Source organism: Acomys minous, assembly GCF_964271855.1.
Source record: "Acomys minous genome assembly, chromosome: 2".
In the NCBI taxonomy this organism is placed as follows: domain Eukaryota; kingdom Metazoa; phylum Chordata; class Mammalia; order Rodentia; family Muridae; genus Acomys; species Acomys minous.
In genome coordinates this window covers 73,895,081-74,039,259 of record NC_140484.1, presented here as the reverse complement: position 1 = coordinate 74,039,259, position 144,179 = coordinate 73,895,081, and the positions used below count along the sequence as shown (strand labels likewise).

The following is a 144,179-nucleotide window of genomic DNA, read 5'->3' as shown; positions in this document are numbered from 1 at the left end:
GTGGCCATGAAGCAATGAAGAAGGCACAGCAGCAGGAGGCAAGATGCAGCTTCCCAGGCACACACCAGTGACCCATTTTCTTTACGTTGGCCTAGCTGGCTACCTCCATCCACCTCTCAACAAGGCCGTGTTAGGAATCAGTTGAGAAGCAATTCATTGGCCAGATGAGAGCCCTTGGGATCTAGTCACTTCCTAAAAGTCCTTGATTTGGCCACCATTTTATATTCATCTATTATATCACATTTTATATCCATACCATAATACTTTTCTCCTCCTGGGCAAGATGGAGAGAGTAATGCTGTATCTCACTTATGCATCTCATGTTTTCCAGTTTCTCTAATACACACACACACACACACACACACACACACACACACACACACACACACACGCAGTCATGGTTAGGAATGAATACATTTACTTCACTAAGTGAGATCAAACCCAAACTTCTTTAAAAGCCTCCCATGATCCTAAATGATCCTGAGTGATCCCCCTGGGTGCACTCCTTCCAGAAGCAATTCTTCTATTTTCACTGCATCTCAGCCACAGCACCATCTTTCTGGCACCTCAGCTTCTCTGAGTACCAAACATTAGTCAATGCTAATGTTTCCCAGGAAATCTCATTGTACAGTCAAGTTAAGCATCACCGCTTGGAAGTTTCAGAGCTGCCTGTCCTCGGCACCTTGTTGCATACCATTGTATCTCCCACCCACTGTGTGCTGGCTCCTGCTCATTGCTCAGATCTCTATCTAAAAGATGCCTTTTCTGTGAGATCTTCCACAACACCTAAGCTATAGTTGTCCCTTGTTTCATTTCTTTCCTAGAGTATGTACCAAGCTGTCATTTTTGTTTATGTTCATGCTTATTTATTTTCTATTCCTTCGACTAAAATGTTCTTCAATGATGCCAAAGACCCATCTGGTTTTATCTGTCACCATATTCAGCATGTAACGCTATGCTGGAACCACAGTAGGAGCTTATCAAATTGTTGGCAAATGGATGAAGGGCCTCAGAGCAGAGACTCACAGACGCTGTGACTTATCCTAGCTCACTCATCCTCTAGAGCTTCTGTATTAGTCACATTTATATCACCGGGACCCCCATACCTCACAGGAGCAACACAAATAAGAAGAGATTTATTTTGGTTCAAGGATTCCAAAGTCTTTGACCATGATAGCAATGAAGGCATGGCAAAGAGACCCTAACCAGGGGTAGGAGTGGTGCTGCAGGATGTGCATTCAGCAGCAGGTTATTAATAGGGTGCAGAACCAGGGGCCAAGTTATAACTTTCAAAGACCCACCCTCAGTGGTCTGCTTCCATTTCTTGGGGGTTCTGTAGCCACACAAACCATCTGGTGGCACTCAGAGAAAGAATAAGCAGGCTACCAAGATGAGACTTGATAGCTTAGGACCATATAGGGGGGGGAAGAGGTCTTCCTTGGTCATAGACCTAGGGGAAAGGAATAGGGTGAAAGGGAGAGGAACAGGAGGATGCGAGTGATGGGATAAATTTTAGATGTAATCTGAATAAATTAAGAAAATAAAAATTTAAAAAAATCAGCACCAGCTGAGAAACCATCATTCAGATGTAAGCCTGTGGGACCATTTCAGAGTCAAACCATAGCTGCAGTGAGGAGTGATGGATTCTAGGAAGATCCATCTCAGTAGAATGCATCTTTCCCTCCCTCTGCTGCTCCTGCAGGTATGAATTGCCCACTTCCTGAACACTTTTCAGGTGAGTCTGCCAGCTCCATGCTCCATGCTGCTCAGGTTGGAAACTACAGCCCTTCTAGCTATGTAGAAAAAGAAGTGCTTCCACCACCTTATGTCTTTCACACATGGAAACCTAGACATGCATTAATGTCAGTGCAAATCTCCAAGATGGCAGAGTTGTTAGCTCCAAAACAGAATGATGGTGCTGAACTCAAAGAGAAGGAAAGGTCCTGGGTGCTCCAGTCTGAACCCAGACTCCAGCAAACAGCTACTTTTGTCAAATGAAGAACCCAACTGTGTTAAAAGTAGTATTTTCGTCTTGCAGAGCAATGGGAACAACGTAGTCTATGAGAGAACAAGCCTTCTCTTGGTAATATAACTTTGATCCTTCCTTGAATAAGCAGCACCCCTTCCCAAGGACCATTCACCATTCTCTGATCTGGGGTTTTTACTAAAGGCATAATAAAATGTGACTGCTATTTTCTAATATTCTAGGGAAAACATTTTTAGGCTTCTTAGTTAACCTACCAATTTTGAGTACCAATAGTATTGAACCTGACATTTCCCCCATTCCCACCGTGAAAAAAAAATTGCCCTAATTAGACAGAATCCCAGCAGAAATGACTGACATATGCAGAAATAGTTACCTTGATATTATGAGTTAACATCCGTGAAGTTTCTGGCAAAGTACCTGCTCCACTGAAGAAAATAAGGGTCGGTATTATTGCTTCTGTTGCCTCCTCTACTACTCCAATTGCTCATGTCTCTCTCACTTAGGGGAAAAAAATGGAAGAGAATCAGAGTTTGATAAATGTCTTGTGGATAAAGAAGGATAAAGCTGAGGCATCTCTTATCTGCATACCACTTTTGCATTTCAGAGAATGTGGAGGGGCAGGGCTGATGCCGAGTACTCTGCCTGTGCTGTGATATCAAAGCCCGTCTTGCCTGGTGATTTGACTGCTCAGCCTTTGAGTCTCAGAGACACACACATGGAGGCACACAACCGTCAAATTAGAGTTTTGAAATTATCTTGCAGAAAGACAGTTGCTGGTATAGAAAGCTAAGAAAAGTAAATGGTGACCTGGGACTGGGTATATCCCCAAAAATACAGCTTTTAGGATGGCACAAAAACAAGCAAACAAAACAACAACAACAGATGGTGAGGTACACCTCTAATCAAACTCTTATTGAGCATGCCCAACATTCAACTGTAATCTGAATGAAAAAAAATGGTGTTTATGGTGGAATGGGTCATGGACAAAGATATCTTTCTGTGATAGTTGGCCCAATTCACTCTCAAAGCAAGAGATGCCCTGTTTGTGTTCACACTGGCTCTGAGAGGAAATGGACAAGAGGAGGACAAAGAAAACAAATGATCTCCACTGTTAGCTCCCCAGGAGCCAGGTGACACTTTATATCATATTAAATGTCATATTGATGATCTCAGCTGTGCTAACATCATCCGTGTGCTCAAGAAGTTGGATTGGCCAAAGACCACTCAAAGGGCAAAGGCTAAAATTTCCCAATGACTTGGGAACCACAAATGAGAGAGCAAGAACTCTTTGACCCTGCCCTATCCACAAAGTGGCCTATTGTTGAGCACAACTGCCAAATGCTTCCATAGAAGTAGAATAAAAAGGAGTACTTTTTGAACTCCTTAGGACAATAAGGAAAAATATTTCTTGTATCTGTTAGAGATTTAGATAGATAGATAGATAGATAGATAGATAGATATGATAGTATGTATATATTATATATAGTAATTATCATAGTTTCCCCTCTTTTGTCTTCTCTAATGTCTTCCCCACCTCCCTGCCCTTCCAACTCCTTACCTTCTTTGTATCTCTCTTTAGAAAACAAAAAAGGCAAAAAATACCCACCGATTGATTCAACAACATCAAAAAAGGCTATTGTTTTTCTGTTCTCTTCCTACTCTAGCTCTTTGGAATTCATTTGTAAATAAGATATACAATATTTTTTTATTCTTCAAAAGCTTATACTGTAGCAATAGGATGTAGAAAATAAAAGTATAGAGTTATACACTAGATAAAAGGTGATGTGTACTTCAGAAAAAAAAATTATGATGCAAGTGATACAGACTCAGGGCAGGGAAGTATTTGAACACATATTTGACAGAGATAGAGAAACAAGCCAGGAAAGCATATGAAGAAAGAGCTTTAAGTATGAAGAAACAAGAAATGCAAAGGTCCTGAGGCAGAGCCATGGCTGGAGTTAAGTATAACAAGGAGACATACAAGAGCTGAAGGAGGTGAAGTGAAACACAGGTGGAGGTTTATGATGATTCTTTTTGTCTATTAACTTGACTGGGCCCATGAGCACCCTTTCTGGTCCTTGATGCAAATATTAGCATTTAGATGCAAAAAAAAAAGAGAAATCTCCTCACAGACAAGATGGGCATGGATCCCAGAGGAACAGAAGTTGAAGGAACAGTAGATTCATGCATTACTCAAAGTGGGACTCAAAGTGCATTACTCAAAGCCATCAGATATCTGGCTTAGACTGAAGCCTAGTTTTTTGGTTTGTTGGGTTTGGTTTAATTTTGGTTTCCCAGCTGCAGATAGCGTATTGTGAGACATTTTGGTCTCCACCATCAGCTGAGCCAGTACCTCACATAAACTCATGACCTATCAAGGTCCTGTGTGCTTATCTGTCTGTATGTATGTAGATGTGCATCTACATGAACTGGTATAGATATAAATTATAACGATATATGGACCTAAATATTTCTAGCAGCTATATCTTCCTTGGCTCTATCTCAGCAGAACCTTGACTAACACAGAGTCCAGCAGCTGCCAAGAGCAAAAGCATTCTGGGGTCTAGAGGCTCATTATGAGTATTCCATTTTTTTAACTCTGAAAGAATCGTGAGTCATTCTTAGGTTTATAGCATATTGTTACCTGATGTGCCAATGACTCCATGGGGAACCGAACAAGGAGACTATCCCTGAGATGATGAGCTTGGAGCAGAGGATGTGAAAGCAATCAATTCTAGTTTTTGACACTTTCTCTTAGAATTTGTACATAGGTATGAGAGGTCAAGGGCTCTTTGTGCTTTTCTTCTTGATGCTAGAGATAAATTGCCACTGAGATGAGGAGGATCATTCATCCAGCAATTTGACAGAAGAGTTAAAAGTTGTGGCATGAGGTTTAGGCTTAAAGACTCAACTTCCATCACCAGTATTCATGTGAATGTGGCAGTTAGTGCTTGCAATCCCAGCTCTGACACATACTCAGAAGGATCCTGGAGAGTTTGTGGTCAGCCAGTCTAGCTAAATAAGTGAGTTCTCAGTTCAGTGAGTATTCTGACTCACAAAATAAGGTGATCAGAGATTGGGGAAGACACAGATTGTCAAAAAGATGCAGACATATGGGGTCAGAAACACACAGGTTGACACTTGGATATGCTGAGCTTAAGATTGCTACTAGTCAGGCTTTGTTGCTGTGACAAGCAGTGAGAGATGCCTTTTCAAAGTAGGAGAGGTTCCATTTGCTTATATAGTCTCAGCAATTTCATTTCATGGTCACCTTGCTCCCTGGCTTCTTGGCCTCTGGTGAGAGAAAAATCCTCGAGGAACAGAACTTCTCACTTTGTGAGGCCTCAAATCAGCAAGAGGTAACAGAAAATGCCAGAGACAATACAGACCCTACAAAAGCTCACTACCAGAAACCCACTTCCCATGCCACCCAACCAGGTGTCACCTTCCCTAGACCCATTACCTCCCCACAATAGTCTATCCAATTTTAAAATCTATCATTGATTAGGTCTGAGCCCTCATGATCTAGTTGACCCTGGAAATATCCTCAAAGAAACACCCAGAGGTATGTTTTACCAAACTACACATGTCTATCAGCCCCATCAAGTTGACAATCAAGACTAACTAGTGTACTAAACAAGTCAACACCTATATGAACAGTGGGTTAAGTGGAGTATGCGTGAGTTCAGCAGTCAGTTTGAACACATCAAAAATCCACACCTTTCTTCTTCTCCATTTACCTTGCCCTTTAGTATTAAAACATGTTTATGGTGATGATGAAGACGAGGTGTACATCTTTCCTTCAGACTCTTGCCATTCTACATTCATGTGTACAATTGTGACATTGGTCAATGATGACAGGCATTGGGACATGTCCTCTGGCTCTTTCCACCTTCTCTTGCAAGATGTTCCATGAGTGTTAGGTATAAAAGCTGTTGAGGATGTATTAGATGATTCTAGGTGCCCCACAGCCGGTTGTTCACGGTGTTTTGACCAGCTGTAGTTTTCTGTGGCCATCTCTGCTACAAAGAGAAGCTTTGATGAGAAATAAGGCTACTTGTCTGTTCACATAAGGACTTTAGAATGTAATTAAAAATGATGCTATTTCAGTAAATGGTGGTAGTAGGTTCTTCTCTAAGATCCATGATCTTACTGGCCCCAAGTGGTTAGTTAGTTACACTAGTACCAAGCATGACTTCCTTCCTGCTAAGATGACCTTACATTTAGTTAGAGAGCTGTTGGTTACCATTAAGACATGGGTGCCACTGTTGCACCTTTAGGAATGCCTGTCACACTGGTCATTGTTGTGGTTCATAGGCTTGACAACTGGCTAGGGATACCATGTGCTTCTACTCTTCAATAATTTGCATAGCACCTTCTAGTACTATTAAAGCTAGTCCTCAGAGAGGAAGCTTTCAAGTCAGATAGTTTGGCTCCTCCAAATTCTGAATCTGAAGTACATGGTACCTTCAACAATAAGGACTTAACTTTGACTTCTTGGAGGCAACAGTAATAGCCTTTACTGTCTCAGGAGTCTGTTGAACTTTACTGACAAAAAACTTGAAAAAGGGTTTCTTATGGCTGGAGCTAGGGTTTTATCAGATAGTCCATGGCCCTTGGACCAGTCAGTCCAAGTGGCATAACTTCATTTAAGATATTAAATTAAGACATTGCTCAGAAGATAGGATCTAACCTCATTACACGCCCATGACAGGAAAGTCCTTTAAAAAATTGACCTTGAGTAGCCTCTCTGAATGTGAGTAGGAAACAGTCTGTAAAGTGGTGACAAACATCAGACAGACAGATCTGGCTTCTAATGAATCTGGTAAGTGATAAGTTTTCATTTGAGAAAGTTGTAAGAATTGACATTCACCCAACTCATTACTGGCTGCAGCACTCAGGAGAGAAGACTCTTCACCTTTCCTGGGCAGCACTGGTGGCCCTGGTGTTGGGGGGGTCACAGATGAGCTGACCCCTAGAGTGTGAGCACAGGAGAGCTGGCCTTGCTCTTCGCTTTGGCAAAGTTTGAGAATGAGCCCTGGTGACATGGGTGTAGGGGAGCAAATGGGATAACCAACTCAGCTTCCACCCAGGCCAGAAGCAGGGCTGAGTTGACCCACCCAACTGTGAACTGATGGAGTACAAGATGGGGCTTGTCCTGCAGATCCAATGCCACAAGATCTCCATGACACAGGGCAACAACAGGATATCCAAGAGGAGTCTGGGTGAGGATCAAGTATTGACCATGTGGCAGAAGCCTGAAGCCTTGAACTAGACCAATAGCCCATTGCAATGAACATTTGCAAGCAAAGCTATTGGTGGAAAAAATGTATGCTGTGTGACACACCACAGCTTCCACAATGAGATTTTTTATTTCTATTATTATTCTTTGTTTTCTTTGGGAAGGAAGGTTGCAGAAGCAAAGGGTAGATCTGAAGGGACAGAAAGATGAATGCAATTGGAGTGCATAATGTGAAATTCTCAAAGAATCAATAAAAAGTTTTCCAAAAAGAGATAACATTCAAAGACCCTTGTGTCCTTTATTTACTAACTCCCAGTGCTCATACACACACACACACACACACACACACACACACACACACACTATGTATGTATGTATGTATGTATGTATGTATGTATGTGTGTGTGTGTGTATATCACAGTTTCACATCTAGGATACAGATGTTGGCATGGTCCAAGTCCTAGCAAGCTATGGAAGGAGGAGTAGATCTTAACTGCTGCCCATGACATATTCTAAGGACTCACTCCTAGCCCACAAGTGATGGTGACAAAAACACTAAAGACATGGCCCCCCTTTCAAGCACAATTACGTTTTGTTGGACCTGTATCCCAGTGGTTATATCAGTTGCTTGTCTCATTTGTTGCCATAACAAATTACCTGACAGAAGCAGCTTTAAAAAGAAAGGTTTACTGACAGTTCCAGAAGATATTGTCCTTCCATCCTGGCACTGAAACAAGGCTGGGGAAGCATGTGGCTGGTTCCACTGTATTTACAGTCATGGAGTAGAAAATGACTGATGCTCTGCTCAGCTGGATTTCTCCTTTTAATTCAACCCAGGTCTCCAGCCCAGAAAAGGGTAAGGCATACATTAAGGGTGAGTCTTCCAATCTTAACTCAATCTAAGTTATCCCTTACCCATGTGCTCAGAAAACTGTCTTCATGCTGGTTTTAAACCCAATCAAGAGTAAGTGTCACATAGGTAGAATGCCTGCTCAGTCCATATAAGGTCCTAGGCTCAGTCTCCAGCAAAGCACACACACACACACACACACACACACACACACACACACACACACACACACATATAGATTGAAATTATTGTACACAAAATACAATTAAAGGCATGAAAAAGACACACACATTAATTACTGCTAAGAGAAAGCTAGAGAAAAAAAGCAGGGCAATGTTTATTTCCAAGTAACAAAAAAGAAGAATTAGAAGAAGAAGAAGAAGAAGAAGAAGAAGAAGAAGAAGAAGAAGAAGAAGAAGAAGAAGAAGAAGAAGAAGAAGAAGGAAAGAAAGGAAGGAAGGAAGAATACCCAGGGTCAGTGCATGTGTGGGAAACAGAGACTCCCACAGTCCTACTGGACTTAATCTGACAGTAGCTAATGTCATAAAAGCGCCCACACCCTTTGATGGAATATCTTCAATTTAGTACTTTTATAGGAATAGAAGAAACATTGCAGACACATGAGTGCACTATTGCAACATTATCTTGTTTAAAGTGTCAAATGTCTGCTCACAAATACCCTGACACACCCTGAATGTCAAGCAACAGGAGAAAGGTTAAATTCTTCCTGTGACCCCCCAAACTGCTCAGTACTATGCAGCTCCTTAAAGAGGTAAATGGGTGCATTTGCCTGTTCCAGTATGCTGCTTCAGAAAGCAAGTTGTGCGATAGAATATGGAATCTGATCTATGTTTAGCAATTTAAAGGGATGGGATAACAATTAAGATGTAATATGAATAAATTAATAAAATATATTTAATAAATAAATAAATAAAAACCTACAAACACATGTGCATGTTTGTGCATATTGAGGAGTAGGAAGAAAGTTGGGACGTGGCAAAAAAAAAACCCCATATTTAATATGATTTTTCTCTGCAATGGGGAAAACTCAAGTGTGATGAAGGAAAAAAATAACTTTTTTTCAATGTTTTTGAATTGTTTTTCTGCCCATAGGAAAGGGAGTATAATAAGTAACAAGAAAGAAGATGGTAAAATAAAGCCGAAGATGGTGTTTAAGACCTAAGGAATTAAGTGCTGACAGTGAATTTCTACACAGCAGCCATCCAAGTATTTGGATGAAATACCTAAGTGGAAAGCAGGAGAGGTACAATGCCATCCTTTGTCTGGGGTCTGCGAACTTCCTGCCCCTTCCTAGATCCTGTGGCATGAGCTAAGAGAAAGCAGCAGTCTGCACCATGAAAAATCAATGTCACCTACCCACACAGGAGGAGGCAAACAGCTCATTAAGGCAGGCTCTGTTAATTGATTTCCAAGAGTGGCAGATGCCTTGTTGCAGGAATTCACACAGGCATCCAAGTAGACATCCACACAGGCCTCCACAGAGGTGTCCACGCAGATATCCACACTGAATCCACACAGGCGTCCACAGAGGCATCCACACAGGCATCCACAGAGGCATCCACACAGGCATCCACAGAGGCATCCACACAGGCGTCCACACAGGCATCCACACAGCTGTCCACTTAGGCGTCCACATAGGTGTCCACACAGGCATCCACACAGGCATCCACACAGGTGTCCACACAGGTGTCCACACAGACATCCACACAGGCATCCACATAGGTGTCCACACAGGCATCCACACAGGCATCCACACAGGCATCCACACAGCTGTACACTTAGGCATCCACATAGGTGTCCACACAGGCATCCACACTGCCTGTGTGTGTGTGTGTGTGTGTGTGTGTGTGTGTGTGTGTGTGTGTGTGTTCTTGTGGTTGTGTGAACATGTGCATGCCTATCTCTATACATAGTGTACAAATACAGGTATATGTAAATATATATGCACACATATGTGGATCCCAGAGGTCCATTTTGGGTATATTCCTCACTCACTCACCCTCTTGTTTTTCGAGACATGGTCTGTCACTGAACGTGGAGCTACATAAACAGTTCAGCCACACTGGCTTGAGATGTTGGGATCCTCCTGTCTTTCCTCCCCTAGTTCTGAACTTACAGATGTTTGCTGCTGTGCCCAGCTTCAGGAAGTGGGTGCTTGGGATCCAAACTCAGGTCTTCATGCTTGTGTGGTGTTCGTAACAGTTTTCTCTGAGATAGAAACCTTCTATTTTGCAGGGAAACATCTTTAGAAGAGATGTTTTCAGAGAGGCGAAACAATGGGATGTTCTGAGGTGGGTAGTGAAATAAACAGAGAAGCTCCTTAACACAAGAAGTAAATAATTCTAAGCCAGGCATGGTGGCTCACACCTTTAATCCCAGCACTTGGGAGGCAGGTGGATTGCTGGTGAGTTCGAGGCCAGCCTGGTCTACAAAGCAAGTCCAGGACATCCAAGGCTACACATAGAACCCCTGTATCTAAAAACAAAAAAGAAAAAAAATGAAATAAATTAAATTAGCTTTAGGAAGTTCCTGAAACTGATTAGATTTTCTAGGTTCCTCCCTCTCCCAAAATTAACTATAAAGACTGCTAAGAAGCAATCTCAGACAAGCCAAGCTAGAAGGAAGGCTGAAAGGGGGAAATAAAAAGGCCAATGGCCTGGAAGAAGCAGAGACTGGGAGAAGCAGCTGTCTAGAAGAGGCTAAGACCAACTAAGCCGAAAATATGTATTTCCAAGCTGTCGAGCTACCTGCAGGCTGAGCAGTAAGCTACAGGTTCCCAGGTGTCTGCGTTGTCTCCACGCTGGGGTGGGCTTTGGTGATGCAGCTATCTTTGAGTCATTTCTGCCTCTGTAACTAACCTTTCACCTATATTCCTATAAGGGCCCCCCAAACAAAACATTGGTTCACAAAGTTGGGCTTTGATGGTGTCTCTATTGTGGCCCACTCTGAACTTCCTATCCCGGCACATGGACATGTGTGTTGCATCTCCCTGGGAAAACTCTGTCTGACAACACATGGCAATTATTTTACTACTAAGCCCTCTCCTTAGGCCAGAAATATGGCATGGATTTTGCCAATCTTTTTGAGTAATTCGTGCATGGTTCTCTCAGTTTGTAAACTCAGGAGTTAGTCTGAACCAGGCCTGGGCTGTTCATTAACATTTTGGAGTCACTCTAAGGAGACAGACCACCTTCCCTAAGCTTCCTTTCATTGGACACGGGTACCATTAGCTGAGCCCAAATCTCTGTCACAAAAACATGTGCGGAGCCCATTCATTATTTTTTTAATTAACCTTACTTAGCCCCCAAACTTTCCAGATGCTTGGGAAACCTCCTTTATCTTTCAGCTTCAGAATTCTGTCTCTACAGAAGCCTCCGCCTGCCTCGTCTATTAAATGACCTACAGTTATGAACAATAGAGAGATAAATCTGTTTCATTCAATGGAAACATTTTCCCAACGAGTCTGAGTCATCAAAGCCTCGGAAAATTTGACACATTCATTAATTTCATTCAAATGTATTTGTTAACCACAGAAAATTGGGAACTATACAAGCTTAGAAGCCTGTGCCTTTTACATGAAGATGTATTTGCTGAGATGCGCAGTCCCTTCCACACAGGAATTTGCAAAGTAATTTCACCAAGGAACATAAGAGAAGAGCTTGGATGTATATTAGCCTACCGAAGCCTTATTTATGGAGCACCTGCCTTGGGAAAGGTACCCCCAGGGTCACAGGCTGTGATGACAAAGGTACAAGGCCTGTTCTGCTGTGGCTTTTGTCTGGGAAAGGAAAAGTTGTGACCCAGAGTTGGCTGCAAGGCTTGTCATGACACCACTTTTCCCTCCCTAGATAACGGCATGAGTTTCAGCTTGCAGTCTCTCCCATTAACCACCAGGATTCTGCGGCATGGAAATGACCGCACACCCTACTTTGGCGCTTCATGGAGGCAGCCCAATATAATTTGTTTGGCCAATGTGTCAGCCAGTTTTGTGCTACTATAACAAATCCCTTGAGCGGAAAGCTTAAAGGAAGAGGAATTATTTGAGCCTCAAAGTCTTAGAGGGGTCAGTCTGTCATGGTGGTGAGGGTGTGATAGATCACAGCAGCTTACGTCACAGTCACCAGAAGGCAGAGAAGGGAAATGCTATGTCAACTGGCTTTCTCATTTTCCCTTTTCACTCCTTTCAGGTTTCTGCCTATTGAATGTTAGCACATTCATGACAAGTCTTATGTTCCTCAATTAACCCTTTATGGGAAAGTCCTCACAGACATCCAGGGTGTGTTTACAAATCCCCTAGGGATTTCTTGGTCCAATCAGTTGACAGTCAAGATGAGCCATCATAGTTACACAGGTTGTTTCATTACTCCAGTTATATTATTTGCTCAAGGGTGATGGTCACATGACTCAAGTTGATCCAGTGAGATTCAATCCATCGGTCAAACGGAGATGATGTTAGAATAGAACCTTCCTCCCCAACATTGGTGAGCTGTGGAGGTGCCATACTGAAACTCCCAAAGCCACCTGTAGACACGAGTGTTCTGAAAGTAAAGGCAATAAAATACAAAGAGAGCACCCAGAGGGAAGTCTGAGGCCCTGTACACCTACCTGTGCCTCAAAAATCACAAGTGTGTATGCCAAGGATTTTGTGTTTCCAGTATTCAGAATTTGGAATCTCTGTAAGCAGTGTTCAATGACTGCATCCAGATGGAAGCTACAGTGATGTCTCCTGAGATGCAGGGCCCAAGAGCACGTGCAAACTTGGGCTAAAGTTGGGTCTGTGACTATAGAAGGCAGGGGCGAGAACCACCACCCTGCAACCCTGTGAGCACTGGCCTCTGACAGCAACCCTATCCAACTGCCTCCCACTGCAGCTAGTGTAGCCCAGTGACTGCAGACTGCAGGCCTTCCAGAGACATTGCCATCAGGGAGAACCGTGTCCCTCTCCCTCTCTACCTTCAGACTCTATGTATTCAGTAGTTGCTTAGTGATTACTTCCTGGGTCACATGCTACCGTATTCATATATAGGATCCCATGCTGATCAGCCTGATACATGTGTTTTATTGCTTGGTAAGCCCAGGATCTGGTTTTGATGAACCTCGGTGACATGTGTGTTTTATTGCTTGGTAATCCCAGAATTGGAATTTCACTATCTAATTTCCATTCATTGTACTACAGCTTCTGCTCCTCATTCTTGTGACATTAAGGAAGGTTGTATTTGGAGGGCATGATGGTAAATTAATTTGGAAGACACACATTAAAGTATTGCTTCCCTAGCTCAAATGCCTGAGCCTCATACTCTGCCTTCTTAATTCAGATGGTCCATGACCAGCATGGTTCCATTCATGTAGGTACGTGAGCATGATTCCATCTTCTGCCCTTTGATATAGGTACATGAAAAAAAAAGTTAAAAACACATCCTGTCCTCTGCGTACCATTAATCTGCTAGCTTCAGTTGAGTTTTGGGATCATATCAGAGATCTGGCTTGGCATGACAGGGCCTCTACATTTTATAGTGAGCCTTACAAAAATACTTGGCTATATAGTGGTTAAGTACATAATAAACATATGTAAGATATGGGTGAATAAATGAATCAATAATGAAGTACAGATGAATACTAAGTAGTAGCTTTTGCAAGGAGAACCCAGCTGTGAGGTCCAGAATCTCATAGGAGAAGCCTTTCTTACTTGTACCATCCTCAGTCACACTGGGCTCCAAATGACTGAGTGAACGAATGATTCTGTTATACAAAAATACTCCAAAACCTGGCATCAGTGTGCCTCAAGGTACACTCTGACCGCCATATATGTTAAGAATTGCACATGTGGTTTCATCAGTAAAAATGCCCTGGGCTTCATTAAAACTATGATGTTTCTGTCTCCCTTATGGTGAGGTGGTGTCCTAGGTTGGATAAAGATCCAAGGGTCCTGTCGATGCATCCATAATGTTGAGTTTCTGGATCTCTTTCTCTGGAGGCTGCAGGTCCCCACTGGTATGAATTTACAGTGAAGTGCATATCTTGTGTAGGTTCACCTGAACTCATGTATGGCTTGGTCCTAAGCTACTGGACAGTCAGAATTAAGCCTAGGAAAAACTCCCTTGTCAGGGTAAACTGAGCTCTATTTAATGTTACTTCTTCAGACAAGGCTTTTTAAGGTCAGTGATTAGTTCAGGCCCATTTTTCTCCTTGGTTTAGCAGAAGCTCCTTTGATTTTTTGCATTTGTTTGTTTTGTTGGTTGGCTGGTTGGTTTGGTTTCATTTTTCCTGTGTCATCTACGATTGGAGTGTTGCCTTTGAGTCTCTTCATAATGCTGTGAGGATGTTTGCCTGGTCCCTGCCATGGTATCTCTTCAAGTTGTCACCATATTGTATTTTTAAAAACACTCAAGTGCTGAACGGTGCCTTATTGACCCTTTTAAGAAAGACCCCTGCCTAGTACACTCACAGATGTGAAATCAGAGCTTCCTACAGAGAATCCCTGAACTGATCTATCTGAAATGAATCTTTGTTCCCCTTATTCTGGTTCTGACACAGTCCACTAAAATGCACTGTGCTGCCAACTGGTCAATGTCACACCCATAAATATGTCATAACCCCCTATGGGAACAGAGGGCAGGCCTCACTCTGTTCAGGGACTCTCACTGTGAGGGAACTCGGGTATATTTTTGGACTGGTCCTTGGGGCAAGTACATGAAGACTTCTTTTATGAGCCTTTCTTAGGATCAAGCTTCCATCCAGTCATACTTCTCCTGCCAGAGAACATCAACCTTGGGAAGAGGAAGATCACTGAGGATGATTTACACTCAGCCCAAATGTACAAAGATCATATCTTTGGTCTATCATCTCTGCTGCTCAGTTTATCAGCAAGGTTCTCTTGTCGTGAGACTTGCAGTGTACCATCTGCAACACTGGGGTTTGGAGGAATCGAAAATTTTGGTCCCCTGTCTGTCTCTTCCCCATCATTAAACACAGCTCAAGTGGGATTTGTCCAGAGAACAGGAATCCATGAAGCTTCCCGTTCGTGGCCCCACTTTGCAGTAGATGACTTCTGGGACTGTCGCTCACTGGAGAGCAACATGACAGAGAAACTTCATCTTGTCCCATTTTGGAAAGTGGAGTCCTGGGACAGGGGATGCCTCTGCCTCAGCTGCTGTCACCTATCCTAACAAAAACATGTGATCAGTAGAAGAAAGCAAATGATGAATGCCACACAGGTTTACACACAGACACAAAGTCACTCACAATCAATAGGTAAATTTATACATATAAAAGTAAATGATTGTGCATTAATGGTGGTTTCTGAGACACACCCAGCATCATGAAAATAAGGTCCTACTTGACTAAAAATAGTTGTTTCCAGGAAGCTTCCTCTCTAGAGAAGCTCAAGAATGTCTCAACAAAGCTCCACCTTCCTTCCTTGTATAGCACGTGATCCCTGACTGGATGTCACTGGCGGGTGGTGTAAATAGATGATCAACCTTCTGTAAGGCCCAAGCCTTGATCTAATAGGTGATGCCTGAGCAGGCTCCTCTATGGCCTCTCTCCTCAGCATATGTGAAGAGTCCTCTTCCTTAAGCTTGATTTGGCATGTCACTCTGCAGATATCCTTGTCCTCCATGTTGGTTTGATGTCTTACCATAATCATGTCTGATTTGATCACAGACATATCAAGAACTCTGTTAGAACTCTGTTGAGCACCAGTCACCCCCATTTAGGTAGTTTTACCCTTAAGGACTTAATGCAGAGTGTAGAATATATATGCCTTCCTATCCATAAGGAATCCTTCTTGCCAATACCTTATGTTCCCAGCCCATCCCATTGGACACTGTGCTGCCCACACACCAAGGCCTACAGTTTTACCATGACAACAACTCCTAATACTCCGTCACAGTGACCTGACCTCACTTCATTCTAAGAATCATAAAAGATATGCAGGGGTTCCATCTTCTCTGGACCAGGTACCTTTTCTCTCAAGCTACTGATGTTCAAGAGGTATTCTTTTTAAACAAAACCCCAAATAGTAGATTTTACCAATGAAGACCCAGGAGCCAGATGCTGGGGTAAAAGCCTACTAGCTCAGAGAGGCAGAGAAAGCACGCCGTTGACATTCATACTCAGCCAATGTCCCAGAAGGGAAAAACTCCTTCTCCTCCTCCATGCTGTCTTAGAAACCTTTCAAACTGAATGCCCCTCTTTTCTACTTCCTGTGTGTTTTTCTATCCACACTCCAGACTTCCTCTCACTCTGTATGGTTTTTTCCCTATGTCCACTGGTTGCTTGGCCCACCCCTTGACCTACTGTTGATTTATTTAATCCTCTTTATAGAAGGCTCTTGGATTAAAGATGTGAGCTAGGGATGAGCTACATCACAACTAGAAACAGGTTTTTCCCCCAGTACACAATATTGGAATTCAGAGTGTGATCAAATATCCTGTAATAAAGGGGCCCCAGAGTTTCATCAGCCTGAGACTTGTGCCAGATACTCTCTCTATGAACTGCTTCCCATCCAGCCTCCTTCCTCCCAGTTGGTCCTTTCAGCCATGAGAGGGAAGGCCAGAGGACAGTGCTTCATCTTCATAGTTCTGACCACCACTCTACCCAGCCATGTCAGTTGCTGCTTGGTCTGCTTGATCCCCTTGTAGTCACTAACTCTTGGAGTGCTACCTATTGTTTCTGGGGGAAAGTGTGTAAAGGTGAGTAAAACCTTTGTTCCTCCACCATGCCCAGCAAACTGTTATAATCTTCAGTTATGATAGACTCCAAGCCCGAGAGCTCCTGAGTTTGTCCACCACCACAAGATAGGTACAAAATAAGAAAATACACTGATTAATAAACAACTAAAAGGAAAGAATGCGCCTAATTAGTAAACTAACCTCTGAGCTTTGTTCGGATCCAGGCCTGATGTGTGAGGTCATGAAGCACCAGAACATCTTCTGTTCCCCGCTGTCACCTCAGCTGTACTTCCTCCTGAGGGACTGTGTGAAGCGTTGCGTATCTATACTACACTACAGTGAGCCAAGCTCAGTGCCCAGGCCCACAGGACACTGCTGCAGTGGCAGAGGGTTTTCAGCAGCAGTGCTTCTTTCCCAGAGTCACCCTGTCTCAAAACATGGTGGCATGTGATAAAGACACGTGATATTTATGTCCAGCCTTTGCTTTCCACTCACATTAGCATGTCTGTGCCCCAGAACATATATGTCCTCACATGTATAAATATCTAGACATTATTGATATAAATATGGATAAATAATGCATTAGGTAGAGCGTTGTAATGGGGTTTGCTGTTTAGTCCCTGCTGGGCACAAAAGACAAGACTGCTGCTGTGGAAGTATCAAAGTAAGGAATGGCCACAGGATCTGAGAAGCATCTCCTGCCTCAGACATTATAAGCCACCAGAACTGACACTTGTTCTTTCATTGGGACACAACAGAGCTTCATCCTCTACCAGCCTGGAGCCTGGAGTCTTTTCAGGCTTACAGGCTGGGCATGGTCATCTGTGGCCCTTTTCTCTGTTGTAGTATGGGTGACATTTTCCTGTATACGTACATGTGTGGTCACTCTGTAGACATCCTTCTTGTACGTCTCCTCTTACCATAAACACTGTCCTGTTTGATAAAGGGGACATCAGGGACATCACTGTGACTTACAGCCTCTAGGACTCTCTATCCGCTGTACATCCCACTGGGTTTTAACTAGACCATCATCCCAGGACGGTGGAATCCTGACCAACCCCCACACATTCCCATCCTTCCTACCTAATTGCTCCTACCCTGTATCCCTGCCAACCTCCCATAGACCTTGTGCTCTCTCAAGCCTAGGCCACCCCCTTCACCATGGCAATGACCCATTCTGTGATGTCTCAGAATCCTAACCTCACCTGCCTCAGCATCTTTGAAGGTATCTAGTCTTTTCATGTTCCTCCCTACATGGTTCAACCCATTTCCAATATCCTCAGAGGACATTTGCAGGTGCAGCCTGATTCCTGCTCAGATACACTTACCTGAGAATCACACCACACCCATTCTCTTCTCACTGAACCTCCGTCAGCTCTCGGAGCAGGGAGGCAGGCAGTGATGTCCTTCCTCAGCTCCACTGTAAGAATCTCAAACATTGCCCACTCACCTCAGCTGCTGGCTTTGCCAGCAAGGATGCCTTGTTACCATTTAGCCTTGAGAAATGACATTTACTGAATTTGGGATTGAGATACAGAAGAGATTCCAAAAATACTCCATGAAGAGTCCTATCCTAGAATGACAGATGCCTAAACCTCAAGCCCCAGTACCTCAAAAAGGATAGATTGGTACATACATAATATGTAGATGGAGTGTGAATAAAGCTAACATAACCATGAGCTCTATACATAGGAAGCCCATCGTGAGGCTCATGGAATCATGAGCGACTATATTCCAGGTCCCTTCTTGGCCCAGCCTCTTTCCAGGTACTTGTGTGAAGAGCCTGAGAAAGAACCATTTCCCACACTGTTTTGAGGCCAAAATTCCAGCAATGTGAGAGGTTATGCACTTGGTGTTTTGATTTCATTAGCAATAGTGTGAAATTCACTTAGCCTGTCAAACAACAACAACAAACTGCTGAGGACATTGACAAAGTAAAACATATAACATCAATGAATTAAAGATACATGTATCTTTACACATAAGAGCATGGACCTGAACACAGGAGCACATACATGAATACACATACAAATTAAACCAAAATGTAAATATATATATACATACATGAAGTAATTATAGAATTAGAAGGCAATTCCACAATGGCATTTCTTGTGACAGTGACTGTTGTTGGCCTTCCTGATTGGGTGTGGAGGTGTCCAGGGAATCCACAACTCTGAGGTCTGGGAAGGTATCACAGCTCTGAGAGGAGGCCAAGGGAAGTGTATCCCAGTCACAACACCAAATGTTGTTATTTTGGTTGGCCTTCCTGGTACTGGATGGAAAGGTTTCCTGAGACTCAGAACCCGGGATTCACAGTTCTGAGGTGGGACAGTGTCCCAGTGGAAGGGCATCCTGAAACATGGCAGCCCAGGAACCACACAGCTCTGAGAGAAGGTCTCCTCAGCAGACACACTGCAGCTCCAAGGAGAGGGTTACCCCAGCCCCTGATGAGCTAATAGGCTTAGAAGCCTGAGCTTCACTCCTTCTTCGTTTCTTCTTTCTTCTCCTCTTCTTTGCTGCTTCTTCCAATGAGAGAGGCACACTAGGCAGTCAGTCTCTTAGAAGAGATTTATTTGGGGTATACATCCAGGGGAGGAGAGACAAATACAGGAGTTACTGCCTCTGCTCCCTGGAGAAGACAGCAGGGAACTGAACAGACACAGCCTTTATATAGGATTTCTTAGAGGGTAGAGCTTTCTAGGGCAGGGATTTCCAGAGTGAAGATTGGTGAGATTTCAAGTTCTGAGCTTGAGGAGCTCAGGGATTGGTGGGTTTTCCTGTTTAGGGATTGGTCAGTTCTCCTGCTCAGGAATTGGTGGGCTTAGTGGGAAGCTCAGGGATTGGTCAATTCTCCTGTCAGGGATTGGTGGGGTTTTGTCCAGACTTTTCACCTCAAATTAGCACAATCTGGCATGAGTCCTACTGAAGAACTAGAGATGGTAGTTACAGAGGTCAGGGAGAGGAGCTGGGCAGTACTGGAGCTTTCTCAGGCAGAGAGATCTGGCCACTTTTCCCTTGAGAGGTTATAAAGTTTGCAAAGTACAAAATTTACAAACAGTCCACAGCAGGGAAACCTTTCCATGCAGCATGAGTAGCTGACAGAGACTGAAAAGGAGGTGTTGGCCTTATGGGCAGCTCCTATGAAGACATTAGGCTGAAGCAGGAAAGGTTGTCATGATCATGGACTGCTCCCATGGAGGCAGTAGGCATTCTGAGGCAGGAAGGGTGTCAGCTTCCACCATAGCAGTAAGCTGAGTCAGAAAAGGTCACCATGGACAGCTCCCAGGGTAGGAAGGAGGGGCTGATAGCCCTGTGGTGGGAACCATGTGCCAGCATTGCTGAGGCAGAAAGGAGGGACTGTCAGCATAGCACTTAAAGCTTTAATGACCCACTGCTCAGGAGCTAACCGCAGCTCTGGGGATCTGGATGCATAGGGCTACTCTGATACTTTGCTGCCATGGTTTGGAGACGGGGGAGGTGGCATCAGGCTCCTTGGCTCAGTTTGGAGCAGCAGGCCAGCATGGCTCCTGCAGCTGGCCACCATCTGTCCCATGGCAGCTGCTTTGATTACTGCCACAGCCACAGCAATGGTGGCCTTACAGTGACACTGATAGTTATACCCATATAGTGGCAAATCTCGGAGTCAAATGGAAAGATTGCTACTGCTAGGGGCTGAGGTCCTCAGGGGAGGCCAGGCATCAGCATCCAGGATCCACTGTTCACCTTCTGTGGCCAGGTAATGAGTGACGGTCAGGCAGGGCATGGGAACAGCTGGGTTGCTTCCTTCTCTGCCTAGAGTTTGGGTTCCTGGCCCAGGAACACCTGTGTGGCTCCATCCCAAGTCCTCTCCCCATGGTGAGCAGAGAGCTTCTGCTAACTTTATTCTTGAGTGGCAGGTCGCCGTGCTAATAGCCTTCTGATCCCTGCTGTTTCCAACTCTTCTTAGGATGAGCTGTCTCAGACAAGGGACACTTCAAGTGCCTCATTATGCCTCAGTTTCTCTATTTAAAGTCCCAAGCAAGAAGTGTGGCACAAGTGTCAATCACTCAGGTCATGAAGTTATGTCACTGTCCAATCCACAAGATAGCCTAAAGCTTGGGACATGTGGTGGTGCTTTGAATCCCAGTTCTCCCCAGTGGTCTCACAGATGCTCTCAGGAAGCAAACCACAGCAGTTACTATGCTAGGAATCCACCATGTAGAATCACAGAGCCCTCACCTAACTTTATCCTGAGAATCTCAACAAGTGCCCAGGCCCTCAGTTACCTCCCAGCTGGGTCCATTTTTCCTCAGTGTCTAACATTTTGCAAGCAGCCCCCCTCTAAACACTGTGGTTTGGGCACATAGCTAGAGGCTTTTCTTGGAGGCATTTTCCTGGGAACCAGCTCACATTCAGTTGCTACCAGCCCACCATCTTCCCACAGGTACCTCAGCCTTGAGAGAAGAAGGACACATGACAGTGCTGTTCTAGCTCAAATGGCTGAGCCTCACAGTCTACCTCATCATCACAGTCAGTCTGTAGCCAGCATGGTTCTACTGGTGTCAGTAAGTCATCAGCGTGCCACCTTCTTGAGGCTTGGATATGAAAGTGATGAAAACCTCACTTTCCATTCTTTTTTTCTGCAAACCATTGATCTGCCAGCTTGAGTTGGGTTGTGGGTTCATAGTAGAGACCTTCTTGGCATGACAGACGCCCTGGATTTTAGAGTGACCAACACAGAAGTACTGAGATGAATAATGAATCTGTACTTAATAAAAAATAAATCAATAAATATATGAATAAATGAATAAGCAAATGAAGTATGGATGCTTCCTAAGTAGCGACTTTGTTGAAGAGAAGCCAGCTGTGCTGAGGAAGCATCATGACTTACAACAAAAGCAAGTGTTTGAGGTTACGATTTCAGGGGCTAGAATCGATAATGATGGAGCAAAGGAGTGGTGGTGGGAGCACCTTGGTCCACAAAGAGAACACTCTGGTAATGGTGTGAGTCTTTTGAAGCCTCAAAGTTTCACCTCCTACAACACAGCCAGCCACACCTCCTCCTATTCTTTTCCGAACAGCTTCTCCAACTGGAGGCCAAGCATTCAAACGTATGAGTCCATGGAGGCTACTCTTTTCAACCCCTCGGCCTCAGTAAGCTCACGGCCATATCACAAGGCAAAATGTGTTTAGTCCACCTTCAAAAGTTAGCTTAACCTTTCATCTCAACATGTTTTTAAAGTCCCCAGTTCAAAGTCTCTTCGTTACATACTTGTAACGTACAATGGCGAAGAATAAACACAACTATTCCAATAGGAAGAATCGGAACATAGTGAAAAAATACTAGACCAAGTAAAACTCAGCAAGATTAACTCCAAAGCCTGTAGCTGAATGTCTGCTGTAAAAGAGCTTAGCTGGCCCCAGCCTCCACTTCACTGTCTGTGGCAAACATCTCTGTCAGGAGCTGGCTCCACCCCCTGCGTGTTTATTTTCTTGGCAGATATCCCATAGCTCTGGCATGTTCAGCATCTTCAAGTCTCCAAACAAAGTCCAGGATTCCCTCTCACAGCTTCACACAATGGCCTCTCTGGGGCCTTCATGCAAGGCCTGTCCTGCACCGCATTTCCTGGCCTGAGCACTTCTTCTTAGCCATAGAAGAAGATTCCACAACTTGTGTATCCTTCATCACTGTAAGGTCAGAACCACAGGGACAATGCTGCCCCCTTGGGAAGGTGTATGGTCCCTTGAGTCACATCTCAGTAACTTTCTCTGCTGTTCCTTTTTTTTTTTTCCCCTGAGATAGCATTTCTCTGTGTCGTCCTGACTGTCCTGGAATTCTCTCTGTAGATGAGGCTGGCCTTGAACTCACAGAGATCCACCTACCTCTGCCTCCCGAGGGCTAGGACAGCCTTTTCCTTTCACAGGGTGCATCTTGCCCTGAGGACATCCCTTCCTTTATCTCCTTTCAGACCAGGCCTCTCCTTACTTTCCTCATCTCTTTCAGCACAAGCTTTGGCTCTAACACTAAATTTCCTGGCTCTCTTTTCTCTTCAAACTGTATATTTTATATTTCTTTTTTCCCTACTCTCACTGGTTCATTGTAGACATACCTAAGAGTGATCACTAATAACCATGTGACAGAGTCAATATTAGGCTGTCTTGAAATTCCTGACACCAAAGAAATTAGTCCATTACTTTTCAGTTTGGCCTCAGGCAGATTCATAGGGCAAGGGCAAAACATCACAAGAACACCCTCTGGCCCCATTGCTAATATTGTTGCCCTTTGGGCTGGGCCTCTGCAGTCTGTACAATTTCCAGCACTACTATCTTCCAAGGTCCAACTGGGAGGGGGACTGTGGTAGGCAGAAAAAAAAAATGCAACACAGTAAGTAGGTCCTGACCCTCGCACCATTAGACATGTGCCTGGGTTACTTTCCTGTTGCTGTGATAAAAAACACATGACAGGAGCAATTTAGAAGGGGGGGGGAATGTTTATTTTAGCTTACAGTTCCCGAAGAATACAGTCCTCCATGGTGTGAAAGGCGTGGCAGCAAGAAGAGATGACCAGCCTGCCACACTGCCTCAGCAGTCCAAAAACAGAGAGAGAACAGAAGGTGGGGCCAGCCTATAAAACCCCAAAGCCCACCCCACCCTCAGGGGTATACTGCCTTTAGCAAAGCCCCACCTTCTGAAAGTTCCACAGCACCATCAGCTGGGGACCAAATGTTCAAACTCATGAGTCAATGCAAGCATTCTACATTCAAACCACAGCAGCAAGGCTTGAGGCCGATTTTTAACTAATGATATTTCAGGCTCACCATGTCCAACCCATAAAACTCACCCACGCATTGTTCTCCAAACAGATAAGCAAAATCATTCTCCAAAGATGCAGAACCCACAGCCGGTGAGACATCAGAGCCCTGAATCCCATGGCCCACTTATGGATGGTGCCTATTTGGGAGTTCATACACAGGAGAAACAAGCATATATGATATTTAAAGCACTGTGCATGTTTGGTCTGTTTGCTAGGACTTGCCTTTGACTGTAGCAATAGGTGGCTGACACTGGACTCTGGTCTGGGAGTCTGATTGCCCAGCAGCTATGGGTGTGTCTTAGCTAGCTTAGTATCCTGAGCCTCTTTGTCCCCTGATTTGGGAGCTAAGTCCCATTTAGGATGTTGTCACCTCTTTCTGGGCTCTGCTAATCCACCTGGATGCCTCTTTGTTTCCAAGGTTCTCAGCTTTGTGCTCCACAGAACTTCCCCACTCCATGGGGACCAGCTGTGTGGTCCCAGTCGCCTGTGCAGCTCAGCCTCTTGCATGACAATTTTCCATACTCTGTCTTTTATTTCTTGGGTTCTCAATCCTTTTATAAAAAATTCATGCTGGATGAAGGGTTTTACATACCAAACAGGCCAGAGATTTAGAGGGCCAGCTAGCTTAGTGTTTCAAAAATGTTCCACTGCCTTTTAAATTTTTTCTACTACAGTCGCTCTGAAAGAAATCCCTATTGCTTGATATTAACAAATGTAGCCATTGAAGCAAACGCACATATTAAAAAAAAAACACCAGGAGAATTAATTACCTGCAGTTAGATCCATCTCATTCTTTCTCTTCCTGAGCAACGTCATGAAGTTGAATGGTTTTCTCGGCTCAGCTTCTGAGCCTCAAGCCTTGTATTGTGCATCAAGGCCCACCAGGCAGTAAGGTGACAAGAAAATGCCATGATGGCATCCCCTCGGCACAGCCCCTCTGGCTGGATGAGTTGGGAAGTAAGAATTGTCCTCTAATTTAACTATTGGAAATCTGAGTGGATACCTGCAGGCACGCGCCCTGATAGTCAGGAAAATGGCATCTCACACATGGGCAGAAACCCTGCCTTACAGAACTCACTGGCTTCCACAGGGAGATGGTCTGATACTACAATAACGTTCAGTATAATTTTGCATGCTTGTTACATGGCGAGCACTGCTGTTCGCACTGTCTGGCACCGTGAGGACATCAACTCTGTTAATGTCTGATGGTGTCATCATCTTCAAAGGAAGGAGGAGGAGGCTCAAGACTGGGGAGTCCTGGGGATCTGCAGTCTAGAAGCCTTGATTCAGAGTCATGGACACTGTTAGTCTGCCATGAATAAATTGTTTTTCTTGGTTTGTTTCTTTGTTTTATTTGGGGGTGTCATTTTTTACAGATGATCTAACCCATAACTTCACCCACACTAGGTAGCCTGTAAGCAAGAATGCAGCACAGAGCCACAAGCCCAGCCCAGGAGTTTTTGAAAACAGGGTTTTACCATGTTACCCAGGCTATCCTCAAGTCTATGGAACCTCTTGAGTGTTAGAATCCCAAATATACACTATGAGCTCAGTAAGCAAGTTGTTTTGACACAGAAAAAATTACTGTGTTTCTCTTAAAAATAGCATCTTCCTTCCCCCCACGATGTGGCGACCATTAGTCTATGGTGCCGTATTTGAATCCTCCCCTCACACTGGCATTGAGCACGGTCAAAAGGTGTCCTGTAATGAACAGGAGAATAACACAGTGAAGTCTGAACAGTGCTCACGGCCTTACCTTGCTGCTCCTCAGGATCCCATGGCTGTCAGGTGTATGAGTCTTGAGCTTGCTAGGAAATGAGATATGTACAGTCACAACCAGCTGTCTTTGAGCAAGCACCAGATTATATGGATGAAGTGCCAAGCCAGCATAGCCCAGAAGAACCATCATGCCAATCCACAGAGGCAAGAAAAAGAAATATAAATAAGTACTGTTCAAATCTACCCTAAGGTTAAAAATGTTTTATTAAGCAGTAAAAAATACCTCATATAGAATCTGGTAAGATTAGTTTCCTAATCCTGTGTCTGCTTCAGCTTGAGCCATTTCTTCCTTGTCCCTGTATTCAAGTGTCTAAAACTAAGGCAAATAAGAGCATAGCTTTAAAATTTCCAGGGAAATAATATTTGCTTAAATAGCAATTCTCTGACTAGTTTTCTCTTGGTCAAAAGCTCAAACATTCAGTTGTAGTAGAGTCAGTAACTGTCCTTGTTTCATTCTGGTAATGGAGGCTTACCTGGAGCACCAAAACCGTGAGACGCAGAGGCAGGAGCATGGCTTTGTCTGGACAGACAAAATGGCTGCTTCAGGAGCAGTGGGCTGTTTGTTCCTGCAAAGCGATACAAGAACGATGGCAGTAACCATTCATGTTGCAGATTGGTGAATGGTGGAAGCTCACAGTGGCCAGCAAGGCCTCCCCATCTCGTGGGGGAGGGGATCCAGCAGCTCCGAGCTCTTCAGGAAGAAGGAGAGCCCTTCCTTCCCCAGGATAAATGGTGAGTATCAGATCTTTGATGAAACAGATGATACTGGACCCTTTATTTCATGTGAGACATAAACTTATAACCCTTGGTCAGTGGGAGAGGTTTTGAGGGTGATTGTGTTTGATTCTCTGGGGCTAAAGGTACTAGGGATACTTGATTTATATACAGTAACATAGTCCTATCATAAAAGGGGGAACAGAGTATTTCATTACCCTATGGGTGAGAGAAGAACTCCAGTAGGTTGAAAGCCAAGATACCAAAGATGGCTCATTACATTTGTGAGTGTTTCCAGGAATCCCCAGGAACTTGCAGAACTGGTTTCTTGTTAGGAAAGGGTTGGGCTTGTAATATCCCTGAGGCATAAATGATGCTCCTTTTAGGGCCTGGGGTTCCCCAGATTAGGTGGAATGGGAATGCAGCTAAGAAAAAGGAGTCTTATTTACTGAGCTCACTGCTATCCAGAAATACCAGACTTCGACCTTAATAGTAGGACCCAACATCCTTGCTCTAGGAAGGCATGCATGCATACAGAGGAGCAAAATAGGTGCTCGACCATTTGTAATGATGGGTGCTGAGAGATGACCAGTGCCAACTGTACATGCACCATACCCATGGATGGGGCAATTGCTTTCCACTAATAACCAAAGATGAGTGATATCAACATGCGAGGGTGCGAGGAAAGAATCTAGATGCAAAAGCCAGAGGCGTAAGAGATTCTGTGGATGGGTGATCCGACTGAGGAAACTGTATGCTTCAAAATAGACAAGATGGACAGATATTATCTGAATAACATCAGACAGGTAAATGGAAATGACAGTGACTGATAACTGGCTACATACCAGCAAAGGCCTTGTCAGCTTTCCCTCTAGCCAAAGCACCCTGGACTTCCAAAAGACCTATCAGACACCACAAAGACTGTCGTCCAGTTCGCCTGTCCCAAAGCTATCCATCAGCACACTCACATAGGCTTATACGTGTGTGAGAAATGAGCACCTTTCCAGGTCTCCTGGCAACTCTTGTCCTTTGAGTGTATGTCATGTATTTCTTTTCCAAGATGGCAGAGCTACTGATCTGACATCCAGATCCGTGACATCTGAAGTCTGGATGCAGGGAGTGTGAAGATTGAAGTCTCTGTTCCTTGGCACCTGATATTCTCAGGGTTTCTACTCTTCTTGCCCATGTCTTAAACACCTGCTCATTCTTTCACACTTACTTCATCCCCCACCCCTTTTGAGTTTCTCACCATTCCTCTCTTTCAACTCCAGGCACCTGGAGCATCTTTATTCTTATTGGCCAGAGGGTAATTGCCAGAGACAGGATAGTTGGGGGTTAAAAGGAGGTGAAGTTCCACTTTCCACTGATGACTAGCCTTGTAACCTGACCCTGGACAGATGACTTAACATTTCAGAGATGCCACCTCCACATTTCCAAGATAAGATAATGACAGCACCATCCAAAATTAAATAAACATATACACAAAAGCTCTTGGTGCAGTGTTTTGGTAAATAACAGCTACACATTTTATTAATAATGACCTTGAAACACTATTATTTCTGCAGAAGTAGGAATCAAGATTTTTAGGAAAGAGGTAATTACAAGATGTTCAAATTCATGTTCTAGAAAGATTGCTTTTCATATGCTTTATATAAATACTGGTGGAAGGGTAGATGGGTGGGTGAGTCAATATTCAGTGGGTGTGTGAATAGGTTAATAGATATGTGGGTTAGGTAAATGGGTAGGTGAGTGAGTGGGCAGATGAATTTATGGATGTATTGATGGTTACATGCATGGATGTGCAGGAGGGAGAATAGATCGATGGACATGTAGATGGATGGCTATGTGGATGGATGGATGGATGGATGGATGGATGGATGGATGGATGAATGGATGAACATGTGCATGGGTGAATGGATGGATTGATGTGTGGATGGCTTGATCCATCAAACCCAGTAAGCATGGGTTATTTGGGTTTTTTTTCTTCCTTTCCCCCTACCTCAGTATTCTATGTTTCCAATGTTTGACCTTTCACATCCTTAGATGAATTTGTTCCTTTTAAATTTTTAAATATCTTTTTCTTAAATTATTTTCCAGGTAGCTCATTATTTGGGAACAAAAATGATAATACCTGTATATCAAAGTAAGTACTGTGGTGATATAAACTCTGTGATACAAACTGTGAAAGAGGCAGATGCACCAAGCAAAAAGACCAATGATGAGGCCATCACAACAGCTGTGCTGGTGGGAAGACATTGAGAAGGGGCAACAGCTACTCTTGAAGACTGTCTGAATACAGAAGGTGGGACAATTCTGAAATGCCTGGCTTAGGTTGTAGGGTGTGGTAGTGCCATTCCCTCAGAAAGACAGAGTAAGAAGAATGTTCTACTGAGGCCACCATTCCCATCCACTCAGACTGCTCCCATTAACACCAACATGAAAGTCACACTTTAGGAGAAGGGACCACCCACACTTCAGAGTCCATTCCTTCTTTTTGTTCCTCTAGGTTCTCCACAGCACCCAGAACAGTGCTAGAAATCAAAGGAATTCTAAAAAGTCCCTTATAAAGTGACCAAAAGATCACACAACAAGCGACAGAAGCTGCCTTGGATGGATCATGATAGAGTCTTTCCCATCACCTCCCAATGGCAGGTGTGTCTAGTCCATGCCCAGCCACCTACAGCCAAGGCCACATGGCTCAGATTGCTCCTTAGTTTTGCTGACCTTGAAAAATATGGGTCATGATCTTCAGTTTCAGGCCAGTCCCTTGGCAGAGAAGGAACTCTGTTCAGTAACTTAGGGAGGAAGAAACCCAAATTACACAGAGCACTGTGAAATGGTGCCATTAGTTTCTGACAAGTGTTTTTTTTAATGAAAACAATACAGACAATTTTTCATTAAGTTAGTTTTATTAAAATCTTAGAAGAATGACCTTTACTCTGATACTCTGTCTCATCTCCATTTGTATGTAAGGATGTCCCTTCTGTGTGAATTGAAGATAATAACTGGTAGTTCTTATATATTTTTAATGATCTATTCAGCAAAATTAAAAACCAGTAACCTTCTAGGTATGCTCTCTCTCTTTGGTTTAATTTAAATAGCTGTGGTAGAAAAATAGCTGGTGGGCTCTGGTCACTAGCCAGACACTGCCCTGTTACTAAGTGCCCTGTCGCTTGTACAATGTCCATCATCAACCTAGAAGGCCAACACTATGCTAGTTCACACTTCCTGGTGAGCACTGAGTCAGACTTGTTGCCCAGTGTCAGCTGGGAAACCGGGCAAGCTTCTCTGCTCATTCCCCTGTGCACCCACTCAGCTGCCATCTTCTGGCCCAGAAACTCCAGTGGAGACAACACAACAGGCCAGGTGGACAAGGTCGCTGTCTTTCTGAAATGTGGAGCGTAACAGTAAAGACACAGACTGATCCTCTGGGCTCAGAGCTCACAAAGGGAGCAATGATGCTCCGTGACATGGTGTGGGCCTCTTACTGAGAGGATAAAATAAGTGTTGATGGATGGTTGTGAGTGGGCCGATAAGAAGAAGCTTTGTGGGGTTTTTTTTTCTTTCAGAAGTTCTCTTTTAAAATGTCCTGTTTCCCTCTGAAGAGTCTCCCTGATTTCTCCTTGTGTAACTGGCTTCACATAGAAAGTCCATATCAGAATATGTATCTATCCAAATACAACTTGGCCAGATAGCAGCAGAAAAGCCCGAAAGGCTGCTAAGTGTCTTCTAATTTAGGGAAGGGGGAGTCCCTAAATCACATACCTGAAGGAGGTGAAAGAACAATTTCCCCCAAGTCTTTCATCTCATGGCAATTTGCTCAGCTGATTTGATTAGCTCTAGTCCTAAGGTTGAATAGCACTGAATGGACTTGACACAAGACAGCCAGGTCATGGACAGAGCTTTGGTCCAACAGCGTGCATTACAATAATTCGAAAGAGTGGATTTTAAAATGCAGAGTACAACTCAGTAAACTGCATGGCATAGCATCTATATATTTTTTAACCTTCCCCCAAACAATTCCCATGCAAGCTGATCTGAGCCTCCATCCTCCCAGCCTCCTGCTCCAGCACTGCCCCTCACTGCGCTTTCCTGAATGCATGCTATTGTCCACACCTTTCAGGCAAGGGGCTAACTGGTGATTGCACTGTGGCTCTTTAGAAAGTGCAGCTTCTCTGAGACCAAACTGTCCCTTTCCATCAGATTTTGAACATGACAACCCCTTACTGCAAAACAGTGTGCTGTTTGCTGTCTTGGATGATGCTCTCTCAGGATGCCATTTGCAGGGACCAGACTGGGAGCATAAAATCCTCTAACTGAACTCTCTCAGAGCCCAGCAGCTTCCACTCCCAGCTTTCAGCTCACTTCGTGCGGGTGGCCAGCACAGGAGCTCCATGAAGCACAGACCATGCTCTTGGGAAATTAGCAGGGTGTCATAATGCATGGGTGACAGCAGGTTTGAACTGGAAGTTTTGGTCTCTGCCAAGATTTGTCTTCATCTCTATCATGCTAACATCTGGTGCAAGTTTAACATATGGGGGGATTAATGTGAGCTCACAGCTGTTCCTAAACAAAGCTGATTAAAGAGAAAATCTGGAGCTGAAGATGTAGCTCAGTGGTAGAGCACTTGCCTTGCATATATGCATGTGTGGGGACCTAGGTTCTATTCCCCGAGCCACAAAAGAAGGAAGGAAGGTAAAACAGAGGCTCGAGACACTAAGAAAAGGAGAAAGGTCATAAGGAAAGAATAGGATCCCTTGTGATAATCTGTGGTCCTGCCTAATCAGGTTTGCTTGAGTCTAGCTAAAACTATTTGGATTGCAGACTGTAGCCAGGGTTCTGTGTGTAGAATTCCCTACCTAAGTTATCCCCATCCTGTTATGGTTTGGATATGAAGTGTCCACCAGAGATTCATGACTTGAAGACTTGGTTCTCAGTAAGGAAACTTTCAGAGCTGGGGATTTCTTATCACTGCTGAGTCCTAGGAGCCCTCTTGGCAGATTTATAACATGGTGGATGGTAGAAGCAGAAGGTGGGGCTTCTTTGGAGCAAATAGCTTACTATGGATGTGCTCTAGAAAAACATACCTTGTCCCTGGTCCCTTCATGGTTCATTCCTTTCTGTGACACATGTCCCATGATGTACAGCAGCATCACAGACCCACAGCAATGGAACCAGCTGCCCATCAACTCAAACCTTGGAACCCATGAGCCAAAATAAATCTTTTCTCTCTTACCTTGTTAATCTCTGGCATTTGTTGTAGCAACAAATGTCTGACGGACACACCTCCTTAGTTCTTTTTTGTTTTTATTTGCAACTGAGAAGCTCACACGATGTTTTCGCCTGTTTCAGGCAATCAGTTTGTGGGACTCCACCTCAGAGGGTAGAGTCAAACACTTAAAGATTTTTTTTATCAGTAAAAGATGGAGAAGGATGGGTGGTGTTGTCATGGAGAGAATACAGTGTTCTGTGCGATGGAACCTCAGTGTCCACATTTGTAACGTAGGGCCAGAACTGCCTGCTGCAGAGTGCTTGGCTTGTGACAAGGAACAGATGGTGTTCCGATACTGTGTTCTCAATTGTTGTTCAAGTTTCAGCCGAGTTATCACACAGCCAAAGAAATAAAACAGAAACAGAAAGGCAAGTTCTTGGACCACGCTGACTCTAGAGGACAGACTTGCTCAAGGACCTGGAGAAAAATTGTTAGGGAGGAAAGCATCAGTGCTCATAGGGAGCCTGAAAGCTGCGGCTGGGACTTTGAAAGAGGAACTTCTAATGAACTGGGATAGATTTTTTAAAACACAAGATTTTAACTGGCTGTTGGAATAAAAACAGTAGGAAAGAGGCATAAAAGGGGAAAAAACAGATGAGGTAGCACCTAATGGGCTCCTGTAAACAGCCTCAGCCCTGCATGTGGGAGAGAAAAGGCAGAGCCAATTTGAGAGGCAGCTTTTAGGTTCCGCATCCTGGCAGGAAGCACATGAAAGAAGCTGGGATGCCAGAGGGATATGGAAATGGCATGCGGAGAGGAAACTAAGAGAGACCCACTGCAGTGGGACAGCAAGGCCACGAGAGGCTGCATGCTCACATCTGAGGAAGGAAGGTTGCCCAAAGCCTGAGAAATAAATTCAAAAGCTGAGAGAGGAAAAGGTGCAGGGAAACAAGGGGCAGGGAAAGATTGGCTTTCAGGAAACCTGGAGTTGTTTATGTATAGGAAAGTTGCATCCAGCCAGACAGGACTTTTGTAATCTAGAGTCCAGGACTTTGTACAGAGAGCCCCTCTGTGCCTCGATCTTGGCAGTGTGCCAGCAAGGAGAGGGATAAAAAGGCATTTAAGACATGAAAATAAACAATGCAGAGAGCAAGAGCCACAGGAAAGACATGAAACTGGAAGTTTCCTCACTGCTGAAGTTCACGGCAGCTCATACCTACCCACTGGGTGTTAGCGGACTCCTCCTGTGCCTTGCTTCTGCGTCTGCAGGACATTTCAATAAAGAGGCAGCATCTTTCTATGGAACTTGAGAAGTATGCTGTTATGCTCCACCGTGTGTGTGTGTGTGTGTGTGTGTGTGTGTGTGTGTGTGTGTGTGTGTGTGTGCTCGTGAGCACGCGCATGTGCGTGCATGAGTGCATGGTGCACACACAGATGTGTGTGTGTGTGTGACTACACTTACCTATGCATGTGTGGAGCCCATAGTTTGACTTCAGGCATTTTCTCATCTTTCTTTACCTTATTTCTATTTTATTTTGAGACAGGTCTCCCACTGAACCTGTTTTGGCTAAGCTGCCTAGGCCAGTGGGCTCCCAGGGGTCCCACCTCCCTCTTCCATATCTGGGCTTACAGACAGGGACTACCTTAGCCAACCTGGACCTCTACACCCAAGTCCTCACGCAGTGTTACAAGCACTTACAAGCACCCGTATCCCCAGCCCCACATTCAACCTTTAGGTTGATGATATCTATTCGGACTTAAGTCTGGAGATAACTCTGGTCAATCAAGCTAAATGTGAGTCAGAAAACCCATTCTCTTCTTCTCACTCAGCCATCACAACGCACTCACTGCTTCTAAGCAAAGCCAAGAGTGGGTACCACCTGTGGTTAGTACAGAGCTATATGAAAATCCATGGGGGAAATACTAAGGGAGGTTGCACTACTCTCTCGCCCGAGGATGCCTGAGGATGCCTTTTAGCTTTTTGTCAACTAGAGTCTCCTCGGAAGGAATCTCAGTTATGATTTGCCTCCATCAGATTCGTCCGTGGGCGTGGCTGTGTGACATCTTCTTGATTAAGCACTGATGGATGTGGGAAGGTCCAGCCCTCTGTGGGCAGGGCCACCCCTGAGCAGGTGGTCCTGAAATGTATACGAAAGCAGCTTGAGGGCAGTGGTGGTGCACACCTTCAATCCCAGCACTCAGGAGACAGAAGGCAGTGCATCTCTGTGAGTTTGAGGTCAGTCTGGTCTACAGAGTGAGTTCCAAGCCAGCCAGAAACCCAATCTTTAAAAAAAAAAATCAACCAAAAAACAAAGCAAGACAAAAAAAAAAAAAAAGGAAAGGAAAGGAAGAGAAAAGAAGGGAAGGGAAGGGAAAGGAAGGAAAAAAAGCAGAGGAAAGAAAGCAAGTTGAGCAGGCTTTTCTCCATGGGCTCTCTTCAGGTCCTGCCTTGAGTTCTTGCCTTGGCTTCCTTCAGGAATGAATGGTAACTTGTAAGCTTAATTAACCCTTTCCTCCCCCAAGCTGCTTTTGGCCATGATGTCCACCACAGCTATGGAAAGCAAGCTAAGACAATGAGGCACATGGGCTTAGAAGCACCTAACTTGAAGAGGCCAAGGATGAATTGTCAGTTTGAAGGAGGTTCCATATAAGGCAATGCGAATGCTACAGGTACCCAGAGGGAAGGAACTGGGACAGAGCAAAATAAGGTTTGTAGTTAAGAAAAGAAAGAAAGAAAAAACTTGTATAATTGTCCATTTTTTAAAAATCCTTAAAAACAAGGCTTATTTGGGGAAAAGAAGGAATGTACAGTGTAGGCTTAAGTAAAGTAGGTCCTAAAAGCATTTTATATTACTGCAGTCCTGGTATAATCGGACCATTCTATTATTTCAAACCCGTCGGAATCCCTCTGGTGGGCGGCTGCAGAGCTAAGCATGGTTTGGGCAAGCGTGCGAGTCCACTAGTTTTACTTTAAGGTGTGGGCTAGAACCACACTGAGGAAAGAGACCCCCAACCTGCCAAGAAAGCAGAACCTTGATAAATCCAAGGGCCCCTCGTAGCCCAGTCCTGTCTGAGGCCCCTCTCAGGTGACAGCAGTCACTCAGGTCATCCTCACAATAACTCACTTGACCTTTACAACCACCTGTGAGGTGCGCACTGTCCTCACAGCTGGCCCAAGTCACCTATCATCTCCTGCCCGCCTTCCTCTTGTCTCCCAATCAGTCTCCTTGATCTTCTGTGTGAAGCAACCTCCATGGTTGCTTTGGACTAAGAACCATGCAAGAGATCAGCCTGAAACCTAAGCCTTACCCTGCTCCCTCTTTGCTTAACAGCCACCAATGACTCTTGATTTCCTTCACTTAAACCCTAATATCTTATCTTGCCTTCCAAACCTTTGTATGATCTACCTCCATAGCTAACTGAACACACTTCCCTTTTTCTCCGGCATGCTAGTCTTTGGAATTTATTTTTTAATTACCTTTTTCATGACTTTTAACGCACCCCTTATGACTTCAGCCCAGCCACAATGGCCTCCACGTTGTTTCTCAAAAACCTTTTCAATGTCTCCTACCAATAGTAGGTGGTCTCCCACCAATTGATTGGTGGGTTGGCTGATGGATTACTTTTTCCCTTGGTACAGCAGATGGAGCACAAGCCTTGCCTGTACTAGGTCAGTGAACTACCCCAGCCCCTCTCACTCTCCTTGTACATTTGGACGCACCCACAAGTTTGCTCCTCCCCTCCCTCGGCTCTTTCTCCACACATCCCACCCATTACACCTTTCTCCCACTGCCATTCTCCCCTGTAAGGATGCAGTTGCTGTGGGAATAGAGGCTTCTGGCTGCTTCCTTCACTGCTGCGTCCCAGGCACTTGAAGCAGTGCTGGGCTCCTAGCAGCACTCAGTGATCATTACCAGACAGAATAAATTAACTCAAGCTTAAAGACAAGAAAACTGTGGAACAATAGCACAGAGTGATTAAGAAAGCGGACGAAAAATCTATGCCCAGACAATCTGGCCAGTGCATTTATCTCCTCAAAGAAGCACAAAAGATTAATCAAAACAGAGGTAAAGGTGATTTCTATTAGAAATTCCCTTCCTCCATGACTACCTTCCATAGATGCCTGCTTTCTCATCTTCTCAACTGGATAGGAATCGGTGCCTTGCAGAACATGCAAGAGAGAATAGATGGAGAGAGGCAAGAAAGGGGAAGGCAGAGAGATCAATACTTGGCTCCTTTAAAATGACACCGATTTGCACATAAAGTCCCAGAACTACCTTGCAGAGAGATGGAGACCAAATAAGGGACGAGCAAAAGCACAACATCCCAGCTCCACCTTAGAGTGAGTTCCTGTCATGCACATCTGGGACCCATGATGGTCCAGTGCTGCTGCTGCGATAGGTCAGGCATTTTTAGGTCTTCAGCACACTTCTGACTCAGAAGCTCTGGACAGCCTGTGCCCCTTGTTCTACTGTGCAAGTGTAGAGTGACTTCTTGAGACAAATGACAGGCGGCCCTGAATGTCCATCTCACCAATGAGTATTTAGCCACCTGTCAAGATCTGAGAGTAAATAGCAAAAGCCCAGACTTCTCTGAGACCCCATAAGTCTCTTCTGCAGGGCAGCAATGTATTTGGCTGACCACACCCCTGGTGAAGGCAATGATACTCATGGAAGAAGGAATATGAGTAGATGTCTTGTCTTCTTCTCTCAGCCTCATTTCCGGAAGGCAGGCTACTACATGCAATTGCTTATGTCCCAGGAAAGGAGTATTGATCAAACATGCTTTTCCCAGTTAGCGTGCTTTGTTGGAGCCAACTTTCCTACCTCTCCTTCCTTTTCTGTTCAGTTAACATGGCCATCAGCTACTGCTTCTGAGAAGAAAAAGTTCATCATCTTTCCACTAAGTTTTGTATATACATGTGTGTATATACATATATATGTATATGTGTGTATCTGTGTATGTATGTATCTGTGTATAAATGAATGTCAATGTGTATATTGTCTATATATGTATGTGTATCTGTGTATATATATGTATACATGTATTCATGTGTATATGTGTAGATATCTGTAGTGTATATCTATATTTATGTATGTATATATGTAAGTACAAATTTTAAGTATGTATATGTAGTATATTATGAGTTTATATGTGTACATGTATGTGTGCATATATATGTATATATGCATTTTAATGTGTATGTGTATATATGCATGTAAATGTATCTATTATATATGTTTTATATGTGTATATGCATGTGTATAATGTAAGTATTTATAGTATGTATTTATAGTATGTATTTATATATGTATATAGGTATGTGTGGATGTATGAATTTGTAACTATGTATCTGTAAATTTATGAATGCATATATGTGCATATATGAATGCCTACATATGTATGTTTAAGTGTACATATTTATGTACATAGTCTTCCAAAGATGGAATTCAGAGTCTTTTTTATGTTGGGCTGGTGCTCTGCCACTGAGCTGCATCCCCAGACTGCCCTCCAACCTTATAAAGCCAAGCAGGAAGCAATCTTGAGAGTAGAGGGAGTCTAGGACCAGCCTAGGATCTCATCACTGGTATTCCAGCTTCCAGAGATGCTTCTGTCACAAGCCCTAACACATCTGAACGATCTTGTTCACATCCCAACCACACCCAGCAACATGGCTTAGAACTCCCCATGAAGGATCTGTGTCAGTACCAAGTAGGGACTGACCAGGGCACAAACTGGGCACTAAAATCAGTTTTATTGTCTTGGCTTTTATGTTAGTGTGCCTACACAAGGTCTTTAGTGCCATGATGACTGCAAACTATGACCTCTGACCCTTGGGCTCAGAAAAGGCTCAATGGATAAAGTGCTTGCCATCTGAGTGTGAGAACCAGAGTAGAGATCCCCAGAACCCATGTAAATGCCAGGTGGACACGGCAGCCTGCCTGCAATTCCGATGCTCAGAAGCCTGGGAGGCAGCAACAGGAATCCCTGGAGAAGCTAGCAATCTAGGCTAGCCATATTGCTGAGCTCTGGGCTCAGATGAAAAACTGCCTCAATGAATAAGGGGAAAATAAATTTTAAAAATGACACCAGACATCAGCCTCAGGTCTCCACATGCACATGCCCCCACAAGAACACATACACACACACACACACACACACACACACACACACACACACACACATACACACACATGACTATGACCTCACTGTCTCTAAACACCTTCCCTCTTATACCACTCCAGCCATACCGGCCTCTGTATTGCCTCTCAAACACATTCCTAAAAGTGGTTCCAATCTGAGTATGCCGGGAGTGCAGGTTGTTAGTAGCTTTCCAAATGAAAAGATGACAGAGACAGTTTTCCACCTGAATAGTCTCCTTCTCAAGTCTCTGAGGGACTTGAAGACCAGGTAGCTTAGTTTTACAATGAACTTTAATTGTTTAGGGGTTAAGATGTTTTTAGGTCTAGATAGGCGTTTTAAGTTGATAAGGGCAATATGTGATGAAAATTGATTTACATTCAGAAATTTAGATGCACCTAGATAGGAAAGATGTCTTCTTAAAGGCTGTCAAATACAAATAGCCAAAACACTAAGAATGTTATATATATATATATATATATATATATATATATATATATATATATATAATTCTTGATTGTGTCACTGTTCTTCTTGCCATAGGCAATCTATTGTATATATGTATAATAATATAAATGTATATGTACAAAAATGAAATAACTTAAAAAATTTAAATGCACAATAAAAATAGATCTGCACTTGGAAAAAGAGCATGTGATTCATTTCAGTAGCAATGAGAAAGCAACAAGAAACTTGTGCTTAGCGCAAATGAAATGTAAGAAATAAATGTCTGACATTACATATACAAAAAAAATTGTTCCAATCACTTCATTGATACTTGGATTGTTTTGGTTGATTTTATTATTCCACATAAGCATGCAAGAGCCCTGAACCCACTCTGAACAGCTAGAGGCCATTTTTTCTCCCCCTTCCCTAACTCCCCATGCCTTTGTTAGCTTTCTCCTTCCCGTGAGAAGAGTGTCAGTCCCATGCTACTACATATCACTGATGACTGGAAAACTCAGTCTCAGACAGCACCCCATGCCTGGGGCTGACAGTCGCACTGGGTCCTCCCTCACAGCACCCAGCACTCTGAGCATTAGTACCTACACCCTCTCCACACTCCCACATGATCCTCTCTGCTGGCTTCTACCACCTCTCTCACACCCCAGCAGTTAGGACTGAGACCACTGTAGCGAAGATGTTGTGTTGCTGCCACATAGTGTACCACAGACTGGGCAATTTATAAAGACAAGAAGTGGATTTTTCTTCGTCTTTTCAAAGATTGGGACGCTCAAGATTGAGGTGCCGGCACCTAGTGAGAGCCTTGCTGTTGTAACCATCCACGGAGGACAAACAGAAGAGCACATGAAAAAGAGATGGGATCCAAAGCCTAGAGCCCTACCATTGGTGTTCTGTCCATAAGGGCAGAGACTCCCATGGCTTAGTCCCCTCATTGCCATCACTCCCTGGCACTTGCACTGAGGATTCCCTTGCCAGCACAGGCTTTGTGTTGGCAGACGTCACACCCACTTCACTTCACACAGGCAGAATAATTTCCCCTAGGAGGCTGCAAAGCCTTTCTGTGGGATCCTTCCAGCCTCTACCCACGGTCCTCTTCATCCGGCTAGGAGCCGGAAGCATGCAACTATCCAGATGGACGATTCTCCCAGCGATGTTCCTGCAGGGTGCAGCTTCGCACAGGGAAGCTGACACCGTGTCTTCAAACATTTTTAATTGCCCTGTCAAGCTGACAATTATAGAACTAATTATTGAGGAGACAATACCAGATACACTGACTGAATCAAGCGTCAACTGAGTTTTTATGTAATTATACAATTTAATGAATTGAAGGCTACAGTAATGGACTATTGCTAGTTAATTAGGGACTCCCTTTATGCTAATAATGCCATTTATTTTCGACTCACGCTATTTATTTTTAGCGTCTAAAGCATTGGACACGTCTTCCTCTGACACTTGCATGTTGAGTGTTTTTCTGAGGGCTTGGCTAACAATTGAGTTATTTATAAGCAGCCATCTTCGTCCATTCTCTGGCTGGAGAACCCCAATTGGCTTCTGTTTTTTTATAAACATCACATTTAGTCCTTGTGCCTAATTGTCCTGCTACTGGGTGAAGTGCTCACTCTTTTCTCTCCAGGTTGAGGAGAAAAGAAAAAAGAAGTAAGGAACTATGGCTGAGGTTTGTGGACCTGTGTTCTATCAAGGTCAAGCCCAGCACTGGCATCTCATCTTATTTCTCATCCCCATCTTGATTTCTTGCCTAGCATATTGCATTCTCAAACTGTAGAGAAACAGCTTTTGGTCAGGGGCAATTTGGGTCCAGAGCTGGGGTGAGAGTGGAGAGCTTTGGGCTATCACACTGAAGTCATTGCTAGTCACAGCTAACGAGTGGAAGCCTGGAGGCTGCTAAGCATACATCCACACAGGGGATGCCAGCCATGGGCTCAGCTTGCCCAATAACTTGTCAATTATCTTGTCACTGTGTCTGAGGCTGAGAAACTCTGGCACAGAGTATCAATAACCATGAAGTAAGTTGATTTTCACCAGCCCAGCTTTCAGGAGGAAAACAAATATTTCACAGCATCTAAAACATGATAGAACTGTCAAAAGTACGTGAAGCCAGCGACATAAATTATGAAACATGAGTCACAGGGCTGTTTGTTCTTCAGCAGTTAGAAATTTGGAGAGTATTTGTTTTTTGTTTTATGAAATAAGGAAAAAATTATGATGACTGTCCCTGGGAGAAGCCAGTCTCTAGTGTCCAAACCTGGTTGCTCTGGGTGTGTCTGAGAAAAAGCCAGTCATTGGTGGAGGACACAGGGGAACATGGCCAAGGTCCTGCTATGCTAAATTCATAAAATTCCCACTTTTCGTTTGTGAACCTAGCTTTTTCTTTAAAGATTTATTTATTTGTTATTATGTATACAGTGCTCTGACTGCATGTACACCTGTAGGCCACAAGAGGGAATCAGATCACATTATAGATGGTTGTGGGCTGCTATGTGGTTGTTGGGAATTGAACTCAGGACCTCTGGAAGAGTAGTCAGTGCTCTTAACCACTGAGTCATCTCTCCGGCCCCATGAACCTAGCTGTTAATGGCTGCGTAATCTCTCCAGCCCAAGTTGTCCCCTTGTGAGACTCCATCCTTCCAGATTTCCAAGAGGGACAGTTCATGGTCCTGTGGACCCAGGACCCCTTTCTCACTTGTTTTCTGTCTGTTGGTTTGGATAGAACTAGACCTAAGTTTTATGGAAGCCCTGATACCTAGGTCTGGTTGATCTCTGAGACTGTTCTCTCCATGGATCTGAGGGACACAGGCATTAATGCATAACTGCTAATGAACATCTGTGTGGACCAAAGTTGGATTGTTCACCTGGAACTTCGGTTGGTAACATCTTGAAGCTGATAAATTTGTCTTTGCTGTCTCAAAGAAAGAGCTACCCCAAGATGGGTAATCACCACAGGGCAGGATGAAGGAAGATGCAGGGAGAGGAGGTCGAGCATCCCTACCAAGACCCAGGTCATCGCTCCTAAGGACTCTGCCAAGGACCTCCTTCTTCTCTCCACCCCTTTTCCTTGGAAGACTATATCCTCTCTTCCTCAGTTACCATGCCCAAACAGAGGACTCTCAACTGCATATCTTCAGGCCTGGTAGACATCATCCAATTATATACACCAGCAAGTCCGCAAAATCCACCTGCTTACAGCCATGTTCCCTGCTACCCAGCCCCCCCCCTTTCACAATCTTTGGAATATTATTCCTGCTACTGCTTTGCCTTTCTTCTTTTTATCTACACCCCTCTCCTCTTTCCTCACTTCTCCGCATAATCTGTTCTGCACACCATACCTGAACCCTCCACCATATTCCCACAGTTGCTCAAATGCTTTATCTATTCCCCTATCCTCAGATCTATGCCCCCAGAGCCCCCCAAAGATCTGACGGGTCTCTTCTTTCAAGCTCCCAGCACCCTCACTTTCCACTGAGTTTCTTTTGCTTGTAGCTATAGTGACTCAACTTCTTTGGGTTGTTTTTTTTTTCTTAAGATTTATTTATGTATGTATATTGGTGCTTTGCCTTCCTGTACATCTGCATAACAAAATAGGGCATCAGATCACGTTATGGATTGTTGTGAACCACCATGTGATATTGGGAATTGAACTCAGAACCTCTGGAACAGCTGCCAGTGCTCTTAATCACTGAGCCAACTCTCCAGCCCATGACTCAGCATCTTCTGTGTCACCCTCTACCAATAATCCTCAAGGCTCATGGCATGTCCTTAAATTGAGACATTATTAACTCACTTCTTTAAATGAGGAAACTGAGATTAGAGAGCTTAGGACTATGGCTCAAAGAAGGGTAGACAAATACAAAAACAAAAACAAAAACAAAAACAAAAAACAAAAAACACAGAGAAAACAAAACCAGTGCAGCCAGAGGGGAATCTGATTCTGCCATGTTGGCTACGAAGCATTAGTACCGAGTGAGTCTCTGCCGCACTGCCTATTCCATCTCCCACACTACAAAAGCATTTCTTTAAAGATGGAGTGCATATCTTTATCTCGGTGTCCCCACTAGCCAGAAATGCCATATGAACATCAAGGAATATTTGACTGGTTTAATTAGTGAGAGAGCAAATGGAATCCCAATTCTCTTAGAGCATTAACAACTTTTTTTTCTGTAAAAGATGGAGCTGACTCTCCATCAACACTCAGATGCAATTATGCTGTAACTCTAACAAGCTCCATCCAGCTCATAAACCCCCCAAAATAAGTGACTCATCAGTTTCTGTCCTTGCACCAGTCATTTTCCATCTAGAAAGAGCTCGATCATGCACTGTTTGCATTGTCCAAGGAGAGATGATGCCAAGTGAGCCAAACTTAAGGAAATCACTTTCTCCACCTTCATCCCTTACCATGTCAGAAGTCTCAGTCAATTAAATGAATGATGCACAGAGTTCAGATAATCCAGCACCCCTCCTCCTGATACCAGCCCCTGCTCAAAGTGTGTGTGTGTATGTGTGTGTGTGTGTGTGTGTGTGTGTGTGTGCGCGCGCGCGCATGTGTGTGTGTGTGTGTGTGTGTGTGTGTGTGCATGTATGTGTGTGTGTGTGAAGAATAAGTGGGAATTTTATGAAAAAGGCAGGAGAAAATCCAAGTTACTGGCTAGATTGGCACTGTCTTCTCCAACACTAGACTCAAACTTAGTCTAATTATCTGGGCTGAGACCAGAAGAAAGATTCCTGCAGGGCTTGCTCCCTCTTGGAACTCCACAGTAACAAACCATCTGGAAGACTGTAGCAGCCAAAGGGTGTGTAATAATCTAACTGGACTTGGGTACAAGTCATCCTGGGGTGCAGCAGTGAGAAGTAGGAAGCTGGGGTGGCTGTGGTGGGGACACTGGGATCATTCTACATGACAGAAGCAACTCAGGGGAAGAAAGAGCTCTTCAGCTCATGTCTCCAGAGGGTTTTCATGATGGCAGCAGCAGTGGGGTGGGCAAGGATGAGGAGTGAGGAGGGCCTGGCAAGAGAAGTGTGTGACTGCAGCTGTTCATATCTGCAGGCCAGGAAGCAGAGAAGGTGGTGGAAACCAGGGGCCCTACATCACCTTCAGAGGTCAGAATGTTACCAATACCCTGTGGAAGCCTTCCTTCAGACTCCTGGCCAAAAACCTCAAGGGATTTCCTTGTGTATCCCCCAACATAATGCCATCTGCTAGAGAACAGTCATTTAAGCTAGGAGCCACAGAGAGACATACCTGATTCAACCTATGACAGATCAATACAGCCCTAGGGCTTCTCCTCATGCACAAACACAATGGTCGGTGTGCACAACCCAAGGTACCCTGTCATTGTCAGCTCTGCCCACAGTGGCCCAGCTTCATACCAACTGCAGTGATGAGGGTTCAAGGCAGCAGAGGACCAGGGGCCAGGCAGGCAGGTGGCAATTAAAGTTCGAAGTAAAGGAAGATGATGATTTCCACTCATGTGTAGCAAGCTTTGAGCAAACTGCTGAAAAATAATAAACAAAATCCCCTATCCTAGAGAGAAGGAAGCTAGGAGACGGCAGAGAGAATCTCAGCACTAAAGGCGCGTGGGGGATAGAAGGGTACCCTCGCAATGCAGGTCCAATGTACAAGTGAGGAAGAAGGGGAAAATGAGGACGGAGCTCCATAGTGCCAAGGAAGACAGGACACCATTTAAGGTCCAGTACCTAGAGTGGACCCAGAGACAGCCTGAGTCAGGTGGCCTAGGGGACTCTGGAAATCCCAGAAGCACAGGTCTCAGCTAAAGGGGTGGCTGCTGACCAACCACAGGACACCATGGCCACATATTTTTCTAGTTCCAACACTATCAGGTCTTCCACTGTTTTAAGAGATGCCAGAAACACAGAGTGTGCATGAAATCACACACATCTGAAATGTTGGCACTCCTTCGACATATTTTAAGATATTTTACAGACCAAACAAAACTGTCTGAGGACTAAATGTGAGTGAGAAGCCTCCTTGCTAGAGACTGCTGGAGCACAACTCCTCTGGTGGGACAGCATGGTGGGTCATGGTGACAGTGTGACAACACTAATGTCAACCATGATCTCTTTGGGCTACTAAGAATTGCAATGCATAGGAAACTGGGGAGAGCCTTAGATATAGATACAGATACAGATACAGATACAGATAGCTAGATGACAAGTAGGTGATAGGTTAGATAGATGATAGACAGATGGGTGGATAGATGATAGATCGATAGATGATAGATCGATAGATAGATGATAGATAGATAGATAGATAGATAGATAGATAGATAGATAGATGATAGGGAGATGATAGAACGCTAGATGACAGATTGATAGATGGATATATAGATGGAAAATATTTAGACAGAAACATTGGCTGACTGATTGATTGATTGATTGATTGATTGAGCCATTGATTGATAGATAACAGGATAATATTAGGGGATTCTAAAGGCTCTGCTCCTCCGCTCACTCATCTCCTCACCCACCACGTTCCTCTGCACATATCACTCTCCATGGAGCAGCCTGTAAGCATTGGCCACTGGGAGAAGGCAGGTAGTTGCTCCCACGCCTGGCCTTTGTGGTGAGGTCACCAAGTTGCTGTTCTCCACACTCTCTCAGAGTTCCCGGGCAGGACTGGCCTCTGCTTGCCTCCCTCCCACTTATTGCCACATCTGTCACTAGCTTCCCTCCTTCTCCAGCTCATACCCTCAGTTCCCCATCAAGCTCACTAAAATCACTTCCCAGATAAATGATACTACTTCCCTGAACCATGGGTTGCCCCTAGGAAAAGCAAAGCAGGGCAGTAGATGTCCCAACACAAGGACTGAATTGATGAGGTAATGACGGTACATGGCGTAGAGGCGGTGCTCCTGAAACAAGGACAGGGCTGTATACAGGCTCCGGGGAATCCTGAAAACAAACTCTAGGCTTTAACAAATCTTTCAGAATTGGTGTTCTCTCTCTCTCTCTCTCTCTCTCTCTCTCTCTCTCTCTCTCTCTCTCTCTCTCTCTCTCTCCCTCCTTCCATTCTCTCCTTCCCTCCTTCATCCTCTAAACCCTTCTGAGTCATTGGCCTATAACACTATCTTCCAATATTTCTTCTTCTGGTCTCTGTGTCAAGGAATTAATGATACGTAAATGGAGTCCTAAGTAGTAAATGGAGTCAAATATATATATATATATATATATATATATATATATATATATATATATATATATATATATATATATATACATATATATACATAAAGACCCTGCTCTAAAGGACCTGAAGCAGTTCTCTTGTAGAGGGTCAGACGCAAGTTGTACAAACATCCCCTCTTCTGTGTGGTGAAAGTTACAGAGCCTGCTCTAGCTGTGGTTCATCTCTCAGGAGTCACTTTTGCCACTTGCCACTTACCTCAATTCAGCTGATCTGCAAAGCATTTTTTTTAAGTCCTCAGAAAGGAGACATTTCTGCCATGAATCCACACTCTGCTCTAAACGCATGAAAACGGCTGTGCTTACATATACTGCTACAGAAGGCACATCAGGGTAACACTACAGCAGAACCAAGGATGGGCAGTATCTACACTCACGGAACTACTGCATAGGATAGACAGGATATATGACCATAGCACCGCATGTAAATCTATTAGTACAGCAACTGATACCACTGTAGCAGTATGTCTTTGTTTATCCTATACTGTAATTCCATGAGTACAGGTGTGGTACATCCTTAAATCCTACTTTGGTGTTACATTGGATTATGTTCGTGAAACTGTATGTATAAGTATGGCTGTTCTCGTATGATCTGTTTGGACATGCCTTTAAACTTGTTTGTCTGTCTATCTTCCCTCTCTCCTTGATCCTTCCTTGATCCAGCTATACACACACACACACACACACACACACACACACACACACAGAGTAACTGTTGCATAACACTATCTTCCAGGATTCCTACCTCTGCTCTGTGTCGAGGAAATAAGAATTTGTAAATGGGATGTGGCAACATGCAACCTCATTCACTGTGTATCCACTCCAGAGCAGAGCCTGGCATGTTGGCCTGCTACCCAACCAATGCCTAAAGGTGTGGCATTGCTAGACCGTCTACCTCACACACAGCAGAGGAAAAGTTCCAGGATAAACGCCTTTCTAAGGACTTAGAGCAGGTGGCACACCCAACACTACATGGAAGAGATTCTCGGAGAAGGCCTGGGGAACCTATTAATGATAACCTTAGTAGGGCTCAGATGAGAGAGCAAGATTTTCCATTTCCAAATACACAAGACAGCATTGTCAGGAGGCTGGAGATTTTCTGCATCCCTCCTCTGTGCACCCACCATCAAACCTTCCAAAACAGTGCATCTGTCAGGAAACCCTGCTGCTAAGGTTCTGGTCCACCATGACTGGAAAGCCTTGAGCTTGACACAAAATGGAGGAATCCCTTTGTCTGTGAGGCTTCCTCTTCTCTGCTCAGATGCCCCCACTCTTTACCTAAGGAATGTCACATAGTCCTTAGAGAAATGACAGGTCCAACTCCCTTTCTCCCGATAAGAACCCTTTAACAAGCACCTGGGATCCCTGGAATGCCTCTCCATGCAAATGAGGCATTCCAGCTCCTTAAGCCCCCAGCCAATGGTGTCCACTCACTCTGGAAAGCCCCTCCCAAAAGTTTTATGTAACCCTCGTTCACCTTGAATAAAATTGGTCTATCTCCCTGAAGCTGAGTCCAGGTCATTTTCATAGTATTCACACCATTTGAAACCTTGCCTGCACCCCTCGCACGTCTCTACTCTCTTTGTCCCTTGGGGACTGGTGGCCAATGAGCCCTCAGAATAAGGGAGAGCCACATAGGTCTGCCTTGCCTTCTGTTGTTCCTTGAACAAGGAAGTTCACTTCCAGTAGCAGTGTCCAAGCCAGGTACAACTTGATCTTCTCTCAGAGCTCTCATCCCTCTATTCTGGGGACAGTCTCATGCATCTCACTAATTGGCTTCATTCTTCACCTTCTTACCTTCATGCACATCAACACAAAGCAAGTTTCAGAGTTGTTGTTGGCATAGGAAAGAGAAACTAGAGGCTGTGGCATCTGCCTGTTGTGAAAGCAGCAGAGGCTGAAATGAGCCTGGTATTCCTTTAGGAATTATTCAGGAGGATGTGAGAAAGAGGGTATATGCAGTAGGCGCCAACAAAAGCCAGGAATTGAATGTGAAGCAAGCAAATGGAAGTAGGATGATGTAAGACTGGCCACTCCTTGTGCCTAGAATTCCATGCATAGAGGAAGGATATCCCAGCCAAAGCTGCAGAACATGGCTCCTACATACTGATAAAGCACTGCCCCAGGCCAAGGTTGCCATCAAGACTGCCAGAACCAATAAAGAAAGATGGGAAACTTGTACTCATTCTTGGGTTTACCATGGACAGTCTTGAACAGGGACAAAGTCCATAGCAGTTAGTTTTTCTTGACAATTCCAAGGTGACACATCCATGAGCAGTTTGGAAATCATTTCCTGTGACATGTCCTAGGCTTTCTTCCAACCTGAGTTTCCTGAGTTGAGTCATTATTGTATGACCTAACCATAACATACACTATGAAAAATTGCTTTGTGTGGGTAAAATGTGCAGTGCAGTGTGGCTCAGTGTAACAGGAGGTTCTGATCTTGAAAGCTGAAATCGCACTTATGAAGCCATCTTGTTGGGCAGAACCTCCGTGTTCCAAGCAAGGATACCTCTTGAGACATGAAACCTTTTCTTCAAATGAAATCAAAGGCTTATCATTTCCATCAACTTTAAGAAAATAAGATTTGGCAACCCTCATGGAAAAAAACAGTCTGAAATGAGCAACGACTATGGCAGATGTTAATTCCAATGCCTGGCAACCTCCATGGAGTAGACAAAAAGTCCAAGGTGACGTGAACAAAGGGACGCATGGAGTGACAAAACAACTATTTGTTGGATATTGTGTCCATAATAATCAAATAAAATGATAAACACAGCCAGGAAACTAGTATGATGCCCTAAGCATAGAAAACAAAGAAATTAGACTTTAGACATGTGACCAAAACAGGAGACTACAAAGGACTGCATCTCCCAAAATCAGGAACCGGAATGGAGCAACCCAACACTCACTCGTCTTATCCTCATATCACTATGGATTGTGAGCTTACCTTGTGTTCCCAAGCTGATCAGTAACATAAAAACACCCCTAGGTTACTAGGATCCCTGGATACCCTGAAGTAAAAAAATTGTGTGTATGTATGTATGTATGTATGTATGTATGTATGTATGTATGTATGTGTGTGTGTATATCTCCATCCATGGGCCATGCCTGACCACACAGGAGTCCCACAGATAAGTGCCACTAAAGCGGTTCCCAATCCAACAATCTCAAAATGGGCAACAGTGCACCATGAGAAGATGAACAGATACCCTCATCTGCAGCTCCCACTGTGTGACCCAGTGCTGACTTCTGGCCCCTTTGTCTTCATTTTTCCCCACTAAGGCTCTCAATGGAAGACGCTGAAGGCTTCCCACATATGTTCCTCCCTGTCCCTTTAAACCACGTGTACAATTTTCTTATATTGAGTCCTGCCTTTATTCCCACAGACAACCGTGCTTCCTGTTCATCCCAATGATGAGAGCCTTTGGGATAAGGCTAGACTCCATGCTAAAGGAAAGCAACTGAGGTATGGCCTTAACAGAAGATACATTTCTGCCAGGAAGTGCACCTGCTCATATTTTTAAGCCTTATTTTTGTCTCAGTTTTTGCATCTGGAAAATGACCATAAATATCTCAAATCTTCTAATCACAAGGGAAAATCTGAAGTGTTTTAAGGTCCCTGAAACTAACCCCAATTAATACGAAATACTCCCTGCTAGAAAGAAATCCCAGCAGGCATGCCATCCGACCCTGCACTCTGTGGGCTGGCATTCTGCCAAGACCCGAGGTCAAGGAGGGAGAGGAAGAAACTGAAGATTTTTTTTAAAGAAAAGAAAATTTGACAAATTGAAGATTCTCAATTTTCATTGTGGAGAGAAAATTGGGCCTTAAATTATTTATTGTATTTTAAATTTACTGACAGAAGCAGTTTGGAAACTTCTGGTTCTTTCTGGAAATAATTAACCTACTTAATTTTATAAACCTTCTAAAGTGCCTCCTATTAAATAGTATAACATGAAGAATCAAGTTAAAAGCTGAGAGGGTTGGAATCTGCATCCACACTCTTAATTCTGGGGTTTGGGGACGAGAGGTCGGGGTAGCAGTGAATCTCCGCCTTTGTCTCTATATAATCTATCTTACTTGAAGAAATGGGCTCAGGCCCTGGACACATGCCCTGCCACAAACCAGGAGGACTCCATGTTCATTGGCTGTGTCTGGAGGAAGCATTGATTGAAGTGTGATGTCAGAGCGATGCTCATTGCTTAGAGTTTCACTAAAAAACCCTTCATCTTTAGCTACATTGTGGGGCTCTATGTAGAGGTTTGTGTGTTAGGATTCTGCTTTAGTCTGACTACTGTGATGTCATTGCCTGCCTGCCACGGGGGTGTGGCCCTGCTCAGGGCTATATAAAAAGATGGTCCTATCTTGCCCTTCCCTCTTACTCTTCTTCTCCCCCCTTACACCTTTCTCTCTGTCTCTGTCTCTCTCTGTCTCTGTCTCTCTGTCTCTCTGTCTCTCTCTCTCTCTGTCTCTCTGTCTCTCTCTCTGTCTCTCTCTCTCTCTCTCTCTCCTCTCCCCCCTTCCTTCTCTCCCTATGTTCACTTACTAAACCTCATAAAATATAATATCTGTTTTCTGGCACCTTATTACCTTATCATCTTATTTTCTTATTTTTTAAACCATAACTTCGTGTGTTTCCCAGTTGCAGCTCACCAGAGAAGACAGGGTAGAACAGTGCAGAGAAATGAGCAAGTAGTCAAGCCACACACACTGCCCCTCCCCGTTTCTCCCACTGTGCCAGTGCCTCTGTTGAAAAGCAGCTGGGCATATGTCCCTGTTGAGTGGTAGATCATTTTCTGGGTATATTCCACGTCCCCTTGATGGGGAGGCCTGGTGGCACTCAGAGGAAGGATAACAGGTCACCAAGAAGAGACTTGATACCCTATGAGCATATACGGGGGGAGGAGGTCCCCCTCAGTCACAGACATAGGAAAGGGCAGTAGAGGAGAGAGGGAGGGAGGGAGAATGGGAGGATACAAGGGATGGGCTAACAATTGAGATGTAATATGAATAAATTTTTAAAAAGATTTTAAAAAAAAGAAAGAAAAGCAGCTGGAAAGTTACTGGGGCAGAAAGACCCTGAGAGGTTGACCCCCAACAAGTGACATCTGCTCCTCCAACTATATGCAAACCTATGTGGCTATCTTGAGCTGGCTTTTAAAAACAAGACAACTTGGGCTCTTAGGAACAGAAGAAGTAAGTCTGTCAAAGAAGGGAAGTACTCGGTCTGTTTTCATTTACTCGGGGTTCAGTGCCTTGGAGTTTATAGAGAGTAGAGGTTGATTGATCCCACAGTTATGGAAGCTGAGCAGCCTGAGAGCCTGGGCAGCATCTGCTAAATATTTTTGTTACTGTAAGACTGAACAAGAGCTAGTTTGGGTTTCCTTCCTCTTCTACAAGGCTGCTAATGCCATGGGCTCACCTTTTTGATGCCAGTCTAGTCCAGATCACCTCCCAAAGCTGCTTCCAAACCCATCAGCTCCAGGCCATCAGAATACGAATTGGAAAATTAAGTTACTAACACCGGAACTCCAGGGAACAGTGCAAACCCCACTGAGAACCTCCCATTTACACAATGGAGAGGGAGAGGGGAAGATATCTCTGGGAGATAAAGGGGTTTATTTACACAGGGCAAGACAAGGCCTAACAAGGAGTCTTCAGTTCAGATAGAGTCAAGCAGGCTCTAAAATACCTCAAACCACAGTGTTCTCAGAAAGCTGCCATGTTGGTCTCCAAAACCATCTGTGGCTGTAGGCTTACCTTACCCTGAGCACGCTGATTCCACACTTAATCCTCTAAGCAGGTCCTGGGAGCAAGGAGACTTAGAGCTGAGACCCAGTCTGGACCCTCCTTGCACCACAAATGGAAGAGCCTGATTGACAGGCAGAAGCCTGATTGGCAGGCAGAAGCCTGATTGGTTCTTTAAGATCAGAAAAGACCCCCAACACAGGGTCCCCCTTAGTTCACTCCCTAGTAGGGGAGACACAGAGTTGGGTTGATAGTCCATGAAGTCACAGTACAGAAACTATATTGTGTGGGGTTGAAGGGCGTAGGGTCAAGGGGGAACGTAGAAATTAGAAACATGGGCTGTCTCAGAACAAGGCAAAAGAGAGTAAAAGAACCACCCCTGCCACCACCCCTGCCCCAGTGTGGGGGCAGATAGAAAAGCCTGACTTCAGTCAGAGTTTGGGGAAGAATCAATCTGCCTACTCCACTGCCCACCTGTTTTTCCCTAAGTGAGTCCCAGTTTTGTTTGGTTGGAAAGGATGTTTGCAAACACCCCTGCTCTACCTTGCAGATAAGGGGGTAACCATAAGGTACAGTCACGGTCAATAAATACCCAAAAAGAATGAATGGGTGAGGTTTCTGGGCCTTTGGAAAGGAAAATAGACTCAGTGGGCTTTAAATCTTACTTTCTTCTTGAGACTATGCCAGGACTTTCAGCAGCCTTTTGGGGGCCATGACATTAGGCATTACCTAATGCTAAACGCACTGATGACTCAGCTGAGCTGCTGGTTAACCCTTGGGATGGGTAACTCAAGCTTAATTGTTATTTGATAAAAACTAAAACTAAAACAGAAACAAACAAACAAACAAAACCAGACCTCTCCTTTTTTTCCTGATAATAAACATTGGTTTCTCATTGCCTGACTTGGGGAGGAATTTTTATTTGCCACAGATACAGACCCAACATGACTCCAGGTGGAATGTATCAAGGGAGTTGGGAAGTGAGTTTCCCTCGTATGCCGTTCAGAGTGGAAAACCATCCACAGCGTCTGCATTTGGCCTCTTCACGTCACTGAGTGAAGAGCACATCCCATGGGGATAAAACAATGGAACATCACAGGAGACAGACACCCAAGCTCCAGATCAGACACTCAGAGTACCTGCCAGAAACCAACTGCCAAAGCCCCCAAACCAAACCAGCCAATGGGAGCCTCTGGCCAACAATGAGGGTCCCAGCCAGGACGTGTGTGTATTTGTGTGTGTGTGTGTGTGTGTGTGTGTGTGTGTGTGTGTGTGTGTGTGTGTGTGTGTGTCCCAATAACATCCAGAAGAGACAGACTAGGTCAGCCTTTCCCCACTGAGTGACAAGTGTATGGTCTTTCTGTGTCCCTTGCTTCTCTGTTCAGAGTGCTCAGCATTCTTCTCCCTGTTTGCACAGACTCATCACAGTCACCGCCACTCCACTGTCCTCACCTGATGCTGCCTCCTTTGTCATTGTTGGTGGCTTTGCTTGATTTTATTTCCCCCTCCCTTAGGATTGGTTTCCTAGTTATTACACATGTTTTAATTAATATTTCACCAGAAGGTTGAGTGGGGCTCTCTACTCACCTATCTATTATCTGTCATATCTAGCTGTCATTCATATGTCATCTATTATCTGTCTATCTATCAATCATCTATCTATTCTCTATCTATCTATCTATCTATCTATCTATCTATCTATCTATCTCTGAAATGAATATTCCCTCAACTTCATGTCATCTTAGAGAGTCCATTGGGCTCTACCCAGGTTTCTCTTCCTCTGCTGTGACCCATAAAGGCAGGGAAAGGATTTCAGTCCTTCTGCCCGGCCTTGAGTATGTGGCCCAGTCAGCTCACGTGATGTCAGCACACGTGATCCTTATCTATATGGGCCCACACAAGAGCCTCCATCTGCCAGCATTAGGCAAGGTTCACTGTGTCATAGATAAGGCACGAATCGCCAGACTCTAGAGGCTTGGCTGGGTCAGAGGGCAAACTTACTCAGAACATCACTAGGGACGTAAGGGATTACAGGTTTGGAGGTGAGCTAGAAGGAATCAAACTCAGCGTGCCGTGGTCAGCTAAGAGTCAACACGTAGGGGGCACAGCTCATCTCTCACACAACAAAATACATGAGAAAGCTGCTGGAGGTGGAGCGGAGGGGTGGGAGCATGGGAGATGGGTGCTTCAGGAGGCTCTGATGTACCATGGGTAACGAATTCCAATGTCAGAGCTATGAGGGGCTCTGACAGGTAGCCAATAATCCTGACGAGATAGAAACAGCCATGGATCCTCCTCAAAGGCCACAGGGATGAATGGCAGGAGATGGGAAAGAGAGGAAGTTGGGGTTCAGAATCAACCATCTGGCCATGTCTGAGGAATCCCTTGAGAACTGTAGATTTGTTGGTCGGAGTTCTGTCCCTTCCATAATCTAGACACCCTGACTGTCCTCTGGCGACTCCTTCCCTGCCGTTGGCCACATGGCTCTGGAGAAGCTGGACAAGGCGTATCCAGCTCCTTGGCATCAACATGTGGCTCAGACCAATCCTGTTGAGGGCCCAAACAAGACTTTTTCTGGGACTATGAGAAAACATACATTGTTCCCTAGGTTACCAAGTTGGTAGCCATCAATCTGCAGTAACAGTCAACCAAGTAGATCTGTGCAGGCGATGTCTCCAACACCACGGTCAACACAGAGGAAAGCGGAACCAAAGGGCGTGGCTGACTCCCATGGGCTCGGGATACCTAGATCCAGTTGCACCAGAATGCAGAGCTTTCTGTTTTGTTTTACTGAGTAGGTGAAAGCCCTTTGTTTTTCCATTAGCTACATCTAACCTCTACAACTACACACTGGCATGCATGTAATTCTAATGTGCCTCCCAGACTCAATTCATATAGAAGAAACTAGAGCTTTCCAGCTGGAAGGGTCCCCACTCTGAGGGACTCACTCTTGAAGTTGCTGTTATAGTATTTATTTCGGTGCTACTCACAATAGCTAAGTGATGGACTCAGTCTGGGTGCCCATCAGTAGATGGTAAAGGAAATGCCATGTAAATATAGGAAGAATTTTTATTCAGCAATAAAGACAAATGAAATGATGATTTTTTTTTTTTTGCAGGAAAATGGTTGGGACTTAGAGAAGGCAGCCTAGAACTGAGATATTGTCACCTTCCTGCCTTGCCTAGCATCTCCAGTTCTCTTCCCACTCAAGGCTGGTGAAAAACAGCAATTTTTGGAACTAGAGTTGGTTCCCTCTAGGGGTTCAGGCACAGGACTTTGTGGAGAGGGCACAGCTGGTCAGTATAAATTAGTCTGAGCTGAACAGAAGAAACAAGAGCCAGTCTGGGCACCTTGTGTAAGACATAGCCTTGTGCACATCATGGCACAGGTGAGAATTTGTCTCTAGCAATTGGGGTACACAGTAAATGTCACAATGTGTTATTAACCTAAAATCAAATTAAATCTGACTTTAATCCTCAGGTTCCTCCAGGGCTGGAGGGAAATTCAATCTTGGTATTATTGTGTTTCTCCTCCCACAGTGTATAGAGGTTCCTGGGGGGCTAACAGAATAACAGAAGATGTCCTTGAAAAGATGGTTTGTGCCCTGGGTCTGTGACAGGCCACGCTGGGCAGGGAGGCACGGGATGGGAAGTGCCCTAAAAAGTCACGAGGACACAGAAGTATAGACTTTGAACATTAAAAAGGTCAGGGCTCTGCTGCAGGGCTGGGAGGGGCCAGTGTGACGGATAGTTCAGAACAATGACTTCATTTGCATAATTTAGAGTGAGAACATCTTTGGGGTTAACTGTTTTGTCATGCACTCAGGTAACCAACCACCCAGCCAGCCACTCCACAGACACGAATTGGCTTTGACTTAATATTAGAGTGAGGGCATTGTATGTCTGCATGTCTGTGTATGTGTGTACATATTCATGTGCACAATATGTAGGCATGTTTCTGTGTATGCGTGTGCATGTGTATCCACATGTAGACAATGGCCAGAGGTTGACATCAGATGTCTTTCTCAATCACTCTCTACCTTGTTTTCTGAGACAGGGTCTCTCAGTGGATCTGAATTTTCAGCTTAGATAGAACAGCTGGCTAGATAGTCCCTGGATCCATCGAGCTCCTCCCACTGCACCCCACGGGATGCTTGCATTACAAGTGCACCACTGTGCCTGGCTTTTTAGTGAGTGCTGGAGACCTGAACTCATGTCCTCATACTTTTATGACAAGTGCTTTACCCATGGAACCATCTCCTGGGACTCTAAAAGTGGGCCTTCTTTTGCTAAAGACAGATCCAATCCCTGATCAAGTGGAACCTGCATGTTATCCAGAAAACCACAAGAAGGAAGTAACCAACTTTCCAGAAATGTCTATGGCTACAGAGTAGGAAGCAAGAGAATAAGTGAGGAGGCAGAAGCAGCCTTACTGACACAACAGGGGGTGAGGGGGCAGGGTACAGAGGTGAGACAAGAAGCAAGCCAATAAAGTGACCTGGCAAGTGTCCAGGCTGCAGGAACGAATCACACAGTGGGAAGGATTTTGGCTACATGTATCTATGTTTCCAATGGCAGACACAGCCTTCAGCAAGCTCTGAAGCTCATCTCAGTATCATTAGGCTTTAAGAATGACTGCCTAGGCTGTCACTAAATGTTGGCCACACAAGCAAAAGAAGCCAAGTTCAGATGCCTCAGAACCTACATAAAAGGTAAGGTAAGGTGGTGAATGCCTATAAACTCAGAGTGAAGGGAACAGAGACAAGTGGGTCAGTCTCGGGACTCTCCATGTAACAGCCTGTCTTTGAAAGGTTTAGTTTCATGCATTTCTTCTGGCTCTCCTTCCCTCTTCCTGATGTCACCCTTGAGACATCCAGACACTATCCTGATCCCCAAGTGGGTACAGCTCAAAGTACCAGCACAGTAGGGCAACCAGGGCATGGGGAAAACATAGCTTACCCAGTGCCACCAGGGCAGGCACCTGTGAACCCTTTGGCAGCTGAGGACATGGATGAGGCCGATGATTCTAGCTGCGTGTCCAGAGAAGAACTGAATTCACCTCTCCTAGGAACAGCTTCATAGATTAGCTGAGCCATTTGTCAAACCAGATGCCACTCAGGGGCAGGGTCCTTTACCTTACTGACATGAACTGAAGAGAGGATTGAGCCTTCATAGCAGACTCCCAGGGAACAACAAAAGACATGTAGGGACATAACAGGGACAAACATCTCATCAGGAGGCAGGGGAACAAGTGTTGTCAACATAGGCATCTCTGGTTCCATAGGTCTCTGGTTCTTAACTCTCCATTTTCATACAATAGATCGTGAAATAGTTTGACAAGTAATGTGAGTTTTGCAGGCTGTTCACTAAACAATCCACATGCATGAACTCAGTTATCCCTTAGGATGTTAAGAGTTGTCCATTGTTAGCCCAGTTTAGAGATGGGCACACTGAGGCCGGAGAAGGCAGAGCGCAGATAGTTGAGTGGTGAGGTTGCCTGGCTTCTCCAAGAAGATGTTTCTGGGGCTGGGAACATGGATCAGGTGGTTAAGTGCCTTCCCTGCAAACTTGAGGACCCAAGTTCAGACCCCTAACACCTACTTAAAAGCTGGGCATAATAGTGTGGATGTGTCTGTAGCCAGATCACTGGGTGAGACAGAGACAGGCAGATTGCTAAAGCTCATTGGCTTTATCCAGAAACACAGGAGAGAATTAGGCAAACCAGCATTCTCCCATGACCCCAACTCTCTTAACCCGTGTCCTAGTTAGGATTACTATTGATGCAGTGACACATCATGACCAAAGCCGCTTGAGGGGAGGAAAGGGCTTATTTGGCTTACACTTTCATCATTGAAGAAAGTCGGGGAACTTAAACTCAAGCAGTGCTGGGAACCTGGAGGCAGGAGCTGATGTGGAGGCCATTGAGGGGTGCTGCTTACTGGCTTGCTCCTCATGACTTGCTCATCCTGCTTTATAACAGAACCCAGAATACCAATCGATGGATAAAACCACTCATAATGGTCTGGACCTTCCAACACCAGTCACTAATTAAGAAAATATCATACAACTGGGTCTTATGGAAGCATTTTCTCAACTCATGTTCACTCCTTTTCAAATGACTCTAGCTTATGTCGAGTTAACAAAAAACTAGCCAACCCAGAAGCTATAGTGTGATTCTAAGATGGCAGCACCTATCACACACTGTATCTGATCTACTGCACGGTAACCACGGACCTGACTGGGAACCACAGACTGAAAGAACTGGAGAATAAATACTAGGTGAGTGGCATCCTGCACAGAGCAGACCACAGGCAGGCCTGGCCCCAGGTCAACCAATGGCACACGGAGGATGGGAGCCCAGTTCCCAGATTCTGGACTGGAACCTGCCTGCAAATTGCAACTGGGCTCTATAACATGAACTCTGTATATAGGACTGAAATAAAGGCAGGGAAGCACCAGAGCTTCTGGCCTGGGGAAATCTCAGGGCAACGGGGGGATCTGTCCTCAGAGCCCACCACCTGCCCCACACCACTCCACAGAAAGCCTCAAGTGCCACACAGAATACCAGGTGATTGTGAACACATTACCCAGTCACAGTGGCATGGTCTGAACTCGACCAGGCAGGAACCTAGTTACTGGCCACAGCAGACCATGCCTGCACAATTGGGCAGATCTAACCTGGACTAGCAAAGCTCCACAACCTGGCAGGGCCTCACACACCCTTGGGAGAGGCTGGGCAGGCCTGAGGCAACAGGATAGAAAACTAACCAACAGCCCCAACACAGCAGGACTAAACTGCCTTAGTTGTGAAATCTGAACGGGACTGGGCAGGAGCCTACCTCTGTGGACCCAGTGGTCCTAAAGTGTGGAGCAAAATCTCCTGGAGCTGAAACCAGGTCACCTGCCTGTTCCAAGGAAGAGCTCCCTGATCCCCACAGGCAAGGCTCTTCAACCTATAATCTACTCTCAATGACCAGTGAAGGACACCAGAAGCAACCTCCCAACATCAGAGAAAGAAAGATGACTAAAGGCCAGTGTAAGAATGCAAACAACAAAAACCAAAGCAATATGGAATCTCCAAATCCCAGCTATCACAAAGAAAACAACCCTAAGAACTCAAACACAATTGAAATACAATAAAATTACCTCAATTCCTTAGTAATGAAGATGAGAATGAAAGAAACAAATAGAACCTGTAAACAAATGCAGGAAGATGCAGACAAACAGGTTGAAGATATAAAAGAGGTCTATAGAGAGGCACTGGAAGAAATTCAGGAAAATACAATCAGATCAAGGAAATCAATTAAAAAAAAATTCAAGATCTGAAGGCCTATAAAGAAGCACTGGAAGAAAATCAGGAATATAAAAAAAACAATCAGATGAAGGAAATCAATAACACAGTTCAAGATCTAAAGATGAAAAATGGAAACAATGATAAAAGCACAGACAGAAGAAAACCAGGAACAAGAGAACTTAGAGAAGAACACAAGCAACACAGAGGTGAGCTTCTCTAACAGAATCCAAGAGATGGAGGAATGAATCTCGGGAATAGAAGATACAATTGTAGAACCTGAAGCAACCATCAAAGGAAATGATAAATCTGAAAAAGTCCTGACACAAAACATCCAAGAAATCAAGGACACTGTGAAAAGACAAAACCCGAGGTTAATACGGATTGAGGAAAGAGAAGATACCCAACGCCAAGGCCCAGAAAATATCTTCAACAAAATCATAGAAGAAAATCCCCCCAATTTAAAGAAGGAGATGCATATATACATACAAGAGGACTACAGAGCACCAAATAGAATAGGCCTGAAAAGAAAATCTTCCCACTACTTAATAATCAAAACACAAAGTATACAGAACAAAGAAAAAGACCAAGTAACCTATCAGAATTGCACCTGACTTCACAGCAGAGACCAAAAAAGCCAGGAGGGCCTGGACAGAGGTCCTGCAAACCCTTAGAGACCACAGATGCCAGGCCAGACTAATAGACCCAGCAAAACTATCAATAACCATTGATGGAGAAAACAAGATATTCTATGAAAAAATACCAAATTCAAACAGTATCTATCCACAGATCTGACCTTACAGAAGTTACTAGAAGGAAACCTCCAGCCAAAATTGACAAGCTACAACCAAAATTACATAGGATAAAGATAACTACACTATCACAAAAATATAACCATATACTCTATTGCAACCAACATCAAAATCATGGGACTTAACAGTCACCAGTCATTAATATCTCTCAATATCAATGGTCTCAATTCTCCAATAAGAAGGCACAGACTAACTGAAAGGATGCATAAACAAGACCCAACATTCTTCCGAATTCAAGATTTACATCTAAGACGTAAGGATAGACATTACCTCAGGGTAAAAGACCGGAAAAAGGTACTCCAAGCAAACGAACACAAAAAGTAAGCTAGTGTAGCCATTTTAATATCTACTAAAATAGACTTCAAACCAAAATTAATCAAAAGAGATGAAGAAGGTTACTTCATATTCATCAAAGGTAAAGTCAACCAAGATGACATCACAATCCTACGTATCTATGTTCCCAATATAAGGTCACCCACATTTGTAAAAGAACTATTAATAAAGCTTAAAGCACACATCAATCCCCACACATTAATAGTATGAGACTTCAACACCCCACTTTCACCAATGATAGGTCATTGAAGCAGAAACTAACCCAAGAAATAATGATACTGACCAATGTCATGAATCAAATAGGTCTAACAGATATCTACAGAACTTTTCATCCAAACATAAGTATGATACCTTCTTCTTGGCACCCCAAAGAACCTTCTCCAAAATTGATCATATAGTCGGTCACAGAGCAAGCCTTAACAGATACAAGAAGATTGAAATAATACCTTGGATCCTATCAGATCACCATGAACTAAAGCTGAACCTCAACAACAACAGAAATAATAAAAAGCCTACACACACATGGAAACTAAACAACTCTCTACTTAATGACAACTGGGTCAGGGAAGAAATTTTTTAAAAAAGAAATTAAAGACTTCTTGAAATTCAATGAAAATGAAAGAGCAACATACTGAAATTTGTGGGACACATTGAAAGTGGTGCTAAGAGGAAAACTCAAAGCACTAAGCCCCTTTATAAAGAAATTGTAAACATCTCATATAAGCAACTTAATGATACTTCTGGAAGCCCTAGAAAAAAAGAAGCAGAAACACTCAAGAGGAGTAGACATCTGGAAATAATCAAACTCAGCACTGAAATCAATAAATTAGAAACAAAGAGAACAATTCAGAGAATCAACAAAACCAGGAGCTGGTTCTTTGAGAAAATCAACAAGATAGACAAACTATTAGCCAAACTGACTAGAAGGCAGAGAGACACTATCTAAATTAAGAAAATCAGAAATGAAAATGGAGATGTAACCACAGACACTTAAGAAATATAAATAATCAAAAGATCCTACTTCACAGGCATATATGCCACAAAATTTGAAAATCTAAGGGAAATGGACCATTTTATTGATCGATTCCATTTGCCAAAATTGAATCAAGATCAGATGAACAAATTAAATAGTCCTTTTTCTCCTACAGAAATAAAAGCAATCATTAATAGTCTCCCAATCAAAACAACAACAATAACAACAACAACAATACAACCCAGGGCCAGATGGTTTCAGTGCAGAATTCTACCAGATCTTCAAAGAGGAACTAATACCGACACTCTTCAAGCTACTCCAAAAGATAAAAATGGATAGAACATTACCAAATTATTTCTGTGAGGCTACAGTCATTTTGATACCTAAACCTCACAAACACCCAACAAAGAAAGAGAATTTCAGACCAATTTCTGTTATGAACATTGATGTAAAAAAAACTCAATAAAAATACTCACAAACTAAACACTAGAACACATCAAAGATATCATTCATCATGACCTGGTAGGCTTCATTCCAGGCATGAAGGGATGGCTTAATGCACAGAAATCCATCAATATAATCCACCATATAAACAAACTGAAAGAAACAAAACCACATGATCATCTCCTTAGATGCAGAAAAAGCATTTGACAAAATCCAACACCCATTCATGTTTAAAGTTTTGAAGAGATCAGGGATACAAGGCACATACCTTAACATAATAAAGACTTTATAACAGCAAGCCAATAGCCAACATCAAATTAAATGAAGAGATACACAAAGAAATTACTCTCAAATTGGGGACCAGGCAAGTCTGTCCACTTTCTCCATATCTCTTCAATATAGTTCTTGAAGTTCTAGCCAGAGCAGTAAAACAATGAAAGGAGATCAAAGGGATCCAAATAGGAAAGAAGAAAGTCAAGTTATCTCAATTTGGAGATGATATGATAGTGTACGTAAGTGAACCCCAAAATTCCACCAGAGAACACCCACAGCTGACAAACACCTTCAGCAAAATGGCTGGATACAAAATTAACTCAAAAAAGTGAGTAGCCTTGCTGTATACAAATGACAATAGTGCAGAGGAAGAAATTAGGGAAACTACACCCTTCACAATAGCTACAAGCAATAAAAAATATCTAGGAGTAACTCTAACCAAACAAGTTAAGGACTTATTTGAAAAAAACTTCAAATCTCTGAAGAAAGAGATGGAAGATGACATCAGAAGATGGAAAGTTCTCCCTTGTTCATGGGTCAGGAGAATTAACATAGTAAAAATGGCCATCTTACAAAAGCAATTTACAAATTCAATGCAATCCTTATCAAAATACCTACACAATTTTTAAAGACATTGAAAGATCAATTCTCAACTTCATATAGAAAAACAAAAACCCAGAATAGCTAGAACAATCCTGTATAATAAAATATTCTCCCAGAGGAATCTCAATACCTGATCTCAAGCTGTATTATAGAGCAACAGTAATAAAAGCAGCATGGTACTGGCATAGCAATAGATTGGTTGATCAATGGAATCTAATCAAAGACCCAGAAAGTAACCCACACATATATGAACACTTGATTTTTGACAAAGAAGCCAAATCTATTCAATGGAAAAAGCATAGCATCTTCAACAAATGCTGCTAGTCTAACTGGATGTCTACATGTAGAAAAATGCAAGTAGACCCATATTTATCACCGTGCACAAAACTCAAGTCCAAATGGATTAAAGACCTCAACATAAAACCAGAGACACTGAATCAGTTAGAAGAAAGAGTGGGGAAGAACCTGGAACACATTGTCACAGGAGACAACTTCCTGAACAGAACACCAACAGGCCAGGCCTTAAGGTCAACAATTAATAGATGGGATCTCATGAGGCTGAAAAGCTTCTGTAAGGCAGGACACACTGTCAACAGAATAAAGTGACAGCCAACTGACTAGGAAAAGATATTTACCAACCCTACATCTAACAAAGGTCTAATATCCAAAATATATAAAGAACTCAAGAAATTAACCACCACACCAAATAACCCAATTAAGAAATGGGGCTCAGAAACGAACAGAGAATTCTCAACAAAGGAATATCAAATGGCTGAGAAACACTTAAAAAAATGCTCAAAATCCTTAGTCATCAGAGAAATGCAAATCAAAATGACACTGAGACTCCATCTTACACACATCAGAATGGCTAAGATAAAAAACTCAAGTGACACCACATGTTGGGGAGGATGTGGAGAGAGAGGAACACTCCTTCATTGCTGGTGGGAATGCAAACTAGTACAACCACTTTGGAAATCTACCTGGTGCTTTCTCAGAAAACTGGGAATAGGACTTCCTCAAGACTCAGCTATTCCACTTCTTGGAATATACCCAGAGGATGCACTACCACACAACAAAGACATATACTCAACCTTGTTCATAGCAGCCTTATTCATAATAGCCAGAACCTGGAAACAACCTAAATGTCCATCGGTTGAAGAATGGATAAAGAAACTGTGGTACATTTACACTATGGAATACTACTCAGCTATTAAAAACAAGGAACTCCTGAAATTTGCAGACAAATGGGTGGAACTAGAAATGATCATGCTGAGTGAGTTAACAGAGATGCAGAAAGATTCACATGGTATATACTCACTTATTATTGGACACTAGCTCAAAAGGGATGTCCTATGAAAGTCTTCACTTACCAGGAGATTGGGATAGATATGCAGACATCCTATTGGGACTCTAGGTAAGATAATTATGGAAGAATGGGAAAACAAAAGGATCCAGAGGGTCTTAGAAACCTACAAGAAGAACATTATGATGGGTGGATCTGGCCCCACGGTGGGTATGCTCAAGCTACTGCACCAACCAAGGACAGTACATGCAGTAAAGATTGATCCCCTACTCGGATCTAGCCAATGGACAGGAGATTATCCACAGTTGTGTGGAGAATGGAGACTGACTCTAACATGAACTCTGGTCCCCCATATTAGACCACTTCCTCTTGGTGGGGAGGCTTTGTGGCACTCAAAGAAAAGATAAGCAGGCTACCAAGATGAGACCTGATAGCCTATGACCATATGGTGTGGGAGAAGGTCCCCTTTGGTCACAGACCTAGGAAAGGGGAATAGGGCAAAAGCAGGAGGGAGGAAGGAACAGGAGGATACAAGTGAGGGAAAAACAATTGAGATGTAATCTGAATAAATTAATTAAATAAAAAATGAAAAAATAAAACTACCCAAACTATTAGACCAGATTCTTGAGTGCTGAGGGGCACACAAGACAAAGACTGGTCATCAGGGAGGATTTCCATGGACATGGAGTGGCCAGCAGGGAGGGCTTTCAGGAGGAAATGCTCTTGCTGTACCCTGAAGCATAAGTAAGTGTCTGAATGGTGGACAGTAGAGTCTGAGGAGCTAAGGAAAGACTTGCCACACCACCACCACCACAACAACAACCACCACAACAACCACCACAACCACCACCACAACCATCACCACCACCACCACAACCACCACCACCACCACCACCACAGCCACCACCACCACAACCACCACCACCACAACCACCACAACCACAACCACCACCACCACAACCACAACCACAACCACCACCACCACACCCATCACCACCACCACCACAACCACCATAACCATAACCACCACAACAACCACCACCACCATCACCATGACCAAGAAAGTTGTATTTGGGATAGTAGGAGTTTAGACATGTGGGAGCTGGGAAAGCGCCAGAAGACACAAAATGCAAACCTGCAGAGAGGGAGGTGGGGAATGACAGCTATGAGAATGATGGGACAGGCCCTGGATAAGAGGCCAGAGGGAAACAGATGCAGCAAAGCCTCAGGAGGGCAGAACTGGATAGACCAGGAGACAGAAAACAGGTGTAGAAGTCAGAGTGAACACGCACCTATACACCATGCAGCGAGAGTGAACACGCACCTAGTCACTATGCGGTGACAGTGAACATACACCTAGTCACCATGCAGTGAGAGTGAACATGCACCTATTCACCATGCAGTGAGAGTGAACAGGCACCAATCACTAAGCCGCGACAGTGAACATACACCTAGTCACCATGCAGTGAGAGTGAACATGCACCTATTCACCATGCAGTGAGAGTGAACAGGCACCTAGTCACTATGCGGCGACAGTGAACATGCACCTAGTCACCATGCAGTGAGAGTGAACATGCACCTATTCACCATGCAGTGAGAGTGAACAGGCACCTAGTCACCATGCAGTGAGAGTGAACACACACCTAGTCACCATGCAATGAGAGTGAACAGGCACCTAGTCACCATGCAGTGAGACTAAACATGCACCTAGTCACCATGCAGTGAGACTAAACATGCACCTAGTCACCATGCAGTGAGACTAAACATGCACCTAGTCACCATGCAGTGAGAGTGAACAGGCACCTAGTCACCATGCAGTGAGAGTGAACATGTACCTAGTCACCATGCAGTGAGAGTGAACATGCACCTAGTGACCGTGCAATGAGAGTGAACAGGCACCTAGTCACCATGCAGTGAGCATGAACAGGCACCTAGTCACCATGCAATGAGAGTGAACAGGCACCTAGTCACCATGCAGTGAACATGAACAGGCACCTAGTCACCATGCAGTGAGCATGAACAGGCACCTAGTCACCATGCAGTGAGCATGAACAGGCACATAGTCACCATGCAGTGAGCATGAGCAGGCACCTAGTCACCATGCAGTGAGCATGAACAGGCACCTAGTCACCATGCAGTGAGACTGAACATGTACCTAGTCACCATGCAGTGAGAGTGAACATGCACCTAGTCACTCTGCAATGAGGAGAGTGGGGAGTTTGAGGAGAGGCCACAGCTGCAACTTCCTCCTAGGGACCCTGGAGAAGGATAAGAGGGGGCTTTATAACATTAAAGTACAGCCCAGATGTCAACTAGAACAGCCGTAGAAACACCCATTTATGGAGAAATAGAGACTAGGGACAGCCATGCAGTTCCCAGGGATTGTGGGAGCATAGTTTTCGTTGAGAAACAAGCAGAAGGGGAGGCCCTGGCTCAGGGACCAGCCATATTCTTCATGTACAAGGAAGGAAGGGGGAAAGAAAATAGGCCAAGAGTATTCCTCCCCATCCCCCCTCTCTCCCCCTTCCCTCTCTTTCTCTCTCCTTCTCTCTCTTTCCCTCCTCTTCATATATATATATATATATTATATGAGAGAGAGAGAGAGAGAGAGAGAGAGAGAGAGAGAGAGAGAGGGAGAGGGAGGGAGAGAGAGAGCACTTAGGCTCTCGAGGAACTCACTATGTAGACTAGGCTGGTCTTGAACTCATAAAAATATGCCTGTTTCTTCTCTTGAGTGCTCGAAATAAAGCATGTGCCACAAAACCTGCCTTACATTCACTTTCTTTTACATAGTCCATCATATGTGGCATGACATGAGTGCCTAAATGTGGCTATTTGTATGTATTTATGTATTTATTGTATTTATAGTCTATGCCCTCTCTCTACAGTGCCCCAATGTGAGATAAACCATAGTAATCCACCATACATCTTTGCTATTTTCTCCTGTGTTCATGAAATTGGATCAAAACACTGAGTAGAAGCAACATTGCACGTCACAATAGTGCTGATGGCTCCTGGGGATAATGAAATACTGGCCTATGATTCAGTAAAGAGTGCTTGCCTAGCGGGCGCATGGTTCTGTGCTCTACTCCCCGCACCACCAAAAACAAGTAGATAATGATAGATAGATGAAAGATAGATATAAGACAGACAGATAGATAGATTAGATAGATAGATAGATAGATAGATAGATAGATAGATAGATAGATAGATAGATAGATAGATAGCAGATGACAGATCAATAGGTAATATTTAAGTAATTGATAAATTGATTTGACAATAGATAAATAGATGCTACGTGTGTGATAAATAGGTCGATGGGAGAGAGGTGATAGATGCTAGATTGATAGATGAGTGATGAATAGACAGATGATAGCTAAGTGACAGATGGTTGATAGACAGGTGATGGATAGATGTTGTTTATAGATAGGTGGAAGAGAGAGAAAGAGAGTAGAAGATAGGTAGACAAATAGGTGGGAGAAAGATAGATAGATAGATAGACAGGTGTTTGATAGATAATAGTAGATAAGCATATAGATGATAGACAAAATGCTCCCACATCTGTTGCCAGGTAGACAGTTCCTCAGGCCTGTCTGATCTGCCCCTCTCATTGGTGCTAGCCTCATCCAATTGTCTCACACTGTGACAGTCACGTGCACACATGGATCCAGGGACAGTGCTTTAGTAACCCTTATTAACACAGAGGCATGCTACACTTGTTTTCCTGCCCTTTACTTTCCAACACTCAATCATGCTTCATGTGCACCATTCCAAGACCCCAGCTGCGGCATTTCCTCTTCCTCACAGCTACATAAGAAACCTTGGATGGGCTGGGAAGTGCTCAGCCACACCATTGCTGAAAGTTCTGCAGACTGACTGATCTATCAGAACTTTACCATAGGGAGAGTGGGATGCCGCAGATTGAGCTAGCATTACATTGGTCATTAGGTAGCATATAGGATCCCCCTACTTAGCTATAACCCAGCTACTTGATGTCCCCACCAATGTGTTTGGAGACTCACCTGAGGTGTGACCTTCTCTTGTTCTGTTACTATAAAAAAAAAGTCCCTATGGCCACTTCCCTGGTGGATCTGTCATTTGAGGCATCTGTGTTGCCAGAGCCTTGATCACTTGTACTTGCCTCAGAATGATCTTTCAATCAACCTGAGGTGACAGCTGTGTTTTCCATAGCCATAGCCACTGGTTTTCCTTCCCTTAGTGGCTTGGTAGTGTGACCCAAGTGAGAAAGAAAGAAACAACTGAAGATGCAGAAGAGAGAAAGCAGAAGCTATGAGAACCCTTGACAGGACATGACGGGGGGGGGGGGGAATGCTGTGGCCCAGAGGGAAGGTGCCTTTCACAGTGCACCCATATGGGGTGAGGGAGGGGGAATGGAGGGAGGAGTGGGGAACGGAGACCTTGCGATGCAATGCCATGCAGGCTGATCCCCACGGGTGTCCTTTTCTGCCCACAGCCTTGGTAAGCTGTACAAGGTGGCAGGACTTGATTGGGACATGGTGGCCCCTTGCTCAATGCCAACTCTGATTCCTAAACCCCAGCTACTATGTTTTCTTTTATATTAAATCCATCACGTTCCTCCTGCATTCAGGACTGTGTTACATGCTGCCTTTGCTGTTTGGAATGCTTCTGCTATTTCCCTTTCACCTAATTCCTTAGGAAAGATTTTTGGGGGAAGAAACCTAAAAATATCTCTAGAGATTGCCTTATGACCATACTGGAATGGTATTTCTGTGTTACACAATAGTAACAAATTCCAGCTGGGTGCTAAATATAACTACTAAAATTCTTTGTTTGATTCTAATAAGAAGGTTGCTGCTAAAGGCCATTGCAGTAATAGCTTTTGGCTTTTTGGCGTGTGCATACCAAAACGTCTCTACAAACATAGGAGAGAAAACCCTGCCCAGGCACACAACACACACAGGGAAGAAAGGCAGAGGGGAGCAGTGTGAGAGGAAGTCCATTCCTGGTAACCTTTTCCCTAGGTCATCCCCAGGCCCGATGGCAAGGGTCACCATCACCATCTTGCTGCTCAGAATGCCACTTCATGAATACGGAATCCCAGTCTAAGATGTGCTCCTTGTAAGTAGCCGCATCACAGCTGAAGGAAAGGAAGGAAAATAAATGACAGGTTCTCTGAGTCATGTCCCCTGGTTGCTGACTCAGCAGGAACTTACCAGGGGAAAAGCTTCCGCCCAGGGATGCTGCCATGGGCTTTGGCTCTGACCTGATTACTGGAGTCCCCCCCAGTCTACCCCATCCTCACCCTTAGCCCCCCCCCCGTTCATCTCGCCCCACCCCCACCTCCACTCATCCCTACCCTCACCTCATCCATCCCCATCTCTCCCCACATTGCTCCTTACTCAGTGCAGGATCCCTTGAACTTTTCAACGCCTCTCACAGTTTTGTGGAGGGTTTTGGGAAGAATTTTGTTTGTGTTTGTGTGTGTGTAGCCCTCCACATCCACAAGCTCTTTGCTCATTTCTTCAACCAACCATAAAGAGTCTGGGTGGGCATAAAACCTATAGTGAACAGGTACATTTTTTCTTCTCCTTATTCACGTGACAATGAAGTGTAACAGCTATTTCTGTTACTCGCATTGTACTACGTGTTAAAAATTTAGGTTTTGATAAAGAGAAAGATGTGCAGGTTATATGCAGTCACTGTGACATTTAAAGGAAGGGCTTGAGCATCTGTAAACTATGGCATTGGGGACACTGGCATTACTCTCCAAGGGACAAAAAGCCAGTATCCAGCCTACCTCAATCTAAGGCTGCCCAGAGGACCCACTGCTTCATCAATACAGGGTTTGGGGTGGTCTGTTGCCCACAAAAGCAATAGTGAAGAGATAGGCATAGCCCTATCCCAATAAAGCTTTATTAAAATAAAATAGACTCAGGGCCAAATATGGTCCTTGGGCTCTGTTTTGCTACACCCTGGCCCAGTCTCCCACAGATTGCATGTCACAGCATGGCAACCAGTACAGCAGCAACTTGGCATGGCCCTTGAAGTGGCCCACATCAGCAGGACTCTGCAGTAATTACAGCAAAGGCACAGGCCATAAACTTTATTGCTCAGCAGAACTGTGGCCCCCAACCTTGCTTTCTGCTGATTTGCTGGAGAGTGGTGAGGTGGGCCCAGGTCCCTGATTGCTGATGCATTGGGAAAAGCAAATCCTGCATGTTTAATTAAATGTTATTCAAGAAATAAAATCCAGGCCCTTGGCTGACAATGCAGAATATTAAAGCATCAATTCCCCAAAGGAAACCTGCCTTAATTAAATTCTCCAAATAACCAGGAGGGGGAAAATCCCATATTAATCCCAGATGCTAACATCTGCCCATCAATCCACAGAGATGTCTTGATCAGTGAAGGTTGGAACTACTGGTTTTCTGAGGAAAGTTGGCTGAGACTCTGAACCCTGTTATCCAGAGGCAGCCAGAGCCTATTCATAAAACCCCATGAATAAAGGGGGGACATAAGGATCTGTTCCTTCATGGCCAAAGAAGCTAATAATTGATTAGAACAAATTGTGATGAGGTCTACAGCAGAGGACCACAGTGCTCTGCTCATGCATCCTGTCCCAGGCAAAAGTTTTTCCTGCATTACACAGAAAGATACAAAGAACATAGGCAGATAGTAGCCTTATTTGTTTGTGGAATTTACGTCATTGCATTCCACTAACTTATGCAAGATGACTTAAACTCTTAGAAAAATACCTCAGGAATGGCTCCTGGCTATGCTGCTTGGTTGGGTTGTGTTAAGTTACATTGGATTAGTTTGGGTTTAGTGTTGTTGGGTTTGGTTGAATTTTATTGAGTTTGGTTGGGTTGGGCTGGGTTGGGTTGGGTTTGATTTGGTTGAGTTTAGTTTGCTTGGGTTAGGTTGGGCTGGGTTGGGTTGGGTTGGGTTTGGTTGGGTTTGGTTTGGTTGGATTTGCTTTGGTTGACTTTGGTTTGGTTGGATAGGATTGCATTTGGTTTTGTTGAGTTTAGCTTGGTTGGTTTTGGTTTTGTGATGTTGGTGATTGAAGCAAGGACTTCACCTATGCCTAGCAATGGCTATACTACTGAACTGTATCCTCAGACTTCTTTTCCCTCTTTATTTAAGAAAATGGTCTCAATAAGTTGCCTCAGACTTCTTTTCTCTCTTTATTTAAGAAAATGGTCTCAATAACTTGCCCCACCTGTCTTTGAACTATCAATAATCCTGCCTCAAGTCTCCTGAGTATCTGGGATTACAGGGCTGCCCCACTAGGACCAACTGCTCATGGTTTTTTCTTACTTCTCTTGACTCAGAAAGCAATGTGACATCTGTTTGCTCAACTGAATGCCGTCTTCATGATTTTTGATATTAATATACTCTCTTTCTAGTATTATGGGGAGCCCACCAAAGACCATTCATATACAACTGATAGCCAGTTAAAAGTTTTTATTCCAGCCAGTTGGGACTACACTCAGGTATTCAGGACCCAAGTGTAGCACCAAACATTTAGAATAAGGGGCTTTTAAAGGCAAAAACCATATGCGGTTATCTTGTTCAGCAGCAACAAGGGAAGGTTTTCACAAGCAGGCAGTTTAACAGAAGCCAAGATAATGTAGCTGGGGCATGGGTTTTGTTGTTGTTGTTTCTGTTGTTGTTGTTTTGTTGCTGATTTGCTATTATTGTGTTTTGTTTTGTTTTGTTTTGTTTTGTTTTAAGGAAGTGTTTCTCTATATAGCCTTGGCTGTCCTGGACTCACTTTGTAGGCCAGGCTGACCTCAAATAGCTTTAACATCTTGGCTTAAGGTTTCTAAAATAGAGTTGGGCAGTTTTCCACAGGTTTTCCACCAAGGAGATCAAATTCTAGTCAAACATAAACTGCTTTCAGCAAGAATGCAAAATGAACCAAGGCCGTGGTGATGTCCTGGTCCATGCCCCAGCTGACAGCGATGTATGAGTCTGAGGTGCTACTGCAGCTGGGGTCTGTGTTGATGCCCAAGGTCCAAGATACCACCAAAAGCCATGCAGATGTTCATGGTCTGGGCCATACTGGTGCCAGAGGCCATATTGATGGGAGTGGCCAGTGCTCCTGAGACCACATTGTTGCCCTTGGCCTGTGTGGGCTAAGATGGTGTCTATGACTTCTTAGCAGCAGAGGGCCATATTAATGTCTGTGGTTTATACCGCCACTGGGGACCATGCTGAGGCTTGCGACAAGTGCTGACTCAGGAGACTATGAGGAGACACTGTCACCAGAAACCGTAAGTTCATGGTCCATGCTCCTGATGACTATTAAGGGCAAGGAAGCTACTTTTGTCATGGTATTGATGACTGCAGACTCACAGTTGAGAAAGAGGGACATGGAAGGCTTCTGTGACCACCCCTACTCCCACCCACGCCCCAAAAAGTAACAACCTAGACAGAAAGCCATCGAAAAGAACTCCTTAAAATGGTTATAAGGGTGCTGAAGTGTAGCTCTCTATAACTGATGGATTCTGGTGGGGCTGGGGTGGGGCTGGGGTGGGGTGGGGGTGGGGTGGGGGTAAAGGTAGGGGTGGGGGTGGGGAAGAACTCAGTTTTTTTAAGGGGCTGGTCACTGGAAGTTTGACCGTGCTCCAGTGAGTTTATGGATAAAACAAATTGGACTTGATTTCTTTCTTTTCTTTTTCTTCTTCTCTGTTTTCTGGGGATAAGAGTCCAGGGTAGGGCAGACCTTGGAGGACTTGGACATGAGAGTGCTCAAGGTCCATGATGTACAATTTAAATAATCAATAAATATTATGAAAAAATGTTTAAAAGAATGCAAGATAGAGAAACCTCTGCACTGGCTTGCCCTACATACTAGTATTAACTTACTAATTTTAATATAACTAATTCTTTATCTCAAATAAATGCACTTTAAAGGTCACTTTTTACATCAAGTCTGCAAATAAAATTTTGTTATTACTTGCTGCCATTTAAAGGCATTCATAAAACCAGATACAATGTGTGTAGAGTCTAGATGTAAATATATATATATATATATATATATATATATATATATATATCCACATGCATATATGATATGAAAATAGAAGGGGTGAGTATATTATGGAAGACAAGAAGGGACAAGCCAGGACAGGTAGACAGCATTATTTTCTCTTGGATTAGCAAGGGGAATTATTTACAATGAGAAAGGGGACCAGTGGAGAGGAAGGGAGGACCAAAAGAGCAATGAAAGAGAAGCAAGCATAAACAAAGTACAAATGTGTGTGTGTGTGTGAGAGAGAGAGAGAGAGAGAAAGAGAGAGAGAGAAAGAGAGAGAGAGAGAGAGAGAGAGACAGACAGACAGACAGACAGACAGACAGACAGACAGACAGACTATCATACTTAGACCATTATTTTGTATCGTAATTAAAACTATATTTTAAGAAAAATAAAATAAAGTATTGGTGGGGGGGTGAAGACCAACAGGATAAAGCTACCTGGCTATCACTGGGTGAATCCAGAGAGCCTGAAGGGCTGGGAGACAGCTCAGTGGAAAGAATGGTACAGAATGATGCTGCGCAGCATTAGGGTGTGAGATCAGCTCCCGTGCAGCTGCATCTGTAACCCCTGTGTTTGAGTGTAGGGACAGCAGGACTCATAAAGCTGGCTGGGCAGCCGACCATGTCTGATTGGTAGCTCCACATGCAATGGAAGACCCCATTTCAAAAATTAATGTGGGGCGCTGTCGAAGAGGACACCTGACTTAGGATCTGTGGCCTCCACATGAGTGTGCACACACATGCACACACAAAGCCAAAGAGCTTGAGACTGGTGTTCTCTCTGTTGGTAGGAACAGATAAAGTAAGATGCTTAGCAATGCAGGGGGATCCACTTCAGTGACACTCCAGGCCCGAGATGAGAGGTCTGAGCTGAGCCTGGCCTGTGTAAGTTCCCACTGCTCCGACACAGGCCCTGCCTCAGGCTCAGCTTCTGACCTGTCAGAGGAGGTTGGCATCCAGGGTACCTCTGCCCGCTCCCCAGGCATGGGTTTTAGGCATCAGAAGAAGTAATACAACACAGGACAAGGGCTAGAGCCTTGGAAGACCCCTGGTGTTAGGCAAGAAAGTTTCAGCATATGTCTGACCCCGTCTGATTCTGCTCCAAGGGCTGGGAGCCAATTTCCCAGCATTACTGCAGAGAGTGTCAATCTTTATAATGAGTGGGATGCATCCAGTTTGGGTGATTTTGATTGAATGTCCAATAGTCACGATTAGTCTTCATTGAATACTAAATATAAATATGAAGAATCAGAAAAGACAAGCAGATTGTGAAAAATCTCCCAAATTTATTTTTGCAATGCTGTTAAATCCATTTCTGATTAAAATAATTCATCACTTATCTATAACAAGCAATACTGGATGCTTATCCATATGTGAATCTATCTTGGAAATAGGCACCATCTTAAAATAGTTTTTAATAAAAATGCATTATTTTGGGGCAGCAATTTGGTCCTGAGGACTGGCTGCTGACAAAGGGAGGACACTGTTCTAAGTCACAGAATGTTTCCCAGACAATAAATTAAGGAGGAAAGAGCAGAGGCAGCTAACTGGCCATGTGACACAGACTCGGGGGCCTACCTTTGCTGCAAGTTCATTTTTCTTCATTTTTAGTGGGGCGTGGGATTCGGGGCAGCCATTGCTCTGTTTTTAGTGAAGCTAGTCACACAGCTCCCATGACTCTACCTGGGCATCAAGTTCACTTGAAAGGATCATGAGGTGGATACAATTTGAGAAATAACTTAAAATATGCTCAAATGTTAGAAGGTCCTAGGTGTGGCATTCAATGTCACACACACACACACACACACACACACACACACACACACACACGCACACACACACACACACACACACACACACACACACACACACACACACACCAAGTAACCTAATCCGAAGACATTGTTCTCTGCTAAACCTGTCAGTAGATCTCAGCTGAGAAAATTCTCAATATTTTCACAAGGAACTTCGTGTGACACTTGTATACACAGATGTTTGCACAAAGAATGCAAAGAATGCCTGGGAAGGAGCAAGAGACAAGTGAGTGTGTAGGGGTCAGAATAAGAAGGAAGTGAGAAGCAGAGGGCAGGTGGGACCAGGAGGGACATATTCTGTATGCATCTGGTCTTGCCTTAAGAGTTTTGTACATATATCGCCCATTCAGTAAGCGGAACAACTGAGGGACACAGTGGGGAAAGGCAAGGATGAGGGAGAGAGAAAGGGAGGTCAGGGCTTTTGTTATTCCAGCAACATATTTCTGGCCTTTGCACTATTTCAGCTCTCACTCCCTGAAATGAGTTGCCCAGCCTCAACCCCACACACGCCCTTCCTGTGCTTTGCCAAGAAAATTCCCGTGGAAGCTCCAGCACAAACCCCACCTGTGAGCGCATCACCCAGGAAGAGTTCCACATGGCAGGAACAAACCACCTCCTATGGGTTGTCCTCTGACCCCACATGTCCTTTAGTGATTGGCCAGACAGGTGTCCTGGTGCTGAGGAACCCACAGGACAGTCAGACACTCATTTATCTTCCCTCAATCATTCCTGGGGGACACAGGACTGGCACTGCCCCCCCAAAGCCAGGTCAACCATCCTTGACCACAGACAGGTTCTCAAGGAGTCACCGACAGCAGAGCAGAGGAGCCGATGACCTGGTGTCTGGCTTCGGACACTGCTGGGTGGCCTTCCCATGACCATGTTAGTCAACTTTCTATTCCTGAAGAGCTTTGGTCACAGGGAAAGGAGTGCCCAGTTTGTATCCCTCTTCCACCACTGTGCCTCAAACCAAGTGTGGACTGAGCACCCATGTGAGCATGGCAGAGGGAAGGAATGTGAGGAGTGAGTGTCAACTGTCTCCAGGCTCCGTGTGGTGTGCTGGGTGACACAGAGCAGAGGAGAGCTCCTTGAAAACTGCATTGGTAGAGGATAAGTAGAGGTGCCCATCATGATCCTGTGGAGAGTGGCTGGCTGTGCACATCAGGTGAGGAGACGGTGACTGAGGTAGAAAGACGGACTTGTGTGGGGAGCTGCTAGCATTTCAGGGTGGTTGGCCACAGAGAGCACTTCAGACTTGGGTGAAGTGGTGGTGGGTTTTGTTTTGTTTTGTTTTGTTTTGTTTTGTTCTGTTTTGTTTTGTTTGAACAAGGGCTAAGGGAAGGCACGTGCCCATGCCTGCTGGACAGACTCTTCTCTCTTCTTTCTACCCAGTTTGGTCCCCAGAGCTGAAGCTGTGACCTTGGGCACTGTCTCCTCTGGGATGGAGATTGTTTGTGCCTCTGAAGCAGACAGGCTTGTGCTAAGGTCCCCAGCACGCTCAGGCAAGTTGGCAGGTGATGCGCCCTTTCCTAATTCTGACAGATCCTAGGGCTGTTCATCGACCTGCTGGCCGGCCCACGCCCACACAGTGTGGTTAGCCAGGGTGAGGTGACAGCAGACTGACATTAATTATCTGCGGTTAGATTATCTGAAAGCACAAACAGAGCGCTGTCAGTGCTGCAGAAAGGCATCTCTGCTGATGTGCCTCACAGTCCAGACCCAGGGCAGAGGCAGGTTTCTGGAACCAAGGAATGGTGGGTGAGGCCAGTAGCCCTTCCCTACCCTGCCCCAAGAGAATGTCTCATAAAGAGCCTTTGGGCCAGGCTCCCAGTGGTGAGAAATCTGTTAACCATGACCCACCCCAGTGCCCAGGTCATCCTCACACATTAAAGGCTCTATCTTCACAGATGTGTCCTTTTCTTTGTGGTGGCCTTCTCTGCCCTCACCACTTTGCGCACACACACTGTGGCAACCACGGAGGCCTGAGGTCAATCCCACTTCTCCCTTCTGTTCTCTGAGCTCATTCTCTTAACCCATTTGCCAACGGTGGCCTCCTGCCAGGTGGCCTTTACCCTGGTGCCCACATACCGCATGGTAGAATTCCTCAAATCCCATACCACGTGATCCTCCTCCACCGCAAATATTCCTAAATCCCTGCCAACAGTAGCAAATCGCACAGGGAAAAAGTGTGGCCTAGCGGCAAAAGAAGTAGCTCACACAACCTAGGTCAAGCCGCCCTGCAGCCCCTGCTTAGCTGTGTGACTCTGAGCAACGTATTTGCCCTCTCTGAGCCTCAGTTCCCTCCTACATAAGTGGATAAGCCCAACCCACAGGCCTGTTTAAAGGGCTGGGTTAGGGGAGGTAGCAGGCACTGGGATGGGAACAGCCTCACTTGGCTGCCCCCTTGATGCATTTCCTGCTTAAAGTAGATCGTCCCCATTCACAGTGGGCCTCCTGAGGGTGCCCATTGGAGCAGTGGCTGTCAAGGCTCCCCGGCTTCAGCACTGGAAGTTGGTGGCTCTGCAGAAGACAGTGGTGTCCTGCTCATCATAGCACAACCCCATCTTAGATAGCAGTAGCGTCTGACCCGTTGTGACAACCTTCCTGTGGTTCTCTGCAGACTTTCCCCATGCCTTGATAGATAACTCTGTTCTGGGCCTTGTGGCAGCAAGTCATGTGGACAGCCCCAATTGTAAGTCCCAGGGAATGTTCATTGAATATATAGAGTGAATGAATGAATGAACAAATGAATGAATGAATGAATGAATGAATAGCAAGTGTAACCGGAAATATAGAGATCGCAAGAGACTTGAAGTCAGAAACTCTGAGTTCCAGCCCTGCCACCATCAGGCCTGGAAGAAGTACTGATCCAGAGGCAAATCATGGCTCCTAGACTGAGGCTCTACTCAGTTTTCTCATCTGAGTGATGGGGGGGGGGGGATGGTGACAGCGCTAACCCCTCCCACCACAGAAGCGTTTTCCTACCCGTGTGTTAAACTGCCCTGACGAAAGCAGCTTTGGGGGTCAGGGTTCATTCTGGCTCACAGCTCAAGGTATAGCCCATGATATGGGGACGTCAAGGCAGCAGGAGCTCAAAGCAACTGGTCACCCTGCAGCAACAATCAAAAAAGAGAGCTAGCTATCAGTGCTCGCTGGTAGCCTGGTCACTTTCTCCATTCATACAATCAAGGACCCTCTGCTTAGGAAATTGTGGCCCCATCCACAATTAACATGGCTCCTCCCACACAAATTGACACAATTAAGATAACTCTCCAAACAGGCATGGCCGGCCACCAGTCTCCCAAGTAACTATCAATTCTGTCAAGTTGATAGCCAACACCATCACACTGATGAAGTGCTGTATAAACCATAGTGTGCTGGACCCTGCCGGTCTCTGAAGCAGCCTTGCACCTTTCTCTACCTGCTTTGCCACTAGGAGAAACGGCTTCTCTCCAGCCGCTGTACTGGGTCAGCCATGTCTGGCATCATCAAGACGTGACAGGGTGGGTAATATACACTGCATGTAAGGAAGCTAATATATTCTCACACATCCCTTTTAATAATGTTGTAAATATGTCTGATGGGAGAGATAATAGAGATACAGCAAGCGTAATGGCAATGATGGATCAGGCAGAGAGGGTCTCACATTCGTCGCCAGGGTGGCCTGTCACAGCTCCTTTATAGATGGTGTCTTTGGTAGATGGTGTCAAGTCTGTCTTGAGTTATGGGAAGCAAGAGCCCTTACTTTGCACTGTGCTTCTAATAAGTAGAGGGACAGCGTGGGAGTGGGAACAGTGCTGGTCACCAAGCCTGGCCCACCCAGGTTCAAACTCAGGCTGGGCTGCTCCTGTGTGGGTTTGAACGAATCACCTACCTACTTTCTCTGAGTCCAGCATTAAGAGCAAGGTGGAAAAGATCTACTTTTAGGGTGGAAATCATAATGGTGGGCAAGTAGACTGCTTCTGTCCCTGGAAAACTCCAGCTCACTGTCCAATTTGCAAAGCAGAACTTCTTGGAGAAAATTACTGCACTTGGGATGATTTAGCCACTAGCCTCCTGAAGTGGACCAGGGCGTTCTTCACTTACCCTGGGGCATGGTGGGTGAAGCATAGAGCCCAACCTAGCAAACTGAGGGTGACTAAAGGACTCTCAGCATGGGAAAGCTGCCACCATAGCCAAGCTCAAACGGTTCACAGGGGCACTGTCTGGATACGGGCCCAGAGGGTGGCGCACGCCACGTCTGAAGTGGGAGCTGGCTGTGCAGTGCTCAGTTCCAGCCTTCCTGTGTATTATGTTCAGCCCATGGAGTAATTAAATCCTTTAAATTACCTAGCAGCATTTAGGTGCTATGTTTAAAACAGAAGCATCCCAGCATCTAACTGCCATAAAAATGTCTCACCGTCATCAAGGTATTGGTTGGCTCAGGGTGACTATTTCCCAGAGCTGTTATTGACCTTAGACTCTACTTGGTTTTTGTTGGTTGGTTGGTTGGTTGGTTGGTTGGTTGGTTTTTAGACATGGTTTCTTGTTTTTTAATTTTATTAATTTATTTATTCATGTCACATCCCTATCATAGCCCCCTCCTACCTCATCTCCTGGCCCCACCCTTCCTCTCTTTTCTCCCTACTACCCCTCCTGTACTCCTCAGAAAACGTGAGCTCCCATACCAACCTACTCCAGTATATCATCTTCCCCTGTGGCCTGTTGAGGCATCGCCACCAGGGGTAAGTGACCAAAAAGCAGCAGACAACCGAGTACAGGCCAGAGACAATCCCTCTGCCCCTTACTAGAGGACCACATGAAGTCTGAGGTACCCACCAGCTACATTTGTGTAGGAGGTCTAGATCCAGCCCATGCATAGTCATTAGTTGGAGTTTCGGTCTCTGCAAGGTCCTCTGGGCTGTGGTTAGTTGAATCTGTTGGTCTTCTTGTGGAGCTCCTATTTCCCCTTCTTTTTCACAAGACTCCCTACACTTTGCCCAATTTTTGGCTTTAAGTCTCAGCATCTGTTTCAATCCATGGCTGGGTGGAGCCTCAGAGGACAAGTACTCCAGGTTCCCCTCTGCAAGCATAACAGAGATGGTTAATAGTGCCAGGTGTTGGCTCTCTCCATCTCTGATGTCAAGCTATACTACAAACCAATAGTAATAAAAACTGCATAATACTGACATAGAAATAGACTAGTTGATCAATGGAATTGAATCAAAGACCCAGAAATAAAACTCACACACCTACAGACATTTTATTTTTGACAAAGCAGCCAAAACCATATAATGGAAACAGTGGTGTTGATCTAACTGGATGTCTACTTGCAGAAAAATGTAACTAGATCCATAGTTATCACCCTGCACAAAACTCAAGTCCAAGTGGTTCAAAGACCACAACATAAAACCAGACACACTCAATCTATTACAAGAGAAAGTGGGGCTCAGCCATGAACTCATTAGCACAGGAGACATGGTTGCTTTATGTAGCGCTGGCTGTCCTGCAACTAGGTCTATAGACTAGGCTAGCCTGGTCTACGGAGATCTACCTACCTCTGCTTCCACTAACCACTGTTTTTTCCAGAGGGCTACTAGTCTGGCCAGCTGTATAATATAAGACATTTCTGGGTAACCTTCTTATGGCTCATGGGTCAGAGACTGACATAGGGGATTATTTTACTTAGCTTTCTGTCACTGTGACAAAATGCCTGAGAGAAGGAATTTCAAAGAAGAAAATATTCATTTGGGCTCATAGAGCCCAAATAGTGGACTATTTACCAGACAGAAGCTGCTGACCTCACAGCAGCCAGGAAACAGAGAAAAAGAGAACCCCTAGAGCAGTGCTTTCTCAGCCTGTGGGTCATGACCCCTTTGGGTACATTGGTAAACACAGGTATTTACATTACCATTCATAGCAGTAGCAAAATTACAGTTATGAAGCAGCAAGAAAAATAATCTCGTGATTGTGAGTCACCACAACATGAGGAACTGTGTTAAAGGGTCACAGCATTAGAAAGTTGAGAACACTAACCTAGAATCCCATTCCTTCCAAGGCCACAATGCCAATGGCCTAACTTCTTCCCTCTCTTTCTATCTATCAAGGGCCCCAGCTCCTCCAAACAGCACAGCAGGCAAATGGGCAAGGCTTCAGCACAGGGCATTGTGGGATATTTACACCCAAACCACAGCAGGAACCTCCTCGGCCTGGCCCATATCTGGATGTCAGGAAGGAGTTGGTGTGGGCTGGGCCAGATGGGGGCCCAGGCTACTGGTTCTGAAGCCAGCACTTATTCCCCTAAAAAGCATGACATGAGCTTAGATCAAAAGATGAAATTAGTTTGGGAGGGGACGAGTTCAGCTGAGAGAAACCAATCTTCTTGGCACAAACATGATCGATGGGTGCTCAGTGAATTCCCCTAGAAGCTGTGAAATTGCATAAAAGATTTGATCAAGGTCTCCATCAAACGCCAAGCTGTAATGACTGCTATGGTTTTTCTTAACTGGATTTTAATTTTTATGATTATGATTTGGGAACTGATGGAGCAGAGGAGAGGATCCAGCCTCAGGACCCATCTTTCATTCCCTCCTGAGAAGCATTTGAAGAATTCAAGGAAACTCAGTTGCAAAACAAAAATATTTGGCTCCCAGTGTTTCACATTGTGTTCCTGGTCCCCAACTTGGCATCAGCTTGGAAGCTGAACTGGAATCAATGGAGAAAAAAAAAAGAATGGAATAAATCGGAACATGAATATCTTTGAAGTTTAAATCAATGCGGAGGAGGGGAGGGAGAGAGAGGAGAGAGAGAGGGGAGGAAGAGAAAGGAAGAGGAGAGGGGAGGGAGAGAGGGCAGCCTGCTCCCTTGCTCCCCCTGAGAAGGGAAAGAATGGAAACCATCTTGGTGCACTGATTTCCACCCCTCATTTGAAATCAGGAATATGAGGAGAAAGAAGGGGAAAAAATGTGTGTGTGTGTGTGCTCTCTACCTCTTTCCCATAAAGAATGCCTTAAGAAACCATCCCATTGTTGAGAAATACAGAATTCTTGCTTAAAGAATAGGGTCTATTCCTGAAAAAAAATGGGCTAGAGAGTCATTTGTTAGCTGAGTGTGGTGAGTCTGAGGTTATAGCCTGAGCTATATAGTGTGGCTCTGACAGTAAAGAAAATACAGTGGGAAGAGAGGGGAGAGGAGAAGAGTAGGAAAGGAGGGAAAGGGAACCCTCATCCTTTATTTCACACAGTCTTCTTCACTTTGTGCTGGAAAGTGCTTACCCCCATGTTACAAAAAGCATTAAGTAATTTCTCCCACGTTTATCTGGGCTTCCCATGGCTCCTGTTGTCCATCATTCACCCTGAACTTGCCTAGGTTCTCTATCTGGCGTAGGCCAGGGATTGTTCCTGGTGCTTACAGACACATTATTTCCAAGGCCCCAAATCACACTTAGAAAGAGGATTCCCCAGGGCCAGCAGCCTGACCCTGTGCCTCTCACTACAATTAGACTTAAATCACTCTGTCCCCAAGAGGATCAAGCTAGTCCCTTTATGGCTCCAGGGGAAGAAATTTCATTCCACCTTGAACACACCATAAGCTTTTAGCATCCCTCATCCTCCACAGAGTGGTACTGGCTAGAGTCTCACTGAATCCTTGTGCCTCAGGCTGGATCAGGCCCCTGGACCAAGCTGAAGCTGAAGAGCTGAGGCTTGCTCTCCTCCTCTCTTCCTTCTGTCCTTAGTCTCCAGACCTTTGCCCTCTTTCTTTGCAATGCAGCACCTGACCAGCCTAAAGATAATATTTGGTGGGTAGTAATTTCCTCCTCTGTAAGTCTTCTGCCATGCTAGAACACAGGGGCTGCAGAGACAGCTGGCCATCACTGTCCTTCCCTGAAGGAGGTGGGTCTGGAAGGAACCTCTTTAAATACGTGGCTGCAACACTGAGCAATAAGAGCAAATATATAGGACTCCACAGGCCCAGGGCGGGGCCAGCACCATCCTAACAACCTATCTTGCATCCCATAGAAGAAATGGTGCTTTGCTTCTATAGTCAGAAAGAGAGAGGATGTCAGATGAACTGGGAAAAAAGGATGCTTCTGCAGGCTGGATCACAGCTTGTACCACAGTTGACATTCCAACAATAAGCCCTAAAGCTCAGCAGCTTGAAAGAGAAAACATTTCTTCTTGTGCCTGTGGGTCTACTGGGTGTGCAGGTGACTTCGGTGCACCGGCCTGGCCTGCCTGCCTGTCATCTCTGCTATGCTACACAGTCAGCTGCATTTCTCTCATGCTATGCATGGCTTAGGGAAGCCCCATGCCTGTGAGTGTTCTGGGCCCACCTGATACACTCCCTTCTCACAGTGGAGGCCCAAGGCCAGGAGGACAGTCAGGAGCATGTACAGACTCCTGTGGCTTACACAAGGTTAGAACCCACCCCAATTCATTGGCCCAGCAAGTCACATGGCCAGCTTCCAACATAAAAGGGTAGGAAAAGTCACTTTGCTATACTAGAAAAGTCTATAGAGTCACATGATTTTTAAAAAAAGTGTGCATAAAGGGTCAGAAAGGTGTCCCAATGTGTAAAAAGATCTTTCCACTAAACCCAAGAACCTGAGTTCGAGCCTCGCAACCCACATGGTAGAAAGAAAGGACAAACTTCTGCATATTGTCCCTTGACTATGAGCCAAACTACAGTGTACATAGATAGTTTAATACTGCAGTGATGAATAGCTGCCTAAAGGACCCAACTGTCCCTGAAAGAGTGGGATACAGAAGAGGGTATAAAAGTGGGACCCAGCATGTCCTCCCCATGGAGGAAAACTCAGGAGAGCAGCTTGAGGGAGCAGGAGCATTGGGGCTGTGGTACTCACAGCACATCTTATACCAAGCTCTGGCTTCCACCTTCTCCAAGGACATAGCTGATATGAAATCTACAGCATCCATGCAAACATAGCAGTCAGAATTGGGGAGCAGAGAAGGGGGGTAGGTTGTAGGCATCACAGACGCAGTGACCCCTCCCTCACTTAGGGAAGGCTGTGCAATCCAGTTTCCCTGACGGGATTTTGAGAGGCTCTTGCTTTACATATTGAAGGGAGATGATGGAAAGAGATGGTGATGTTCTCTGTACCACAGTCCACTCCCCATCTTAAATTCAACAATGCCCTAGCTAACACTTGTGGTTCCTGCTAGATGAATGTGTAATGGGAGATGGAGGAAAAAGTGTAAGAGCCCTAGTCTTGAATGGCATCTTTGTTGACCCTGTGGCCTCCAGAGGGCACTTTAGGGAAGCAGTAGGACTTCTTATGCTTTAATTGCTCCTGGAGCAATCTGTCATTTACAGTGAAATGTGTTTTGGCCTGATCCGAGGCCAAGGCACCAACCTGGAGAAATAACAGAAAATATATAAAAGATGTGTTTGGTGCAGAAGCAGTCATGGGAAGAGGCAGGAAAGGTGACAGAAAGATGCTCCGCACACAGGGGCACTGTCTTAGCCAGTGTCCTATTGCTGCAAAGAGACACCATGACCACAGCAACTCTTATAAAAACAAAGCAGCTCATTGGGGCTGGCTCACAGTTGCAGAAGGTTAGTGCGTTGTCACCATGGGGGGAAGAAGCATGGCGGCACCCAGGCAGGCACAGTGCTGGAGAAGGAGCTGAGACTTTTACATCCGGATCCGCAGGCAGCAGGGAGAGAGAGAAAGAGAGAGGGGGGGAGGGAGGGAGGGAGGGAGAGAGAGCCCCTGGGCCTGGCTTGGGCAACTGAAATGCCCAATCCCACCTCCAGTGACACACACTTCATCCAACAAGGCCACACCTCTTAATCCCTCTCAAGCAGTGTCACTCCTTAATGACCAAACATTCATTTATACGATCCTATGGGGGCCATCTTTATTCAAACTACTGGGGGTACTTATTGTCATGACTGACAACCTGAGTCTGTCCTCAGGTCCTTCATAGTGAAAGGAGAGAACCAAGTGCTGCCATGCTGTCTTCCGATTTCCACACACCTCCCAAGTATATGCAGGATCCACCTCCACAATAAATACATCTAAAAAGGAGGCAAGGAAGAAGAGGCAGCTATCTCAGAAAGTGAGAGAATACTACACTGTAGCCAAAAGCAACTTTGCAGAACATTTTGTTAGGTGATGGGGGATTTGCACACTTGGCACCTCAAATGCAGGAAGCCACTGACATCTTTGTTGGGCGAGAGTTGCAGGAGGAGGAAGGAAACGAGAAGGAAGATCACAGTGAAGGAGGAGCTGGCCTTGGGGCTTTGGGGCACATCAAGGCGTACCCCACATGGTCTTCTTCCTTCTTCTGCTGGGTCATACCCTTGACTCCAGAACACTGCCTGTGATTGAGGGCGTGGCTAGGTAGCCCAAACAAATCCCCTTTTCAGAATAAGTGTTCTCTGCAGGTTACGCTCATCAAAGGCAGAACATAGGCTTATGTGTGCAGCAACAGGAAGAGGTATCCCAGTTCTCTGTGGATTTGTTACATCTTTATTTTCGGGACGTTCTGAGAATATGCAATGAGGAGATAAATGAAATGCATCACAGTGCTGAAGAGGAAGCCCAGCCAGGGAGGCTGCCTCACTCTGGGATGCACATTTGGTACAGACTTGAACTTAGAAGCATGCGAGGACCCAGCTACATGGCTGCTATGATTGCAGTATGAAAACAGAGCCAATCAAGGAAAATAAGGACATTAAAAACTATGTCCTACGACAGTATGTGGGCAACTGAGTCCAGCTGTGCCTGAAGCTGGAGGTTAAGCGAGCCAAGATGTGGACAATAAAAACCTCTTGTGCTAACCATTTCCATCCAGGCTATCTGGGGCGGGGGTGCGGGGGATAGGAGGGGGAGCCGGGCATGGTGGTGCACGCCTATAATCCCAGCACTCAGGAGGCAGAGGTGGACCGCTGTGAGTTCGAGGCCAGCCTGGTCTACAAAGCGGGTCCAGGACAGCCAAAGTTACACAGAGAAACCCTGTCTCAAAAAAAAAAAAAAAAAGCGGGGGGAGCAGGGGCCCATGACTGCCTTTTTGGCTTCCACAGGCTAGCTCCAGCAGGCAGCAATTAGACCCTTCCCAGGTCTCTCCCAGAAGCATCCTGCTAACCACTGTGACTAAGCCAGCAGCTTTAATTTCTGCCTGACATGATAGAAAAGGCTATTCTGTCACTTTAATTGTGCTCTTTCCTCCGGTTAGGAGAGAGGAGCCACCCACCCTACTTTATCACGTCCAAGTGTCCATCAGGATGCTGAGACTATTCCCCAGTGTAACCAAGATGAGGCTCGGGTTTTAGAGCAGCCAGCAGGTTCTTCTGAGATGTAGCCCCTCCAGGGTTGTCTATACAGCCAAAGCTCTCTGTCTAGGTGCCTAATGATTCTCGGAGCAAGGTTTGTCAGAGCCCTGAACCACAGCAGGGCAGAGGCCTCAGAGGAGGCTAAGTGGCCAGAGCTGTGTGGGTTAAAGGTCCTTGTAGGCTGTGAGAGACAACCAATCAACCTGGGGCACTCCAAGTGAGAGACAGGCAGCCCCAGAAAGGACCAGAAGCAGGAAATGTTCTAAGGACCAAGCCTTCTGGTATAGTCTTCCATCCCTGTTGAGATGGCATGGGGCTCAGCCACTGCAGCGCTATCTAACCTGCTTAGTGCTTACTCAAGGGTGCCCTAGTTTCATTTCTATGGCTGTGATAAAATAACCCTAACAGAAAGCAACTTAAGGGAGTTTACCACTCCTGATTACAGGGCATCTATATAGAGACTTGAGAATGAATCCCTCCCACCCTGAGCCAGAGACAAAAGCATGAATGCATACTGCATACCGTGGCTGGCTGCTCCAGCCCCTGTACAGGGACCTCCCTCCTGTGATAGTGTGTAACCTGGAACTCTGAGATGCCATAAACCCATGCCTGCCCCTCCGCCAGTTGGTTAGTATATTTTATCGCAGCAACAGAAAGGAAACTGAAAGAGGGCAATAAAGACACCAGAGAGGGACCCGTGCTAAACAGTGTGCCGAATCTGCTGGATGGAAAAGTCACCTCTGATACCAAACAGAACCACTGCTCAGGGAGATGCAGGGAGGACAGAGGTGGCCACACACCACAGCCTGAAGTCCGTCTCAGATGGCTACAGGACCAAGCGAGAAAAACAGAACGATGAACCACACTGGGGTCCGTGGGAACCAAAGAGCTCACCCTGTCACAAAAGCGACTGACACTTCACACAAGGGACAGCAGGAGCTGTTAGTGACTCCTAGAGAAGCCGAGAATTTGCAGAATTAACTTTTTTAAATATTTTTTTTTATATTTGAAAATAAAATTATGTCATTTCCCCCTCCCTTTCCTTTCTCTAACTACCCCTTGCAATCCCCTTGCTTCCTCTCAAATTCATGCCCTCCTTTTCTTTGATTGTTTTATATATAAATAGGTATATATACATACTTCTGAGTGCACAAATATAACCTGCTCAGTCTAAACAATGTTACCTGTGTGTACATGATCTCAGGCTGGCCACTTGAACCTGGATAAGCAGTTGGGGGACCCTTCCCTGGGGAAGATGATTCTCCTGCTCTCAGCATTCACCAGTGGCTCATATTCTCTGTCTGGGGTTAAGGCCTGGTAGCTCCCCAGCCCCACACTCCCCCACGTTAGCATGGCCACTGGTATCCTCTTTGTTCATTTCTTGTTTAGGCAGCCATGTTGTTAAGACCTTATTGGTGTAGGCTTTCTAGTGTTCCTAGGAGACAATCTCATAACAAACTTCCTGTTCCTCTGGCTCTTATGCCCTTTCCACTTCCTCTTCCATCATGATCCCTGAGCCTTAGGGACTGTGTTGTAGAAGTTATCAGTTGGGCCTGGGTTCCACGTGAATTCTTGCTCTCTGCGTTTTGACCTGTTGTTGTTTTCTGTGATGGCCTTGGCTGTGGGGAGGTTTCTTTGATGAGAGGTGAGAACTACAGATAAATATTTAGAATGGACTTGGAGCTTATGCTGGTTTAGTGCAATGGCAGTTCTCCATTTCTTTGTGGTTTCCAACTTAATGGAGTACAAGTTCTTAAAGTAGTATCTTGTAATATTCTGGATGTCTTTGATGTCTGCTGTGATGTTTTCCTGTTCGTTTCTGACTCATTAGTTTGGGTCTTTTCTTTCTTTCTATTGATTAGTTGGGACAAGATGTCTGTCACTGTTTATCTTCTCAAAATATCAACCCTTAAATTCATTGAGTGTTAGAATTATTTTCTTTGTTTCTGTTTCATTAATTTCGGCTCTGGTTTTTATTATTTCTTGCTATATATTAGTTTGGGGTTTTGTTTGTTCTTGTTTCTTCAAATTTCTGAGCTGCGTCATTAAGCCGTTTATTCCAGCTCTTTCTGGGTTTTTAATGTAGGCCCTTAGAACAATAAATTTCCCTTAAAAGACTGTTTTTAATGTATCCCAGAGGTTTTGTTGTGTTGTGTTTTCATGTTCATTAAGTTCCAGAGTTTGTTGTTTTGTTTTGTTTTGTTTTGTTTTGTTTTGTTTTGTTTTTTGAGACAGGGTTTCTCTGTGTAGTCTTGGCTGTCCTGGCCTCACTCTGTAGACCAGGCTGGCCTCAAACTCAGATCCGTCTGCCTTTGTCTTTTAAGCGCTAAGATTAAAGGTGTGTGCCAACATGCCCAGAGAGTCCCAAGAGATTTTTTTACTTCTTTCTTGATTTCTCTTTTCATCCACGTATCATTAAGAAATGAGTTGCTTAATCTATATAAGTTTGTTCACTTACAAGCTTGTTTGCTGTGAATTTTAAATTTTATTATTCCATATAATCAAATAGGATATAGAGGTATTTTAATTCTTTTGAATTTATTAAGATTTGTTTTGTGCCCCAAGATGTGATATATTGTAGAGAAACTTTCACGATCTGCTGAGTAGAATGTATATTCTTTGGTGTTTGGTATTCTGTAGATATCTGTTAGTCCACTGATGTGTGATTCATTTAATTCTGATGTTCCCGTTATCTTTGGTCCAGAAGACCTGTCTGTGGGAGAAAGTGGGGTTCTGAAATCACCTCCCCTTACTGGGTTGATGCTAAACCATGTATTTAGTTCCAGTAGTTCACTTTTTATAAAATTTGGTGCCCCTAAGTTTGGTGCATATACATTTAGAATAGTAATGCGTCATTGGTCAGCTGTTCCCTTGACCTGAATGAAGCAGCCCCCTTTATCTCTTCTCATAGGCATTGCTGTTAGAACAATGGTGCCTCCTTGCTTCCTGATCCCATTGATGGGAGTATTTTGTGTCCAGCCTTTCACTTTAGGCAATACCTATCTTAAAAGCTAAGGTGCGTTTCTTGTAGACAACAGATAGAGAAACAGATTTTGTTTCTTGGTCCATTCAGCCATCCTATGTCTTTTCATTGGGGAATCGAGGCCACTACTAATTAAAGTTACTATTGAAGGTGTGTCTTGGTACACACCGTGTGCTCTTGATTACTGGTACTGTGGTCTCAGAGGTACTTTATGGTTCAGTAATTATACTTTCTTTTTCTTTCTGTAGTTTCTCAGCTATGCTCATTATTTTTTTGAGTCCAAAATATTTCTTGATTCATTTTCTTTAGATGTGACCTATTGGGCATAAATTTTTTAGGCTGTTTATAACATGAAAAGTTTTTTCTTCTCCTTCAAATACTGCAGATACCTTTTCTAGGCCCACTGCTCTAGGTTGGCCGTCACAGTCTGTTAGGACTTGGAAAGCCTTGCTCCAGACTCCTGAGGCTTTCAAAGTTTCCATTGAGAATTCAACCGTTGTTTTATGTGTGATTTGCATTTTCTTTCCTGCAGCGTTTGACTATTTTCTATACTTGGTGTTTTAACTATGATAGGCTGTGGAGGTCTTTTTGGTTTTCATTTTGTTTTGTTTTGTTTTTTGTTTCACTTTTGTCTATTTGGTTTTCTCCGTATCACTTAGATAGAATGTAATCAGGTTGGGCGTGGTGGGGTAGGAGCAGGATGTGCATCCTGGTCTAGGCCTGGAGTTTGGAAGTGGAGCTGGAGGTTGAAAAGGGTACATAGAAAGCAACCCAGATAGGACCTACTGTCAGATTGCAGGATCTAGGTAGTCTGTGCAGCTTCATGTGGTGTGGGTGGGGTCTGCAGGGAGGGGCAAGAAGGGTGGGTCCTGACAGAAACTGGAGCTTGGGCAATACAGGCAGGAACAGTATTAGAGTGGCCAAAGCACACGATGTAGGACTCGGGTTAGATCCAGGCATTGGGAGAGGTGTGTTGAGGGAAAGGTCAGGCAGGCTCACCCAGCTAGATCTTGGTGAAAGGTGTCAACATTAGCTCTTAAATGAAATGATCTCATTCATAATATTTTTGTGTTTTTCTTGCCCACGGTGTTAAGAATAGACCAGTTCCTGCCCTCTAGGAAAGCATTCTACTGCTGATTTGTCATCAGTCCTTCAGTGGGGTCTGAGGTGGGGTCCTACCATGTAGCCTGGGCTGACCTTGAACTCTTGGTCCTCCTGCTCACATACTGCATATGTTATTTCTCCCTTTTCTTTCCCTATGACAACAATGAACCTGTGATTTCCAGCCCAGCTATAAGGAATTAAGTTTCCACTTCATCCTAAAGACATGTTAACATTTGAACAAATTGAGAAATCAACAACTCATCAAAGGAATGAAGTCACAGGGCGACCTGCTGCAAATTCAGACAGGCAAATACAGAAAGTGACAACACATCAGCACAGAAAGGCATGAAACCTTTGCGGGGAATGGTGACAGGCATGAAAATCTGTGCCTGGTGGCTTGCCAGAAACCCAGTGTGGACAAGCCTTAGCGTAAAGTTCCCTGGGCCCTATCATTGGAGGTCATCGCGGCTGGAGGAGTGTCAGCTGCATCACCGCCACATGGATCTTACGAGGAAATCCAAGGAAAAAATCCCACTTGCTTTCAACAGGGAGAGAGGGCAAAGAATCCATTTGTTAAATATTCCAGAACATTCTGTTCTTCCTCCAATAGGGCTTCTCTCAGGAAGAACTGTTTCTTCAGAGTTTAGCTTCTTGGAACTTTTATTGGCTCTAAGTCACCAAAGGAAAATACTCAGATTCAGCCCTCTCGAGCCATCCTGTCCATTCTAAGAGGAATGGGGTAACCATGGACATCATAGCCAGGGATGCAGAGTCACCAAGAGATTGGAGCATGGTCACGGAGCTGTACACTGTGCCTCTTCCACCACCACCATCAGTGTGTCGCTGCTCTTCCCCACTGTGCCCGTCATGCCCACTTTTCAGCAAAGAGCATCAAGGCATCCTCAACAGCACAGCACACCAACACTGACCAAGCTCCAGAGCCAGGTGCTGGCACAGCAGAAACGCTGGAACCATCAGAAGAAAGACGCTTTTAACACAATGCTCAGCACACTCAGAGCTTTATGAAAGGATGTTCCCATAAGAACAGATGGGTAATATCTGTGTAGAAATAAAAATATCAAGAAATATTTGGGAAAAAGGAAACACAGGTGATTAGATAAGTGTGAGCAACACTGAGGCAGAAATGGAGAACGAGAGGGTCTCAACCATAAAGTGCTACTGCACATGGACCTGAGGTCTGATCCCTAACATCTGTGCAAACGCAGAATGCTCCATGCATGTTGGTTACCCTAGTGCTAGTGAGGAGATACAGGGGGATCCCTGGACTTCCTGTACAGCTTCCCTGAAACAGCAAACTTCAGGTCCACCGTGAAACCATGTGTCATAAAACTAATAAGAAGAAATCAGAACATCGATCAACTTTTAGCCTCTACACGCACCTTCAAGAAAGAGTATGCTGACATGCATGGGTTCACACAGAGAGAAAAAACAAATGACATCAGGCTATGGGATGTAGCTCATAGTATCTTGCCTAGCATTTTCAGGGCTCTGGGTTCTATTTCAAACATATAAGTAAGAAGGGAGGAAGGGAAGAAAAAAGGGGAAAGAGGGAGAGAAGTGGGAAGCTCATTGAAAGGTAGGCGTGTCTGAGAAGGATCTCTGAGCTTGAAGACATGACAATTGACACTTCCAAAACTGGACAGCAAAGATATAGGAAATGCCTCAAACCCAGAGTTTGAAATGCAATGAAAATAGGGCAGTGCCCCCACCCACTGTGCATGAGAGAAACCTCAGAGGGGCCACCAACATGCGTCCATCCATGTGGCTTTAAAGAAAGAAAACAGAAACTTATGCTTGGGGTAGTTTGACCCAATCTGGGTCTTCTCCTCCTGTGTCTCACGACTGTCTCTAGTCTGTGAATACTATCCTGTCTGTGTTGACTGTCTGTTATGTGTGTTTGATCTGCCTGCCCCTGTTATCTGCTTCTGATGCCTGTGTGTTTTGTCCTGTCCCTGATGAAAAGCTGTGTTTATAGAACAGCACAGAAAACATAGACTAGGAAAGAAGGCGTGAAGGAATCTCTCACAGAAATCTTTAACAGAGTTTTACAAAGGAAGACCCCAGCTGACCCCGAGCAGCACGCAGAACTTCACAGCTGTCAATCAACATCCCATGATGCTTCTGACATTCATGGGATATTTGTCTTTTAAAGTTGGTTTCAATCTGTTGCCTACTTTCAACAAACGATACGCGCGTGCGCGCGCGCACACACACACACACACACACACACACACACACAGTGGGTAAGAGTCAAGGAAGAGTATAAACTCAAGAGCTTAAATTGTAAAAACCAATTGTGTGGGAAATCCAAGGCAGAGTAACGTCAACTAAATTGTTCTCTTAAAGACAAGCTAAAACCTAAACAGGCTAAGTACACAGTAGGACAGCAGGTTACACTCTTAGATTAACATGGCTGCAAGGTCTGGAAAACTTTCACTCTTTGAAAACAAAATATATTTTCAAAATAGTGTATTAGCACAGGAGAAGACAAAGAAAAGGCCACAGAAGCAGTTAATCCAAGAGTTTCAACAATCACTTTAATCCTCAGTGTTACACTAACACCAATCCAAGTTTCAGACAGGACCAGAAACACAAGACTCAAGCAGCAGGCTGTCTGTAAGAAATATTCTTTGGAGGCATGAGATGGCTCACAGATCAAGAGCACTGGCTGTTTTTCCAGAGGGCCCAAGATCAATTCCCAGCATCCACATAGCAGCTCACAACCATCTGCAACACCAATTCCAGAGGACTGAATGCCCTCTTCTGGCCTTCAAGGACACTGCACACACATGGTGCCTAGACAGAAAAAAAATCCATGCATGTACAATAAATAAATCCAAATTTTAAGAAAAATAAAAGAAACCTACTTTACCTGTGAAAACACATATGAAGTAAAAACCAAAGAGGAGGAAATACACCATCCTAAGTGGGGGCAACTGACTGCAAAGCCAGGGGAGTAATGAGATGCAGTGTGTGGTTGTAAACAATTACCATCCAACAATACCTGACAACATGCACGACCCCAAAGAAGAACATAAAAATGTGCAAGGCAAAAGCAGGAGAAGTGTAAGGAGAATTAAATACATCCACTGTAACCGTTGAAGATTCTAACACCTGTTCACCAAAGCTGTACAGATCTAGCAGAAAACAAATAGGGATAGGGTAGAACTCAGGAGCAGCATCAAGCAACTGCATGCAATGGATAGACTAAGACAGACCGCATTCTAGGCCATAAAATATGCTTGTACAATCTTAACTTCTCAGGCCACAGTAGAACTGTACAGAGCTGAGTGCAAATCACTGAAGAGTAAGGAAATCACATCTAGATGCAGAGGCGTCAAAAAAGGAAATCCAGAGACAATTTTTGAAATAGTTTAGATTAAATAAAAGGAACAAAATTTAACTTTCATTGAGACTCAAAGAAAGGCATGACAACGAGGGAATTTAGATCACCAAGTACAAACGCCAGGCGAGAATAAGCTCTGAAAAGACTGTATTCTAAGTGTCTATGCTGAGAAACTAGAAAAAAGCATCAAATTTACCCCACAGCATGCAGTAAAGTTAACCAAAATAGAGCAGGACTAAACAAAACTTCAATGATGGAATCAGTACAGAAATCAGTGAAAAATAAAGTTGTTTGTTTGTTTGTTTGTTTGAGACAGGATCTCACTATGCAGCACTGAATGGCCTAGAACTCACTATGGAGACCATGCTGGCTTCAGATTCATAGAGCTTTGCCTGCCTTTGCTTCCTAATACTAGAATTAAAGGCATGCTCCAGCACACCTGCCCCAAAACTGGTTATTCAAAAGATCAATAAAACCGATAATCCACTATCCTGGCTAAATTACAAAAGGGAAAAGAGTGAAAACAAATTACTTATACCAGGAATGGAAACGGGGTGTCATCACAAATCCCACAGACAGTAAAATCATAATAAAATTTTATAAATAAACTCATGTTCACAAGCTTAATAATGTGGAGGAAATGAACCAATTCTATGAAGGATATAATGTTTCAAAGAGAGGATCTATCTGGAAAGGCCTGAATCCATTAATGAGGTTGAATCAATAATTAGTTACCTTCCAAAACCAAACCTCCAGGACTACAGGAGTCCACTGGTAATTCTATCAAGCATCTATCTAAACCGGTGTGGTTGTGTACACCTATAATCCCAGCATCCAGGACACTGAGGCTGGAGCATCATAGATTTTAGACAGGCCTGGGTAAAGTAGTGAGTTTAAATAGGACATCTCTATAACACACACACACACACACACACACACACACACACACACACACACACACACACGCAAGCACGTGTGCCTCGTGGTTGGTCTATCTTGGGAGAAGCGTGGGAAGACTGAAGTGGCGTGAAGCAATGCCTTCTGGGCATGAGTACCAGACTTACGAAGTCTCGAGGCCATAGCTGCCTGCAGAACAAATTCACAAGATCCAGCCAGTCCACTGTGTAGTACCGAACAGGGAAAGGCTAATGAGGCTGCACCCTAACTCGAGGTCTGTTGACAGTTGAAGGTTTCCAGGAAAGGAAGAGACAGTTTTCCTTAGGAGTGTGGGCCCCTAGGTAGACTGCGCTCCAGTGGATGGACCCGCAGCCTTACGCCTAAGGCCAGAGCAATCTGACATCAGTGAACTACTTAAAAAACAAGGGAGGACTGTGAGGTGCACAGCCGATCTGGGAGTGGTGAGGGTGAAAACCATCCAAATGCATTCTATTCATTGCATGCCTGGATAAAATTCTCAAACAGTAATGATAGTTTATATTTTTTAAAACTCTCTCATAAAATTAGGAATGGATGTTTATATAGTTAACATAATAAAGACTACAAGGAAAACTTCACTAAACTTATTCTATGAGAAATTCAATAATTTTTGTGAACATCAGGACTAAGCAGAGATGTCATCTTTCTCCACTACGTTCAACATCCTCACTGGAAATTCTAGCTAGTGCAATAAGATAAGAAAAGGAAATTACAGGCACACAGTTTGAGAACTAAAAAGCTAAAAAAGTCTTCTGCAGAGGTGACAAAAATCTAAAATATGAGAGGGGGAGAGAGAGGGAGAGAGATATCTCCAGGAAAACACATGTATGCAGTTAATATACATAAGGCAGTCATCATTCCATCCACCTGCAACAAAAAAAATGGAATTTGAATTTCAGAATCATTATTTTCTCCATCACCCTCCCAGCTAGCATTTTGCATCCTGCGCTGCGAATGAAGCTCATCCTGACACTCCTCCCAGGGTTCTCTCTTCTTCAGCAGAGATTGAAAATTGGCCTGACCATATAGTGGGGGAGGAGGTCCCCCTTGGTCATAGACCTAAGGGAGAGGAATAGGGTGGAAGCGGGAGGGAGAGAAGAACGGGAGGATACAAGGGATGGGATAACAACTGAGTTGTAATCTGAATAAATTAATTTTAAAAAAGAAAAGAAAAGAAAACTCAGTCTGTCCAAGCAATGCTAGTGGTGGAACAGAATGCCCAAGTGTTTGCAGCTTAATGAATTAGGTAATACTGTTGTTGGTGTGGCAGGTGGTGGTGAGGAACTTCTCTTCTCTCTGTGTGATTACCCGGGAATCATGCATCTTCCTTAACTTACCTCCACATACTAGTTACCCAAACGTCCTCTGTGACAAGTGAAAGAGGGTGCTGCAAGTGCGCTTCTCAGTCCCCTGGCATCATCGCTGACCCACCCATCCACAAGGCAGCTGGAGGAGGCTCCTACTAATGCTAAGAGAACATCGAAAAAGCCAGAATCTGAAAGGCCGATGGTGTTCTTAAGAGCTGGCCTAGGCTGAATGTAGACACACATGTGTTTATGTCTTCTTTGTGCAGCACTGAAGAGACCAAGCTGGACCTGAATTATCCCCACTGTCCCCCTCCCCCCTTTTTTTCTGAGCCTCCTGGGCTAATCGCTCTGCATCTCTGAAGGAGCTGCTGCTTCCTTGCACTGCAGGAAACACTCAACTGCTTTATCTGCACTTTCTCCAAAAGCTTCAGGCACCCTGGTTCAGAACTCCATCCTGGCCGAGATCCTGCACTCTTGAGGCCTGATCCATTACAGAACGACCTAGAATCATGAGACTTGCCTCCGTGCCACCCCTGGAGTTGTCTGAAGGACTTCCTGCCTGAGTGTCATGAGTGGGCTCCTTTCTAGAAAATGTTCAATCAGGAAAGAGCTGAAGAAAGGACACGTTTCCTGAGCTTGGAGCAAAGGGCGTAAGGGGCACGCGCACAGCTCGTAGAGGGAGGGCGGGATGGAAGAAGAGGACCAGAGCATAAAAAAATAAAAAATAAAAAATAAAAACAAGTAGATGAATAGAAGAGTGAAAAGAAGGAAGACATGGGGTAAAGAGTTTGAAAGGGGAAAAATAAAGGAGATGTGGGAAAAAGAGGAAAAGTAGGGGGAGGAAAGAGGGAGGAAGAAGGGAAATGGGAGGAGGCCTGATGGCATTGGAGGCCCCAGAAGGCTCTTCTGGGATCCCCGTTTCTAGGAACACCCCAGCATCGCAGTGATCTGGGGACTGCCCAGAAGCCTAGGGCCCAGTAGCCACCAACCTGTGTCAAGTGAGGCAGCAGGCGCCTTAAATCCACAGCTTAATAGGGAGCCATCATTTTATCGTCAAGAGCATGTGCCAGTCTCGTCCAAACCAATTAATTCCTTAATCGCCCTGAGTGGAGCAAGATGCCAAGCGGCCATGCGGGAGCCATGAGTCTTAGCCGTATTTAACTGCCAGGCGCTTCTGACTCCAGAAAGCATCCTCGAGGTTGCACAATAAAACCCAAAGTTTAATTGGTGGGTAACAAGGCCCCAGGCAATTGTACCTTATTAATGCTGACAACAGGAATATGTGCACGAGGCTGCAACAGCCAACAGCCAGCTACTTAGAGCAACCACAACAGACCTCCTCCAGGAGCAGAAAGGAGTTAGTGTGTGGTCCAGCCACCAGCCCGGAATCACTGTGAGTTCAGGGCCAGGCTGGTCTACAAAGTGAGTTCAGGGCAGCCAAGGCTACACAGAGAAACCTTGTCTCAAAAACCCGAAAGAAAAAAAAAAGAGCCCTGCCACTGAGGGAAGTTCCATAAATATAAATCTGCAAATAAATCATCACCCCCACCTCTATTAACTTTTACCCAAGGGGCTACCATGCTGAAAAGATAGGAGCAGAAAGAATAAAAATGGGAGGAAAGTCCCATGCAAACTGCCTGTGATTGCTATAAATGTTTGTACAGGTTGTGTACAGCACAATGTATGCTAAAAGGGTGTGAGTAGAGACTGGAGTTCTAGGCTTAGCTCTTCCCATCCAGAAGGGGGTTTTGCCTGGTAACTGTAGCCAGCCATAGCCCATTGTCCAATGCTAACAGAACATTTCCATCTACTTACAGAAAAGGCTCGTCTTTTGCTTTTTTGTATTTTTTGTATGAGTAATCTGGGCTAGACAAGATGGTAGAGCAGGCACAGGCAACCATAACCCTTTGAATCTATGAGAGCAGGACTACATGGAGGAGCAGGAAGCCCAGCCTAGGTCCCCAGCCCAGCGTGGGCCAGACAAACATGGCAGCTGTCACTGAGAATAGTTTTTTTTTTTGGTGGAGTGAAGAGAGGAGGCTGCACCACCGGCTTCATGCTTCCAAAGAGCCATCCCTCTGGCCACAGATGTCACCTCCAGATGAGGCTGTGGCCACAGAGATGCCCTGGACTGGAAAAAGCTTTGTGTCTGTGTCCAGAGCCCTGGTTGGGTCTCTGGTTCCACCTGCCTTTGCCTTTGATTTTGTTCACTTTTAAGACAAGTTCTCATTAGCTTCTTCTGACTTCAAATGTATAATCCTCCTGCCTCAGCTTTCCAAGTACTGAGACCACAGGCGTGGTCCACGGTGCCCATTATGCATGAAGGCTTTAGCAACATATGATTATCTTGTGGACTGCACAATGTTTTACAGGGATTTTTGCCTGCTAAAAGCATTATGTCATTAGATATAACATTTTAAATATGAAATGATTTCCATTACCTCACTATAGAGTATTTATTTACTCTACTTTTTAAAGGTTCCTATGATCTTCAAAATGGCAAGCATCTGAAGCTTTCCCTGTTCTTGAGGGACTCCAGATTCCAGAATGGCAAGAGCAAAGAGGATGCCCTACCCAAATCCCTGGGCATATGGCCTGAGTGCTTGGAAACCCCAGTGGCCCATATGAGAAGATAGAAACTAATAACAAGCTACTTTCTGAGGATGACATTGCCTAGTCCCATTCCACTCATCCAGTCGTTCAACAAACATGTTCATGCCTGTTGCCGCTGATGTGAGAATCAAAGTACTGGCCTCACAGCTCACAGACTCTGAGGCAAATTGTATTGGAGAACAGTTCTGAGACTGGGAAGCTTCACCATGATCGGTGACATCCAGGGAAGATGGGCCTCAGCTCTAGTCCAGGAAGTATCTGAGGCCTATCTTCCCTTGACGTCACTGGTCGTGAAGCTTCCCATAGCAAAGGCACAGAGGGAATATCAATGATACATTTGTCATGGGTTCTTGGTTTTGTGTTCTCTCTCTCTCTCTCTCTCTCTCTCTCTCTCTCTCTCTCTCTCTCTCTCTGTCTCTCTTTCTTTCTGTCTCTCTGTCTCTGTCTCTCTCTCTGTCTCTGTCTCTCTCTGTCTCTCTCTCTCTTTGTCTCTCTCTGTTTCTCTCTGTGTGTCTGTCTCTCTCTCTCTGTGTGTGTCTCTCTGTCTCTGTCTCTCTCTGTCTCTGTGTCTCTGTCTCTGTCTCTGTCTGTCTGTCTGTCTGTCTGTCTGTCTCTCTCTCTCTCTCTCTCTCTCTCTCTCTCTCTCTCTCTCTCTCTCTCCTCCCCCCTTTCTTCTTTTTCAGTCATTATGAGCTCTCCTTGAAACTAACTACAACTTATTAAACCCCTTGGCTCCTCACTGCTTTACCATCTAGAGCAGGGTGCCATGGCCCAGCTCAGCAGTCCTCATGTTGGCCCCTGTGCTCATAGCATCTCCTATAACTCAGCCCTGAAACACTTACATAAACATATCATGTGTATTTTCTGTAAGACTATGGAATAAGGACTTGAGATCTTGCAGCCCCTGAGGTCTCCACTGAAAATGTCTGACCCTTTCCTTGAACACAGAAGCAATAATCACGACCAGGACTGCAGACACTGAAATGTGGGGTCCACATAATTTGCACATGCTATATAATATCATTCTTCTTTTTATTTATTTATTTATTTTTTAGCTCAACAATTTAAAATTTGAAACTCATTCTTAAATCCTAATAGGCAGGAAGCTCCATTTGGCCTGGGGACCATACCAAGTCTGCCTCTGCCACTCCCAGGACTATAGAGCTGAATGTTTATAAACTATATTTCCCAGAATCCCATGGTACTTCACTACCTATTGGTTTCTGGCAGTTGGAGACACCAATGAAAAATTGACAAGGGATTAAGAACTCGCTCCTGTCTAGTTGTTAACAGTGTCTCTCCAACTTTTGGAGAATAGCCCCCTTGGTTTTTTTCCTTGTTCTCACTATTAGCCACTGAAGTTTCTGCAGATTTGCCAGAGTGTTAATCATAGAGTGTCTTCCCAAGACCTAAGGACAGACTTTGAGACACCTCTCTTGAAATCTAAGCACCCATTTACAGAGGACCATGCCATAAGCTCCTAGGTATGATATGACTATCTCGTCTGTATTTCTAGCATAGGATCTTCTAAACTGCCTCGCTTGGTCTTTCAGGATCTTAGTACTGCATATAACCCATTACCTCTGTTTAATCTTCTCCCTTTGAAATATCCAGTGTGAGTCTCTTCCTAACTAAACCTCAACTGATAAGTACCATTTATGCAGACTGAAAACTGAGGCTCCCAGAAATTCAGGACTTGTTTGGGTCAACAAAGCAAGTAAGTCAGGAGTATTTGCCATAACAGAAAAAGAAGAAGAAGAAAAAGAAGAAGAAGAAGAAGAAGAAGAAGAAGAAGAAGAAGAAGAAGAAGAAGAAGAAGAAGAAGCAGAAGCGGGGATATAGACACACTGAACCTAGGATGACTCAGTGAGTGGGCAGCTTTAGGCTCAGAGCTACAGAAGGTAGTTTATGGCTCACTCAACTCCAAGCAATCACAGCACAGTCTAGGCACCCCACAAGCACCCCATTTCAGTGACCCCCTGAGTTCATGGTGAGTGTTGTTCTCAAATCTCTGAGCCTAGCACTGTCCTGGACACATAGTAAGATACACTAGGTGGGCAGGAGAGATGGCTCAGTGATTAAGAGCACTGACTGCTCTTCCAGAGGTCATGAGTTCAATTCCCAGCAACCACATGGTAGCGCACAACCATCTGTAATAGGATATGATGCCTTCTGGCCTGCAGGTGTACATGCAGGCAGAGTACTGTATACATAATAAATAAATAAATCTTTTTTTTAAAGATACACTAGGTGGCTCGTGGAGAAAAGGTTGTGAGTCATTTGTCTTCTTGCTATGAAAACACACCTGATGAAAGCAGCTTGAAGAAGGAGGGGTTTGTTTTGAGTGACAGTTGGTTAAGGGACACAGGCTACCATGGCAGGGAATCATGACAGCAGAAGTCGCTGGTCACATTTGTTCCCACAGTCAGGACTCAGAGAGAGGTAGATGCTGGTGCTCAACTTGCTTTCTTAGTTGTTTGTTTGTTTCTTCTTTCTTTATTGTTTATAATTTTTAAGAACATTTTTCATTGATAATTTATTACATGGGTACAATGTATGGGATCCCAGTCTGTGGGGTGATGCCATTCTAATTCAGAACGCATCTTCCCTCTGCAGTTAAAATTTTCTGTAAACCCTCTAGTAGACACAGTCAGAGATATGTTTCTGTTCTAGTTTGTTTTCTGTTGCTGTGATAAAGACCATAACCAAAAGCACCTTACGGGAGAAAAGGGTTTATTTCAGATTACACTTCTCGGTAACAGCCCACCATGGAAGGAAATAAAAGAAGGGGTTCAAGGAAGGGACTTGGAGCAGAAATTACAGAGGGACATTATTTACTGGCTCACTCAATGGCTTATGCTTGGCTAGCTTCTTATACAACCCAGAACCATCTGCCTAGGGGTGGTGCCACCCACAGTGGGCTGGATCCTCCCAATCAGTCATCAGCACAGGCAATCTCACACAGATGCAGTCACAGGCCAGTCTTGTTAAGGCACTTCTTCACTTGAGGTTCCTTAGTCCCAGGCAACTCCACATTGCGTCAAGTTGACAACAAAAAATAACCAGGACAGTTTCCATGGTAATTCTAAATCCAATCATATTGACACTAAAAATACATCATTGTAAGATTTTAAATCAATAGCTTTATAAACTGAATGAGCATTAATTTTTTTAAAACATAAAGGGAAAGAAATGGATGGCCCCCATAATAAATTAAGTGACCCACACAGTATTCTGTCTCTTTAATAATGAAGTCTTCAAGGCATTGTGATCTCAAAGCAGGAACAGTGATTAGCAACTGGTTAGTCTGACCTCAGAGCTGTTTCCAGTACAGATGAAGGCCTTTTAAGAAGCCAATACACTACAAAAATGATCAAGCACAATGACAAGAAAAAATGAGAGAGAGAGGGAGAGAGAGAGACAGAGACAGAGACAGAGACAGAGACAGAGACAGAGACAGAGACAGAGACAGAGAAGGCTATCTATGAGTCCAAGTCTAACAAAAACTGTCAAGAGTACAGAAGGGACATTATTAAGTCTATATACAATAATGCCTTTCAATAATAGAAACTAATTTTTCTAGTGTCTTTTTAAATTTATTTTCAAACATTTTCAAGTTGAGAAAGTTCAAAAATGTTATCAATGAATATTAGGCTCCTTGTAAATCTGAAATAAATAAATAGCATCTATATCTACCACTTCTACTCACCACCATGCAGAGGTTCATAGAAAAATGAATACTGGAAAAGGATGAGTTGCTTTGTTTTTTGTTTGTTTGTTTTTGGTTTTGATAGTTTGTTTATTTTGATTTTTTGTCTTTTGAGACAGGGTTTCTCTGTGTGGCCTTGGCTGTCCTAGACTTGCATTGTAGACCAGGCTGGCCTCAAACTCACAAAGATCTGCCTGTCTCTGCCTCCTGAGTGCTGGGATTAAAGGTTGTGCGTCACCACTGCCTGCTGAATGAGTTGCTTTTACTCAAAATGACATGCTGACATCAAAGGTTTGTCTTGAGTTACTTACAACTCATATGGATATTTACCAAAATCATAAAATACAAACTAAAACCAAACTCAACATACCAACAAACAAGATCAAATAAAAAATTTACAACGGCATCAAAAACGTAAGTTGTTAAAATAGATAAAATGAACGTCAAGTAAGATCTCTGTTTGAAAAACAAAAAACACCAAAACTTTGCTGAGTGATGTTGAAACCTAAATAAATGGAGAGACACACTGTGAGCATGGATTGTAGGACTTAAGTTTTGTTAGATAAGTCTCCATAATGTTTGTATAACTTTCATTCAAAATCCCACCAACCATTTTGTAAACCAGAAAATATAATTCTAAAATGTATGTATAAATGGAAGTACCTAGACTATCTAAAATAATCAAAATTCAAAGACCTCCACAATTTGGCTTTAAAAGTTACAATAAAGCTACAATAATCAAGGCTATATATGATCAGCATATGGGTAACATATCCAAAATGGAGCCACACATATATGGTGGACTGATTTTTTTTTAAGGTAGATTCAGGCATAGGATACAGTCCAAGCCTTTCATAATAACAATGTCTTTAGATGCTTGAGACTTAACTCAGGACTTTGCATATGCTAATGTTGTACCACTAGGCCAATTCTCCGTCTCTGGCTGGTAATATATTACTAAGATATTCAAACAATCCCATGGAGGAAAGACATTTCTTTTCAACAAATAAGATTTGAGAACGAGCTATGAAGAAAAACTGAGCCTTGACCTCTACTCTACAGTATAATAAAAATTAATTCAAAGCAGACAGCAACTTAAAAGCTAAAAACATAAAAGGAAAATTTCACAACATTGGTTGGGACTTTTAGGTACAAAGGAACACTAAAAAGAAAGTAAAATATATTAAAATTCTATCAATATTTTAAAATGTTGCTCAGCAAGTAGTCTCAGATTTTTAAAAAGGCAAACCACAGAAAAAAATACATGTCTGACAAAAGACTGGTGCCCATAATATTAAAAAATACTCTCAGAATTAATAACTGAAGGCAGACAACATAGTGAAATTCACCAAACATCTTGAACAGGCATTTTATAAAAGTAGATAAACGAATGGGCTAGTGAGATGGCTCAGTGAGTAAAGGGCTTGCCTTGTAAGCATGAGAGCTCCAGTTCAAAACATAGATATGGTAATTAGTGTGTGTAATGCCAGGGAGAAGGTAGAGACAGGTAGATTCTTGGGGCTCACTGGTGAGTCAGGATAGCCTACAAGATAGTTACACCCAGGCCAGGTGAAAACAAAGAAAGCAAGGTGGGAGGCACCTGAGAAATGGCACTGAAGATTGTTCTCTGTCCTCAACACTTCTGTCCACTGATGTGTACCTGCACATACACCAAACATGTGCATGTGTACACACACACACACCACATGCACAACCACATTACGCATTAAAATAATGAGATTAAATCTTTCTCCCCTTCAAAAAGAAAAGATTAAAATTTAAGAGACTTCCTGATTAGCCGAGGTAATTCTAAACAGAAACAGCAATGCTACAGATATCATAGTATCTGGCTTCAAATTGTGCTATAGAGCCATAGTGACAAAGACAGGACTGTAGTAGCATAAAAATAGACGTGTCAAACAGTGTAAAAGAATATAAGAGCCAGAAGTAAATCTATATAGTTACAATCAACAAATTTTCAAAAGGTATCAAAAGCACACATCTGGGGAAAAGACAGCCTCTTCAACAACTAGTACTTGAAATATGCAGCATCTACATGTATAAGGCAAAGATGAATCCATACTCTAAGTTGAAAATGGATCAAAGGCCTTACTATAAAATCTTAAAGTACAAAACTGTTGGACGGAACATAAGCTAAAGACCTCAAGACTATCTGAAAAGGTCTCCAAGAACACAGCCAACCATTCTCAAAATTGATAAATGAGATTTCATCACACTAAGAATCTTCTAAGGCAAAGGAGAGAACTGCTTGAGTGACGAAAACTATGGCAATCAATATGGCGGTCACAAGAACACTAAATAAGGCTTCCAAGTGACTTGGGATTCTAATCCCACACAAGACACACCATGTTTATTATTGTGCTATTCATAGTACCAAGGAAATAGAACTAGCCTACATGCCCATCAATTTTTGAATGCATAAAGATAGTGTGAGAAACATATACACTAGGATTTTATTCAGTCCTAAGAAAGGCAAAGCAAAGGTAGTCTAGTGAGAAAGTGGAAGGAAGGATAAAAGGACCTAGAGGTGACAAGAGCTCCACAAGAAGACCAACAAAGCCAGCTAACCAGAGGGGCCTGTGGAGTTTGAAGCACCAAGGACCATGCATGGACTGGACCTAGGTCCTCTACACAGATGTAGCTGATGGGCAGCTCAGGATTCATATGGTCTTCTAGTAAGGGGAGCTGGGGCTGTTTCTGACATGGACTCTGATGCCTGGTTTTTTTTTTATCACTTCCCACTGGCAGGATTACCTTGCCAGGCCACAGGGAGAGAGGATACACTCAGTCCTGATGTGACTTGATGAGCAGAAGTTGGTGAGGAGGGAGGCGCCTCTCTTCTAGGGAATAGGGGAGGTGTGGGACTGGGAGGAGAAAAGGGAGGGGCTACAACCAGGATGTAAAACAAACAGGTAAATTAATAATAATTTTAAAAAAGAAAGGTGAAATTGGGACATTTTAGGAAAAATAGATGTACCTAGAAATTGTTGAATTAAATGAAATTAGCCAAACTCAGAAGCACAAATACCACTATTTTCCCATACGTGTGTGTGTGTGTGTGTGTGTGTGTGTGTGTGTGTGTGTGTTGACAGTAGGAAGGTGATGATGACAGAGGAGTGGAAACTGAGAGGGCAATAAAATACAGTTACAGGAAAGCAGAAGAGTGGACAATCTCAGAGCAAGAAGACCAACAAGAGGGGTCAGGAGGAAAATGGCAGCAGGAAAGAGACTTGGATAGGAACCTAGTGCATTACCATATAGGTCTGAAAACGCCATAATGGAACACATTATTTCTGTATGCTAACTTTAACAGATCAAATCTATTTTTAAGATGCCAAAGCTGTTAACATCAGGGATCAGTGAGTATGCTGCCCAGCCCAAATGTTTTTTGTTGTTGTTGTTGATGTTGTTGTTGTTGCTGTTGTTGTAACTGGCAGGTTATACAGTATGACATGCATAGTCACCAAGGACCAGCACTTCTACTCAGGTGTGGATTGAATACAAATGGAAGCAGACACGGAGACAATTAGTTCTGTCAATTTGGCACAGCCTAGTGTCACTACCGCAGAGTGTCTCAGCGGGGGATGTCTAGTTTACGGTTGGTCTATGAGCATATCTGAAGTGGGAAGACCCAGCCTACTGTGGGAGCAGCATTTCCTGGTGACCTGAGAGCATGCACCCATGCATTCATTCTCTCTGTTCTTGGGTGGGTGTGACTAGCTCCTTCAAGTTCCCACCTTGACTTCCGTGCTATGATGAAATTATGAACCAAAATAAGTCCTTTCTCCCTTAAGTTGCTGTTGTTGGGGTGTTTATCACTGCAACGTGGAATAAAACTGTCTACGCAAAGAATTACACTAGAATGCTGACAGTTTTATCACCCTAAACAAATCAAATGTCTACCAAGAAAATAATAGACAGGAAAATACAGTACGGCCACTATGCTCATAAAATGGAGTAGTATTTATCTGCAAAAAGAGACTATGGTGACAATGTCACTTGTGAATCTCACAGACCGCAAGCGAAGCTGGTGACACTCACACAGTATCTGCTGCATGATTTCAGGCCCATCAAGTCCAAGTGCAAAACCTGCGGAGCTGGGTCCAAACATGATTGACAGGTAGGGGTGACAGAAACCCTTCCAAGCTGATGGAGCTGGCCTCATTTTGACTGGGGTGTGGTTACTGTGGGTGTCTGTGATTTCCAGACCCCAGTGTACTCCACATTTAAGGGCTAAGCATCTTACTGCTTGTATGTTATGCCTTATTTTGCTCAGGTGCCTTCAAAGTATTTGTCTGTCTTTGTGAAGGTGTGAGAGAGTTCATCACACTGGGGAAAGCCCGAGCACAGCAGCAGCTCTCTGGGAGGAACTGAGGGAACACCTGCCCCACCTGCACACTTGACCCTGTCCTCTCTTGCAGATCCAGCCATGCTCCATACTGACACACCAGGAATTATGGTTTATTTAAAAAACAACAACAACAAAAACTTGCAGTGTCAAAAGACCAGAAGTAACATAAAATCACGCTCAGAAAGGAAGCGTAAATGAATTACAGAACACACGGTAGCTGTTAAACCAGTAAGGGACACCACAGGCTGATGAGAAGTGAGGACACCACTGTGTAATAAAAAATAATAAACAAATAAATGAATAAGCAAGTGGCACCAAATGAGAAAAGAGTACAAAAAGCAGAGGGCATGATCAAAGAACATGTACATATAGGAAAATGTCATAACAAAATTCATTATGTAATTAGCATACACCAGGAACAAACATCTAATGAAAGATTTGTGAGCTTCTACGGCAGAGATAAGCTGCTGCTTCGGCCAGTCTGTCAGCGGGAAAATAAATGTTCCTGTGTAATAGTATTTGGAAGTACATGGAAGACAGGGGCCGGCTGTCCGCTCTAGGAGCAGAGGTTGATAGGCTAGGTTGAGGAGACTTGGAGGAGGAGTGTATTTTCTCTGTATTGCTTCCCTTGAAGTGTGTGTGTGTGTGTGTGTGTGTGTGTGTGTGTGTGTGTGTGTGTGTGTGTATGTGTGTGTGTGTTTTGCTTGCATGTATATCTGTGCACAACTTGTATGCCTGGTGCCTGAGGAGGTAGAAAGTGGATGATGTCAGGTCACTTGAACTCAGGTCCTCTGGAAGGACAGCCAGGGCTCTTAAACACTGAGCCATCACGCCATCCCATCGCACTTCTTTTGTTCTATGAGAGGCTTTGTTTTCGTTTTGTCACTTTTCTTTTTCAAAGTATATTTATTATGTAAGACAAGAACTCTTCTAAAGCAAAGTAATCTGGTATTGGTGGGCAGTTGGGGACATCTGCTTTCCCTAGAACCTGAGCCACACCCAGGAGGCCCTGAGTGTGTAACTCCTGGGAGCTGCTGACCCTGCCCCAAGCAGGCTTCATCCTCACCTCTGTATCACTACTCCAATCTCCCCATCAAGACTCCCCACCCCTACACTTTGCCAGCCAGCACTGTCCTTTACTTCTTGACATGCAAGTTGCTGGGTTTCCCAGCCTTTTGCTTAGACCATTTTTTTCCCAAGCAAATCAGAATTGGGATGCTGTTTAGTCCACCTAACTGAAGCCCCCAAATAAGAATGGAATTTCCAGATGTCTTGAGACACACAGTCTTAAATCTTTAGATAATAAATGGCCCAAAGCTTCTGCCAAGCCTTGAAATATAGCTCCTTAGTGAGCAGGTATAGACAGCTGGCACTCAGTCCCAAAAGGAAACAGACCTCAGCTGCCTCAGCTGTCCTGATCATCAGGAGGTGGGCACAGTAACATGCTGAGCAGTGCTCAGGATGAGCTATCTGGTACTTCACACCCTCCTCGGGCTGAGCCACCCATCTCAGCACGATCAGGCTAGGCATAGTAGGTGTGGTGGTTTGAAGAGGGGCATCCCCCATAGATTCATGTGTGTGAATGCTTGGCCATAAAAGGTGGCACTATTAAGAGGTGTGGCCTTCTTGGAGTCAGTATGGCCTTGTTGGAGGAGTATGTCACTGCTGGGGCAGGCTTTGAGATCTGCCATACTCAGACTAGGCCCAATGTGGTACACAGTCTCTTTCTGATGCCTGAGCATCAAGGTGTAGAACTCTCAGCTCCTCTAGCACCCTGTCTGCCTGCATGCTGTCATGCTCCTTGCCATGATGATAATGGACTAAACCTCTGAAACTGTAAACCAGCCCCAATTAAATGTTCTCTTTTGTAAGAGTTATCATGGTCATAGTGTCCCCTCGCAGCAATGTAACCCTAACTAAAACAGGAGGGCTCCTAGGAGTGTGTGAGGCAATGGCCCTGAGCCTTCTCTGAGAATTGCTGTTACTTCCTGTATGGTCTTGAGAGCCCTGTTTGTCCTCTCTGGGATTCCAACCCTCCTCATATATACTAGTTCAGCCATTCCCAACCTGTGGGTCACGGCCGCTTTGAAGGTCACATATCAGATATCCTGCATATCACATATTTACACTATGATTCAAAAGCAAAATTACAGTTATGAAGTAACGATGAAATAATTTTTGGTTGGAGGTCACAACATAAGGAACTGTATTAAAGGGTTACATCATTAGGAAAGTATTGAATGATTATTAATATTTAATACTTAATTGTTATTTTATTAATATCGGCAGTTACTCCTTAACCAGCTTTTTACCCAAATAATCACACAGAAAGACTAGGATCTATTTAATTAACCTATATCACAGTAACTACTCTATCCTAAACCTCCATGCTATTAGAAGGAGGTTATCTATACCCAAGAAAACACAGAATATAAATAACTTCACAACAGCACAACTAAAAGAAGACAAGTACACAAACATACTACCACCACCATCATAATAAAAGGAACTAACAATCATTCACCATTAATATCTTTCAATATCAATGGACTCAACTCTCCTATAAAAAGGCACAAGCTAACAGAATGGGTGTGTAAATAGGACCCAACATTCAAGAAACACACCTCAACAACAAAGATAGACATTACCTGAAAGTAAAGGGCTGGAAAAAGATTTTCCAAGCAACAAACCCAAGAAGTAAACTGGAGTAGCCATTCTAATAGCTAATAAAATAGACTTTCAGCCAACATTAACCAAAAGAGATGAGGAAGGAGACTTCATTCTCATCAAAGGAAAAAAAATCCACCAATAAGACATCTTAATCCTGAACATCTATGCTCCAAATACAAGAGTACTCACATTTGTAATAGAAACATTATTAAAGCTTAAATGATACACCAATCCCCACATATCAACAGTAGGAGACTTCAGCACCCTACTCTCACCAATGGATAGATCATCAAGACAGAAACTAAATAGAAAAATAATGAATCTAACAGATGTCATGAATCAAATGGACCCAATAGATATCTACAGAACATTTCACCCAAACACAAAAGAATAAACTTTCTTCTTAGCACCGCAGGGAACCTTCCTCAAAATTCATCATATAGTTTGTCACAAAGCAAACTTCAACCAACACAAGAAAAGTGAACTAACCCATTGTACTTTATCTGAACACCATGGATTAAAATTGAACTTCAACAGCAGAAATAACAAAAAGCCAACACATTCGTGGAAACTGAACATCTCCCTACTCAATGACCATACAGGGTCAGGAAATAAAGACAGAAATTAATGACTTTCTAAAATTTAATAAACTAAAGGCACAACATATTCAAACTTATGGGACACAATGAAAGCAGTGGTTAGAGGAAATTTATAGCACTAAGTGCCTTTGTAAAGAAATTAGAGAGAGCCAATACTAGTAACTTAACAGCTCAGCTGAAAGCTTTAGAAAAAAGGAGAAACAAACACACTAGAGGGGTAGATGACAGGAAATAATCAAGCTCAGGGCTGAAACCAATAAATTAGAAACAGACAGAACAATACAAAGAATCGATGAAATCAAGAGCTGATTCTTTGAGAAAATCAATAAGATGAACAAACCCTGAGCCAAATTAACTAAAAGTAAGAGGAAAAAAAATCTAAATCAACAAAATCAGAAATGAAAATGGGGACATAACAACAGACACTGAGTAAACCCCCCAAAAAGCATTAGGTATTATTTTTAAAACCTGTACTCCACAAAGTTAGAAAAATCTAAATGAAATGTATGATATTCTAGACACATTCCTCCACCAAAGTTAAATCAAGATCAGATAAACAATTTAGATAGTCCTTTAACATCTAAGGAAATAGAAGCAATCATTAAAATTCTCCCATCCAAAAAAGAAAATATAAAGAAAAATAAGAAAGAAAGAAAGAAAGAAAGAAAGAAAGAAAGAAAGAAAGCCGAGGGCCACATGATTTCAGCACAGAATTCTACCAGACTTTCAAAGAAGATCTAGTACCAATACTCCTCAAAGTTTTCCATAAAATAGAAACAGAAGGAACATTGCCAAACTCTGTGAGGTCACAATCACCCTGATCATTAAACCAGACAAAGACTCAACAAAGAAAGAGAATTTCAGACCAATTTCCCTTATGAACATTGATGCAAATATACTTATCAAAATACTCACAAACTGAATCTAAGAATACATTAAAAAAATGTACCATGATTAATTAGGAGTCTCCACAGGCATGGAGGGGTGGTTCAATATGTGAAATTATATCAACATAATCCACCATATAAACAAACATAAAGAAAAAAACACATGATCATCTCAGTAGATGCTGAAAAATCCAATAGCCCTTTGTGTTAAAAGTCTTGTAAAGATCAAGGATATAAAAAACATACCTAAACACAATAAAGGCAATATACAGCAAGCCAATAGCCAACATCAAGTTTTAATATATTTTACTAATTTATTCATATTATATCTCAATTATTATCCCATCCCTTGTCTCTTCCCATTCCTCCCTCCCATTTTCCCCTTACTCCCCTCCCCTATGACTGTGACTGAGGGGGACCTCCTCCCCCTGTATATGCTCATAGGGTATCAAGTCTCTTCTGCCAACACCAAATTTAATGGAGAGAAACTTAAAGCTATTGCTCTGAAATCAGGTACAAGACAAGGCTGCTCACTGTATCTCTTCAATATAGGACTTGATATTCTAGCCAGAGCAATAAGACAACTAACAGAGGTGAAGGGATACAAATTGGAAAAGAATAAGTCAAAGTATCACTATTTGCAGACGATATGATAGTATACATAAGTTACTCCAAAAATTCCACCAGAGAATCCCCACATATGATAAACACCTTCGGCAAAGTGGCTGGTTCCAAAAATAATTTTTAAAAATTAGTATCCCCCCTGTATACAAATGACAAATAGGCTGAGAAAAAAATTAGGGAAATTGCACCTTCACAAGGCCACAAATAATATAAAGTATCTTGCTGTAATTCTAACCAAGCAAGGCAAACATCTGTGTGGCAAGAACTTCAAGTTTCTGAAGACAGAAACTAAAGAAGATATCAGAAGATGGAGAGATCTCCCATGCTCATGGATCAACAGGATTAACATAGTAAAAATGGACATCTTACCAAAAGCAATCTACAGATTCAATGCAATTCCCATCAAAATATCCACACAATTCACTACAGACCTTGAAAGAATAATTCTCAACTTCATATGGAAAAGTAAAAAACACAGAATAGCTAAAACAATCCTATATGATAAAAGAACTTCTAGAGACATCTCCATTCCAGACATAAAGCTGTACTACACTGCAAGAGTAGTGATTTGTCATTTTAGAATCACTATGTGAGGCCAGATACCTTTGTCATCTCCCTCAATGACAAAAGCATGGTCACACATTTTAAGGTAAGACATGTCAGAATTTTCAAAAACCTAAAGAAAAAAAAAAAACTCCAAATACAAAGGAGAAGGAAGCTTTCATTGGCTGGTGAGTCCCAGGGAAGGTGGGACAAAGCCTGGAAGGGAAGCTAGGATGTTTACTGCTGGAGGGAGGGGCAACCCACCTGTCATTGGGATAAGCACTATAGAAACCCTGAAATCAGGGTGGAACCTTGCCTTGCTCTGGTTCTGAGACCTTAGGGAAGCTATCTCAAGCTTCACCTACAAATATTGTATGATTTGTATCCTAGAGGCCAAATCCATGAGTGGTATAGCCAGGCACTTTGAGCAATGCGTAAACACTCATAACCAGCCACGGTGACTGCCTCTTGGTCCTGCTAAATTCCAGCCCACACTGGACTCTCACCACGAGTTCTTCCAAATTTCCCCTCTAACGAATTCTTCCAGGGAATGGACTCACAGAGATCTGTGTGGTGGCTACTCTTCCAAGACCTCTCCCTGCAAGATATTTGAGTCTGTCCAAATCCAGCTTAAGCCAGGGTGTTGCACCTCAATTCTTGCTTTCTTCACAGCTCACTTTCTGCACTGAAGATCCTCTGAATGCTGCACAGTTTCAGAGCAAAGGCATTTATTTGTTCAACAGATCTCTATCAGGTATCTTCAGTGTCCTGGGATTTGAGACCTTAAGGGGACATGAATAAACAGGACAGTGTTGAAGCAGAATAAAGTTCACCCAATGATGGAGTCAGAATAGGCGCGGTCATCTCAAGGGCCATTGCTGGGGCATTCGTAGGCAGAAGGGCTTGAAATAACTCACGTTGACTGGAGGTGCTTTCAATGTTTATTGTCCTTTAAAAATTTGCTTGTTTGCTTGTGCATTTAACTACTTATCCCACAGGTGTATGTTCAGGCCAAAGATTCCTCTGCCCAGCACAGGAAAAAAAAGCTGAGTGAACTTGGTTCCCATCTACAATGAGATGTGATTTCCCCATTTGGGAGCAGAGCTAGTGGAACAGATGCGGAGAGAGGATCAGCCTGGAAATCAGGTAACCTGATGGTGTCAGCTGACACTGACGAATCTTGAAGGCTGAATAGAAAAATGCCTCAGCTCAAAGGCTCCGCATAGATAAATGAACAGAAATGGAAACTTCCCTCCGGCAGCTGCGGGAAATGCAGGGTGACTTCAGGGTACAGTGTGAGGCAAGGAACGAGGCTGGGACGAGATAGCAGGGTGCAGGCTTGCGGAATAGCTGGGTCAGATATTCAGCCTGGACTTACAGAGAAGCAATGCGGATGATGCGGGAAACAACTCTGGCTTCTGCCATCCCGGAGAGATACCCACACATGTGCCGGAGTCATCCATTATCCACTCCTGGCCCCTGGTGGGCAGACGTGCACATAACCAGCGGCACCACCGTAGGGAGGAACTGAGGGCACCATAAATTGAAATTGCACATATACATATCCTCTGGAAGAGCTATGAGGCTGATAAGGTCCGTTCGCCAGATTTAAAGGTCAAGTCACAAGTTCAGAAGGTCAGGGAAGAGTTCCCTCCACCCACCCTGAGGTAACACTGGCTTCCTCTCTGACTGCCCATCAGCATGTGGACCATCTGGCTCTGCGCCTCTCCCGTTTCTGTCTATTGGTATTGCCCATAAGCTGTCCGAAGTCTCAACAACACACATTTTTCGGTTGCCTGGATTTTTAACATTTGAGCTTCAGCGAGTTATTGAAAAGCGATTTTAGGGGAGTAAAATTGTAGTCCACTTTGCATTATAGAGAGTTCCTTGTGGTAGCAGTGTGGAGAAGGATCTAAAGAAGCTGGTCCTATGGGTGGGACCAAGAGGACAGTGGGGAGTGAGGGAGCAAAGGAAAGGCTGAGCTGAGAAAGTGATGGGGAAGACTGGGGGGAAGAAAGTACTGACATCCAGAATGTTCGTACTCAAGGACTCACAGCATGTGAAGGAGAGACAGGGAGACACTCTCTGAGGGAGGACCGTTGTGCCTCGGTGTTGTCAGCTGGGGAGATGAAAGTGGGCACAGAAAACCAGGGTGAGGGAGGAGCACACAACGCTGCTCAGCACGTTGTAGAAGAAGACTGGAACTCAAGGTGTGGAATCCGGGAAGCTGTCATTGTTGAACCAGGAGTGACAGATCAGCTCACCAATCAGGAGGAGAGACTGAGATGCTGAGAACACCCATATCCAGAGTGTTCTAGAAATGAACCCTATCAAAGAGGTGGAGGGAGAGCTGATCTGGAGAACACATCATGTGGTTCAGAGAGCTTCTGAGAAGCTCCTCAGGGCAAGAAGAGCAGGGGGCCTCTCACTGGAGACATTTCGGAAGCAATTTCAGAGAACTGGTAAACGGAGCTAGGTGACAATGCACTGAGGGATCACTGGGGAGATAAAGAGGCAGAAACAGTATCTCAGACTAATTTTAAATAGAGTTTTCTGTTGTAGAGGGAGGTGGGGAACAATGAAAGAAGACCGTACTTTTCTGCCATGGCTGCTTACAGGATGACCTGAGGGACATCTTAAAGCCTGTTGATGTCAGGGTCTAGCTCCAGCATACAGCTTTTTTTGTTGCTTTGAGATGCGGTCCTGTCACCTGATCTAAAAAAATTCCTGAGGTGGTAACAGAGGTGGGAGAAATGTCAAGACCATAATGGCAACAGTAAAGAGGCCGAAAAGAATTAAAAAGGCACTGTGTGGAAGGTAGGAGCTGGGATTCATGGTACAGCTTGGGTGAGGGGAGTCTCAGCTGGTTCTCTTCCCTTCTGAAAGGAGAATTACAGTGTGCATTATACTGATGAAGAGAAGGAGGAGCAGGGTGTTTTTCTTCCTGGTGAGAACTTCCTTTAAGAGCAAATGGATGGTTACTTTGTATCTTGGTCCATTTTATGTTGCTATGACAATATGTGTAAAGCTGGGTAATTTGTAAAGTAAACAGTTCATTTATCATTCTGGGGGTTCAAGAGCAGGACACTGAAGCTTGTAAGGCTTTGTTTGAGGGCCTTTTGGCTCAGTGGGGAAAAGGAAAGAAAGGTTACATGTCAAGCCAGGGCGCACAAGCCCAGGGAACGGCCCAGCTGACTCTCCATAACAAACTACTCTCAAGAGATCCAAGCCAGTCCTAAAAGAGCTTTAATCTCATCTGGGAATGATACCTCAAGCATGCTAGGAACCCTGCAATAGACTCCTCCTGTCACAAGCCCCACTACCTGTCCTGCAAACCATAACAGAGGATAAACTCCAGAAGGGTGGGTCCTCTCTCCATGTCAGTCACTGCCCTGCCCAGGTTTACTCAGCACAGTTGACAATAGCAAGAGGAATGGTACCTCAGGCACAAGTTACAGCACTGATTATTTTTTTCCTCATTTGGCAAGTCAGGGAAAAGTTCCTAGAAGCAACTGGGAAGCTCTGGGGTCCAGGAATAGGGGATAACCTGGGAAGGCACAGAAGATAGGGTCTTGAGTACAGACCATCATTCAAGCCACGCAGAGATGGAAGACTTTATCCTGAAGGCAAGAGGCCATAAAGATGCTCTGGGCTGCAATAAGATGGATTTGAGAGGAAATGAGAGCTCTCTAGGTGGTAGAAGGGGGCTAAATTGTTCATTTGGATAGAAGGGTGCAATTCCAGCAATTGAGGAGACTCCTCTTTATAATGGAATCCCTCAGCGGGGATCAAACTGCTCCCAGTAGTTAGCTGCCATCATTTCAAGAAGTTCTATATTGAGCAAGAAGGTGGGCTGAGGTACCCAGGAATCTGTAGGACTCAAAACACTCCCCTCCATTGCCTGCCTCTGAGGGAGGCCAAGTGGTTTCCACCACAGGGGCTCAGCCTCTCCCCCAGCTTACCAAATTGCCTTGCTTTATGTAAAAGCCAAAAAGGAAAACAAACCCCCAGCCCAAGGAGGAAGCAATTTTGGCATTAAATAAAAGGAATGTTTTTATCCTGCAATGAAAACGCTGTGATCTTGGAACACAATTTGCATAAACAGACAGTTTGGCTGTAAACAACCTCACCAGTAACTGGTATTTACATATAGAACAACTCAGTCAAAACCCAATTAAAGGCTCTGATGGATTGGGGACTGTCAAAACATTTAAAAGGCTTCACGGCAGCCTGGCGATTTATACGCCTCAGTTGGACCAGGAGCTCTTGATTGCTCCTCCCAGCTGCTCTTTTCCTTGCCTCAGCCTCCTACAGACCCAGCAATACCCAGAACATCCCCCAAGTCAGCAGCCTGGTGGCCATGTAGGGGAAAGAGTTCTAAGTCAGATGTTGGTCTTGGGGACTTGGGAATCACCCCGTGACAAGAAAATACAGACCAAGCTGTGGTGTCCAGCTTGCCATAGAGAAAGCAGGGATGAAAATCCCATGTGGACTTCTGGCACAGAATTGCCTAGGAGATGACTCAATCAAGCAAAGTTTTTATAAGCATAAGGACCCAAGTTCAGATTCCCCAGCCCCCACACAAAAAGCCAGGCACATCAAGTGCCTATAATCAACACTGGGAATGCAAAGACAAGAAGATTCCTGGAGCTAAGCAGGCTAGCTTCAGGTTCAGTGAACGACTCTGTCTCAAAACAACAGGATGAAAAACAATCAAGTAAGATACCCAACACTAATGTCTGACCTTTACACACACGCGCACACACACACACACACACACACACACAATGGAGAGGACATGTCTGATGAGGCTGCAGGCCATCATTGTGCCTGAGGTTCATAGGGCCCAATGCAAGTGGCATGTAGAGTGACAGGATAATTCAAACAAGGCCTTCCCAAGTGCTGCATCTTAGGGGCAACTGGGGCTAGGTAAGCCTTTAGGAGATGCAGGATCAAAGGAACTAGGGAGCCTAGAGTTCAAGGATAGAGGCCTGTTTCCCGAGGGCAACATCTGCAGAAGCCATCTGTCATTAATGGCGTCTATGGGGGAGAACTTCAGTGGGCTTTTATGTTGGGAGTTGCATCCTGGCACCCTTGTGGCCAAGCAACACAAAGCAAGCTTTGATGCATGGGTGGGAAAGAAGATGAAAGGCAGGAAAGAAGAAAAACATGAAAAGCAACAGAAGAAAGAGAAGAGGAAAAGCAAGGACAGAACAACAGGGGGAGAAGTGACAGTGAGTTCCAGAACTTTCCACAAGCTATGTCCTGAGAGCCCAATGAAGTGTCACTGACTCCCCGGGAGGTTTCCAGTGCTATACTTCTGACTTCTAGAAACATTGAAAGGAGAAAGTCTGATCTTTGAACCTCTGACTGTTCTTCTCAGCAAACACATCTGCCTTGCCACTGTCCAGAGCAGTGGTTATTAACCCTCCTAGTGCTGCGACCCTTTAATACAGTCCCTCATGTTGTATTGACCCCAACCATAAAATTATTTCACTGTAATAACTGTAATTTTGCTACTGTTAAGAATTGTAAATGTAAATATCTGTGCTTTCCGATGGTCCTAGGCAACCTTTGTGAGAGGGTCACTCAATCCCCAAAAGGGTCATTACCCACAGGTTAAGAACCACTTGTCTAAAGGGATACAGGAAACCATGTGGCTTTCACATGTCACTGCTAAGCTGCAGCTAGCTTCCTTTTTTCTACCACTTACATCACGTCCAAGTCACCCACTAAAACAAAACAGACCCAAAACCATGGAGGCTCCTAAAGAAAGCAGCGGAGGTCCTCTCTCATCTGCTGCCTTCGCGTCTGTTCAACTAACCACCACTCTCCCTTAGGATGCCTTTGTCAGAGCCTTTTATCACAGCAGCGGGAACAGAAATGAAGAGAAGATGGTCGCTAATCATAGTGACAGTAGCAGTGACAGCTGTAACAGCAGACACTTGGACTCTTGGTTAGTGGACCTGGACCTGAACAGCCCAGCGCAGCCTCTGCTCGATTCTCTGTCCTCTCACTGCCTTCAGTATTCAGGAGGCCCCCAGCAGCCCTGGGCTGGCACTTATGCCCACATCATTTCAAACATCAGAATGGAATATGGTCACATAGGTCAAGTCAGTAGGACACTGCACCATTATGCCACATACCTGTATTGTGTGCCTGAAACTAAGGGCACACACACCAACGTGCCTCAACTTTACCAATTGGGAATGGAGATGGGGTGAGTTTCCCAAAGGAAAACATTGTCCTGAAAGAATGGAGATGGGGTTTTCCCAAAGGAAAACATTGTCCTGAAAGAATACTTGAATAAAGCACATGAGGAAGGAAATGGTTTGGGAGAAGAGTCCACTACAGCAGAAGGCGCCTGGGGCAGGAGCATGAGGCAACTGACTACACTGCATCCAGAGTGGGCAAACGAAAAGAGGTGAAGGCTGCTGCTTGGTTCCTTTCCTCCCTTTTTTTTTTTTCAGTGTGGGACTACAGCCCCTGGAACAGCGCTGCTCTCATACAAGGTGCATCATCCCTATTCAGCTAAACCTTTCTGGAAACACCCTCATAGTGATACCCACAGATATGTTTCCATGGTGATTCTAAATGCTGTCAAGTTAACAATGAAGATTAACAGTCACAGACAATACGGTATTGAACGGTCCAAGTGCTAAAGGTCATATCAAACTGGAATCAAGCAGCAGGCTCTGGACAGCTTGAATCCTTGGCCTGACCAGTCCTGTGGTTTTGGCCCTTTAAAGAATTTGACCCTGAATCCCCCAAATGCGTCTGTTGCACAGAGCTCTGCGCTGCTCCCCTGCCTTGCTGCAGCTCCAACCTCCCTAAGCCTCCCCTGTCCCAGAGCCCCCTTTCCTTGCCCCGCCTCCAGATCAATCTCACATTTCAGCAGATTCAGACAGCCACAGGGCCCAGTGGTGTTGAACTTAGCTGGCACTCAGCCTAAGGAACCTAAAGGCCATGCACAGGACTGTCTGTCTGTCTGTCTGTCTGTCTGCTCTTGACTCCCTCACGATGAGGACTCCTCCATACCCTCACTGCAGCATCGGGCCATGAGGACTGTTCACATATTTCTTTCTCAGGAAAACTCAAAAGAAAAAAAAAAGGCTATATCCAAGCCTCAAGTGTGGAATCTTCATTCTGCTAGGCCATAAAACATCATGTTCATCTTATAATTTCAATCCAGGGAGAGGATTTGCCGCGAGAGCACCGAGATGCATACAAATTGCCTTTCTAAACCTCTGGCTACAATAAGCCAGCTTCAGAAGCTGACAGTTTTCTTGACAAATACCTAATAAAGCTTAAATAATTATTGAAAGCAGACAAATGGGAGAGGAGAATGGGAAGAGATGTCATGGGGATAAATCACAGGGAAGGAGGCAGAGCCCCAGCAATGTGCGCAGAAAGCAGCGGCCAGGAAGCAGAGTGAGAGGCAGAGGCGGATATGCATGGTAGAGATGTCAGTGAGCCGAGCAGGTATCTCATGTGGAGTGGCTTTCTGGTGGTAGCATCCAATGCTTAACATGTTACCTTTCTGAGCTCTTCTAAAAGAACCAATAGGAACTCTATTCTCCAAGGAGAATGCAATCTACCACACTCCTATCTGACCAGAGCCTCCCACAGTATTGTAGCCGTCTAGGGACAGAGCATTTAAATCATGGGTTGTGGGGCTATTTTCTTTTATTTTTTTGTTCTGCTCTGTTACCTCCCTTATCTGCCTCCCACTCCTACTTATTTATATCCTCTTCCAAAACTGACTCCTAATGCTCTCATGATGTTGTTGCTGTTGGTGGTGGTGGTGATTCAGTGAATTACACTAGGGCTGCTCACAGGAGGATGGGTGAGGAAGTACCTACAGGAACATGAGCACTAGCGGGGCGGGGGAGGCTGCAAGCATCATGGCTGCCAGGGAAATGAGCTGAATAAAGTTAAGAATGAAAGCAGAGTCAGCATGACTCAGCCAGTGCTGGGTCAAAATGTCTGGAGACTCTGACCAAGTGTCTTATTTTTCTTACACATTTAAACTCAGTAAAGCTTTGGGGGAAGGTTTCCACATGACAATTATCACATCAAAGCCGTAGTGCATGTTCAACAGTGTTAGTTATTTGTCTTCTTGCCACCACAAAATACTTGGCAAAAGAACTTGGCAAAGGCCACTCAAGGATGTGTTTATTTGCCTCACTGTTTGAGGGTACAGTCGCTTCTGGTAGGGCAGTCACAGTGTCAGGGGCTTGGGGAGGTAGCTAGTCTCATTGTGTCCTGAGGGCAAATGCCCCCAAAGCCCAATACGGAACCATTGCTATGGGGAGCCCAGCAGAGATGACCACCTAGACACAGTTTATAGCCAACTGAAAGTCTTCATCTAGACATCTGGGATTATACCAGGTATTCAAGACTCAAGTGTAGTCCAGAGCATTTAGGGTAAAGGGGTTTTTAAAAGCAAAACCCACATCTTGGCATCTCACTCGGCAGCTTCAGAGGGAGATTTTACACCAGCAAGATGAACAGAAGGTAAGATAAGTTAGCTAGGGCATCTTGACCTCAGGTTTCCAGAATAGAATGGGGTAATTTTTCCACGGGCATCTCCATCAAGGAGATCAACTTCTAGTTAAACCTAAAATGGCCTCAGCAAGAATGGAAGATGGAGGAGCCTCTGCACTATCTTGCCCTGTCACACAAGGACAGGAATGCTGATGTGCTACGAATACCTGCAGGCTGCCAGGATCCAGGAAGTTCCTGATAAGGAAGAGGCATGGCTTCCTAAGCTATGAACATACTTATGCTATCTGCAGGATCTGGGAAGTTCCTGACAAGGGAACCCAATTCATAGCATGCTTTCATGACCTAAGGCATCTCCTTCCCAGGAGCAGAACACCCACCTCTCCTGAGAAGGCCACACAACCTCCATCAGTAATTACAACTCTGAGGCTGAAGGGGGACAGCCCTGAGGATAGAATCTTCTACCCCAAGAACTCCCTCTGCCCAGAAGACCCCCAACCCCCTCTGCCACGTGTGTACATCCCTGTTTCTGCAGTGAGACTGTCACTCATAATTGTTATGACTAAAGGACAATCTGTATGTGTTAGAGGTCATTTTACTCTTTATTTCCACACCACCTTGGTCAATGCCGATCTAATAGTGAGGGGGTAGAGACGGGTAAACGCTGGTTCTCTGCCTTCTATCTCCTTTCTCTTTTGTCTGTGACCCTGGCTCATGAAATATGGCTACGCACATCTGAGAAGACTCTTCCCACCTCTGTAAAGCTAGATGTGCCCAGAGGTTTGTTTCCAGGGTGACTCCTTAATCCCATCACGTTAACAGTCAAGACCAAGCATGCAAGGACAAAAGTGAATGGTTTAAATGCCTGACATGGCCCCTCCAAGAAAGATGTACAATCCCCATGGGGATTGTAGCACGTGGCAGCAATCACAGCCTGCGCTGTCATTCCCTCCCCCATAGCACAGAAACCACACCACCACCAATACAAGACCAGGCCAGGGTATCCCACAGAGAACCCAGCCACAGATCTGTGTGTAACATGAGAAATTCCCAATAAACCATGAGGAAAGTCTTGCAAAAACAATAGCAACAACAAACAAACAGGACTCACACTGACTGTTGGGTGAGGCTCTCAGGTCCTGAGGACTTTTGTCAGGCTGTAAGAAACAATAACCCCTCGCCATCAAGAATGGCTTAGCCCCAGCCTGACCATTCCACTTCATCTGTAGAAACAATTTGTCCAGGTGTCGAAAACTACCAGTTAAACCACACACAAACACACACACACACACACACACACACACACACACACACACACACACACACACACGCACAAAAAAAAAAACCAGCTGAAATTTCCTAGTAGCTACCCATGTATGTGTGTATCTATATATACCTGTCTCCCAGCCCTCTAGCAAGCTCAGCCTTCATCCCTCAGAAAGGTTGGGCCCCTCCCTGTGCTAATAAAGCAGTCTCAGACTGTTGAGATCAAATCTGTCTGCTTCTCTGCCTTGTTTTTTTTTTCTTAGACCATCCTCCTGACTCACAAGCCCATACCCCTCCCAAACCAAATGAAACCCCTGCTGTCCTCTGTGAGGCCAACCTGTCTTCCATGGCGCATGCTGGCCCCCCCTCCTGCCAGTGAAGAGTCTGCCTCAGACTCCACACTCAGTCTCTTTTTCTAATTCTGTGGTGCCTGAGACAATGTCCCCTGACTACCTATATCAGAATGACAGTGGCAGAGGCCTACATTTGATGTTTTTTACAGTCACATGATTAAATACGGCTTTGTTATTACACCAAATAAATGTGCATATAAGAGGACTTTGTGCCCCCTTTGCATCACTCTACGCTTTGGGCCATACCTCTGATAGTTCACAAACCCTATTATCTTTAGCAAGCAGGAGATCAGTCTGTCTCCAGAGCATCCGTGAGCACACCTGTGACAAACATGGGGCAGGATGCACATGGGCCCCACAGCCAATGAGGGCATTCGCTTCTCTGAACAACTGACACAAAAGAAAGAAGTTTCTTTCCATCATCCCTTCAACCCAGCCTGGCTATTGTCACCCCTAGCATTGGAAGTGATTAATGCACGTGTGAATTGATCCCTGCGATTATGCATGAGACCATTTTTTCCCTTTATGGATTCCTGACACTGAACTCACTCAATGGGTTTTATTTGCATTGATCACATTTTATGGTATGATTAAATTTGTATGGAAGAGAACCAATTAGTTTTGTTTTACACTTATTGAATGCATTTTAGAGTCAGACAGATTAACTCTCCACACTTAGGGTGATTTATCCAGTGGCAGGAGACTTGAGGGGCTACTTGGGGGTGTCATCCCCAGTCAGGCATGGGTGCTGCTGGTTGATGGGAGCTGGGGCCTCCGAGAAACGGAGCAGGTCCAGGGAAAGGACTCTGACACCCAGATCCCTGTAGAGCTTCTCTGAGACTGGAAACAGAAGAGTCTTAGCATCAAGTGAATTTCAGGAGCTGATAAAGCTTAGTTTGAAGAGGAAATGTATCCTGGGCTGTGCAAAGGACCACGGGGCAAAGAACTCTGTAAAGGCCGCCCCTGGCCTTTTCCCTTTCTTGACTGACTCCCACTCAGTTTCTCTGAGCCTTAATAGAGATGATAATGTGTGAGAGGAGGAGGAGGGAAGGAAAGGAATGCTGAGAAGAGGGGGTAGGAGGAAGAGAAAGGGAGGAGGAAGAAGGGAAGAAGGGGGGAGGGGCAGGTCTTCCACCTAGATGTTTGCTCTCTGGATCAAGTGCGAGGGTACCTCTGAGAATGCTTTGGGAACTGTAAGTACCACCTTTACCAGTTCTCCTCCACCATCCAGGCAGATGCTGTCTAGCACTGTGACAGGAGGCTCTGTAAAATCCTCACTCAGGACTCTGTTGTTGATCCCCCCAGCTGGGCCAGCCGCTCTGTGGTTCTCCCGAAAGCTTTCAGAAGGCAAGGAAGGTGCTCTCCACTGTGAACTGAGAAGGGCTACACAGATCCACTGAGCCTGCCTTCGGCTCGTGACAGTGACACAGAGACAAGTCATTGTCCCTAACCTTTCTTCATGAGACACCCTGATTTCCAAGAAAAGTACATTTTATGCCAGACTCCTCTCCTCGCAAAAAGGACAACTCTCCAGTGGGAGTGGGGGGCAGGTGAGGCTGAAGCCTCCATTGCAGCAGACCCACAACTGTCCTGTCACTTAATACAACTTATACAACGTAACAGCTTAGGCTCAGCAGGGGAGATTGGTGCTAAGACAAAGAGGGAGCTTTCTGTTTAAACTTAGACCTCCTGTCAGGACCCCAGAAATAACTTAGGGTCACTAGTCTCTTTCATCTGTCCCTTTTCTTCAAAGGTGTCACACTAAATACATCCCTCCCTGCTCTCCTTCATCACTTGTTTCTCTCCCCAGGATGTGGAGGTTGGGTAGCTGAGCCAGGCTTGTTCAGGGCTCAGGCTCAGAAGCTAAAATCTCTGGTAACAAGCGTGGTGGGCTTCTTCAGAGCCTTCTTTGCCTGCAGACAGCCACCTTCTTAATGGGTTCTGCAACAGTTCTCTCCCCCCTGAGGGGACCTGGTTAACTAAGCCTAACCGACTCCATGGCACCCTTCATTTTCTCACTGAGCTAGCCTAGGCTTAAGTTTCTCAGAAATAGAGACTCCAGCTATAGGAAAAAAAACACAGAAAATGGGCAGCCAATCCAAACCAGCCAAGACATCTATCCAAAGGAGATAAGGTTGCTCATTTGCCAGTTTAGGTGGGCCCCCAACTCGTGACTAACTCCTGACTTGGCACAAACCAATCCCCAATATGGCCATGCCCGTGCTTCCAACTTACACCAATGGAAGTAAAGATGACCTAACTGCATCTAGAATTCTCTTAACTGGCTTTAAAAAAAGACTGAGAGCTCACCTTGTGGTTGCCACTTCGTAAAGTGGCTGACCCCTGGATGCAGGATTCTTACTTTCTCGAAATAAAAACACCCTTACCAATTGCATGTGTGAGTGGTAGTCTCTGAGTGGAGTTTCAGACTTTAACACCACCACACTTCCAAATTTCCTCCTTAAAAGCACCATAGCCATATTGGATTGGCCACTGTAAGGGCCATGTTTTAACTTAGTTCTTTACGATTCTACCTGCAAACGCATCTCAAGGGGCACCAAGCACTGGAGATTCCCTCCTTCTCATTGAATTTTGGGGAGATAGACCTCATCCGCTAACAACGCATCACATTTTATTACATATTGATTTCCAATCATGAACTCCTTAACACTGTTCTTCACTGTGTGTGCCTATCTATTAAAGTGATGCCTGATACAGAGTGCAAGTAGCACCACAGCCTAATGACCAAGCATTCATATATATAAGCTTATAGGGTCAGTCCTACTCAAATCACCACTGTGGCCAGAGAGATTGTACTTACGAGCCAGAGGATTTGGGGATTTTGCTATAAGATTGTGTCTCCTAGCAATTTCTGAAGCTATACTCATAAGGTCTCACCACCAACTGCCTGAACATGAACTGACCAAGGACAGCACTAGACATGACAAAGTGGATGGGGAAAGACCAGAAGCCACAATCCTGGGACACAAGGAACTATAGGCAACTAAAGTATGGGAAGAACAGTCTTCCCTAGGGAAGAACACACCAACTGGTTATCCAATACCAAATGATGAACTCTCAAAACATAGATACATAAGCAACATTATGCAGTTTGAACAGATTTTATTCATATATTTAGAAATGTATGTACTTATGTGTGTGTGTGTGTGTATATATATATATATATATATATATATATATATATATATATATATATATATATATATCAACAAGTAATGAAAAAAAGAGTCCATGAATGATTTTTGTTTATTTATTTATTTGTTTTGTTGTTGTTGTTGTTTTTCAAGACAGGGTTTCTCTGTGTATTCTGTCCATCCTGAACTCATTTGTAGACCAGTCTGTCCTCAGGGAATTCACCTGCCTCTGCCTCCCGAGTGCTGGGATTAAAGGTATATGCCACCACTGCCCATTATGAGCTTACAAATTTGAAAGAAAGAATGTATGAGAGGGTTTGGAGAGAGAATAGAACTAGAAAATAATGTAATTATAATCTCAAAAAGTAAAAAAAAAACACAATTTTTTAATCTTAAAAAGTAAGAAAAAGAAAAGAAGGGAGGGAGAGAAGGAAAGAGAAAGAGACAGACAGACAGACAGAGTTCACAACTACCTCTAACTCCAGCTCCAAGATTCTCTGCAGGTACCTGAACTAATGTGCATTCATCTGCATATAGACACACAAACATTCATACACATAGCTAAAAATAAACATAAATCAGTTTTTAAAGAAAGTCTAGATTCCCTATGCAGGTCTACTCCAGCACCACAGCGTATGCCTCTGGAGGCAGCTGGCTCTGGGTTATGGGTACCAAAGTGATTATTTTGCATGGAGGATAAACAAAGGTATTTTCTGCTGGAATTTTTTTCACTCAACTGGTTTTGGGAATCTCATTCATGAATATTGTATTTAAACAATTTCTACCCCCTCTCCAACTCATCCATGAGCCTCCCTCTCAAATATATAGCCTCTTCTTTAATTATTGTTATATGTATGCACACATACACACACACACACACACACACACACACACACACACACACACACATATATATATATATATATACTACCTGCTGGGTACATTTAGTGTATTAGAGCTGACCACTTGGAATTGGTTAGCCTGTCAAGGGGCTTATCTGTGGAAAGCAATGGGTCTCCCTCTCTCCGCAGCCTTTAATTGCCTATAGCTATTCATCTAGGATTGGGTCTTTATGCGGTTAACTCCATCCATGTTGGTATGTCCCCCAGTACTGTTGTTGTGCAGGTCTTGTTGAGGCAACCATGTTGTTAAGCTTTTATGGGTGCAGCCTCCTACCATACATAGAAAGCAGTATCTTACAGAAGTCCTGGTCCTCTGTCTCTTACAGTATTTCCACACTCTCTTCCAAAATGTTCCCTAAGCCTCAGGTGTAGTGTGGTACTGTGGATAATACATCAGTTGAGGATGAGATAAGTTGTGGGTTTACCAGTTGTGGGTTTCTGTGATGGTCTCTGATGCAAAAAGAAGCTCTTTTATAGATTGCCTTGGTCATGGTGTCTCTTCACAACAGAACAGTAACTAAGGCAGAAGTCGATACTGAGAGTGAACCATTTTTGTGGCAGGCCTGGCTATGCTGCTTGTTGGAAAAATACGGACTTTAGGGCTTTGGATTAGGAAAGCAGTCGAATGATGCAAGTGAGGCTTAACGGGCCATCCTAGTAGGAGTGTGGAAGACAGGAATGCTCATGAGAGCAACGTGGACTGTGGATGTCCAGCCCAAGGGGCTCCAGAGGTGAACAATATTACCAACTTGACCTCAATACAATTCTTGTGATATTTTGGCAAAAAAAAAAAAAAAAAGGCTGATTTCTGCCCTTATCCAAAAATATCTGCAGGAGGCTGAGTTGAAAATTTGGGCCTAATATAAACAGCAGAGGAGACTTCAAGACAGCACAGTATTTACTGTATCACGTGGTTATTAGTAATTACTCTTATGCCTATCTACAATGGAAAAGAGCAAGGGGCAAAAAAGAAATGTAGAACATCCAGCTAGAGAAGAAACACGCCACCAAGAAGTGTAAATCTGGAGCCAGATTTTGTACTCAGATGAAAAGTTTAAAGAAAGCTTAAGGAAAAATGACAGTGAATAGTGTCCTGAGGGTAAGACCCCACAGAGCTAAACTTCCCACTTGTAAAAAGGAAAGTTTATCCAACAAAGAAAACCATCAACAAGGCTTATTCAAATGCATTTCAAGGACAGGGCCAGATGCCATCCATACCAAGGGAGCAGAACTTGGCAGCTTAGGCCACAAGACTCTAGCTTTAAAACAGTGGTCCTCAACCTTCCTAATGCTGCGAGTCTTTAATTCAGTTCCTTGTGTTGTGGTGAACGCCCCCTTCCCAACCATAAAATATTTGTATTGCTACTTCATAAACTAATTTTGTTACTGTAGTGAATCACGATGTAAATACCTGTGTTTTCCTGATGGTCTCAAAGAGGTCGTGACCCACAGGTTGAGAAACATTGCTTTAAAGGCAAGGACACTGGAGTTAAAGGGGGTTGCAGAGTCTTCTTCCATGCTTAAGGAAAGGTGCTGAGGCCAGGAACATGTTAGGGGTGTGCCATAGTTAGGGTTCCTTTAGCTGTGAAGAGACATCATGACCACAGCAACTCTTATAAGAAAACATTTCATTGGGGTTGGCTCACAGTTCAGAGGTTCACAGTCCATTATCATCATGGTGGGAAGCATGGCGGCATGCAGGCAGACATGGCGCTGGAGAGGGAGCTGAGAGTTCTTCATCTGGATCAGCAGGCAGCAGGAAGAGAGTGAGACCCTGGGCCTGGCTTGAGCATCTGAAACCTCAAAGCCCGCCCCCAGTGACTCGTGACTCATTTCCTCCAACAAGGCCATAGTTATTCCATCAAGGCCACACCTTCTAATAGTGCTACCCTCTCTGAGCACATGGGGGTCATCTTCATTCAAGCCACCACAGAGTATCCCTGAGAGGACATTGTGTGAGCCTATGAGTGAAGCCTACAATGCCTTGGTTACACCAAAATGTTGGAGATGCCACAGCTGTTTGACACCTCCCTAGGAAAGCCTCAGTGTGTAGAACCAGCCCAAGAGAGAGAATTGTTGAAGTCAATAAAGCTGGAAAGACAGATCTAAAGAGCTCTTTGACTTCAGACATGGAGTTTAGATTTACCCAGCTGGGCTTTGGTCTGGCTGTATTTCCTCACTCTGCTCCCTCTCCTCTCTGATGAAATGGTAATGTTTATTCTGTACAACTGTATATTGGAAGTATGTAATTTGTTTTTGGTTTTGATTTTATAGAGGATTATAGTTAAGAGATTGCCTTGAGACTTAGAAGAGACTTTGAGCCTTTAAACTGTCAAGACTGTGAAAGACTGTGAGGACTTGAAATTGGATTAAATGTGTTTGGCATTATGGTGCAGCTACAAGCCTGTGGGGGCCAGGGAGTGGAATGTAGTGGTTTGAATGAGAACACCACAAGTAGGCTCATATATTTGAATGTTTGGTTGTCGGTTAGTGGACTGTTTAGGAAGGACTGGGAGGTGTGGCCTTGCTGGAGGAGGTGCATTACTTTGAGGTTTCAAAAGCTTATGTCAAGCCCAGTCTTATGTGCTCTCTCTGCCAAGTGTGCTTGTGGATTTGATGTAAGTTTCAGCTACTGCTTTAGCACTACGTCTGCCTGCCTGTCTGCCACTGTGTTTTCTCCCATGATGGAAGCCCTCTGAAACTGTAAGCAAGAGCCCAATTAAATGCTGTCTTTTGTAAGTTGCCTTGGTCATGGTGTCTGTTCACAGGAATAGAACAGTAACTAAGATGGGTGAGACCTACATGTTCCTGTGGAATAAGGATGGAATAAGAAGAGCCATCTAGAGTGCCGTTGACAGTTGTGCTGGTTTAGGAAAGAGATAGTAGCAGATTCTCCTGTAGGGTACCTGACCTCACCAGCCACTGTGTCCATTATTGGGGGTTCCTGGACTTTAAAGCTGGGGAAGACCACTGACTGCTTTTCTCCTTCGGTGGTATTTCATCTTCAGATACTATGAGAACCAGTCTTCAGGAGGAGCTTCCAAGTCACTCCCAGCTCAATTCCTTCAAGTCCTTGTCCAAAGCGTAAGGTGTCTTAACAGAAGGGTCTTGACTTCAAGTTCTGGGATGCAACAAAGGGTAATGACAATATCTTATATTGTTTGGGAGTGCTCTACACATACACACACACACACACACACACACACACACACACACACACAACATTATGCATGCTTCTTTTTATTTTTTATTTTCTGTGTATAAGTATTTGTCTTCATGTGTGTTAAGTCATCGTATGAACTCAGTCTTCTCCGTGTCCAAAGAAGGCAGAAGAGGCTGTTGGATAGCCCTGAACTGTAGTTACAGAATATTATGCATCATCTTGTGGGTTCTGGGGAATTGAAACCACTATTATTTAGAGTTATTATTAAAATATGTGTATTAATTCCTGTAATTTTGTCGATTTTTTAATGTTTTCTCAGATCTCTTTTGATAACTTGTCCTGATACTTGTAACCTCTTGGGTAGGTTTATCCTTCTTTTCAGATTGAAATATTTCTTCTAGAATCCTCTTTACAGATGACATGATAGTCAAAAACTCCTTAATCTGTTTTTATCGTGGAAAGTTTTTAATTTCTCTTTCAATTAAAACAGGTAGTTTTGGTGGGTATAATAGTCGGGGTTGATAGTTGTAGTCTTTAAGGACTTGAAGTACATCTTTCCAGAACTTTTTATTCTGTCTTTAAAAGGTTTCTGTCGAGAAAACTGGTGGTGTTCTAGCAGGCCTGCCTTTTTATGTGTTGTGACCTTTATCTCTTGAAGCTTTCTTTGGTTGTTACTTTTTAACTATAATACGTCATGAGTAATTTTTTCTCCAGTCATATCTATTTGGTGTCCTGTAAGGCCTCTTTCACCTGAATGAGCATAACTTTTTCTATGACTGAAAAACTTTCTTTTATGGTTTTTCTGAAGATATTCTCTGTGCCTTTGCTATGATAGTCTTCTCCTCTGTGCCCGTAATTTGGAACATAGGACTTTTCACATCATTCCAAAACTTTTTCAAGTCCCATTCACATTTTTTAAAAGCTTTCATTGCTCTTCACTGAGTGACCCAATTGCTTTTACCTTTCTTCCATTCCTTACTCTGTTTTCAACATGATCTGTTCTGTTCGTGAGGCTTTGCACTGAGATAAATTGCCTTATTAAGTTCTTCATTTCCAGAATTGTTTCAATTTGAGCTTTCTTTTAAAATTCAAATTTAATTTTCATGTCTTTGATTAATATCCCTGTTTTATCTCTTTGTCTCTAAGTTATTTGACCATAGTTATAATTATTCTTTTGAATTCTTAATTACAATTCTTCCAAAATCATTTTTAATAAGGGATATTACTATAGGATTTGTTGTAATGGAAGTTTTGGTTTCTTTTTAAGGCTCATGTACTTTATGTAAACATGTTTTTGTTTTAATCCCAAGTGTAGGATATTGGGCTGCTTTAGTTTGTTCACTACCTCAAGAGGCTCAGAGAAGGGTTTGGTCCTTCCCAGCTGCAGTTAGTCTAATTCTGAAGGCTCAGAGATGGTATAAATACCAGAGCCCAGAGAGAAGAAGAATGCTTTGAGGAGACAGACAGAGGAAGAAAAGGGCTGCTTGTTCATCCTGCTGCATTTGACATTTACTACTTGCTATTGCTGAACTTCTAGACACCCTGATGACTTAGACTGCATTTTCCCAAAGAATCTGACGACCCTCACCAGCCAAAACTAAGTCTTAGGAGGCCTATGTCCCCTGTCCCTTCTAATTTTCTTTCTCTCTTACCTAGGTGGAAGGGAGGTAGAGACATAAGGAATCCCAAATTAAAAAAGAATTTAAAAACTAATGCCTACGATTTTTTAAAGGAGAAGAGTTACTTTTGTTTTTCATGTTGTTTTTTATTTCGGTGTTGGGATTTGTATATCTGGAGTTAGTTTTGGTTGGGTTTTTCTTTATTTTTCTCCAAGGCATTCTGCTTCTTTTATCAGAGGTGTTTACAATGTTAAGGAGGAAAGTAATTCATAGGAGGGTTGGGAAATCAATTTTATATGTCTGATTTTTGGGCCAGCAGCCTCTGTACCAGGTCTTCTGCTTGTCAGAGACAGTGTGTTTGGGACTCTTACGTGTCTTTCTCAAGAATCTTAGAACAAATTCCTGCTGGTAGTATAGACTGGTGTTGGCTCTTGGGATTAGATAAGACAGTGGCAGGTTCCTAACTGACAGGGTTAGGGTTAGTCTTGAGGGGAGGGGGCCCCAAGTGTCCAAACCATGTGTACTAGCTGGAGAGTTTTTTTGTAGAGAATAGGCTCAGAGATGACAGTAGCAGTCACTGGCTAGTAGGCACAAGGTGAGTGAGAGAGTTGAGAAATTCCAGACTTAATAAAAGTCCTGTCTGGAGCAGTCTGAAATGATGGACCAGTTGAGAACAGCAGCTTTCTTTGAATCTGTCCTGGGAGCAGGCTCTGATAAGGAACAGCAAACAAAGCAGTTGAGGCTGGAACATTCAGGGTGCTGTAACAGGTGTGTTAACATCTCAGCATCCCAGTGGATCAAATCTGTTAGGTCTGATCCAGTGTCAGTGTCAAGTTCTTTTTTTCTGAAGACAATTCTCACAAGCATTATACATTTCTAAAACTATAAACATGGAGATGTGCCGGATGCACATATCAATTAAGACTGGTTCTTTGCTCTTTGTATGAACAGAAGAAACACATCCATAAATCTTCATTCATACCATATGAAGAATGGCATGTAATAATAAGTCACGGGCATTCTATAACCAACAAGATACATTGGCTATGCATTGACATTCATGTCTTAGCCAGTCTCCAAGCCATTGCTATGTATTGGGATTAGCAATATAAGTTACCTGCTTGCTTGTTCTGTAGTTCGAATTCATGTAAGCATTGACTGACTTAAGTTACCAGTCCCCCTTTCATCTAGGTCTGTTTCACTTTGACCTCTCTCAAAGAGGATGTATAACATCACCATTACCAACCAACATACAGTCGTTATCATATTGAAATCACAACAAGATTGTATAGTTATAAATGTCCTTCTCTGGGCTCTATGGCACCTGACATATTAGGCTGAGCCACTACCTATTCTGAGAGAGTTTACCATTTAAAGAGATGAGCCGGTTGCCCTGAGCAACAGAAAAGGCATTGTGTTTTAAATAAACTTTATATAGACGCCTTTTTAATTTTAGGGTTTAAGCATACTCTATGCATCTTGTACCTGGGCTTTTACATTTGTTGGGGCTATTTTTGTCTCATTCCTTCTTCCTGTGTGGGATGGATGCTTCTGCCTTTTAAAGATATGAATTGTAGCTTTTGAGTTACTGGGACCTAACTAGGCTGGTGTGTACTTTTTCACCTGTATAAGTTCCCTGTGTCTCTTTGCATCAGGGGTGACTGCTGCCTGTCCCCCATGAAAGTATCTCATATTTAAAGGACTAAACCGGCTTTCAGAGCAGTATGGCACCTCAACTCAGTCAGTGTTCAAAAGCTGTTCAACATGGGAAGCATGCAGCTTGCATGTTTGTCTCCCTGCCCAACGTTGGGTCCTTATATTGACCAACAGAATGTATCTCCTAGGTCAAAATGCCTTTGACATCAATTCTCCCATGGGAGCCCCACACTCTGAGGAGATTGGCTGGCCCTTTTAGAGCAGTGTGACATCATTTCTCCCTACATAAACCTAAGACTGATTTGTATCCATCTGTTATATCAGTAAGGACATACCATGCATTATTAAGAAAAAGGAACCTACATAGTAACTTTCAGGAAAAATTTGTCATTTTAAATCCTAGGCTGTTTTTGTAAGTACCTTATATCAGCAGAGGGTCATGCTCTGACTTATTGTGTAGAACAGGCTGGTTTAGAATCGACAGAGACCTGCATGTCTGTCTCCATTGTGTTGGGATTAAGGACATGTGCCACCACCACCCTGCTCGACTATTTCATCTCAATTCCAGTCAAATCTTTTTAAAATCTCAAGTTTTAGCAATGTTAAACAGCAAAAGTATTCTATTTCCCTCTATAGGCAAAACTGAAAACTTTCACACAAAATTTAAGCAAAGAAACAAGAAAATTCTAAGTATTGGGCCAAGTTGTGCCAATTTAGGCTTCAACAAGCAAAGCCCTGTCCGTCATTACTTGGAATTTAGTTGTTGCTAATTGTACTTGGTGGGCCCTTCGCAGAAAGCCTTGGCAAAATTCTTGCAGATGGGAAAGCTCTGAATACCAACTGCTATCAACTCTGTCGAGAAGAGTTATGTTCCTTCTTCCTGTCTTGTTGCCTGTAACTTAGCCTTGCATCTCTTGGCTTTTCCCCTCATCTCTCCCTGAACTTTCTTAGCGAAGGCATGGAAAATTATGATCACCATTAAACGCATTGCGACCAGGTCCATAACAACAACAGCCTAAACAAAGCCAAAAAGGCACCCTCTGTCACGGCACCCTCTGTCACGGCACCCTCTGTCGTTACGGCACCCTCTGTCGTCACGGCACCCTCTGTTGTCACGGCACCCTCTGTCGTTACGGCACCCTTTGTCATGGCACCCTCTGTCGTCACGGCACCCTCTGTCACGGCACCCTCTGTCGTCACGGCACCCTCTGTCACAGCACCCTCCGTTCTAGCTGTAGTTTTAGGCCTCGCTCTGTATAGAATGCTGTGTGCCTCCCAGTTTCACCTCTCCAACCTGCCATGAGTCTGCATCCATCACTGCTCTGTGAGAGTGGCGATGTGAACAGCAGCTGGGAGCAGCGCCTGTAAAATGCTCTGGCCTTTGGATGCACATGCGTTAAGCTAGCATGCAAGCCTTTCAAAACTTGACAGGTTTGGGGGAAACTCCACCATTGCTAAGGAACCATTCCTACCCTCCACCTTCCCATTAGCTAAAGTTTGGGAAATGGCTTGGGTTACCTAGGCAGATGTGACAGTATCAGTTACAGGCAGTTAGCTCTGTCTCCCATCTGCCTGCAGTAGGTTTTAAGCTTGAGTTATCTCTCTGGAAGCTACACACACACACACACAAACACACACACACACACACACACACACACACACGCTAAACTACGAGAAAGTATGATATTGTTAAGGTGTGGATACTTGAATTTAGTTGGGCACCAATATGTTGCTGTTAATTCAAAGATACGGTCTAATAAATGTTTATTATTAGCCCTGTAATTATTACAGCGGTATTTTCTAACCTGCTATTAGTAAAAACACAGACACCTGCTATATTTTAAAATAGCTTTGATTCACCTGAGACAGGATAGATATTAGTCCCCTAAATTGCCTCCCATATCTCTCTGTCCCAATTCCATGCCATCTGCTTCTAATCATTTCTACTGAGCTACCTCCCATCCATAATCCCAAATACTTGGGCCAAATCTTCCATCCACATGGGTCATGTGCTTCTTACTCCACCTAACCCATGGCAGCCACCATCCTTCTTGTCCTCCCTCATCTCCTTCCCAAGGTCCTCTTCCGGTCTCTGAGTGCTTCCTTTCCCAAGAACCTCTCTGTTCCAAAAGCCTTCGAACCTTATCCACACCTATCCCATTTGCCCTGCCTGGGTGTGTTGGCTTTTTATTGGTTGAACAGGAATAAGTACTTAGGCAAGGTTACAAACATTTTGGGGTACATGAGCCTGCTCATTTGGGCAGCAACCAGACCAACCTCCAACAGAGAGGTCATGAGCATATGGAGTACTAACTGCATTAGGGCACCAATCTATTGGTAGAGTCACGTCACAGTAAGGTATTGGGGTGTAGTTGGAGGGAGTGATCGCTGAGGCCGTGCCTGTACACACTGCTTTCTGCAGCTCCGACCCAGCACACGTCTCATGCCATGATGGTCTGCCTCATCTTGGGCCCCGAAGCAATGAAGCCATCCTGCCGTAGACTAGAACTGAGAGTATAAATGAGCTTTCCCTCCATTTAAACTATTTACCTTGAATAAATAAATAAATAAATAAATAAGCAACTAATCAAAGCTTGAAGTAAATATGGCAGAATGTCAGCAGCTCTTGTGTCTTTACAGAAAGTATGGAATTGAGTTTTACGTTTTCTGAGCCTCTCTAATCTTTAAAATATGTGTTAATTTCTTGTGTTTTGGTGAACAGGGAAAATTGTTGTCTTTAACTAAACTGACATTAAGCTCCCCGTACTGGTCCTAGCTGGGACCAGCTGGAATAAATTCTCTTTTCCCTCCCACACCATGTTTTCTTAGACAGTGAGAACATGCCAAATGGTCTCTCTTTCACCTCGTGGCTGTCACCATCCAAGGGCCTGTATTCGGGCTGAATGCAGAGTCTATGAAGACATACAGCTTCTGTTCTCTGACCCTTCTATCACTGAGTCATTCAATATTTGCAGAATGTCTGCTATGTGAATACCAACAGTCTTGTCCTCTGAGCACATTGTCTACAGGGAGAAACAGATACATAACGAGATAGTTACAGCACACTGTCTTCACTGAAGAGAGTGCATAAAGAACCTTAAACCCAGGAGAATAGGAAGAAGAGAAGGCTGGGGCCTGAAGATCGGGTGGAAATATTTAACCCTTTATTTGTTTGTTCAGTTTGTTCATTAGTTCAGTTGTTTGAGACAGGGTCTTGTTATGTAGCTCTGGACTTCCTGGAACTCAGTATGTAGACTGTGCTTGGATTAAAGGTTTGTGCCACTATGCCCAGCATCTTCAGATGTCTATAAGTGAGGATTAGGACACATTCTGGAGAATAAAGCAAGGACTAGGACTCAGACAAAGGAACCACAGCCTGGAGATGAATGAGTCATCGCCAATATGGGACGTTGTATGGGATAGGCCATAGAAGAGGACAGAGGACATGCTGTTGGGATATCATAGGAGGATCCCTAAAATTGAGCCCCCTGTCACCCATGGCTCTGGCTGCATGCACTCTATTCTGTACTTGTCAATGGCAAATGTTATAAATCTGTGAGTATGAAGGCAGCCATGGCATCTCTAAGCAATATGGAGACAGCTTTGAAAGCCACAGGAAATGATCTTCAAAGGACAACTGTTGATGAAGTTGCTGAGAATAAAGTTGATTGCTGCTATTGCCTGTATAGTAAGGTGCATTGTTTTCAATAAGAAAATTAATATAACAAGCAGCCCTTTAACATTCAGTGACTTGTGCTTCCGTGGCTTGCTCAGCCCAGCATAATATATGTGGCTGTCCATCAGTCTTCCTTGAACATCTTGAAACCCATGTTCCTTCAGTGGTGTGGCTTCTCCATATTGGGTTCTCGCCTTCCAGTCTTTCTATACTTAATCTGCAGTAAGCTAATCCTAATCAGCAGAGCTGGCTACACAGGCATGGAGCGTTGTTTGGGTCTAGAAGAGGATTATCTCACTTCTCCCATACTACTAGATCAGTGGTTATCGACTTATGGGTCATGACTCCTATGTGGGGCAGACAACTCTTTCACAGGGGTCACCTAAGACCATTAGAAAACACAATATTTATATTACAATTCATGACGGCAGCAAAATTACAGCTATGCAGTAGAAGCAAAAATAATTTTATCATTGGGGTCACCACAATGTGAGGAACTGTGTTAAAGGGTCAGGGTGTTAAGAGGGTTGAGAACCAGTTGAAAAGCAGATGTAACACCATCTACACAGCCACAGTAAATGTAATCTATCTATAGTTCCAGACCATTCTCCAGTGTGGGCCACAAGGTCTGAACAGAAAGGGCTGGATGGAAAGGAGTTTCCTCAAGCTGCCAAGAGTGAGGCTGTCTCCCTGTGGTGAGGATTCCCAACAGGTAAGTTCAAATGTGTAGAAACAGATTCAGAGGCTGCAGCTAAGGACCATGTAAGTTGTATCCGCTGAAGAAGAGGAAGAGAAAGAGGAAGAAGAAGAAGAAGAAGAAGAAGAAGAAGAAGAAGAAGAAGAAGAAGAAGAAGAAGGAGAAGGAGAAGGAGAAGGAGAAGGAGAAGAAAATGTGTGTGTGGCAGGGTGGGGGGATGCTAATTGCTGGAGTATTGCTGGGTATCTCTGCCAGGTCCATAGTCTTGTAGAAGAGGATCCCAGAGGAAACTTAAGGACAAATTTTTCATTTTTTTGAGAGAGAGCTGTGCGATGGTGACACACGCCTTCCATCCCAGCACTTGGGAGGCAGAGGCAGGCAGCTCGCTGTAAGTTCGAGGCCAGCCTGGTCTACAAAGAATCCAAGACAGTCAAGGCTACACAGAGAAAAACCTGTCTTGAAAAACCAAAAAGAAAACAAGACAGAATTTGGGAGAAAGCAGAAGGAGAGACAAACTGGAAATTTCATCAGCTGCTAGGTGGGGAGGGATGGGTAAGAGAAGTTAGGCTTTTTTAGTCTGAGGTCAATGAAAGGCTGAATGGAAGAGGAGAGGGGTAGAGGGAGGGGAGAAGAGAGGGGAGTAGCAAAGCAGGGGCATCAGGACAAGCAGGTTTAGACTTTTGGTCAGTATCTGAAAAGGTGAGAGAGAAAGAAAGAAACGGAGTAGTTATGTTTCCTGAATTAGAAGTCCTGAAAGTGGGCAGGCTTAGCAGCAAGGAGCTTTAAGCCACCGCATGGAGGGCTTCGAGGCACGTTATAACTATGTGTCTCATTAAGGGAGATGCCCTTCCTCTTCTTCTTAACAAGCCCTCCTGTGTATCATGTTTCTTAGTACTGTCTGGCTTCAGACTGTTCTTTTCATGTTGGGAAGCAGTACGTTCTCCTCTTCACAGAGGTGAGCCACTGCACAGGCGGAAGCAGGCTCAGAGGGCTGAGGATCGCAAGCTTTGCCGCTTACCTTCCACATGAAAAGGTGGGGGCATAAGGCCTTCTTGAGGCCCATTGCAAGAATACTACGTCCTCCCAGTTCTATCTCTAGTCCTGGCTAGAGACATGACAGTATTCGAATATCACATGCAATTGGGGGATTGGGAGGTTGGGGGGGGGCGCTAAGGAATACCATAGAAATTAAACCACACAACAAAACCCACACAAGAGATTTATTGAGGGGGGGGATTCCAAATGGATGCCTCTGAGCAGGAGTGGAGACAGTGACACGCCAGGCCACAAAATGGCAGATTTTATACGGGATATGGAGCATGCACATAGGAGAATGCGGTAAGCGTGGAAACATGTCGCATTGGCCGTTCGTGATGGTGGGGCATTGCTGCTGAGTCACTGAAGGCAGGGTAGATGGTGGGAGATGAGGGGTCTCCAAGGAACTGGCTCCAGAATATGGGCAAAAGACTTGACACCTCTTAGCAACCCCAACACATGCTACAGAGATGGGAGGACTAATTACTCTGTTAATGAGATAACGTGTTTATCCTTCCAAGGAGCACTTACCTCCCTTGAGGCAGTTGGTCACTGACCTTCATTGTTAAGCCTTCCTACTTTTTTGAGTTGCAAACTAAAAGCATAGCTTTTCCTTTTTCCACATCTATCTTTTTTTTTTTAATACTGACCAAATTCCTAGGCATACTTGCCTTAGTATCAGGGGCTTTCCGTTTTCTCTGAAGACCTTTGACCCCATTTGACAGTTGCCTGCCGAACTCTGTTGTTCACTCTAATTGAAAAGTAACTGCTTTCTCTTGTTCTCTTCACCGTGTCTCTCTCTCTCTCTCCCTAGCAGCTACTGGCATTTACAGATCACCTGGCTTTTGGCTTTTCTCTCAAATACTAATAAAATGGCCATAGAGCTTCCTTCTGAGTGTCTGTAATCATTTTTTAATCAGTGAGACTAAGAACATGCAAAGGGGAGCCCTGACTCACCAGTCATAGCATGACTTTTGTTCCATGTCGAACCCCGATACCGGGAGACGCCCCTCCAGTAACAGCAGGTCTGGCCTCATCTGGGCGTCCCTTGCTAAGGGAATAGTGCATTACTTTTCACTTTGCTGAATTAATGTACTTTTTCTTATCAGAATCGCCCCCTTCCACCCACCCACCCTCACTCCAGCACAATCCCTATGAACCACCATGAAACTCAGTTTGGTCCAGCCACCTTTCTGGGACCTTAATCAGAAAGGTGCAAGGTTTTTTGTTTTGTTTTGTTTCATTTTGTTTTCACTTATTGACACTAAGAACCCCAAGAGGGACTCTGATTTTCCTCGTATCTTCTGGTGACCACAAAGGGACTTCTCCAAATCCAGGTTAACGCTGTGGCAAGTGCCTTCTCAGATTTTGCCATTTTACAGTTGTTACTAAGATTCCTTCCCTGGGAGAGTAAACGATGTTTACCCACCCTCCCGGAGGTCTAATGACAACCCAAGGCGTGATTCCACGAAGTCACCCCTGGGAACGAATGTGTTTCTTAGGCTTCCTCACAGAGAAACAGGTAAGGGGTTAGGAACAGAAGCCCAGGCGACCTTAAAAGAAGGTCTCCACCCAGTGAGAACGATGGCTTCTCCACGGCTGTGAAGACTGACTCTGCTCTCCTCCTCCTTCCCCTTGTATAGGCCCTAGCCTCTCCCTGACACCCGCAAGCCACTAAGTCAGAATTGTGTACAAATGGCTGGGATGGGTGACTGGAGTCTCAGGTGGGGATCCCATGGATCCTCCCTTCCCCCACCTTCTACAAGAGAAGGTGTATCCTCAACAGGCCCAGCTGTGGTGATCTTTACAAGCAGGCTCATCAGAACTCCTGAAGAGAGTGTTAGTTCCACTTAAAGGATAGTGCTATGCAATAGCAGTACTTCAAACATTTAGGGTAGTGCTTACCAAAATCCTACGAACCTAAGAAGTGATCTCTGTGCATCTCCTGCTATATAACTCTCCTTTCCTTTCCAGCATGAAGGTCATGAGGTCCACAGACCATGCGTGATGTGTCTGCTACACACTGGATTATTAGCACACCTTGATCCTGAGCCTCCTACTTCCGGCCTCAGTGAAGTCTTTGCCACAACCATGTTTTCAAAAGTGTGGTTATCATCCTGCAGACATGTAGATAGCAGGCGATGATGACTCATGGTATAGAACGAAAAGGACCAGACTGTTACATCATTTGAGATGAATCCTTCCCACATTTCTCCCAGAAAACCAACCTGAGATAAAGAACTGGACTTAAAAAAAAAAAAAGAATCTGGCTTAGACTTCAATCAGGGTTTTCCCTGTGTAGGACGCAAGGTGTCAAAGGAGTGCTTTGATGTGTTAATTAAGATCTGTTCTTTATTTTATTTATTCCCAGAAATTCCTGTTGCCCCAAGATGCTTCCTTGAATCACAAAGAACTGCTGGGATGACCATGTCCCTTGATGGGGAGACCTGGTGGCACTCAGAGAAAGGATAGCAGGCTACCAAGAAGGACTTGATACCCTATGAGCATATACAGGGGGAGGAGATCCCCCTCAGTCACAGTCATAGGGGAGGGGAGTAAGGGGAAAATGGGAGGGAGGGAGGAATGGGAGGATACAAGAAACTGGATAACCATTGAGATATAATATGAATAAATTAATAAAATAAAATTTAAAAAAAGAACTGCTGGGTTGTCCCCATCTGACTTAGAGAAAAGGTATTTCATTTCTGAACCCCCAAACCCAAACCACAAGAATCCAGGGTACTCTTGATGAAGGCAGGATGAGGTAAGCATTTCCCAGGAGTCTTGCTTTAAAGAAGATGAGGACACAGTCCCCAGACAAGGCTTCAGGGAGGAAAATAAAAAGGCAAGAAAGTTTGCCTTGTTGAGTCAACAAGAAGGGGGCGTGTGCCCTTCTTCCAAGGCCAAAGCCAGGGTAGATACTGGAGGAGATGAATCCTGAAATATAACAGAGTCCTCCCTCTCTATCAGAACCCAGAATCCCATACAACAAACAAGAGTCAGGCATGAAAGCGGTCTGTATGCAGGCAGTGGAGGGGCCTGAGATGGCCTCACAGACTGGGTCCTGGATGGAGAAGGCCTGAGGGCCATGTAAACTAAAAAACATGGCTTGCTGTGCAGGGAAAGAAAGCAATGTTTCAGATGGGTTAAGAGCAAGAGAGAGGGGCCCAAGCATTTGACAGGAGCAACCAAAAGAGACAGACACTAATACCATGGCCAAATGTGCTCCTCCACTCAATACCATGACTGGAATTAGGGTAATAGCCTGTGCCCCCACAAGGCAGGCAAGGCCATCCATCCTCAATAAGCTGATTAAAACAACCAAATTAATGGTGAAAAGCTGATAAGGGAGATCTATTCAATGTGGTCAGATCAGGAAGAGGGAGAAAGATATAGTGTTACCTCTCGAAATCCATTTTCAGTGTCTTAACTAGACAGCCAGAAGCAAGCTGTGGTCCTATTCACCATCGTGTGAGCTCCAAGTCTCCCTTGAAAGGTAGCCTGACAAGCTCTAAATACCTGGGAGACAAGCTCCTCCTCCGGCTACTTCTAGGACTTCTGCCTTTTCAGTAACAACTGGGCAAATCCATTTAGCAGGCATAGGAGGCCAAGCCACCAAAAGGAGGGCTGATCTTCCTTCTCACATACTGCTATGAAATATAAACGTGGCGAGGGGCTACCACGGCCCCTGCCAAGATGAGCCTCTTGAGAAACTATGCCTCACAACAGGTCTGGAATAAAAGAAATTTACTGGGGGAAGAGAGAAGAGTGAGAACCTGTGAAAGGGTAGAGGCAGCGAGAGAGAGCCATGAGGGCGGGTGGTTCTTTCATCAGGTTACACACACCTGTCACACCCGCTGGCATCAGGCGATGGCATAAGCTAGGTCCCTGGTGGGAGGCCAACAGAATTGCCTGCATTCTAACATTCCTCTCTTTTTGTTTAATTAAAAATAAGGAATATGGAATACTACTCAGCTATTGAAAACAAGGAATTTCCAAAATATGTGGACAAATGGATTGAACTAGAAATGATCATAATGAGTGAGTTAACCCAGAAGCAGAAAGAATCAAATGGTATATACTCACTGATATCTGCACACTAGCCCAAGGGGCATGTCCCATGAAAGTCTTCACTTACCAGGAAAGTGGGACAGAGGGGAAGACATCCTATTGGGACTCTAGGTGAGAGAAGCATGGGAGAATGGGGGAATAGAAGCATCCAGAGGGTCCTAGAAACCTACAAGAAGAACATTATGATAGATAGATCTGGGCCCAGGGGTCCTGCTCAAACTATGGCACCAGCCAAGGACAATATGTGCAGTAAACATCGAACCCCTACCCAGATGTAGCCAATGGACAGGAAATTCTTCACAATTGAGTGGAGAGTGGGGTCTGACTTTCACACGAAGTCTGGTGCCCCATATTTGACCATGTCCCCTGGATGGGCAGGCCCAGTGACACTCAGAGGAAGGATAGCAGGCTACCAAGAAGATACTTGATACCCTATGAGCATATACAGGGGGAGGAGGTCTCCCTCAGTCACAGTCATAGGGGAGGGGAGAAAGGGGAAAATGGGAGGGAGGGAGGGATGGGAGGATACAAGGGATGGGATAACCATTGTGATGTAATAAGAATAAATTAATAAAATATATTTTAAAAAAGAAAAAGAAAATGTGCATTTCTGGGCATTAATCCTGCTTGAGATACCTTGAGAAAAAAAAAAAAAAGAAACCAGGAAGGAGTGGTGAGACAGAAATGAGGGTGTGTGATCTTTAGACTGCCTCCTGCTGACTGGGGATGAAAACATCTTTGGGGGCCCTGAGAAAACAGGGATGCTGGCCAAGCCTGGGAGATCTGACTTTTTTTGCTGCTGTCCAGACTCTGTAGGACCACCTCTGGCTAGGAAAGTGCAGGCCTAGTTGAAGTAACCTGTGAGGCTAGGCCAAAGCACCTGTGGTTCACTGCTTTGGAGCTGTCCTGGATGCAGATTTTGAGAAAACACCTGAACTTGGCAGGATACTAGTGTGTGTGTGTGTGTGTGTGTGTGTGTGTGTGTGTGTGTGTGTGTGTGTGTGTTCAGAAGACAAAGTTAAGTAGGTTGGAGAGAAAATTATTTCCTTAGGTGCACATTTGAAAATTTTGGACCCATGTCTTGGTAGTTGGCGGAGGGGAGTCCCAAAGGAAGGGAAAAAGAGAGGAATCTCACCCTCTAAAATAAGCAATAGGTAGGGAAACTTAGGCTATTGACTGACAGGGGTACTTATCTGGAGTCCATTTGACCTGGGAGAGGTGGATTCAAGTGGATTCTCTGAAGCTTACAAGAATATTTTTAAGTTTACAAAAATAGATACCTTTTAGACATGCTAACATTACCATTGTTTGTAATCTACATTGAAACCCACATAGTAGAGAAAAAGCTTGATAAATGACTCTAGGTTAACAGCATGAATACCCTTTAGGTGAACTCAGGGAAGACAGAGCCTTCTGTGCCGCAAAAGGGGCAAAATGTCTCTTGCTCTTGGTTTTTAGTCTAACTACAGACTGTGAAAGAGGCCTTTCTTCCCTCTGTCCAGAAGACCAGATGCATATAAGTTTAGCATGATGAGAAACACTTTTAAGTCTTTACTTAAAATACAACCAAAAGAAATTTAAAATCTTGAGCCTAGGACTATGATAGCGGATTGTATAGAGCAATGTTTTACCAGAATTAGACTAATAACTTATCAGAACTCCATTGATTAATGTTAAAGCTCTGAACTTTGAAGTCTTATACTACAGTAGCAGAGCAAGGAAAGAAACCTGAGGCACTTCTCATTTCTTTTACATACATTAAATCACTTTCTTATCACCATTTAAGCTTTCACTTTAATATACCACCTTAAAACACCATCTTAGACCCTAAAATACTTTACAACTTATGCTTTCATATCCTTACATAAACTTTATATCTTTTTCCTAACCAATTATTCACCATGAGATACAGGTGATTGTCTGGGGGCAGTTAACTTGTAACGTGGGTTCCTTTAGATAAAGGAATAGTAAAAAGTTACATCTGAAACCTGTTTGTCTTTTATCGTGAAGCCTGGGAGCAAGTCAAACCTGTTTGCCTTTTTAAATAAGAGACCTAGTACCTACTACCTAGTAGCTAGTACCTAGCTAACAAGCTGACTAATGAGCTAACACTGTGGTGGATTACATTGGGGTAAGACACTGGTTGCCTACTGTTCATTAGCTGTCCAGATACTTAGCTTAGCCATCAATGTGATTAGAGACCTGAGAACGATAAATTGTAATACAAACGGCCTGTGTATCATGGCGACACAGACAAGAGCAGTCTGGTCATCAAGCCCAAAAGATGAGGGGCTTTTTTCTGTGGATGAAAAACGTGGGGGGGAGGGGGGAGGGAGAGAGAGAGAGAGAGAGAGAGAGAGAGAGCGTTTACCTTGTCTTAGGGAATGTGGGACAATTAGCTTTCCTGGTGCCTGTTTGGCCACAGTTCAGGCTGGGCCCCAGCAACGGGCAAGGCATTGGGGACAGTGTTGCCGAATGGTTAGTGTACCACAATCCAGGTAGAGTCCTTGTCACTGTGCACATATCTCCTGGGAAACCTTGAGGAGGAGTCGCTGTTAGGATTTGGGAGTCTCTGTCTGTCACAATAAGTTTAAACATCTTAAATGCCATATTCAGCAGGTCTCTAACAGGTCTGAGGGCTAGTATCTACCAAGCATATCTGAGCTAAACAATCTTTGTCTGTTTTCAGTTATCTGCTCTAAACTGCCCCTTGCAAACATAAAAGAAGAGCACTTAGCATGATTTCAAATATATTTTGAACACAGAGAAGGCTTGGCACCTGGTACCAGGACTTTCATAGAGGCCGGTAGGCAAGGACGAAAACAGAGCTCTAGTAGTGGGGTCTCATCCACAGGAAAAGGTTGGGGAACAGAGTTGCAAAAGCCACGAGAGCCTAGAAGCGCTGTGGAATTTACAGCAGCTCCAATGTGGATGTGGTAGAAGAGGGCAGGAAAGGGGTGCAATAGCCCAGCAGGGCCTAAGAAAATTGCAGGGTTGCGTCTCTGAGGATGGTGGGATGGGGTCAGGTGAAGAGGGGCCACGGTAGCCTTAAAGACTGTGGCTAGGGGTACGTCTGCCTCCAATAGTATTAAGGGGGTACTGAACAATCAAAAGTCACTTCCTCAAACTCAGGGAGATGTTTATACAGCCCAAAAAGGGAAATTTAACTAATTGCTGCTGATAGATAGGGTGCCGTGTGATCAGTGAGCTGGGAAGCAGATTTGTTGCAGGTGGTGGCGGTGGCTGGAAATCATGCACCAGGGTGCGGCTCACACCCTCAAGAATGAGTACAAGCACCAAGAGAGTCTACTGAGTTTTGGCACCAATGTTATGAAATATAAATATGGCAAGGGGGTACCATGTCAAGGTATGCCCC

At 44.2% G+C, this 144,179-nt stretch overlaps 1 long non-coding RNA gene across 1 annotated transcript; it reads right to left on the bottom strand.

Annotated features, from left to right (window-relative positions):
- Positions 1-67,708: 67,708 nt before the first annotated feature.
- LOC311590150 lies at positions 67,709-112,881 on the bottom strand. Its single transcript, XR_014776787.1, has 3 exons — positions 112,760-112,881; positions 111,266-111,487; positions 67,709-67,992 (listed from the first exon to the last, which is right to left on the bottom strand). It is a non-coding gene; the product is annotated as an uncharacterized lncRNA (long non-coding RNA).
- Between the last annotated feature and the right edge of the window lie 31,298 nt (positions 112,882-144,179).